The sequence below is a fragment of the Kogia breviceps genome, chromosome 4, assembly GCF_026419965.1.
Source record: "Kogia breviceps isolate mKogBre1 chromosome 4, mKogBre1 haplotype 1, whole genome shotgun sequence".
Taxonomy (NCBI): Eukaryota; Metazoa; Chordata; class Mammalia; order Artiodactyla; family Physeteridae; genus Kogia; species Kogia breviceps.
Window position 1 is genome coordinate 2,165,837 of NC_081313.1, and position 144,179 is coordinate 2,310,015.

Consider the following 144,179-nt stretch of genomic DNA (forward strand, 5'->3'; position numbering starts at 1 on the left):
CCCCCTTGGTGCCCATTCAGTTCCTTGAGCATGCGAATGTGACCTGTCAATGTCCCTTCTCATCAGGCACCCTACGTATCCAGTGTAATAAATGTACAATGATTAGAATAAACAGAACAATAGTCACTTTGCTTCTAGCTGGCCTGTTTAACACCACTCTGTGGGGTAAGTGTTACTTCCCATATTTTGTAGGTGAGGAGACGGAGTCACAGAGAGGTCCTCGCTCACCCACAGCCAGAAGTGGGACGTGGAAACGGCTGGATTTGTTCCTGAAAGAGGCTCCAAAGCCCAAATGCTATCAAACCAATTTAACATTGTACCTGCTTTTAAGCTTCATTTGTTCTACATACCTTTGTTATAACTGAAATCACCTAGGAGGGAGAAAGTATCTTTCTGCATATGCCCTCTCTCCAACAAAAACCCATCCATTTACAAGGGAAAATAATTGCTATATTCACTAGACACAGAATCTTTGGGGGCTAGGTGAACATGGGAGACAGTTTCCTCGTCTGTCTATCCTGGAGCCCTAGGTCCGAGGTTACAGCACTGTCTCTCACCTTTGTCCCAGCAGGAAGGTGCCCCAGCCTGGGTCCGTCAGAATCCCAAGGAGGGGAAACACATGGGCAAAGAGCTCCCCTTTGGAAGACGCTGACAACCGCCCATGTGGAATCAACTACCCAATTAGAAATCACTGAATTATAATTACCCCCCTTTATAGTGGATCTTCTGACTTCTCAGGGTTCTACCTCAAACCCCAAGATGTCTGCCCCAGATACCAAATATACTCATGCTTGAACAGTTCAGAAAGGCCAGTGGAGCACATTTGTTTATTATTTATTAACAACCACTTTCAGGAAACGATATTCTAGTCTACTGAAAGTAAAAGTTTTACTCTCAGCCATGGATTGCTGACTAGACAATACAGATGCACCCGCTCAGGGCTCCAGCCACTAGGACTTCCCCTGCCTTCTGCAGCCTGAATGCCTGCAAAGCATCTGCAGGTGTCCCTAGCCAAATGGGCACAAGAAAATAGAATTTTGAAATTGTATGGAGACTCACAGACCATTCAAACTAATGGTCTGCATCAAATTCCTTTGGAAAGATAAGGTCAACATATGCTTTTAAACAGACCAGCTCTGGGCTACTATAATAGAAGAAGGATGAGGACACACTTGAGGGTGCAGTTTTGTGTAAGAGCCAAACGAGGAGACCATGAAGACTCCAATCCCTGTTAATTCAGAGACAATGACTCTTTTCTTCGAGCTTAGGATCAAGATCCCCTACCTGAGCTTTTTATCTGGGTCCTGTTTATACACCCTCATGTAATAACGTCAGTAAAAGATTTTGCCAAACCAAGCATTCCATGAGGGGTGTCGGCCTCTCTGAAGCCCTTTCCTCACCAGGGCTGCTGGCTTATGAACTTGGGCACCTGGGTTAGCCCTTCTGGTTCATTCTCATTAGCTGGACCTCAGGGTCTTCTGTTCCTTTCTTTTTCTTTTTATTAATAAAGTACAACATTTACTGCTCCCAAATCGGACATTTATTATTTTAACAGAAACAATTGGCATACATCATTGTAATTCATCTTAAATGTGTCTAAAGTGACACTGGAAACTTGGGGTCCTTGGTAAATTTTTCCCAAATGAGAAGCAGGAAGATTTGAGTCATGAGCTGTATTATTCTTTCAAAAATATTTCAAGAGCTCTTTTAATTGCCACCTACAACAGTAGGCTTATTAAGCTTTCTTGGGTCTCTGGCTGCGGAATAAAATCCTTGATAAACTAAATTTCATGAGTTGATAGACCCTCCCTCCCAGCTGCTGATTCCCACGTGGAACTACTTGGCATGTGAGGCATCCTTCAGTTTCAAGATGGGAAGGTACTGAGTCTTACAGTTTCCAAAGGTTAAGCAAGGGCATGTTTTGTGACCCCCCCCAACTCTTCCTGTGTATGCATGTGTATATTTCATTTCATGATGGCAAAGGGAGAGCATTTAAAAGTCAAAAAAGGTATCCAAACTGCATAAAAATGCAAATCACAGGAAAGAGGTAAGCTTTCCCTCGTGACACAGAACCTAGTTGGAAAATGATCAAGAGCTGTTTGAACATCTTTCACTCTCTGTCCTTTGATTATGATACACAGGGCCCATGACAACCAAAACTTTGGATGCTTCACCCTGATGGTTCAAATCCAGCTGCTTGAGGCAATGAGGATTATATATCTGATGAGAAACTGCACATCCCCCAAGCCCCAGGGCAGTAAGCAAGGACTGCCAATAGATAGGCATCCTCAGAGAACCCATCACCTCCACCAGGAAATCACTTTAGACCCTGGATTGGGAAGAGGCTGAAAGATCTCCAATAGCAGTTTGTGCTGGGTACCGCAGTTTTCATGGATTTGGGCAAGGAACAAAGTCTGCAGCTGGATGGAAATCTTAGATGGGGCTTTGACACTTGCCCAACTCCTAATTGGGCAGAGACTTTGGTTATTAAGAGTATGGGCTCTGGAAATAACTCAACCACTTACTTTAAAAAAAATATATATTGGAGTATAATTGATTTACAATGCTGTGTTAGTTTCAGGTGTACAGCAAAGTAAATCAGTTATATATCTACACTCTTTTTAAGATTTTTTTCCCATATAGGCCATTACAGAGTATTGAGTAGCGTTCCCTGTGCTATACAGTAGGTCCTTATTAGTTATCTATTTTATATATAGTAGTGTGTATTTGTCAATCCTAACCTCCCAATTTATACCCCCCACTTTCCCCCCTGGTAACTGTAAGTTTGTTTTCTATGTCTGTGTCTCTATTTCTGTTTTGTAAGTAAGTTCATTTGTACCATCTTTTTAGATTCCACGTATAAGCGATATCATATGATATTTGTCCTCTGTCAGACTTACTTCACTCAGTACGGCAATCTCTAGGTCCATCCATGTTGCTGCAAGTGGCATTATTTTGTTCTTTTTATGGCTGAGTAGTATTCCATTGTATAGATAAACCAATCAACCACTTACTTTCTGAGCCTCAATTTTATCATCTGAGACATGAAGATAATAATGATTCCTATTTATAGGATTGTTGCAAAGATTGACTTGTTAATATTTATAAACTCCAGTGTTTGGTTTATAGTGATCTCTATACAGGTGTCTATGAACTTTTTTATTCTTAATTTCAGCATGTTTTTTTCCTTCCGACTTTCTGTGTTTCCTTCACAGAAGTGATATCTTCTTGGATGTTACTAAAGGCATGCACTGATTTTCTAACTTTTGCTTCTAGTTTCTATAATAAATCATTTTTGGAGATTTACTGTATTCATTTTCATAAACTTCGTTTAAAAGGTTAAGCCTTGAGTGATAAGAGTTCATTGTCAGCAGGAAGGTGTCTACATGGCCCTTGGCCTGTTTCCCATCCACATGGAGCCTGGTAAAGTCACCTACCGATTGAGAAAGTGAAGCATTTACATTGGGATTGAAACTCGGGCAATACTTTACATCAGCAGTCTTCCTCTGTTATAAATGTTTATCTCCACACGTTGTGAGACCTAGTCTAAATAAAAGCAGAGGAGAATTGCAGAGACTCCCTAACTAGTAACAATCCAATTTAGGATCACCCCAAATCCCATATCTAGCCACAAACTACCAGCAGCCTGGATCCCCCTGCATCCATTTCTAGGTAGTTTGACCTCACCCCCAATAAACGGCCACCAAACTGTCCTGGGAAGACCGCGCCCCCTAGTGGGCAGTTAGGGTAACTGAAAACCTGTGTCTCCTCAATCTGCACCCCTGTGGCCCGCACGACACCTCAAAGAGGGATTTGCACACGTGCTGTGTTCTGTTACTCTCCGTCTTTAACTACCTGCAACTTCATGGATTCTGCTGCGTCCAGGTGGAGAGCGTGCATCCCCGGCAGGGGTGACTAAACCCAGGTGCCGTCGCTGTTGATGACACGGGGTGGACGCCTGCCAGTCAGCTCTGGCCGAGCTCGGCCACGTCACGTTTCATCCCCGACGGCACTTTCGTCTCCACCGTCCCCTCGGAGTTAACGCAGAGAAAGGCGTTTATACGGACGGTGATTGGCCCAGACGCCGGGTGTGACTGTGTCTCTAAGGAAGAAGAAGACTCTGGGTCTCTGCTGCTCTGAGTTCCTGCCCCCCTTAAGGCCCCTCCCCCCCTGCCCGGCCCTCCCCACATCGGTGGTTGTGGACGGTACCCACCTGGATTCAGTGCAGGTGGAACCAGAAGGGTGACATTGCCACGATGGGGGCCATCGCATCTTGTGTGGGCCCCGGGTACTAGTCTGGAGACAGTGCACCCGGGATTTAGAATCCATGAGGGTGATGGATTCAGGACACGCCACCCAGTACGCAGTGCCTCAGCATCTGGAACATTCTGGGCTGAAAGCGTTTGAGAGAAAGGCAGGCAGGAGGGACTCTCCCCTTCCCCTTCTCCCTCGAGGCAGGTGACAGGACCCTCACGGGAGAGGTGCCCTCCACACCCAGGGGCAGGAGCCTCCATGCCTCCAAGATGGAGGGACTCCCAGAGGCTCCTGGACACACAGGCCCTGCTGAGCTGCCCGTTCTCACCTCCTTGGGCTCCCTCACCCCGCTGTCCAGCGTCCTTCTCCAAGACTTTCCAGGCTTCATCGAGCCCGGTGTAAAAATGCTCAGGTGCCGTTTCTCATAGCTTCATCTCCTCGTGAAAGGTTCCTGGTCACCTAAAATTTATACGAAATGAATCTGGGCGCCTTTCCCCTGTGACTCTGTCTTGGTCAGTTGAACTTCCAGACCCAGCCAGGGTCCTAAGAGGCCAGAGGAAAATGCTCCTCCCTGTCAGGATTCATAGAAGCAACTTGGATGACTTGAGGCAACTCTGTTTCCCATCTGATGTAATTTCTTACACAGAAAATTTCATACATAAAAGTTTTGTTAATTAGCAACATTTTATCCCCAACAGGGTAACGTAGTAAGTTGGGCAAGAAGCCACATTCACAGAAATCCATCCACGGAAGCACGTGTCTGCTCCAAACTTCTCCCCACCGAGGCTGCCCCGTGGTACCTGCAGGGCCCCCCACGCCCGCTCCCCTTTATTTGGGGGCCCCAGGGGAGCCGCGTTTTGAGGGGTGGCCTGGGGCAGAGCATGAGGAGAGCAGAAACACAGAGGGGCCAGGCCCAGGGGCCAGACAACCCCCGTGGAGGAGAGCAAGACAGTGGCTGCAGAGACCATGGGGGAGACCAGGGCGGGGTGGGGACAGAGGCAAAGTGCAGAGAACCGAGTCGCAGAAACAAATCTCGGCCTCCTCCTGCGGCCCCTGCTCCTACTGGTGACTCTGACCCTTTGCGAGGAAGCCTGGAAGCCACGTGTTGGCTTTAAGATTCTCATTAACACAAAGAATAGCAACTCGATTTTTAGAAGCACTGTGGAGACACCCTGCACTACCGCCTCCCCCAAATCCTCAGTCAGATTCAGCCCTAAGCTGCCAGCCTGAGACCCCTGCTTTCATTAACATAGGAAGTCACCTAAGATGGGCCATCCTTTTGCAGAGTTTTGAGGTCCTACACTAAAAATCCTGGCAAAGGGACACACTGTTAAAAGGGAATTCCTCCCGGGTTTGAGGGGAGCTGAGGTCCCCCTGGCTTCCTTGTTTTGCAGATTAAGGGAAGGCTGCACCTGTTCACAGTCGAGTGACCGCCCCTGCCTGGGGTCCGTCCTCGGAACCCCGGACTCCTACGTGGTCTTTGTCAAACGTGAGCTACAGTGGAGACTGGAGGCTGGTCTGCAAGCAAGGACAGAGAGGAAGTCTGTGCCTCGGGACGAGGGAGTGAGGAGAACCTTGGTGAGAAAAGTTTAATGAGGAAAATGCCCATCACCTTATGAGTGTGAGGTCTTTTGGGGTAACTGTGTTTTCAGAGGACTGTCGTCTGAAAGCCTCGTCCTTGAGGAAAACTCGTCCTGCTGCTTGTGTCTCGCTACTTTCTTACCGACGTCCTCCTGCCCTTGGGAGGCCCGGCCCTTGCTTACAGGCCTTGCTCCATCCAGTGAAAGACCCCGTCCCGAGGCAGAGGCCCTGGCGGAGAAATCCGACCCAAGGGTGGTTGGGAAACGCTAGGGGTCCCTTCCTTGCGCAAAAGGAGCAGACTTGCCCTGCCAGTTCATCCGCACCCCCGGCCTCCTGCTTACAAGACTCATGGAAAAGCTGTGAACATTCTAGAACACGCGGCGGGAACGGCGGGAGGTGGGGGGGGGTGCTGGCACAGGGGCGCAGCTCAGACATCGAGGTGCCGATGCCGCAGGGTCCAGACGGGGGCGCCCTGATCAGTGTCCCGTCAACACACGTGGAAGACTCGCTCCCCAAGGCGGCGGGTCGCGCGGTGCCCGTGCCGGGGCTGCACGGAGACCCCGTCTGAGCCCGAGCGACCCTGTTTACTAACCCCCGCCTCATCGGAGGTCGGGGACCATCCTCTCGGCGTCCCTCCGGCTACAGGTCAGAATTGAGGGCACGGTCATCAAAGTCCGTGGCTGCCCCCAGAGAGAATTTTTAAAGCACAAGTTCCGCTGTGTCATGGAACGTGTTATGTCTCGCAGTGGGCTTCCGAGAGCATTACGGGATCCTGCTCGTTTGAGTGTCCATGGCAGCTGTCTTCTCAGCCCAGAAGCCCTAGAAAGCAGACACTAAGGCTGACTTGTAGGTGAGCAATCCGGGGAGTGTGGGCGGAGGGTGATACACGGAAGGAAACAGGTCGGGGAAGGAGGGAAGCCGATTCGATGTGGAGTGTCTGAGCTGGCGCAAGAGTCACAAGAAAAAGTCTGTTGCTCTGTCCTGAGGAGCTTCGCTGGGGAGATGGGTGAAATCAGGATGCCTGCCGGCATCCCTGACTCTGGCTCCCATTGGCCGGAGCTTGTGTGCCTCCACCCTCTCCACTTGCTGGCTGTGTCAGCGCCCCTCGGGGTGGCTGGTCCTGGACCACTGAGTCAGGGAGAGGCAGGGTCGGCTCTCTTCTGCTTTACAGAGTGTTGAAGATCTATCTCCACCCATATCTATCTATCATCTGTCATGTATCTATCTATCTATCTATCTATTATCTGTCTATCACCTGCCTATCTATCTATCATCTATCTACTATCTGTCTATCATTTATTTACATCTATCTATCATCTATCATGTATCTATCTATCTATTATCTGTCTATCTATCATCTATCTATCTATCTATCTATCTATCTATCTATCTATCTATCATTTATCTACCTATCTACCTACCTACTTATTTAACCATGTTTTACAGGGAAGGAAACTGCTGCTTTGGGAGGTGAGCGACACCTGCCAGGACACTCTTCCTGGAAGGAGCCGAGCTGGGCTTTGCAGCAACTGTGCCCGTTTCCAATGAGCCCTGTTTGCTTCAACCCCTGCAGCTCCATCAAGGATGGGACTTGCCTAAATTTGTTATGAAATGGAGGGTTCAGGTGAAACAGATTGATTGCTTTTGCCACACAGCCCTTCAGTGTTTCTCTTCAAGCTCCAAGATAGTCACACTTGGGGAGAAAATAACTTCTAGAAGCCAGCGTCTCCCGTAAAGAACGGGGGCTTCTTCTCCTGCCCGGGATTTGGCAGATGTCTGATCTTTATCACGGGCCCTGAATGGATAGCTGTGCACCTCTGGGCCCCCGTTATGAATCATCCCTTCCCACGTCTCCAGTACCTGGGAGGATGGTTTACTACATACAATGAAATAATAACTCAGTTCTGCATTGACAACAGGGCAGTATATACTTCCTCCCTGTGAAGGGGTATAAATATTTCTCCACATTATTTAAATAATAGGTATCTCAATAGACATACAAATCTAAGTGGACTTAAGGCATGTCTATGTGACTGACAAGCATGCAATCCAGGCTGTGTGGCTTCAATTGACCATAGAACAACTGATCAGTGTATTTGAATGTGGATCAATGACACACCATTGATGGAGTCAGCTGAGCAGTGGTTGATCCTGTCACTGGAGCCCGGGGCCAGCATTGCTCATTGTAAAATGACGGTAAGTGATCCCCATGTCGGCTCCGTGAAGCCTCCCTGAAAAATACACCGTAAACCCTAAAGCCCTGTCTGTCCTCCACTTTTAGTGATAATACAGAAGAGTGCAGTTATACACAAAAATGACTCAGATTTGAAATTCTGGAAATGTTAGGAAAAGAATAGCATATGATGAGAGTTTGGAAATAGGAGAAAAGGGTGAGAACCTGTGAGATGGGGCAGTGGATGCCAACGGTGTCCCTTGTTTTTGTGTTTTGAGTTTTGCCTCAGGAACGGCCCAGCAAATTTTCACAAAACGTAATTCTGAGTTGGCCGGCTTGAGGGGCCTTTTCTCTGAGAAAGCAGATCTCAGGGGAATTTTACGTGGGTGTTGCCAGCTTCTTGGCCAATAAATAAGGCTCTTCTTTTGATCACTGCTCCGGCACACACGTCCCAACTTCACAGAGAGCCAAAGGGCAGCCTGGAGGGTCAGGAACCTGGGACAGGTCAACCGCAGAAGGTGGGCTGCAGTTTGGTGAACTCTCTTCCTAGCACAGGGGCGTCCAGAATTAAGACTCTGCTTTCAAACTGAAGAGTTGACAAAAGGAATAGAGTAGCAGTGCCCAAAAATGTCAAGGATTAAATTATTTTTAACTTAATGTACATACATATAATTTTACAAAAATACATAAATATGATCATAACATAATTTTGATTTTTGTTCCTTTTTAAATTTCTTTCTGTGGTTGTCGCTGCTACGCACCCTGTTCCCTCCTCACCCTCCTCCCAAATCGGCCCAGGTTTTCCATCACAGGGAGTCGGCTGTAACCACCTAGTACTCAGCTCCTCCCACACACACCTCACACATCTGAGATCAATATCACAGACATTTGTCTCCATTCTATTTTTCTACTTCATTCTGTCTGGTGGATGTTGTTACCTGGCATAATTCTAATTCATTTTCAAAGCCAGCTCCAAAGTTTCATTGTCTGGACACTCTGTGACATATTCAAGCATTCCTCTTGATCTTGGGTCACTCACTTTGTTTCTGATGTTGGACACTCCGAGCTACACTGTGGTGGTCACTTTTGTCCTTACATCTTTATAGAACTGCCTTTTAATTTCCACAGTCTTTTTCCAGGAGTGGGATTGCTAGATTGAGGAATAGATGGCCCCTGACTAACGATGGTTTGACTCACCATTTTTGACTTTACGATGGTGTGAAAGTGATACACATTCAGCAGAAACCATACTTGAAATTTTAAAGTTTAATCTTTTCCCAGGCACCCATGATATGTGGTGGGATCCTCTCTCTGATGCCGGGTGGCTGCAATACAGCTCCCAATCATCCCTGCAGCCAAGAGGGCAAACGACCCCTACATGGACAACCATTCTGTTTTTCACTTTCAGTGCTGTATTCAATAATGACATGAGATAATCCACACTTACTATAAAAAAAAGTTAGATGATCTTGCCCAAGCGTAGGCTAATGTAAGTGTTCCAAGCACATTTACTGTAGGCTGGACTAAGCTGTGGTGTTTTATAGGTTAGGTGTATTAAATGCATCTGTGACTAAGGGTATACTCTACTTACAGTGGGTTTGTCGGACATAACCCCACTGTAAGTTGAGGAAGATCTGTACGTGTTTCTAAAGTGATTGGATGTGACCAGAACTCTTTCCAAAATCTGTAACAATGAACATCCTTTTATCCATGTCCTACCAGTACTAGGTGTTTTCTGGCTTATTTTCTCCATCTTGCCAAGAAAATAGGCACAGAGCATTTCATTGCTTTGCTGTTGCTTTAACTCATGGGGAGTTTGGGCACCTTTTCACAAGTGTGGTTGCTTCTTTGTGAATCACATTTTATTTTCTTCGCCAATTTTTCTGTTGGTTGCTTAGCCCTTTTTTATTTCTAAGAAGGGTTTTTCACCCTTTAAAGCTGTGGGTAATGCTCTGTCTGTCCTCTGCCTGCACCCAGTCCCCACGTCTGCTAGCTGGCTTTGTGGCCATTTTAGGCTGGCCAAATTCCAGTGCTTCCCCTCCGGACACGTGGTCAGATTGTACCCCCTTCTTGATTGAAGTTGACCCTGTCTTTGTGACTTACTTTGGCCAATGAAATGTGATCATATGTGAGGAGCTTGACTTTTAGCCTGAAGACTTGAAGGACACGGGTGCTATTTGCCACAGTCTCTGCCAGGGAAACACCAACATTCTAGTTGATGACGCCTCCAAGGGCCTCAGTCCTTGAGTGGTGATCACATGGAGGAGAAGGCCATCCACCCCACCACCAACAATGACCTAAGATGGTACTGTTGCTTTAGTACATTACCCTAGTTCGTCCTGACAGATGCAGAAACTATTATATAGAATTGCCCTGCTACAAATGAAAGAAGGAAAGAAGGAAAGAAAGAAGAAAGACAGAAAGAAAGAAAGAAAGAGAAAGAAAGAAAGAGGGAGGGAGGAAGGAAGGAAAAAAAAAGAAAAGAAGGGAGAAAACAAGGAAGGAAGGAAAGAAGGGAGGGAGGAAAAGGAGGAGGGAAAGAAGGGAGGGAGGGAAGAAAAGAAGGAGGAAGACAGAAAGGAAATAGGTATAGACACAGACACCTCATTGACTTGAAGACTGACTAACATCTCATGACTATGCAATTATTAATCAATGTCTGGAAAGAGCATGATTCTCTTATGGTGGTAAAATGTTTGGAAAACTGTTGCCTGTGGGAAATTGTGAGATAATCACAGTCATGTAACTTGTAAGGAAACAAGACAGAAAATCAGAATATTTTTCTGTATACTGGTTGCCTTCATCTGCATTTGGAGATTACTGAAAGAAAGAGATGATCAGAGAAGAACTGGACCATTTGCAGGCAGGGATAAAAGGAAATTGATTAATAAAGATTAGAGCAGAGATAAACAAATAGAGACTAGATAAACATTAGATAAAATCATCAAAAGCAAGAGGTGGTGCTTCCAAAACAGTAACAAAACTACCCAGTCTTTAGTTGGACTGACTAAGGAAAAAACAGAGAAGATTCAAACAACTGAAATCTGAAACTAAAGAAGGGACATTACAACCAAAGTTACAGAAATAAAAAGGATTATAAAATAATACAATGGACAATTTGTACTCAAATAAACTAGATAGCCTAGATAAAATGGGTCAATTTCAGAAGCACACAACCAACCTGAATCAAAGAACCAAAATTGAATTATGAAGAAATAGAATGTCTGAACAGACCTATAATTAGCAAAGAGTTTGAATTAATGTAAAAACTCTCAACAAAGAAAACTTCAGGACCACTGACTTCACTGTGAATTTAAAGAAGAACATATAAAGAAGAACTAAGTCCAATTCTGTACAAAGTCTTCCCCAAAATTGAAGAGGAAACACTTCCAGGTACATTACATGAGGCCAGCATTACACTAATAACAAAGCCAGATGCAGACACTTCAAGAAAAGAAAACTGTAGAACAATATCCCTCGTACACATCAATGCAAAAATCCCCAGTAAAATCCTAGGAAACAATTCAACAGCATGTTAAGGAGATTATACAACATAGACATACAATTAAGAAAGTCTTGGAGATTACAGTTAAGAAAGTTCCTTAAAAAAACTAAAAATAGAGCTACCATATGACCCAGCAATCCCACTTCTGGACATATATCTGGAGAAAAACATAATTTGAAAAGAGACATGCACCCCAGTGTTCATGGCAGCTCTATTTACAATAGCCAAAACATGGAAACAACCCAAGTGCCCATCAAGAGAAGAATGGATAAAGAAGATGTGGTACATATATACACATATATGTACATATATATACATATGTACATATATATGTACATATGTACAATGGACTATTACTCAGCCATAAAAATGAATGAAATAATGCCTTTTGCAGCAACATGGATGGACCTAGAGATTGTCATAGTGAGGTAAGCCAAAAACAAATGTCATATGATATCGCTTATATGTGGAATCTTAAAAAAAAAGGATACAAATGAACTTATTTGAAAAACAGAAATGGACTTACAGACATAGAAAACAAACTTATGGTTACCAAAAGGGAGGGAGGGAGACAGATAAATTAGGAATTTGCGATTAAAATACACACAGTACTATATATAAAATAGATAAACAACAAGGACCTGCTGTATGTATGGCAGAGGACACTATACTCAATATCTTGTAATAACCTATAATGGAAGAGAATGTAAGAATATATATATTTATATATACATGTATAACTGAATCTACTGTACACCTGAAACTAACACAACATTGTAAACCAACTATACTTCAACAATTTTTTAAAATAAATTTAAAAAAGAAAGTCTTGGAGCCATCAAGCATGCTGCGATTTAGCTTTGTGGCAAGGATTAAATCTAGAATATGGTCATTAGGCACATTCTGGAAAGTTCTGAATGGATTAAGGGATTTCAGAGTAGTGGGACAACTGTGGGTGTGGCACTCAGTCAATACTTAGAGCTGGAAAAAGTGGTGGAAATAGAGAAAAGAGTAAAACGGAGGCTCTTCACCAAGGCTTCATTCTTTAGGCACCCAGCATGTACTCAGGGCAGGGGCACAAGGCAGAGAAAGCAAAGGTGACAACTGTGACCAGACGGAAACCCTAGTGTGGCTCTTGGTCCCTGGAACTGACTGGAATCTGAACCAGGTGCGTGGGAGCCCACCCAGGTCAGTGAGACACCTCAACCCTCAAAAGAACCACCACCTGAGATGACTGAGACTTACGACAACCCTCAGGCCCCTGTGGATGGGAAACAAGGGGGATGAGCAGGTGCACAGCTTCCCAGACTGTGACGTCCCAGATGTGGGCGAGGAGGGAAGTAGAGAAGGAAAACTCCTCCAAGGAATGGAGCCAAGATTCCCACGGAGAAAAGGAAGAAAAAATGCAGGAAGCTACAACTCAGGAGCAGAATCAGGGGCTAGTCAAGGGAACCCTGCACCCCCAGCTAGAAAGCTCCCAACATAACCATCTAGGAGAGGGTTTTAAATCCCTTAGATGTTAGGAGTATTGACTATATGTCTCCCATTCTTTCCTTTCAAATGGAATGTTTATGGTCACTATCCTCTCCCTGTCCCATCACTGGACACTGGGTGTGTGGGATGAGGGGGAGACCTCTCTCTCTAGATCACAGTTCTCATGGCTAATACAGAGGCTGCCATTCACCTGCAGTCACCCTCACCTTTCAGCTCAGTGACATGATGGACTTGAGGATGGAAATTTTGTGTGTAGGATGGAAAACAAGCTAAAATGCGGGGATCAGAAAGGCAGAGTGTGTGGTCTGCACTCCTATTTGCCAATATTTCTCACTCTCCTTCTGAGCTCATGGTAGGAGGTTCTGTTTTCATCCTCTTTGAGCCAGGCAGGCATAGGATTTGTTTGGCCAATGAAGTTTGAGCAGGAGTCAACTCCATCACTTTGACGTAGCCTTTAAGAAGCCTTAAAGAAAGAATGAATGGTTTGCCTCTTTACTTCCCTTGCCGTGTGATGTTCTAGGTCGTGACACTCCCAACAACTTCAGATGAACGGGTACCATGAGCAAGAAATCAGTCTTTGTTTCTTAAAACCCATGAGATGTGGGTGGTGTTGGTTACTGCAGCATCATCTGGCTCGTCCTGACGGAAACCACCGCTGAATGCATATAGGGTGACTTGTGCTATACAAAAGCTTTTAATTACTTTCTCAGAGGTAATTGTGTCTTTCTTTTCATTTGTAGCTTCTGGGCCTCCAATCTTGTCTGGGAAGATCTCCCACATGCCAAATGAGAGATGTTTACAGATTTGTTCCTGGTAACTAACCCAGATTTGCCTCCTATGCCAGTGCTCTGGACCCTCTGCACTCCATGCCTCTATTCTACTCCCCCCACCCCACTACCCTGCACAGGAAATCGATTGGATTGGTCTTTTTTAGTGGAAGACAGAGTTGATTGTATGCAGTGAGCTTTTCACTTAGTAGAAAGATCTACAAGAATATGTCTATGGAAGAGGCTGGGTCCCCAGTAATCCCGTGACTGCCCCCCTCATTTCTGATCCCCGGACTCAGAAAGCTCTATGCGTATAAATTGGATTTTCTTTTCTTCACCTCCTGAAATGCACCACTTATTGTTTATTTCTCAGGAAGGGCTTTCTAGCCACACGCTTTATTCAAAAAGGTCATTCTTAGCAGGAAGGAACCACTTTAGGAAATATTTGTTACACTCTCCTGCTGTCAGAGGTGTTGATATGACATCAGGCTGCTCACCATGTCTGCCCCCCCCCCCCCACTCAACCAGAAAAGACCAAGTACACGTTTTTAAAAATTATTACAATTATTTAGCTCATCTCTCCACACTATAAAAATAGCCATAAGTCAGGAGGTTAACTTTTCCAATTTACTCTGTTATAAATGGATGTGAGAGATTGATCTCAAAGTTACTGGAGGATGAAAGAAAAAAAAATGACACAGTCTGAGAGAGTGAAAAGAAATAGTCTATTCTGTGTGCGTGAGTCAGAAACAACATTCCGTTCATAGAACTTGTGGGGGTAAAGATGTGCTGAAGTGTGCTCAGAGGCGACGAAAGTGGCTGGTCCTGTGAGAACTGTCACCGCTCTTATTTACACCCCAGTTTATAAAGGAGACTCTTCAGCGGGATAAAAAACTCAGCTTGCTTGGATTCTGTTTGGAAGTTTGGAAAGAAAGAAGCTGAGTGAAGGGGGTCCCTTAATGGCTTTTAGAAACAGCATTGGCTAATAAAGGGAATTTTGCATTTAATTCTCACCAAAATACTTCAATACTTCATTCTCTCACCAGAAATGAGAAAATGCAGTGGTATCTCCATTGATAAAGTGACACTTTGGAGAGATGTTGGATTTTTGAGTTTGGAGGAGGGTGAGGGTGAACCTGGTGACAATCTGTTATTTTTGCTCTACAGACAAGAGGTGGAGCCCCCAGCTTCAGATCCTCAGAATCTGCAGATGCTCTGAGGAGGAAACACCTTCCTAAAGGCAGCAACAGTCAGATGTGCCACAGTGGCTTTGGTCTCTGGGAAGCCACCCAAGGCCTTGCCAGCAGGCCAACATGGACATGAAGTGACAACCCTGAAGTGAAGTCTGTGAGGACAGCAGGGCTGCCTCAGACCCATCCTGTCCTGGTCCCCCTTCCCAGGGCAGGGCTGGGCAGAGCTGACGGCCGACTTCCCAAACCAGACACCAACCAGACTCCCAGGCCTGGCTAGCGCGGGCAGAACTTCAGAGTCCTTGGCTTTCTCATTACGAGCAAAGCCTATTTCTCCTCGGACATCTTCAGCTGAGCAGAATTCCTGGAGCAGGTGGCCTCAGCCTCTCAACAGGCCTTGATGGGTTAAGCGAGGAGAGAGATCACCCACCCTGGGGCTGGATTTCGCCTAAAGTGAGGCTCTGGCTGAGGGCTCTGAAGTCAGTCCTATTTTGGGAAAGCCCTGGCTTCCTCTGCATATCAGCGCCCACAGCATCACACTCAGGTTATCTGAGAGCAGCCAGCCGGGGGCAAAGTGTGAAGTGAGGAAGCGCTGCTCCTGCCGTAGACATGGGCAGGGAGCTGTGAGTCCCCTGAGGGGTGGGCTTCCTGTCCGAGCTGGAAGGGGGGATGTGAGCGCCCAGGGTGAGGGTCTGGGTCGGGGCAACGTTCCATCCAAACGAGCTGGAGGCCACGCAGATCCCCTGAACTCCTGTGAGTTTCACAGCACCTATAGGGGCCTGCTTGCCACCGGGGACTAATGTTGAGGGTTGACATATTTGAGAGACTTTGGATTCTCAAAAATTGAATAACTCTGTTGAAATAAAATATTCTCTTTCCAAATACATACTGTGAAGGAGAACTTTTACCCCAATTTGTAAAATTATAGTTTATTGCTAAAACAGCCTGAGGGTACAAGTACAAATGAAATGACATTAATTAAAATACATAAAAACAGCAGAAGGGATCATTTTATCATGCAAGTTCAAAAGAACGGGAGAAAAAAAATGGAAAGATCTGTCCTTCCACCACTGGGGAGAAATGGTTTGAAAAGCTGGGAGCCACGGCCCCAGCTCGGGAGACCGAACCTGGCCGTCAGCTGCAGAATTCCTGCAGCACCCATGAAAAACACCCCGCCTGACTTTTCCAAAATGTTAGTCAGGAGTTGAAAAAGTGGGTTTTGCTCATGTATCTCAAAGGTCATCAGGAAGCAAAGGACGTGGTCTCCCTGTTGGTTTTGTGGTGTCCTATTCCGGGAGATCTGTGTCCCTTCAGCCAGCTGCTGGAGTGTGTTAGAAGGCAACGTTGGCCATGTAGATGCAAAAGGATGGATGGGTCTTGAGATGTAGGCTGCCTCCCGCCCCAGGGGAGCATGACAGCGTGGGGTCTCCACCTCTGGTTCCAGGGGGTTTCCTGATTGGAGGAGGTGCAGCAGGTGACAGCCCAGGCATGAAGGTGCTCTGCAGGAGCACCTCAGGTCTTCATACTTGGAGGACGGTGGGGAAGGAGCAAGGTGCCCATAGCCTGTCCTAGGAGAGCATCTACTGAGATGACATCCATCATCTATAGAGCATCTATATCCATACCTATCCATCTATATCATCCATACCTGTATCTATATCTCTCTATTTATTTCTATACCTATAAGTATATAACTACAGGTATACCTATCTCTCCATCATTTTGAATGTGATTTGGAAAAAAGTGGAGCACATAAGGTAAAAATATACCTTTTATTCTCACATCCAGAGTTCAGCATTAATAGTTAATAGTTTCCTTTTATATACATTTGTCCCATATTTTATCTAATTGGAATAGTTTTGCATTTATGTTTTCAAACTGTTTTTGCATTTAGGCTTATGTCATACAAGCATTTTATAAAATCATTACACATCCTTATTGCTCAAAAAATGTTCACCATATAACTCTACCAAAGCGTATACAAGCCTTCCCCAGTGGTTAGACATTTCGAACTTGGTAATATATGTAGAACTTCAGTGGTCATCTTAGTGAGCAAAGCTGCTCGGAACGTGGAGTTACGGTCAAGTGTTTCAACCTCACACTCGAGGTGTGAAGTGGAGATGTACATATGCCTTGGGTGTCCTGAATTGCTTCCAGAAAGCGTTATCTGTTTGCATCCCCAGGCCTCACTGGCTTTGTGCCCTGGGAAGAGAGTGGTGCCCTGCGTCGGTGCTGGTGCTCAGAGGTGCTTGGACCCCGTTCTCAGGAACGCGGCTCCCACTCAGACCTCAGCACCTCTAGAGAAGGCAGGATTCTGTCCACACGCTGGACGTGCTGGATTATTTCACTGAAATTTGATGTCCCCGAGGAATTCACACAAGTCATAAAAATTTTCACAGAAACTGTTGACTTCAGGTGTGTCCGACATCCCATGAACAACAGAAAATCCCAATCATAATGTCACTCAGTATGAGCTTCTCTTAGGCTCAACTGGGAGCTATGACATTCCTCCAAAGTGGTTGATACTTTAATAATTTTCTGTTGCATAAAATTAACCTTGGATTACCTGGAAATGCATAATTCCCTGTTATCAGCCACTTTTCTCTGTTAAACCCTTAAGAGAAGGCATTCAAATTTTGAGAGTTGCTGAGTGCATAAACTTGACAGAGCCCAGGTGTGAAGAGCCCTGGGTTAGAGACACAGCATCCAACCGGACGCCACTGACGGGCAGCGAGGGGCAGCTCTGAGGCCGCCTGACCCCACCCAGACGTACAGATCGGTCCTTTGCCTCTGGAAGCCTGGCTGACTCAGGACCATGATGGAGTCCCAGGCCGCTCACACTGGCGTTGGGGGCGCTGATGACACAGCATCCTTCTAGCAGAATCGGGCTGCGTGGAGGGTCTCTGAGGGAGTCTGCCCCCTGGGCGGGGTCAGTCCCACCAGTTCCTGCTTCTGCCACCATGGGAAGTTCTAGAAGGGATAAGCTGACCTGACACAGGGGAGAGGGGGGGTCGGTGGCTCTGTGCCAGGTCACAGCGGGGATCTTCTCGGGCAGATCCGCCCCCACTCTGCTCCCAGCTGACAGCATCTCCAACCAGGGTACAGGCCTCTCTGAATTCTCCATCACCGTCAACTCTTGATGGCTCCACTTGTAACTTGGCCCTAGTAAGTTGTGTTTTGTATAGTTATATTGTATTCTTTTTTTTATCATGGACCAACACTCAAGCATCTTCATTAGGGGAATGTATTGAAATAAAGCATCATGTTTCTGAAAGCTCAAAAGAGAAAGACACATTTCGTAGCTGATACGAGGAAAAAGTTTGTCAGGAGCCTGAGAGAGCTGAGTGCTATGTCCATTAACAGGAAGCGGGTTTGGTTTTATTTGTAATGCTCGTGACAACAGACACCAGGACAACTGTGCCTGTATCTCAGCACACTCAGTTTGTTTTAGAGGTGAAAGGATGGACTCTCCTGACACCTGTGTATCCCTGGAGCCGTTCCGTCCCATCTCCTGGGACCAACGTGGCTCTTCCGCTGCTGAGGCCACCTTCCAGATGCCCCTTTGATGCTCTAGGTCCATGGCCTTCATGATTTTACTCCTGGCCCTGCTTCCGTCCTCTCCTTGGTCCTAGGCTGACCACCTTTCCTGGGGTTCTCATCTTCTGCCTGCAGCTGCCCACTGCCCGGACGGGTAGGCTGCGAAGTCACTGGCGGTGGAGCAATGGCAAACCCTGGACCGGAGACCCCGCCTCTCCTGGTCCAAAGGCAAAATGTGATAAACTGTGAGAAAAATGTAATGTACGTTTGTCCGATGAGACCCTTATCGTTGACCTTCTTAATTTGTTTCCTCTGGAATGACTCCGTTTATTACTTGTGATATTTATGTGCATATCCTTCAGATACTTTCACCTATCCTGATGCAACTTGCCTGGAATTTCGTTCAAATTAATAGAAATATTTCTGAAGCATAAAAGCTAATATATTACACATTGTCAAGGGCTTTATTCGCGCCACATCTCACAGGTGATAGGCTCCAGGGCTGTTTTATCTTTTCGGTGAAACCAACTAAGGAGATTTGCCGGATGAGGCTTCTGTTCTGTTGGCCTCACGTAAAACTCACGTTCTGTTTCGACAAGTCAGCCATGATAGCGTGTTAAGGGGCGCGCAGTCACATATTCATTTCTAAAAATTCATAATAAACATATTCCATAAAGTAAAAAAATCTTTGAAAATGCAGACAAGCAAAAGCTGATTAATTGCTATGTGCATAGGATGTAGGCAATTGTCCTTTAATCTTTAAATCATGTTAACCATTAATCCGGGGGACTGTAAGACACAGTCATCTATCTCATAGTAAATCCAACAAAACTGATTAGGTAAAACACACAAAGTCAAAACGTACACTTTCTGTCTTGACTGACCCTGGTTAGAAGTGCACGTGCAGAATCCCACAGGTGCCCGGCCGGTGCAGCGTCTAGCCAGCGCTCCTGCGGGGTGAGGACGGCAATGTCCACGTTGGACTTGGGTCTCAAAGGTGCAGTGTCCTCCCCGATGAAGCTTGAGGGCAGCTCTATTTCTAGCAATCGTCGTTGTCATCAGGAAGGCCTAATTCCAGGTTCCCATTTTTCGGTGGCCGCTCAGCACACACGTGCGTGTTGAGCGGGTCTAGCGGTGCACATGTGGCCTGAGGAAGGCACCCACTGACTGGGTGGCACCTCCGTGAGGAGGCTCAGCGGCCTGCGGCGGGTGTCTGAAGGAGGGTGATTGTGAGCGTCTCTGTGCGAGGTTGCGGGCAAAGTGTAGTGATGAGTTCACCACTGACCACCCAAAGGAGGAAGAAAAAATAGGTTTAAAGCAGAGCTTTGAAATGTGAAACTGGTAATTTTCCAGGGCTGAAGATGAAGTTTGTACGATAACGGGGCTCTGGATGAAGCTGAGTGACAGAGGAGGGGTGGGCTGTCACCCGGTGCCCCTCTCTCTCTTCCTCCTTCCTTTCCTCCTTTCTCTCTCTGCGCCTCTCTGGGTGGACAGACAGGTGGCTGGCCGGCCGGGGCCCATGGAGAACCGGGGTCCTTCTCTGGGGCTGTGAGGATGAGAGTCAGCTCTGGACCTGCTTTGCCTGCATCAAATCATGGCTTCGGAATTCTGGAAAACAAAATGATGACATGTTACAAAATGCATCCACCCCTGTAATACTATGAGGCTAATTCATAGAAGAGTGTTTGAATTCACGCCAGTTTGTTTCCTTTTCGCTTTCTGTGGTTTTTCTGCACACTCCTCTTGGTCACTGGTGTCCCAGGCCTCCTCTGGGTGAGGGACACTGGCCCCACTTGTCGTGAATGCTCTGATGTTGCTGCACCGGCCCACCTGGGCCACCGTGGACTGTCCTCTTTGTGGGCGTGGCCCACGACGGGGGGTGTGGCCTGGCCTCTGCTCACGAGCCGGGAACGGGACATGTGGACACCGGCTGCCAGAGGCTGCACCCTCGAGGAGCACTGGGACGCACAAGGTCACCAAAGGCTGCCTCCATGGATCCTGCAAACGCTTTCAATTCAGCCGCCTCTCTCTCACCATACACAGCCCTAGAAGTTACTCTGAGCTCTGGGCTCATATTCAGAAGGGAAAAGTTATGAATTCACCCATCGACACAGCCTGGCGGGCTCCACCCCGGGCAGGGAGGATGCAGCTGTGCATATTCACGCTCTCCACACACACACACACAGACACACACACACACACACACACACAGCATGTCCCAGCGCTCAGGGAGGGCACAGAGCCCCAGAGAGAGGAGACACCTTGAGACTCTTTCAGCGAAGAATCTTCCAGAATCCAGGCCCCTTGTAGGAAGCTGAGCAGGGCCGGGCGCCCCTTAGCGGGGCAGGTCCTCAGCATGGCTGCCGTGAAGACGTAAGTTGCTTCTAAAAGGGGCAGTTTCACTGTCTAAATTGTGGCCTAATGCAGCTGAATTTCCCCTGATTCACTTGAGAACAAAATTCTGAAAAGCACGGCCCTTGGAGGAGGTAGTCTTGAGTGAGAACGTTCAGAAGGAGACAGGAGGTGGCAGGGGGTAGCCGTGAGGGGCGTGAGTGACAGGCAGGGTGCAGCAGCTGTGCAGGGGCCCCGCCACCCCCAGCCGTTCCACTCAGACCCCAGCGAGGACCCGGTGGTGTCATCTTGCACCTCCCTTTGGACCGTTTTTTGGGGGAGACATCGCCAAATTTTATAAAAGTTTGACCTCGGGACAGAATACAAGACCATGAACCAGTGTGCACAGCGGGAGGCCAGAGCTTCTAGGAGCCCGGTTTCTGCACAGCAAGGGCACAGCCCTCCGTCCCCCGGCTCTGTGGGCCTCCCTAGGTGACACTCGATGAACACGTGTCAGGTGGAGGGTGAGGGGCCGTCACCAGCCCCTCCCTCACTCTGGACCCTCTGCTTCTGCAAAGTCACCCGATGTCACTTAGGATTTTTACTCCGCATGAAACCCATAAGCCTCACCAACACACCCCCAGTTTTTTCACAGCTACAACTGAGACACCGCCAGCACGAACCGTGAAAATGATTGTTTTGTCCCAATTATCCTTATGAAGATTAGATGAATTGTTGTGACTATTGATCTTGCCTTTAAATTTACCAAAAGAGGATTCTGAGCCCAGGCCGCCTGGATGTGGAGATGCTGCCTCCCCTTGTTTCTCCGAGTCCTTCCTCAGACCCTGAGCTGACAGCAGGTTCTTTGGGGATGCCTTTTCCTTCAGGAAGGACCCTGGTCTCCTCTGCATCACCTGAGCCGTCCACCCTGACCTGGCTTCAAGGTCAACAAACACTTTCCTATTCTCCTGAAGATTCAGGGGGTCAGCCCGGAGCTCACAGGGACTCCAGGGTCTCCCTGGAAACGCTGGCCCCAAAACCTCAGGAATCCGGCTGGCAGGAGGGGCTGAGGAGCCCAGGGCCGCAGGCCCAGCTGTGTGCGGGGCCGTTTCTGATTGAGGTGGGTCTGGGTGTGAGGGGATGAGCTGCGACGCTGTGAAGAGCGCCTGTGCTTTGTGACCCATATGTCACTTGGGATCTGGGACCTTCATGGGTGAACTCAGCCACACAGCACCACGTAGAAGGCTTCTCCATACACGAATGACGTTCTGTCCTTAGCATATAATTTTGAAATGACGTTTTCTGTTTGGGGAAAGACACATTTTGGACTCACTTGCTGGACAAGGCTCTGGCCACCGGCTCTGCGAGGAAGGTGGAGTCCGCAGCCGCGTCGGGGTGGGGGGATGCCGAGAGCTGCGTGGTGAGCCCGTGGGCAGCACCCCGGGGGCCACAGGATGAGTCCACTCCGTGCAGGACCTGACCGGTGTCCCCTTTTCCTGGGACCAGCCCGAGCCTTTCCAGGTGAGGCCTTGGGGGCCTCGGTGTGCAGCGGGGACCCAGGACCGGGAACTGGGCTTCCGGGATCCCCCGTGGCGCCTATTTACCCTGTCTGCTCCTTTTCGCAGGGAACGTGTTTCATGTCCCTCACCCCCGCTGTCCGCACCACCAGCTCCACCGTCCCCAGGGCCGACCCCCAACACCTCCCAGAGCCCAAACGTCGGGCTCGGCAGGGAACAAGGACAAAGGGGACCTAGTGACGCACGTGAGGTCGTCCTCATTGTTTAACGGCAACCCACAGCTACAAAACGCTCAGAAGGAGAGGAAAACCCTCGCGCAGCGTCGAGGCGGCCAGCGTGGCTCTGGCCGCGGACCGAAATACACCAGGCTTAGCTGCACCCGTGAAACCCCTGAGGCCTGCCCAGCCGTGCCCTCCGGCCTCTGCACCACAGCTGAGCCCCTGCTCCAACCGGAACGGCCTGCGGCCTCAACCCCAAGCCCAGTGCCAGAACCTCCCTGAAGCCCACTTCCACGACCTCCACCCCAGCCTCGCTGGGGGAGCTTTTGTGCTGAATTCTGTGCCGCTTCCTGGAAATGCTGGCCTCCTCCCAGGCCTCCTGGGGATAGATGCATTTCTCCCTTCCCCCCTCCACCGGTTCCAGGGAAGAGTAGGATCCGGAGGTTTCGGACGACCACGGGAGAGAAGTACTTGGTCCTGAGGCAACTAGAATAAGGATGGAGCAGCGGGCGGGCAGGCGGGGGTGGGGGGAGATGTGTCTGGGGAAACAGCACCTCCTGATCAAATACTGGGGGAAATAGGACTGAAATGGTGACATCACCACACTTACATTATCTGTTGTACAGTGACTTGCTTTAAAACTGGAGGATGTGGGAGGGAGACCGGAGGCTGAGTTCCAGCAGTGACCAGGCGGAGGCAGGACATGCATATGGCGCCCGGGCTTGGAGCAGGGACCGTCCTGCAGCGCTTCTGCAGCTTAACTGTCCCCAGTCCACGCCTCGAGGGCCCGGACGACACCAGCCCTGGCGGGGGGGGGTGGGGCCTCTCTGAGCCCTTTTCTCACTGGTGCCTGTGTTCGAAGCCGGGGCTGCTCTGGCCCCGTCCCAAGACTGGGCTCCACCCTAAACACGGCCCGTCGAGCTGCAAGGGCCAGGGGCGGGCTGGGACCCCCCCTCACCAACTACCAACGTTACTGGGGGAGAAAGGAAGGTGAGTCCACGAGAAGACACCTAAACTCAGGAAGAAAGGCACCAGGTGGAGGGCCAGGACAGCTGGCCTGGCTGTTCTCTGACTTTTCCTCCGATAAACTGGAAGCCAGCTCAGAGCGCAGGTGGGGGCGGGGAGCGGGGAAGGGGCCGTGGTCTCAGGCCAGGCCGAGCGGAGGCAGACAGCCTCGCCGGGTCCTGCTCTTTCCACGTCTGCCTTTGTATGCGGAGCAAATGCATTTGCTTTGGGCTGGAGCCGGATACAAACGGGGAAAGGCAATTAATACAGAATTCGGGGGCCGACTCTGAAACGCGTGGCTTCCTCTATCTGCCCCCGTCCTCGGGGGTCGTGACAAGTGACAGTCATTTGCCCTAAAACCTTAATGAGTGGGTCACGGCTGGCGAGGAGGGGGCGGGCTCTGGGTCCCAGGGCGGCCGCGCCACGGTCGGCTGTGCAGTAACCAGACGGAGTCCCCACCACATCCTGGCCGCGCTCCCCAGATGCACGCGGCCCCCTCCACTTCTGCAAAGGTAATGAGGAAGTAATGAGGCTTGACCTGGATGTCCGCCGCCGAGCTCCCCCTTCCCTCGGGTCCCCGAGGATGGAGTGAGATGTTGGGTTTCTGCAAAGCTGTGCTGATGGCTGGTCGGGGAGCCGAGCTGCGCTCTGCAGCTCGGAGGCTGCCGGTGGGAGCGGTTCAGATAAACCCGGGCCTCTTTCAACGCCATCAGTTCACTCCGATCCCTCCTCCGAATAAGACAATTTGACGCTGTGCAGGCCCGTCAAGCCGCTGACTGTTTTGTCACTTGATGGATGCAGAGCCCTGACCTTTCTGGGCTAACTCGTCCGCCCGCCCCTCCCCCCCCCCCCCCCGCCAGGCTCTCAGCCCCCTCCTTTCTGTCTTTGCAGGTTGGCCACATTCAACTGTGCAAACAGGCAAAAGCCAGGAAAGGTAGGCGGAGGGCCGTTGGAGATCATTAGCTTAATTTGAGCTGAAGTGTCTTTGTTGTAAGCTGGGGAGGGGAGGGACCTGGGGATCTTTCCGTGTTTTGCTGGCGAGCTTGTTGAGATATGATTGCCTTTGTTGTGATAATCTGAAATTAATTTGCACTTGAACCCATCTTTCTTCTGGGCTCCCTTTAAACACTGGGATAATTATGCGCTGGCATGAAATTGAGCGCCAGGCCGTGATATGACAAAGCTGAATATTTGAATTCCCCAGGTACAGGAGGCTTTTTTCCCCACTTATCTCACAAGGTAATAAAACAAAATGTTCCAGTGCACACACTTAAGAGCCAGGTATTTGCCGGAGGGAAACAGGGCTAATCAGTGCATCGCAACACATTTTACTATGTACTTTCTCAGTGGGTCAATCACTCCCTTTTAAAATGATGTTAAACTTCTGCTAGTATTAGCTGATTTGTACCTGGAACGCTATACGAAAGTGAAAATGGTATGTTTTATTCTATTTCAGCCACTTCTCATCTGAGAGGCTTTGTCTCCAACACACATTTTCTCAGGTTTTTTTCGAGCACGATTAAAGGCCCCCCTCCTAACAGGCGCAATTGATCTGAGCCAACACCCTTCTTGTTCGCTCTGTGAGCTGCACCATCCTTATCAGCATTCTTTTAGTTTTAACCCAGATTAGTGTTTTGGGTGAGAAATCTCATTAACTCCGGCCAGCCCATCTCCTTTTGTGATCGCCTTTGGAATTGTAATGGACTCAAAGGCCAGAGTGGGGCCCTTCCCCGAGGCTCAATTCTTCTTTAAATCGGCCGGCAGCTTAGAGTAACGACACTCCTCCCAAAGAGACCTGCTGGAGGTTGGGGAGGAAGCTGAGGTTTCCCCCTCGCTCAAAACGGTAACTGAGCCGGCCTGGGAACGGGGAAGGTGGGAGGGAGCCCTCAAGGCACCCTGACCCCTGGGCCCCCTCCCCCTCCCCCAGCGGCCCCACCCCAGCCCCTCCCCTCCTGCTCCCCGACTCCTGCCACAGATGCGTCAGTGGACGCCTCTCCAAAACGCAGCCTGTAAATTGTCATCTCATCCCAGGGCTTAGGAAAAACGGCAATTTCATTGTCACGTGAAGCAAAAAAGAACCCATTTGCCTAACAGGAGTGCCGGGCAAAGAAGGCCATGCTACAGGGAGACACATATTGTTTAAAAAGGAAATCCATTCGCTTCAAATCACCCTCCACGTGTTTTATAAGTGATTAAAACACACATACTTGACTTACTTGAGGAATGAAACCTTCAAGGGTCAGACATCATGATGGACAGAATAAAATATCCTCCCGTAAATGGCAGTTTATTTATACAGCACATGGGGTTAAACGTCAATAGCAAATTTATAGGACTGCTCTCATTTATTAAAATTTTTAATTTTGAATAATACACATGAGCCATTGGGTACAATGTTATCTTTCACCCAAAAAAGTATGTATTTTTTACGGTGGCTTGATCCTCTCTGAGCAGTTGTTCTGTGTGATCTCTATGACTCTTTCAGGGCAAATGAAATGCCGATTTTGAGACCGACTATTGCAGTGACAGGGCTATTTTGCTTTTGCTCCCCGAAGCCTATTAAAATATACACACGAGTAGCATCTCTGTTCTTTAATCACTTTACTTACAATATTTTTTTTTTTTTTTTTTTTGCGGTAAGCGGGCCTCTCACTGTTGTGGCCTCTCCCGTTGCGGCGCACAGGCTCAGCGGCCATGGCTCACGGGCCCAGCCTCTCCACGGCATGTGGGATCTTCCCGGACCGGGACACGAACCCGTGTCCCCCACATCGGCAGGCAGACTCTCAACCACTGCGCCACCAGGGAAGCCCCTTACAATATTATTTTAATTTTTTAAATTTAATTTAAAAAATTTTGTTGAAGTAGACTTGATTTACAGCTTACCATGTTATTTTCGACAAAAGATGGAGGCGAGGCTTCAGAATCTCCTTGACTGGCCTCCTCGCAAAGGCCGTGCTGTGCACTAGCACTCGAATAGAGGTGGTGGCGGGGGCGGCTATCACAAAGAAGAGGGGTGGGCGCCCGGTTTCCTACAGAGGCGTCGTGGATGAGTCCATCATGCAGAAGAGGTGCTACTCCGCTAACAGCACGTGAGAGAGGAGCAGGTAACCAGCATCCCAGAGCTGAGGTCACACAGAGGCACGGCGGTGCCCCTTGGTCGCATAGGCGGCGCGTGTGTACCTGCTGCCCTGTGGGGCTGTGGGCGTGCCCATTCCTAAACAGAGAAAAGACACAGCGCCTAGTGTCGCTTGCGAGGGTCGTGGGCAGGCATGGTACCACATCTTAGAGGGACGTGCACCTAAGGTCCCACAGAAGAGGCGTGGGTACGCTTGTTGTCATATGAAAGGAGAGCTTGTGCCTAGTGTCCCATAGACGAGGCTGGGTGTCCCCGCTGCCCTACAGAAGATGCGGGCGTGCAGCTTATAGAGGAGACACGTGAGCCTACCACCTTGTGGAGGACCCATGAGTGGCCTCATCCCAACAGAGATGCTGTGGGTCTGCAGCCTTCGTCACCTGGGGTGTGGGGGGGAGGCGCCTACCGTGCTTCCACCCCTCGGACACGGCCTGAGTCTGTTGCCCCGCAGATCCCCACCGCTCCTCCCCCGTGGGCACCCCAACTTGCCACTGCGTCCAGAGCTCCCCAGGAAGTGTCCCTAAGAAGTCCACCTTAGAGGGGTGCCCCATGCCCTGCGAGGACCAGGAGGATGTGGCCCCCTGGCCGAGCTGCCCCGGCGAGCGTGGGCGCCTCTTCCCGCGCCAGCCTCCTGATGCTCTATCTCTGAGAGCTGGGGGCCCCCCCGCGCCCACGTCACCGTCTCAGCTGACAAGCAGCCCCGGCAAAACAGCCTTCCGAGAACCAGGCAGGCAGCCCTGTTTCTCTTACGATAACATCTCCTGATCTCATTATTGATTATCTGCTTGCTCGGGTCCTGTTTCCTGAAAGTTTGATACGGGGCAACAGAGGTGACAAAAGATTGCCACCGGGCTCTGGGAATGAAGTGGCTGGTCATTAGATCAGCATCCACTCCGGGGGGGGGTAGGGGGCGGCAGGGGGGGCGGGGGTGTTTGGCAAAAGCATTAGGTGCTGTCTTGACTTAATCTCTTTCTCCTTTATCTCAAATCTGTTTTGAACCCTCCCAGGCAATTTACCAGCCTTGTCATTGATTCCTGTCACCTAAACATGCCCCCAGGAGGAGCTACGTTTTGATGATGAATCAGCTCTTCATTTAAACAATTGTGGGCTTCACCTTAATTCGAAAATAGCTCTTGAAACAACAACAACAAAAATACCGTGAATACCATTAGTACTGTAACTATTTACAGCAAACCTTTGGCCGGGACTCTTGTGGTTCCTGAAAATTTCCCCTGGTTCTTGTGGTCAGTGGTCTGTTAAAGTGCATCCTGCAGTTGAACTCACTGTGTGGAACGCGTGTGCACATCAGGGAACGCGTGTGTGCCTAGCAGAGAACACGCGTGCACAGCTCACCACCGTACAGAGGGCAGATGGGCCTAAGACACACTGCCCAGAACACGTGCAAAACTGATTCATGCGTGGCCTCTCCAGTCATGAGATTGCGTGGATGCCCACATCTCACCACCGGGAGGCCCTTGGTATTTAAGACCAGATCAGTTTTCAGGGTGGAGTTATTGGGACTGAGGTCTCCTGGCCGCAACTGAGCAATGATAAGCATGGTGTTCAAGGTGCACTTTGCTGCTCTTGTTGTTGCTGTTTTAGTTTCCAGCTGCCTCCATCCCCTCCCCACTCCCTATCTCTGAACCAATATTAGGTCCCCTTTTCTCAAATTCAGCTGGGGCCGGGGGAGCTGACAATCCAGGCAGGTTGGAGATGGTGCTCGTGGGCCCTGCGGGCAGCAGAGAACCTTCAGCGTTTGGCTTTGAACCTTTTCCACCTTCACAGATTTGGTTTCCGTGTGATCAGCATTAGGGACACTCTTCTGAGGCGATTCAAACAATAATGGAGCAGCACTTGGACCCTGTCTGGGATTCCTGCCACCTGGACAATCTCGTCACTGCATCCACGGGAGAGGTGAATCTGGGAGTCTGGATGGGGCACTGATGTTGGGTATCTCACCGGTGCTGTTGGTGTGTGATGTTCTTCAAGGTTTATCTTGGCTGAGCAAGGCCCTGGGAATTTGCATCCCCTCTTTGTGCTGCAGGAAGTTTAGGGACATGGTATTCAGTGGGGTGAGTGGCTTTGAAATCAGGTCCAACTGATGTACAATATCCCCAGGGCCTTGATCTGCAGATGCAAAGGGGTGACCCCAGTCTCTGCCCACCTTTCCATGGTTGATACAGATGCTCTGAAATGTAACTGCAGACGGAAGATACCACATGTCCTCCGCAAGGCCAGGGGTACCCAGGGATGCCAAATGCTCCAGGAATGCAGAGGGAGAGCAGGGAGCCTGCCTCTCTCCTCGTGGTCCTGCTTGTTGTGTATCTGCACTCTGCAGAAGCCATCTTTCTCACTCTGGCCTCTGAGCAGACATGCACTGTCTTCTCTTCAAATCAAAGTTGAGACAGTCTCTCTCTCGCAGAGCCTCACCTCTACCCTGCCCGCTAATCATCAATATGACCGAGTTATAGAATTCATACCCCGTGGAATCCCTGGCAGATGCACAATTACATCCCAAAGAGTCCATTTAAGCCCCAGACATAAAAGCCAGCCTCAACTCCTCACTTGCCATCACTGTCTGACACCTCGATCCCATCCACTTCAGGGAGTCCTGTTGGACCCACTTCCAAAAGGTCTCCAGAACCTGAGTCATCTCATGAGCTCTGCTGGCACCACTCCCTCCAATCCCCTCCCAGTTCTCTGCTCCACCCCCATGACCCATCCCAGGGGGCAGCCAGAGGGATGTCCTGAAAACATCCACCCTGCTCCTGGAAGTCTCAGCAGCGCCCCCATAGTGCTTAGGGTCCAGATTCCCACTGTGGCCTGTAGGGTCTTGGCACCGGCCCATCCTCTCCCACATCACCCTCTGCCCCAGCTGCACTGGCCTCTCAGCTGGTCTACAGAGTTCTACACTCAGCTCATTTCTGCTCCAGGACCTTTGCACTGGTTGGTTGCAAAGCTCTTCTTCCAAACTCAGGCATCGCCTCCATCACTTCTTTACAGAGAGGTGCCTTCCCTGACCCTCTCCAGTCACACTTTATCTGATTAGGTTGTTTAATTAAATAGAATTGAAAAGTCCTCCTGAAGTGTAAAATGGGTGAGGGATTCCGAGGGATTCCCAGTGATGCCGAGGAGGACGGTGCTGAGAGCCTGTGCTGTTTGCCTGTACTTCTCCTCCTCAGTAACTATTTCAGCCAATTCCTGCCTTTCTTTCCCATGTTTATTTCACAGAGCTTATGTGTGTTGAGATGCGAGACAGGTGCTCATGGGCGTCTTCTGCAGAAGAAAATGTCCACAGTTGGGAACGGTGGGGGGTTCACTGTTAGCTGAGTCAGAGCTCCTAGGAGGTGCCTGCAGTCAGGGAACAGATGAGAACTGCACACCCGAGACCTCCATGGCAAATCTGGAGGTCACACTCAGCGAGAGGGTCCCAGTGCAGGGAGGTTGGGTCTGGGCAGAGCTGGGTGTCAGCAGGATGCAGACAAGACCCTTAAGACATTCCTACTCAGGCATAGTTACCAAAAGGCCTGGATAAAATGGTTTGATAATAGTTTCATTTTTTAGAGTTGGAAGAGTTTTCAGATCACGGAGTGTACAGATCCACGGACCATCAAGTTGCTTCTGGCCAGACTGTGTTAGAGAAGGAGACCATGGACCACGAAAGCCTAGGACTTTTCCTGAGATCAGTTGGCAGTGCTGAAATGGAGCCTAGCCGGGACCCTGTTCCCCCCCAGTGGGGTCCAGGGAGACCTTTTCTTCCCTGTGGCTCCTGCTGGTGGCAGTCATGGGCTGTCCATCTCACTGCTCTTCTGTGGAACTTTCCAAGTGTTTCTCCAAGTGCTCCAATGAGCTCCACCAGACAGGGACCTCCAGCTTTGGAGATCAAAGCCTGACCTTTCAAGGATGGTCACTGACAGATTGTAGACCAAACTGCCCCTTGCTGCCCCTGGGCAGAACCCTGATTTAAACCTGCAAGGAATCCTGCTGGTCCTAGCCTTGGGGGCAGTTTCCATCCCTGCAATGGCCAGCCCAAGTGGCATACAGCACCTGCACCCTCCCTGACTCCCAGACATCTGATGCCCTTAACATCTGTCCCCCATCCCCCCCTTCAATCCCCACTTTCGAGGTGAGTTTTAAAGGAGGAAATGCATATAAAGTGTAGACCACGCTTCTGAGGCAGAACAGGTATGCCGTAGAAGGCGGTAAGTGCTGTTATTTGTATTGCTAACTTTACCATCAGCATCATAACGCTAGGTCTTACTAACCCTTGGTCTCCTGAATCTTGGGGGGCGGGTTTCCTCACCTAAACTGGGCTGCTGGCCCCCTCACATGGCACACACCCCTGTTCCAACTCTTCATGTACAGGTAGGCGTCCTGACCCCATTTCTTGAATTAGAAGCATCTTGAGGGAGAACCTCCTTTAAAACACTATGTCTCAGGGCTTCCCTGGTGGTGCAGTGGTTAAGAACCCACCTGCCAATGCAGGGGACCCTGGTTCGAGCCCTGTTCTGGGAAGATCCCACATGCTGCAGAGCAGCTAAGTCCGTGTGCCACAAGTACTGACACCATCACGCCCTAGAGCCCGTGAGCCACAACTACTGAGCCCACATGCCACAGCTATAGAACCTGTGTGCCACAACTACTGAGCCTGTGCTCTAGAGCCCGCAAGCCAAAACTACTGAGCCCAGAAGCCACAGCTACTGAGCCCGTGTGCGGCAACTACTGAGCCTGTGCTCTAGAGCCTGCGGGCCACGACTACTGAAGCCCGTGCACCTAGAGCCTGTGCTCCGCAGCAAGAGAAGCCACCACAATGAGAAGCCCGTGCACCACCATGAAGAGTAACCCCTGCTCGCTGCAGCTAGAGAAAGCCCGCCGCGCGCAGCAACAAAGACCCAACGCAGCCATAAATAAATAAATAAATTTATTTATTTTAAAAAATGCTTAAAAAAAAAAAAACACACACACACACACACAATATCTCCAGCTAGCAGGACCAAGCTGTTCTACTGCAGCATCTGGGTTAAAACTATAAAGAAATAGATATTAAGAGTGATGATCGATCTTTTGCTGAAGGAAATAAAATACGTTCTGCAACGGACCGAGTGAGAGATCAAAATAAAGAGCCAGGTCTGAAAGGAGAGGCTGGGCTAAGTGTTGGACTTGACTGTGAGGAGGTGAGCTTCTAGGGCAGTCCTGGAGGTTGGGGTTCAGTTCAGGCCCAGGATCGCGGACTATGGCCTGTGGGCCGGACGCAGCCCCGTCTGTTTCTGAGATAAAGTGTCACTGGACCTCAGGTCGCTCACCGCCCAGGGATGCTCCCACACCAGGCAGAGCTGAGTCCTGGCTTCAGGCACCATATGTGGCCCCCAAACTGGAAAGGTTTACTACCTGACCCTTTAAAGACAAAGTTTGCCAACCTGCTTCAGACCCATACACAGACACCCTAGAACAATCGCAGGCACTCGGACATTGTTAGTGCCGAGGGGAGGACAGGTTCTGAGTGACCCCATGAGAGCCACAGCCCTAGGGTCCTTGTAGCCATGACTATGATTCCCCTAAAACAACCATACAAGACACTTACCCTTTGGGTCAAAGTGTCGTCACCCACGAAATGTGGGGTCTGCCCCTGATTTCCTGGGTCTGCTGTCCACTCTCTCAGGTGGGGTTGCAGCCATTTTTTCACAAAACTTTGAGAAGCCCAACTTTGAGGCTTACTTTCAAACACTACTGCGGCCAGTTTTTGTCCCAAACCCAGGAGTCTCCCCCAATCCCATATGCACTGGTCCAAGATCAGAGTTTCACCTTTTTGAAGAAATTTTACTCATGGTGTTTGGGAAGAGTCTAGATCATTTAAGTGAGTATATACCCGTTTTGAATGTTAAACCCGATTCTCATAACAGAGACTGTGCTGGTGGAACCAAATTAGAAGCTTCCTCTTCCTACGGGTCCTGGTTTGGATGTCTTTGAACATTTTTGCTCTGAACTTTAGTCCTGAGAAAGGACCAACACTGTTCATTTCACTTAAGGTGTTTAAGGGTCCACATCCCGTGTGGACAGGACACAGAGCGGGGCCCAGGAGGTGGTTTGTGCGTAAGGACCAGAGAAGGAGACACAGGAAGGGAAGCCGCCCACCAACACCCAGTCAGTCGGGTGAGCGGTGTGTTCACATCCTGAACTGAAGGCTCGCGGTGTGTTACGACGAAAACACACGTCTGCGTGGACGACCGTCCCCATAGATGGTGATAGGACTTTGGGGTGGATTCTTAAGACTCTGTCAGTAGGATCCCAGGGGAAGGCACACGGTTCAGACCTGCTACCACCTGGCTGGGACTGCGGGCACTCATCTTGGCTGCCCTGCCCTCTTGCATCCTGCACATTGGGGAAATTTGTGCTCTGGAATGGTTCATTTATTTTAAAATTGATTTGATTTTATGTTTTGAATATTCTAGCTTGTTGGCCAGTGTGAGAATGTGTAGAACAGAAACATGTTTTTTTAATGGGAAAGAGCTAGTCTTGGGTATGGCCTAGGTTCACGTAAAACTAGATTCAGTTATCAAGTCAACCCAGGATGATATCTTAGCTCAGTTTTGTTTTCATTTTTAAGTAGAATAATGTAGACTCTTCTGGAGGAGACTGGTCACACTCCAAAGCGCACCATAGCTCTGTGGCGGCCGTTCTGTGTCGGCATCGTAACCCAGTTGTCTAGGTCTCCCCTTTCATTCTAAGAATCCTGACGCTGACCTTGCAGTGGATTCCTAAGTATTTTTAAGGCAGTTCTCTCACTTGCTCCTTCCACTTGTCCTAGTTGGACACATGCATCCCGTGGAGAACACCCCTCCTTCTGGAAAGGCAGTCCCAGCCCTTGGAAGACAGGCAGGAGACTCCCAGAGCATCCGAGCCAGGTGTGGTTTTAGCTTGCAATGTTTCCTCACTTCCGTGGTCAGGAGGAGAACTCCCAGTTCCTTTTTCCTAAATAAATGCCTCGGACAGCATGGGGTAGGGAGGGGTGGAGAGGTCAAGGTTCTCGCTAGGGGTCAAGAAAGAGCCTTGCTGGACCCAAGACCATCCTTGGCTCTTGTGAGTTGTGACAACTCACCGCGGGGTTTGCCCACCACCGTCCTTCCTCCCTGGCTATTCTGTTCCAGGGAATATTGGGTCCTCAGAACACGCCTGTGGTCAGTGGACCTCTTATCTCCAGCACTGTCAGTAAGTTGTCCCTATGTTTCAACAAACATCAACAAAATCCACCCAGGAGAGACTTCCCTCGTGGTCCAGTGGGTAAGACTCCTCAATCCCAGTGCAGGGGGCCCAGGTTCGATCTCTGGTCTGGGAACTAGATCCCGCGTGCATGCCACAACTAAGAAGCCTGAATGCTACAACTATGAAACCCGCATGCCACAACTAAAACAATCCCTCATGCCGCAACTAAGACCTGGCGTAGACAAAAAAAAAAAAAATCCAACCAGGACAAAGTGGTAAAGCACCAGAGTGACTTTACCATGTGTTGGCCGAGAACTCAACCTCACTCTCATCTACCCGTCCCTCCCCACCCAAGGGGCCTGGCTTCTCCTCAAGGAGCACAGGTAGAGACCTGGGTCTGAAATGCCTCAGGGTCACAACGCCCCGCCTGCCTGTGGCTCAGCACCGCTTTGCAATGAACACTGAGCACTCCACGAGCTCCCCTGAGCTCCATCCCGAATCTATGCTGTTCCTTCTGGCTGAGGCCCGCAGAAGGTAAGTGACGTTTGCAAGATGCCCTTGGACAGGTAAACCGTGCATTGCTCACGGTGTGTTTCTATGGGTAGAAATACTTTTAGAGTTTATTTATAATTATTTTTATATATTTATAATTTATTCAATCTTTTAACTATTGAAGAAAATATTTCATTCCCTTTTACTATTTTTATAAATCCTTGCACCTGTACATACATGGTTTGATTGTAGGTATTGTGTAAATTTCAAGGTAATAAGTGAGCATATAACAGCAAATTGCAAACCATAGATAATAGTTTACGTTTAAAAAGTGGAAAATAATTACAACATTCTTTAATGTCAATTACTATTTCAAAAAGTACTTATTTTTCATGAAGTTTGGTCTAATTTTATTGTTTTCTTTCAACTTTGGGCTTTTAAATACTTTCTCTGGAATTACAGTTCCAAAGATTTAGGAATTCATTACATTTCTAAACTTAAAAATAACAAAAGTAGATCATTGCTTTGGGCGGCATGAACGTGCCACAGTGCAAAAGAGCAGGTAAAGGGCACTTGGAGTTTCACAGCTGGGAGAGCTTCATGGAGGCGTCCTCCAAGTTCTGCGTGGAGAGATGGACACATGAGGCCCCATCAGGTTCCACGGCATGTCCGTTTCCCACTGTCAGTTCCCCTCAGGGTCGAGACTCAGATGTCCAGACGTTAGACTGTGCGAGGGCATAAACATATTTCCAATACCGTAGGAAAGTAGAACATGAAAGATTCCTTTGTCCAGTGTGGCTTTAAACTTGAACTTTCCACTCCATGAGAGATCCAGACAAGGACATCATCCATCCAGTCCCACATTGAACAGGTCTTCATGAACAAAACAGCGGTGGGGAAAAGCTTCCCCAACCCCAGTGAGTGCCCGAGATACACAGGAAACCAGCTCAAGCCCGGGGCTGCTGGAAATCATCATTTGGCCCGAGTTTCCCACTTGAGACGCCTTTTTCCTGATGACGACATATCCTCCTGCCACCTTCATGCTGTTTGGGACCATGCATTAGTATCTCCTGAAATAAAATCCTGCCTCAGACCCTCACATGCCTCTAGAATCAGACCTGTTTCCTAGGGACAGGTAACTGTGCAACTAGTTCTTGGTATTCTTAACGAGGCACCGCAGTTCATTAGTATTTAAATATATGCTAATTTCATCAAGGTGTGAAAAGATCTTCTTCTTGCATATACATGAAAGAACTATATTACTATTCAACTAGATTTTTTTTTCTTTTTTTAACCCAATAAAATCTTGTTGTGATTTAACAAAAGGCAAGGAAGAAATGATTTAAAAAAAAAACACAATCTAGAAAAAGTTAGAAGGGACACTTGTTTATTTCTTGTTGTAAACATACGCCTAGCACACAGGGACTAGGCTCTGCACTCGTGTGTGTCCGTGGGCATCCCAACCAGATACCTGCACTCTTAGGAGTCCAAAACAACATCCCAAATGTCACACATGTTATGACGGCTGCCTTTTTAGGGTTTAGGCTTTTCTAGATGACACGACAGAATGCTATGTAGTACCCAAAGGCATTTCCCAACCCTGGTGTCTCACTATTTCTCTACTATGGATAAAAAAAAAAAAAGCCCTGCAGAATTGGTCGACATGTAGGTACGTCACGATCATATCAGATATATTTGCAACACGTGTGCGATGACTGCCGGGGTCTGAAAGCCACGGCCCTGGAGAATCCCCGGCCAGGTGGACGCGGCGGAGGCTGCGCGGCCTCCTCGGACTGGCAAAGCTGCCGCAGGCTCGCCCGGCCGAGAGCCCTGCAACGGCTCTACAAGACTCGGAATAAAGGCCTCTTCCCGCGCGCTCATCGCGTGTCAGGATGGTGGCTTCCCGGCCCGTATGGATTTACTGTCACTCTGCAGGCGCCTCATACGTGACAGGAGTGGAGTGAACGCAGCGGGCGCCCGAGGCTCGAGGGGTTAAGTGTCCTGCCGCGCGGCCCGGCTCGCACCCCAGGCGGGCGGGGGGGTGCCGCCGCCCCTCGCGGTGCTGATGACATGATGGATTACCCGTGTCACTACCGGTACAGTCAGCGTCACTCTGCTACCGATAAGACAGCCGCTCTCCTCCACACAGAGAAGGCAGCTCTTTTTCTCCCCGGTTTTAGGGTGAGGGCTCTTACAGGTGTTTGCAGCTGAGTTTGAGAAGGTGTCTGACTTGGGCAGACGCATCAGATCCCTCAGATCGAACTCATTTCACTCCTTCGGCTTGGAAATATACTCTCTGCCCATTTTAATGACACACGTCAACATTTCTAAAAAGTAGCTTTCAAACGGTGCGGTCTGAAAGGAAAACTTTTCGACGGTAACCTTTCCAGATTCTTGTGAAGCCTTAAAACAGGCTCCCGAACATCCAGTCTGGACGGCCTCCTGCCTTTGCTTCGTGCGTTTTGTCTCAGGAGTAAAGCTGCCACATACTCTTTTTGAATGAGCTGAATAAATAAAGTTATCTCAGCAGAACCGACTCTAACTCTCATCTTGCTGAAGTTCGTGTGCAAACTACTGGTCTCGCCTATGAAACTTTCTGCTCATGGAAGAAATAGTCATGTTTTTCCCCAAACATGGAGGCTAATCATGAGAAGATTGCAGAGTGTGACCATGCTGCCTTTTCCTTACTGGAGACAGGATTTCTCTTGCCGCCTTGCAGTGACAGGACTGTCATTGATCAGCTCGATGGCCCAGGTGAGGGCATGGGCACGGACCTCAAAGGGCCATGGAGAGTGAGTGTTCCCTGCAGCTAAAGTGGCCGATCCTAACACAAGATATCAACACGAGGCATTTTATTCTCACGCTGTGCCGATGCTATTTAAGCGAAAGAGGCGAACTTGACTTCGAGGCCTTGCTGGGTCTGCATAAGCAGACTCTGCTCTGCAAACGGTTATCAACACCTCCTTTACTATATTCAACAGTTCCGAAGATGGGCTGGGACGTAGGCCCCCACTGCTGGAGGTCTCCGTTAGCCCATTAGGCTCCCCAGAGCTTAATGGTCACCCCATCACTTAGCGACAACAGCAAAAATCGTTCCGCTGATGTTGGCAACCAGCTTTGTTTTGAAGTTTTAATCAGGCCTAAATGGAAAGTTGTTGTGGAGAACGGTGCGGTCTGCATTTTAATCCCTGGGCCTGCCCCCGTTTCTCTCCCTACTCCCCCCACCCCGCCCCCTGCCCCCAGCTCTCCAGCTTTGTTGGTGTGGTGGTGTGACCTTGGATGGCAGTGTTTCTAACATACATAATGAGCTCAGTGTCAAACTGCTGGGGCTTTTGTCTTTAACAATAAGTGTTTAGCTCAACTAAATGAATAGAAATTGCTTTAGTGAATTACAAAAGCCAAGGTCTTTTCAATGCATGAACAAACTCTGACATTAATTATTTTCAATATTGTCTTATTTTTGCAAACATAGTGATTTAAGATTGGACTTAAAATGTAGTAAATGAATTTATTGTTTACACTAAAAATAAAAAAAATCAGAAAATCAAAGTGTCTGCTGATGGTGGGAAAAATCCTCTTCTGATTTTAAAAAAGTACACAGGGACTTCCCCAGGGGGCGCAGTGGTTAAGAATCTGCCTGCCAATGCAGGGGACATGGGTTCCAGACCGGGTCCGGGAGGATCCCACAAGCCCCGGAGCAACTAATCCCGTGCGCCACAACTACTGAGACTGAGCTCTAGAGCCCGCGTGTCACAACTACTGAAGCCTGTGTGCCAAGAGCCCGTGCTCCGCAACAGAGAAGCCACCGCAGTGAGAAGCCCTCGCACCTCAACTAAGAGCAGCCCCCGCTCGCCACAGCTAGAGAAAGCCTACGTGCAGCAATGAAGACCCAACGCAGCCAAAAATAAATAAGTAAATAATAAAAAAAGTATACAGTCTTACTAAGTGCATTATTGCATTCTCTTGATTACGAGTCTAAAGCAGTGTCACAACGTCTACTGCTCTCAATCAGCTGGCCGAGGTGTAAGGAGCTCATGACCTCCTTGACGTGGGACAGGTTCTCCAAGTCCGCAAATAAGAGCCAACTTCCTGCCCTTCACCCGCATTGCGCGGTTGCCACGAGAGATCTGAACACTTTTCCTAAATCTGTGCAATCCAGTAAGCTTTTGTGTTTCACGGCTTTGCTTTGAGACCTGCATCTCGTCCACCCGCTTGCAGGCAGGTGAAAGCCCGAGGGCCCGCTCATTATTCAAGGCAAGAGGCCTGCTCGGCCCCAACCAGAATGTATTTTGTAATTAACTGTCATTTACTTCTGTCTGCATTGACTTGTTCAAAAGACGATGTAACAGGGCTGGCCACTCCTCTCTCTCTGTTGTGGATGTAATGTGGCACTGATGAAACCCAGGGCTTTCTCTCCCGAAACCAGAAGGAGAGGGAGAATTCACCGGAATAAATCCAACACCAATAATTGGCTATGCCGAGGCACATCGAACATGCTGCTCGATGAAATGGGATAAACCATCTGACAGAAGAACCACAGACTGTCTGAGCCAGATAATTGAAATGACCTGAGTGAACGTTCATTCTCTCAAGCACGTCTTGTAACACGCGATCAGTTCTGGAGCTGTAGACTCTAATTTATGCCTGCTTTTCAGTTTAATTATTTGCTTGTCACACTTTTCATTAGGAGAAAAATAAACAGAATGTGTGCAGAGGCCTTGGATCTGGGGGTCTGTGTTCCCAAGATTGGCAAGTAATTCCAAGTTTGACTACTTGGAAATTAACAAAGCTTAGAGTCCATTTGGACGGAGAGACCGAGAACGTAGTAAGAGGTTTTAAAAGAAAAACATCAGTCTTTTTTTGCAGTTAGATCCCTCACAGGTATGCTGCTCATTCCTTCACATGTTGGGGAGCTCACAATGGTCTTGAGGGAGAGTAACTAAATCAGCTGAAATGTTTACAATTTTCACTGAGAAATCTCCAATTGCACTGCAAACAGGGATGCCTCAGGTTTTACCTGCTCCGTGATGCTTTTATTTTCACGCTGAGGGTGCTATACAGCATCTAGTATCAGCCTGGCCATGATGAAGGGTGTCATTGTGTGTTTGTGAATAGAACCCACGCCCTGAGTCCTCATCCCCTGAAAGCCAAGCTCTTGACCTACGCCAGTTCTCCTGTCATCACAAGACCCAAAGGCTTAAAATTGCCTGTTTATCTTGGAAATCCTGGAGCTGTCTCAATGAAGGGTTAGGGGTCCCTACTACATGATTTTCAAATGCATCAAGCGAATGAGGTCCAGGCACAAAGACGAGGTCAGGCTGTGATGATGGCAGGACGTCCCATTAATTTCAGCCTCGAGCCCAGAAAGGTGCACTGGTCACCCTTTGACTTATTGTTTCCTGGTCACTTAGAACCCTTGAGACCTCTAAGCCCAGCCCTTAGATCTATAGATACAGAGCATCCCCACGTGGACAGAGATCTCTCCAGAGCATGTACCGTGTGTCTGGGTCTGGGTCTGGGTCTGGACCAGGAGATTCGGCAGAGGAGGGAGAGAAGGGTTTTGTCCAGACCGTGAGTAATGGGGCCTCAGCCCCAGGGATCGGCCCGGGGAGGGTGATTGGCGCCACTTCAGGGCCCCCCCGAAGGGAAATGTCAGTGAGGCAGCCCAGCCTGGCCGCTCCAGCGGATCGGAATGCATTTCACACTCGGCTTCTTCAAAATGGCAGAGCTCAGATTTACACGACATTTAAAAAATTATTATTATTGTTGTTATTTATTATTATTATTTTGCCATGCCAAGTGGCATGTGGGATTTTATCAATATTTCCCCGACCCCGGAGAGCGAACCCCCCCCCGCCGCCCCCCGCAGAGGAAGCTCAGAGTCTTAACTACTGGATTGCCAGGGAAGTCCCACATTTACACCTTATCTGATGCTCTTTTCCCTGCTAATAATTGGTAAAGGGAGCCCTGACCCTTCCGATGGGGGCTACCAGCCTCTAAACGCCCAGGTCTGCTGACCTGTCCCGCGGGACAGCCCGGCAGTGGCTCTCCACAACCAACCTCTCTTGTTCTTTTGCCTTTTTTCCCCCCTTAGCTTTCTTGCCTTTGGTTTACATCCAAGTTGCCCAGAAATAAGAGATGACAGTTGTTACAGATATGCTGGTTTAATTACTTGTCAGCTTATGGCTGGTATCTCAGGCAGCCGACACAGAAGCTTAACTTTCTTCTAGTAGCTTAAAAGCTGACCAACTGCTACAGCTTTCGTATTTAGCCCTACAACTCTGGATACATTTAAGATAAAAAAGAAAATAGATGAGCAGTCTTTCTGATTTGCTGGCCAAAGCCATCAGCCTTCAGTGCCCCTGATTCCACGTAGATGTCAAGTGATGGGAGATTCCGTGGCCACGCTGACATTTAGGGGGACACGGATGTGGTTGAATTCCGTTTTATAATTTCCCTGACACTACACGAATATGCCCTTGTGCTCATACGGTGGGAATGAGAGAGCGCACACCGCAGGATATAAATAAAATAAAGGGATCCCTCTGGCCCTAATCCCAACCCTCCCCAGGTCTAAAGAAGAGTCTGATCACATGATACGGCTCATATGTGGAATCTAATTTTAAAAAATGATACAAATGAACTTACTGACAAAACAGAAACAGACTCGTAGATTCCAAAAACAAACCTATGGTTACCAAAGGGGAAACATGGGAGAGGGATAAAGTAGGAGTTTGGGATTAACACACACACACTACTGTATATCAAGCAGATAACCAACAAGTTCCTGCTCTAGAGCACAGGGAACTCTCTTCAATACTCCGTAATAACCTAAATGGGGAGAGAATCTGAAAAATAATGAATGTAATATGCATATGTATAACTGAATCACTTTGCTGTACACCTGAAACTAACACAACATTGTAAATCAACTATGCTCTAATAAAAATTAAAAAAAAAAAACCAATAAAATGTAGCTTGAAAGGGAAAAAAAAGAAAAATCTGGATGCAATTGTAATTAAATGTCGTTGTCTGCCTGGATACCCCGCTGATTCCTTGTATGTAACTTCAGCTCTTCCGTTTCATGTCGGATTAATTAGGAGGCATCTCTGCTTTAAACCTGCTCCCTGGACCTGCATCGCTTGCTCCTGGCCTCTGTGTGTGCCGGGCCCTCGAGGTCCCCAGAGAAAGGTTAGAATAGGTGTGGTGCTGGGTCGGCGTCCCCGTGGAGCTCAGCAGCGCCGCGGCCCCTCCCCGCCCCCGCTGTCCTCCAGAGGGTTTTAGGGTTGTTGTTGGGCTTTTCAGCGCAGTCTTTGCCGGAAGTGGATCATGCGTTCCTGTAATTTCCCTACAGCTCAGTGCAGCAAAAACCAAGCACCGTGGGCTGCCAGGTGCAGTGGGGACCCGGGGAACTAAGGCGTGCCCTCCCGGGTCTTCACTCCGATAACATTCCCGGCTTGTTAAACACACAATGGAGGGCTAGGTTCCCGTTTCCACTTAAACTCCGGGTCTCCAGTTTACTTTTTAAATCAAGTGAAGGCCTCTCAGACACGCCATCCTCTGTAGAGCTCCTTTGGTGGAAGCCAGAGGCTGTGGGTTGAGGACCCGGAGGTACGAGCCCGGGGCAGCACCGCCCTTTTCCTGCCTGGGTCCTGGGCCCAAGGGAGCTCTTTGCCGTCTGGCACGAAAGAAAGTGTGCTGTCCCTTTCCAATGCTTTGTAAAGACATCCTGCAGGCTCTTATCCCCTGGTAAAACTGCCCCCCGCCACGCCCTCCCGCCAGGACTTTGAAGGGAAGATGGGAGAGCTGGGAAGGACATCTTCCACGAGAGAACATCGAGAAGCTGCCTTCTGAGCACTTTGCCTCCGGTGCTGTATGCATGAGTGTGGGGAGGCCCAGGCGGTGCCCGGGCATTAGCGCAGAGGTTCTGTGCAGGGGAGGCCAAGTTCACATTCAACCGAGGATGGCTGAGAGAAAAATTAACATGATGTGAGAGCCGAAAACGTCACAGGTTCCGTTCGGGTCTTTGCACAGCTTCCTCTTAACCGGCGGCCCCTGCCCGTGGGGCCGGGTGTCTCCTCGGCCGTGTTCCCCGCTGCAGGAGGTGGAACTGGACCAGGGCTGCATCCTGCTCGCTCCACGGCGACACCCCAGAGCCAGCACAGCAGGACCGCGCTGTTCGGAGTGCACGAGGGTCCCCTTGCCAGCTCACCTCTGGCTCGGAAGGCTCCCTCCGGCATCTCGTGTGTACAGACTAAAAACGACACAGAGAGAAAACTAACCAAAATAAATCGAGAGGGAAAACTCAGGAGAGGTGAAACGACACCATCCGTGGTAAAAAGTACCACCTTGCTCTCCACTGTTATTTGACATTGCTGAAGGTTCGTCTTGATTACCTTCAATAAAATTCAAAGTAAGGATGACTGTCTTGGCTCACTAAGCAACAAGGCTTTATCACTAATTACAATCCTTTATTACCAGTAGTTTAATAGGCTTATGATAGGTCATAAAACAATTCAGCACGGGAGTACATAAAGGGGATGGCTTATACAGCTGTGACATCCTAATAGCTATTCATTGTAATCATTTTATGATCTTTAATGGTAGTATTTTTTATTAAAATATGTACATATGCCTTTACATGGGCTGTGTTGCCACCAAAACTGGGAGGCGAAGTGAAAAGTCACATACATGTATACTAAAATACTTAATGAGGCATCTTGAAAACTTCTATTGTCGAAAGCACATCAACTACATCACATGTGTGGAGTCTCATTATGGGTAATTATAATAAAATTATAAGTGCTATAATAATTCTAACCTTGAAGGCACAATAAAGGGTGGTTATATTTGCCTTCCTAGCGCACACATCTGAGGCATTTTCTTCATTAATTATCTTTCACATAAGAAGAATTATGTTGCGTCAGACTGAAGTTCCAAGGCATGTGCTAGATGCTGTGAACTCCAGCCTCCCTCCAGCGAGCTTTCCTGGGCTTAATTACGTTACCACCTAAACTTATATTCGGAGAGAGGCAATATGTAATTTACGTGGCATGGAGGAGGGTGCTCGTTGTTAGTCTGAATTTTATTTTGTAACTCAATTAGCAAGCTAAATAAATTGGGAAAAGAGGAGCTTCTCAGCCGAGCTCGCAGCAGGGCTGTGTCTCCACAGCAAAGCCAGCCCTCCCTACCTCTCCTCCTCACCTAGCGGCTCACAGCCCCCCCACACCCCCGGCCCCGCCCCACCCCCAGCACTGCCTCTCAGAGCTCAGGGTCTCGTAACTGCCGGTCTAGGGGCGGGGCAGCTGGAGAGGTAGGGCAGACCCAACGTCCTATCGTTCTGTCGCTGTTCGAAAAACCCGTTTTCTTGTGCAGTTATAACCTACATATTTGACTTCACTTATTTCTGGCCCAGGGACCCTCAGAACCCTGGGTCCGAGGGAAAATCCTTGATCTGAATATGGATTGTGAGTTCAGATGGTGAATGATTAGGGAATTTAAAACTTGCACCAGGCTGACCAGTTTATTAATTGTACAAAACATGTATCAATCTTTATCAAGCTTATTAGGCCTCTTAGTTGAGAGCTGGGGTGACTTGGACTGATCACTCTTTTCTGGGTTCACACACCACCCTTCACTGCATACATTTCTCGTAAAATCTAGCTCCAGTTGCAGCACGGTGACTGGATGCTCGGAGTCTGAGGGCCCTGTTCCCTCCCCTTGCTCCCTCAAGCCAGTTCCACCACCTCTACTGAGAATTCTCTTTTAGGGAGAAGCATTTTCTGAGCATCTTAGAATCACATTAGAATGCAAGAGAAATAAGTGACAAACACTGCAGTGAAATTTTACTAATTTAAGTTAATTAGACAAAGCCCATTTAAATTAGAAAGCATGTTGGGACACACATTTTGTAACTTTCAAGTATAATAGTAACCTAACCCAGGCCAAAAAAAAAAAAAAAAGAGAAAGAAAGAAAAAAAAAAAAAAAAGCCCAGCAGAGGTTCTCAAGGGAATTACTTCAGTGAATAGAATGGAATGATTTGTAATTAGCATATAAATTGTATGCATGTAAATGATGCTTCTAAAAGATATTTGAAAAGTTTATTTTCTTAAGTATTTCGAATCAGACCCCCTGCAACCTTGTTTACAGTACTAATTTGCACTTTCATGAAAAAGATTTGCAGTGAAAAAGAAAAAAAAAAATTCAGTCAGGGTTCTCCCTTCTTCCCCCACTCCCCCGTTTCTGCTTTATCACAAATTACAAATTAGTGGCATAGAAACTAATGAGGTTTTTACAGTATTCAGTCAAATCATGCAATAAAAAGCTTTAATTCAAACACTGGAGCTTGATTATTATAATTTATTTAAATGCAATGCACTGTTTGCTAAATTTCGTAGGACTGGAATCAATGTGTAATTTAAAGTTCATTTAAATACAGAGGGACAGAAGCGCCTGGCTCTCCAGTTGGTTGGCTGTCTGCTCCATCTTTCCAGAGGAAAAAGCAATTTGGTGCTTTATAGAAACAGCCTTTAAAGGAATGGAGACCAGCCAGCTCTGAGTACAGGAAGCATAGATGTAGAGGCAGATTTGCAGGACCCCCGAGGTGTGGACTAGGCCACGTGGGAGCTTTGAGCCTTGCAAAAGCACCTGTTCAGGTAAACATCACTCAGTACCCGTGCCGTCGCCGGGCCTGTCTACTGTGCTTGCAGGGGATGAGCAGTGACGATGCCTTCTTGTGAATCACCTACTGCACCCTACCTGTGGGTGACACACATGAGGCACCCGGCTGTCTTTCTAGTCCTGGGGGCTTTGTTGTGTGTGGGAAAGTGACACATTTCCTTTATGCAAGAGATGCAGCCTTCGGTGCAAGATCCTCTACGGGATGGGGAGAAGACCACCCTTTTCCTTTGCTGCGGTGACCTGCCATGACACGCCAGCCTCTGCCTATCCTGATTTGAGGGACAAGGACACAACCTGTGCTGGTGCCATTGGTGTTCCGTGTGGAACCGCTTTGGGAATACTGACGTGAGGCTGTCTTCATCCATCCATGAGCCATTGGTCCCCTTCACTATTCATTTGGTTTGATTCGCCTTTTTAAATTAATTCATTGTAAAAGTGAAAGAAGAAAATCCACACGATCAAAGGAGACTCATTCAGGATGTCTCCCCTCTCTCCAGGGATGATCACTCTTGAACATTTTCTCTCCAGAGAAGCAGTACATCCCCGCCCGGAACCCCATCCTGCTACTACCTAAGTGGAGATACAGGTGCAACAACCCTGTTTAATAACATTTAAGGTCTTGTCCTCCCCTGATGGCTCGCACACTCCTGGGGTCCTTACGTTCCCAGCGGTTCCCTGGGGTCCTGCCCACGCCTTAATTTATTCAACCATTCCCATGGGAATAGACATTTTTCGTTGTTTCCAATTTTGTTTTGTTTTGTTTTTGAAAACTGTTGTGAATCTCCTTATGCGTACAGTTTTTAGCAGGACTTCAGGGCAAATTTCTAATAGCGCGGCGGTCCGCAACCTTTTTGGCACCAGGGACCGGTTTCACGGGGGACAGTTTATCCCGAGACGGGGTGGGGCGGGGGGGAGGTTCGGGCGGTACCGCGAGCAATGGGGGGCAGCAGATGAAGCTTCTCTCGCCAGACCCGCCGCTCACCTCCTGCCGCGCGGCCTGGGGGTCGGGGACCCCTGCGATAGTGGACTTCTACCACCAGCAACTTGGTAGAAGTAAAATGTGTTAGCTATTACCAAATTCTCCCCAAGAAACACTGTATGAAATGTATACGCCCAACCACATAGGAGACAGAGGATCTCTTTTACACCCTGGTTGATGGTGGGGTTTTAAAACTTTTCATTAAGTTTTTTTTCCCAGATGGAAAATGGGTAGCCAAATGTTATTTTGATTTGAATTTTTAAACTGTGAGTAAAATTGAGCCTTTTGTTTAGATATTCATTAGCTTTTTAATATTTTTTTCCTGTGGACTCTAAGTTCATATCTTTTCATCTTCCCACCACCTCTCCCCACCCCCACCCTGTAAGTTGTGTATATTTTTCTTAGCGATTTCTAAAAATTCTTTATCATACCAGAAAGTAGCCCTTTGTCCATGGTATTGGCAAATTGGTGAAATGACATGGAGTTTTAGGGGAGATTAAATGAGCAAAGTGGTAGAACATGACCTGGGACAGAGCTGGGCTCAGCAGAGGCAGACTCAGTGATTGTCCTGACTTGATGATTTGTTTTTTTAAATTGTCTTTCCACAGTGACATCTGGGTTGGGAGTCTTTTGAACATCTAACCCTCTGTGAGGCAATACATAAATAAATTCAGTTACGTCCACTTAGAATTCATGTGGAGATTCTCATGGAGTAGACTATTTTTCAGATCCATGGTTGCCTTGAAATGTCCCTCATATTTTGTGACAATCAGTATAAAAATTGAGTGAGTTTAATGTCTCCTGGTAAAAAGAGTATGAGAAAGCCAAAATTAGACAAATGTGCATCTGTCTTTCACCTCAACGCAATACGCAAATGATTCTACTTTCCTTTCAACACAAAAATCAGAAATTGTACAGTGTTACCGCTGCTTTTTGCTTACACTTTTTAATGGGCCATACGGAGAAGCTTTTAAGGTCCTCCAGGAAGAGAGACACTCCAACCTCTTTCCTTACCAAGTGGTCAGGTGATGAAGACAATGTGGTGGATCCCATCGTCCTTCTGGATCCACGGTCCCAACCGGGGGCTACCTTGGCACCCACGGGACGGTTGGCAATGTCTGTAGACATTTTTGGTTACTACAACGGGGGGGGGGGGGGCTGCTCCTGACATCCGGTGGTGGTGGTCGCCAGGGATGCTGCTCAACAAGCTTCAAAGCACAGAACAGACCCTAACACAAAGAGATGTCCCGCCTGACATGCCAAAAGTGCTGAGGCTGGGACGGGCCATCCTGGATGAAGACCTGAGTGGGGACAAGAGGAGGGGCCATTCCAACCCCAGACTCCCCCTGATCTCGGATGACCTTGGCCTGCAGTGGCTTGCAGCAGGCTTTCGACTCCAGGCCGGAGATTGAAGTCAGGCCGTGGCAGCGAGAATGCTGAATCCTAGCCGCTTGACCAGTGGCCAGTGACAAGGCCCTGGCCCGTGGACTTTGTAGAAATGAATTCCCACAAAGTCGGAAAGTAGTGAAACGAGTAAAGTGTTTATTAGGAGGAAAAAGAGTATGTGTGGATAGACACACAGGTGGGCCCAGAGAGAGATTTGAACCCTCGTGGTAGTCTGAATCACTTATATGGGGCATTTCTTCCTGGTTTCCTTTGGCCAATCATCTTGCTTTGCCTGGTTCTGAGTCTGTATTTGGTTTATCTCAGGGTCCCACCCTGTGTGCATGTGCTCTCTTAGCCAAGATAGATTCTAACACAGAGGCTTATGGGTAGGTTGACATCACCTACTATGGGGTGGTGCCCCTTCCTTTTTGACCTTCAAGGAGCCTTTCTGTACGTGTTTAGTTGAGAAGGTCTCCTTGGCCTTGAGAATGAGGAATACGTGGTCTTTTCTCTCTTATCTGGGCAGCGCCCAGCTCCTCTCTCACTCCTGCTATTTTTGAGTGTCTGTCCACAGGGGACCGACTCCAGCGGCTCGGCCTGGGGCCCATCTATCTCCTGCCTCACCCCTCAGTCCTGCCAGCCACCTGCAGGCTCAGGCCTCTGCCCTGGGGCCTCACGCCCCACAGCACAGGAGGTCCTGCGGTCACAGCACTCCTTCCCTCCGCATGGACCTCCTGTCCCGGCGTCCCCGCCTCCAGGACCAGGTGCGCACCAAGCCCTCTCCCTGCACTTTACAGCGTCACCCCTCGGGTCCCCCAAAGAACCAAATGAGGTGTCTCAAGATTGCTCTCAATATTAATGAATTATAACCACAATCATTCTCTTAAGAGCTTGTATGACTCAGATGGGCATTCTTGTTTGTCTCCCTTTAGTATTAAAATAGGTTTAAATTACATTTTAAATATTAATATTTTAAATATATGTGTAAATACACATTAAAACTCTCAAACGGAAAACTTTTGGAAGCACACGGGCTGTGCCATCCATCCTGATTCATCACGTGACTTTTTTTTTTTTTTTCTTCTGAAATTTCAAGGTATCATGATGGGGAAAAGGTTTCCTCTTAGGAGTGACTCAGATCGTCACCCGGCTTCTGAGCCAGAGGGAAAGAGCTGTCAGAGCCACCAAAAGTTCTGGTGGTGAGACGGTTCCAGATTTTTAGTGAAGCCTCTATTTTGATGTCAAGACTAGTGATTGGGCAACTCCGTGGTCTGGATACTCTTGATTCTTTGCCTGTAGTGTGGGCAACAGACTAAAGCTAGAAGAGGATGAGGTCACAAGAAGAGGATGTGTGATGCAGAGAAAGGGTGCAAAATGGTGAAACACGGACAAGGGCATCAGTTAAGAAAACCCCACGCGATTTCCACTCACTCAGGCATTCCTGTGGGGGGCAAAGTGCAGGACCAGTGCTCATGGCATTGACAACCCGAGTCCCTGGTAAGAGGACAAATAATAGCCCTCAGTTTTCTCCACCAACAGACATGGGAATTGTGTCAGAGCTCTTAGAAATAGTTTTACCCACGTAGTTAAACGGAAAGAAAAATTGTTTCTGAAAAGAATAAATGACAGGGATCTAGATAATCCACTCATTGAGGGAATCTTATTTATCAGCCAGAGTGAACAAATGAGGAGATGCATCTGGAGTTGGTGGGAAACCATCTGAATTCAGGGCAGGTAGCACTGGCCGGAATCACCCATCACCGGACCCCGCTGGCTGCAAGAGAGCAGATCGCTTCCAGAAGCCGGCGTGTGCCCGGGCTGAGGGCTGGTCTCCCCTGCGCCTTGTCAGGAGGAAAGCCACCAAGCGGAAGTCAGCTGCAGAAGAGGGAATTCCAGTCCAGAGGAAGGCCACCGGAGTCCAAAAGACGGAGAGAGTATCTTTGTGCATCTCCCTTTTCTAGAATGTTCATTCCAGTCCAGAGGAAGGCCACCGGAGCCCAAAAGACGGAGAGAGTATCTTTGTGCATCTCCCTTTTCTAGAATGTTCATTCCAGTCCAGAGGAAGGCCACCGGAGCCCAAAAGATGGAGAGAGTATCTTTGTGCATCTCCCTTTTCTAGAATGTTCAAACGTGCTTCTTATTTCATACACGAGCATCTGTGCTACACTGAGTTAGTGATCCTGGAGGAATAAAGAAGTGAAAACACCACATGGTAGAGTATGCTTTGGGGGACAGAGGAGGCAGGAGGGAAGGGTTGAGGAAGGATTCTGGTTACATTCTAGTCACGTGGCTAAATGTTTCCAGCAGGTGCATATTTAACTATTCTTGTTTAGGCTTTTATATTTCTCACAAATGCTTCTTAAACCATGGTCTTGTAAATTAGGGAATAACGGTAAATCAGCCATCAGTATAGCTTTGTGAAACACTTCGTTCATGAGATTTGCTTTTTGAAGGAACAAAAACTTATTTGAAAAGTATATTTACTTAAAATAAGTTATAAATCAGGAGATTAGCTCTTAAATTAGAACTCAGTACAGTTTTTCTGTCTTTTCTTTCTCTCTTGCTCTTTAGTGTACAAATGTGTAAATATGTAAATATAATGCAAATAGATGTATAAATCAATGTTGATGTGTCCATTTATATACATAAATAGACATCAATGATACATGAATCGTAAACATTGATGTATGAATTAAGATTCTGATGATATTTCTTTCTAGAAATTAGTTTTAGAATAAGTAGTGCTCTTGTCATACTCATGAAGTATATGGAAAATTGTTGACTGAGCTTGCTGTTGTGGATAATATAATAAGACATAAAAGGCAACATGTAAAATAATTTCAGGCATTTTTATTTGGGGGGATCCCAAGTGAAGCCTCCTTGTATGTGTGCCTATAGCCATGATAAATCCATGGACATAACCTCTTATGTGTATATTGTGTATGTAAATAATGTATCTTATAGATTGGTTGATTGTTGATGTGTTTGTTTTCAGGGGCAATCTTCCAGGGTCCCCCACTACACAGCCTTGTCTAAGCTATTCCCAGAGGTTGATAGGAATGTTAAACCTTACATCTGTGGGGTGATTCAAACTCTCTGAACGAGCGCGAATATTTCCTTATGGATTGCATGAAGGAATCCACGCTGTGGCGTTTGTTTTCCAGAGACGTTGGTGGAGAGAAGTCTCAGGAGCTGCCTTCACCGGTGGGTAACGAGCAGCGCTGCTTGCTGACTGCCGCTGGAGGTCTGCGGCCCCTACCCCACTCACGCCACGACACACCATACCCTCGTCCCCATAGAACAGTTGCTTGCAGCTTCTGTTTTTCTGTCTCTAAATATTGAGGACGTTGTGCAGAGTGTCTTTGCTTTAGAGACTTTGAAGGATGGGGCTGAGGGAGACATTTGCTGGGGACCAGGGGGAATAGAGGATCCCAGAAGCCTGGAAGTTCCAAAGGGCCTTGGAAACTGATCAATAAGGTTTAGACATTAAACAAACACAAAAGCAAAACAACACTGGGGAAATAATTTTTGCAGTTTTAAACACGTGAATTCTTAGAGTTAATTCAGTGCCTAGAGTTATGTCTCTTTCAACAGTTAATGGAAAAAACATTGACTCTGTGCCACAAAATGTAAGCACCACAGATATAGAAACACTTAGGGCACGGCCACTGCTGTCCAGGGCTCTCAGTCTTATTGGGAGAGGAGGGCGTGATGGTTAGTTCTATGTGTTGACTTGTCCGGATTTTGATGTCCACTTGTCTGGTCAAACACCAGACCTGATGTTGCTGGGAAGGTATTTTTTTAGATGCAATTAACATTTGACATTTAAATCGGTGGACTTCGAGTAAAGCAGCTGACCCTCCGTCATGTGGGGGGGCGTCACCCACTCAGTTGAAGACCTTACGAGCAAAACCTGAAGCTTCCCAAAGAAGAGGCAATTCTGCCTCAAGATGGCACATAGAAAACCTGCCTGAGTTTCCAGGCTCCTGCCCTGGGGAAATCAGATACAAGACCGCAGCCTCGACTCTCCCCCGCAGTGTACGGACCGCTGTCTGCTTACGGGTTTTGGACATCGAACATGCCAGCTCCCACAATCATTGTGAGTCAATTCCTAAATATAAGTCTCCCTCTCATTCTCCAGTGTTCATTAGAGAGCGAGAGAGTCCCGCCTCTCCTGTTCCCCTGCAGGACCTGAGCTGTGTGGCGCTTCGCCAGGAAGCAGCAGCCGTGTGATGTGATTGAGAGAACTGTCGATTAGAGAGGGAATCTCTGTGGAAACTCCAGTGAAACGGGAAGGAAGACCCTTACAGAGATGCTAAGCGTGCGCTGGACACAGGTTGCGCTGTGAGAAGGACTAGCCACACCGGCCACAGCGGGTGCCCTCCGGGCAAAGGAAACAGCCTGGGTGCAAAGGTCAGGAAAAGAGGCATCGCGATGTCTTCGGGCGCCGGGACTGTCTCCAGCGGGGAGCTTGAGGCTGGAAGCTGGAGGGTCAGGACTTGGAGGGTTAGAGGTGAAGGTCTGGGGCATCCTCTTCCCGTCAATGGGGAAGTAGTGGCATCATACGATGTACACGAGAAACACACAAGACAAACGCATGACAGCAAACTGGCCACAGTGCAGAGAAGGCCAGTGCCACGCGACACCTTTGCAGGTGGCAGATGACTCTGAATCGGAGGACAGTGAGGGCACTCCCCCCTGACAAGCACACCTATGCACGCATGTCACACGCCTGCAATTCTGGAAAGTTCCTGGGAGCCCCTGGTCCAGGTACAGCCTGCCTGCTGTCCTGCCAGCGTGACCAGGACTCCACCCCTCAACCTTGCAACCAGCGCTCAGCCAGAGGTTGGGATTCCAGAATCAGGACCTTAGGCGCTGCAGGGGCCACTTGAGTGCCTCGGAAGCAGATGCCTGGGTCCGCCGTTGGCTCCCGTCAAGGTCAACCGAGCCAGGGAGCCCGTGGTGTGACCCCACGCCTGGCAGGGCCCTCGCTCTGCAGGGGCCCCTGGACCAGGGAACTCGACTTTGCATCCAGGCTCCCGGCTCACGTGCTGATGGCAGGGGCCTCACTTCTGCCTTGGGAGCCCCCAAGAGCCCTCAGCGCCCCGGGGAGGTGTGGGTCAGGGAAAGGCTGTGTCTCAGGAAACTCGGGCCTCGAGCAGGAGGCATCGGCAGTGGCCTGTGGACCACGGGACCCTCCAGTGGGAGCCAGGCATTTTCTCCCATGTGGGACTTTCTCTCCCAAGAGACACTCACTTCTTCTGCTGGTGTCCCTGGAGCTTCTGCAAAGGGCAGCATGAAGACACTCTGGAGACCCCGTGACCTCACAGAGATCAAAGTCTCTGCCCTGCAAGTGGTGCTCTGAGGGGCGTGCGATGCTCTATGTCGGGGTCGGGGTGGATTGTCCATTTCTCTCGGCGAGTCCAGAACCTTGCAAATCCCTCACCCAGGCCCGGATTAAGCGGTCTGACTGGAACCAGAGGGGCTTTCAATCCCACAGCACCTTGGTTTCCAGTTCTCCTCTCCTTGGCCCACCCCGGAGGTGCCATCAGAATAATATTCCACGTCGTCTAACCCTGTATCACCTGTATCACTCGGTTCCGTATTGTGGGCACTTTTCTCAGATCTGACATACAGTACAGGTTTTTCCATCGCTGGGGAGCTGGCAGCCCAAGTCAGGCCTGACGTAGGTGGTCCCTCCCCTGCTTGGGAGGAGTCTGCTGGTGTGTGAGGTGTAGGCCCTCCGGGCTCCAGGGAGGAGCTGAGGTGTACAGGAGGTCAGGGACGGAGTCCCGGGTGCACCGGTGTGTGTCACAGTACCGTGGATTCCTGGTCACTGCTTAGCCAGCAGTGGGCTTGGAGTGCTCTGTGAACCACATTTTATTAAAACAAGGGGCCTCTGTGCTTTTACATTTCGTCCTGGAGACATGTGGGTCCCGTCCCATATCAGCCCTTGGAAAGAAAGGACGTTGGTACTAAAGCGACATTACAATGTTGGTGAGTCAATCATTAGGTGCCTGGAGATTCCAGTGCTATCGGAGGCCCAGTGTCACCACTGGTAAACCATGGCAGACACACTGAATCCCACTCGATTTTCACGGCCTACGTCCGTAATGACCTCGTGGGTCCATCCCGCCACCGAGACACCAAATCCAGTCTTGCTAAAGTGACTCAAAGCACAGCATTTGTTGCAGAATTATCACTCATTCAGGTTTTCCGTCCTTGTGTCACGAGGCTCTGGAAAAGTCTGAAACTAAGAGAGTGGGTAATACCAGACAGAACTGGATCTCACGTTCCTGAGTCTCAGAGTCTGGATCGGCGTCTGTTCATTGGTCACTGAACAGTGATTCAAGGTCTACTGAATCCTCTTGCTTTGCTTTCCAAGTGCTGCTGGTGGAAATCAGAACCTGCCCTGGGGCCTGGGGCCTGGGGCCTGGCGCCCCCTTGGTGGAGAAGCCGCGTGTGTGCAAGGCGGCCACACAGAGCCAGGAGGGATGGATCTGAGCCTCTCCCTTGTCCCACCTCCCTGACCCGGCCGTCCAGGCCCTGGGGGCTGGGACAGCCAGCGTCAGGCACAACTGGGCCTCGCGTGGGGCTTGGTTACATCACAGGGGATGCGGCGCTCTTGGGGTTCAGGACGTCAGCTGCCCTCTGTGCCGGCTTCTCCCCACAAGCAGCCCTCACCACTCACTCCAACCCTTCCTCCGCCTGGCCCTGGACAAGATCTTCCCGGGCACTTTCCTGCTTCATTTGTGTTTTCGGGTGGCGCAGGATGGCTAGCGCGACTGGGGTTAACGTTTCCCTTCCCTCAGGTCGGTCGGGCTCTGATAAAAGCCCAGCGGGTCAGGCTCTGGTCACAAGTTTAGCATGAGGACAGGCCTTGTTAGGAATGGATAATTCTGGGCATATTTCAAACTGGCCACCTTCCCCTCCCCTCCCCCCACGCCGGAGCACCAGGAATGATTCTCTGCTCTGCCCTGTGCGGACCGGGTAGAGGCCCTGGAGGGAAAGCTCACAGAAGTGGGGTGGTGCCCGCCCTGCTTCCACCCCCACGGAGTTGTGTTTTTTTTTTGGGGGGGGGGGTTATTTTATTTATTTGAGCCCAGCTGCTCCGCGGCACGTGGGATCCTCCCGGACCGGGGCTCGAACCCGCGTCCCCTGCATCGGCGGGCGGACTCTCAACCGCTGCGCCACCAGGGAAGCGCCCGCTGGAGTTTTTATCGCTCCGACAGTCCTGCCCGCACTGAGCTTCCGGCAACTTGTCACGGACACTTTAGTCTCTCTCACCCGACGCCGGTTCCAGCCGACACTTGTGCTTGTGGGTTTCTTCTCGTGCTTCTCTGTATCTGCCCGTCTCTCCAGTTTCGGGGGCGGCGAATTGCCCTGTGACCTTACTTTTCTCACAATCTAAGTAAAGCTGTTGACTTTCAGTGTGTTTAGCCTTCGTCTTGTTGCGCGGATGGGAACGTGCACGTCCTTTACTTACTCACCAGCCCCGAAACCGGAAGTTGCCTGCTGCTTCTTGTCTGTCCCCAAAACCTCGTTCTCGGGAAAGGATACACTGTTTGTTTCTCCTGCACGTGCTTCCTGGGTTCACCTGGTGTGGGGCTCCGAAGAGCACGGGATGCTGACCCCAAGAGCAGATGAGAGCAGAGGCCGTGTCCCGCACAGTCTCGTGTTCTCACCACCAGAGCCCTGACTGCTAAGCGCCTCTGTACGGAGTACAACACCTCGAACTAAAAGAATTTGGTTTCAAAGGAAACGGAGCAATAGGTGAGCTATTTTCAGGGATGCGGTAGGAGGGGAATCTTTCCCAGGTCTTCTAAGGGGCTTGGCTTTCAGGTGAATGCCCACTGGCCTGTGGGTATGTTTCAGGACTCCTTTTCGAATATGAATGGCCCCCATGGACAAAAACAGGGGTGGAGAATGTTCTTTTGGCAGGAGACCCCAACTGTAGGGCGTCTGTGGAAATCACATTTTGCCCACGTTCCTTGCCTCTCCCAACGAGAACGGAGACTATTTCTTTATTCTCAAAGAGAGAAGAGGGCGGTGTGTAATCGCACCCTTGCTGGGTGTGATCTTTTTGAATGAAAATGTCAGAATCTCTAAGTGGGCACCGGCCCCCATCACTATTATTAGCTTAATTTAGACACGTGTGGCTACATTTCCAAATCTCCATTTAAGTGACTTTTTTCGGGCTGGCCTGGATTTTACTCTGTGTTCCTGTCAACTTCTTGTAACTTTCTGGCAATGATGACCAGGTGGCCAGTTTTCAGAGTCCATTTGGTTACTTTGTGTTGCTCATAAGCAGATGTCATGGAAACTACAGCACATACAATGAGGTCACCATTTAGTGACCTCATTTAGTGCTTGTATGTTAGCACTTTATCCTTTGCATTAAATAATTCTAGCCTGTAAGCAATCTAGTTTCATTGAAATGATAATGTTTCCCAGCAGCTAACTTCCCCCCAGGGTACAAGAAAGGGGCTGGAAGATTATCGGGCACCGACAGCACGGTAATGAGTCCGTATACACCATTCAGATTGCGTGATAATCCCAACGACTGCCCGTCAGCGGGCCTTGCACAGTGGTTTTTGGTCCAGAATGACTGCGGATGTGTTGCAAATAGGTGGCGGATGGTGGCTGTTTAGTGTTTCTCTACTCCTTTGGCTCCAAGAGCTGGACTTGCAGAAGATGGACAGAAAGTTCCTTTCTAACCCACCCAGGAGGGAACAGAACTCAGGCCTTGACTTTTCACCATCAGGCTGTAATGTTCCTTCACTTACGTAGGGAATTTGTGTAAATATATTCTATATGTTCTGTTTTATGTATAATACGTATTATGCCTTTTATGTATAATAGATATATAATTTTGCTTCTAAGAGCCATCTTATTTGCATATCATGGGATAAGTTGATGATTTATGTAAATGTATCCCCAATTTATCCAATGAGATGCAAATAAGAGGGCCCTTAGGAACGAAATTATATGTTTATTATACGTGCGCTACTTCAGAAATAATGTTGAAAATCGCCAATAGGATCTATTAGGAGGGATCAATGTTTCCTTTCTTATTAAGTCCAGTTTCTTGTATTTTGACTTTTCTACTTGATCTTTCATTCAAAATATGCCGTCGTTCCATCAGATTTTAACCCTCTATTCACCGTTCTTGAGGTATTTTAAGAGGGTGTGCCTGTAACTTTTAGAAAAGTTTTCATTTTTAAGAGGGTGAAGTGTATAGCATCTAGATATTAATACAGCTACAAAGTAATCACTTTGGCCTGATTTAGGGCCCAGGAAAATCAGTCCTTCCAGTAACCCAGGACAATAGGAACAACAGCATGATGGCAATCTGGGGACACAACGCACCCTTTAAAGTTTTCTCAGTGGTGTTAGTTCAGAACCTCACGACTCTTTTACTCCTCACCAAGTTCACGTGGGTTTCAGAAAATTGTATGATTTCTTGCCTTTTTACTTTATGACCAAACATTTGAAATTCAACTTTAAGTTGTGTAAAAACGGTAGAAAATAGAGCCTGCAGCTATAACCATAAAACTTTTATGGTTATATATATATATATATTTATATCACATAAATATACGATGCTTATCTATTTGTGTCTTTTAAATAACCTGAGGGTGGGGACATAGGTTGATTGAAATGCGACACAAGGACATTTCTGGAGGATGGAAATGTTCTAAATCTTGATTATAATGATTACCTGGGTGTATATTGGGTTGGCCATAAAGTTCATTTGGGTTTTTCCATAACATCTTACAGAAAAACCTGAACGAACTTTTTGGCCAACCAAATACATTTGTCAAAACTCCTCTAATTGGGGACTTCCCTGGTAGCACAGTGGTTAAGAATCTGTCTCAGTGCAGGGACACAGTTTCAATCCATGGTTCAGGAAGATCCCACATGCTGCGGAGCAACTAAGCCCATGCGCCACAACTACTGAGCCCACGCGCCACAACTACGGAAGCCTGTGCGCCTAGAGCCCGTGCTCTGCAGCAAGAGAAGCCACCGCAATGAGAAGCCCGCGCACCACAACAAAGAATAGCCCCTACTCGCCACAACTAGAGAAAGCCGGCGCGCAGCAACAAAGACGCAACGCAGCCAAAACAAACAAACAAACAAAACAAAACTCCTCTAATTGGACACTTAAAATGGGTCCATTTTGTTATATGCAAATTATAGCTCAAGATGTTGATTTTTAAAAACCTCAGTGGCTGTCTAGTTGATTTTTGAAACTTCCTGAAAGTAATTTTACAAAAGACTCCGAAACTTAGCAAAATTCAAACTCAGGTTTTTTTCTAGGAACGCTTTGCTTAGAGTTTAAAGCCCGCCAATGAGATCGAGTCATTTATATCAACAGCATTTGGCATTTCCTGCGCTGGCTCCATGCCCTGAACAGGGGAAGGAAGAAGGGTTGTGGAAAATCAACTCTGATGAGAATACCTCCTGTTTTCCTGCAAATGCCTGCCTTTCAGGGGCCCTGTCAAGGTCAGAAAATCTGGTTTTCCCATCAGACGCAGGAACAATGCTCTGGAGGGGATGATTCACAGCAACTGGCCTCTGATCACCGGGGAGCCCTGGACGCTGGGTGGCAAGGGTGGTAGCTCCAGCAGACCAGGATGTGGGCCCTGGCAGCTGGCAGCTAGTGTCCTTGAACTCATCCCAACAAACAGGCCCCTTGGGGGGGTCCTCGGGGCACTGCCTCCACCTCACGCCCCCTGCTCCCCGCCCGGCCTGGGCCAGCCCAGGGAAGCAGGGCCCTCCGCTTCAAAGATGATTTTCTGACCTTGACACCAAGCAGCAGCCCCATCCCTCTCTGGCTCAACTCCTACTTGACCTTGACTGACCTCTAAGCAACCACTTCTCCTAATCCACGCCTCCTTTAACCCAACTGCTGTCTCTGTCTCATGTCTGTTCATCACATGCCAACTGACAGCTAAGGCCCTGAAAGGTTTCTGGAAGGTTGCCCTGACCCACGCGCTAGAAGGCCCGACACATGGGGAAAGCCGAGGCATCGTCCACCAGGTTTATCTGGGGGGGTTGGGGGGATGCAATGCTCCTTCCTCCTATCGCATGTCAAGCTAAACCCTCCTGCCTAACCCTGGCCCAAGTCGCCACCTTCCTGTGCTTGGATGAAACAGGCTTCTAAACTGTTTCTCTGCTTTCAACCAACATCCCCTTCCTTTCTTCTCCATGCCCAGACCAGAGGGGTATTTCCAGAATGAGATTCTGAGCTTTGCTTTCTCTTGGTTAAAAATTCTTCCACCGGTCTCCATGGCCCTTGGAAAAAGCTAAAGTGCTGCGTTGACTTTCACCTGGCCTTGGGCGATCTGGCCCCTTCTCAGCTCTCTCACCTCATCTCAGATCCCTCCCCTCTTTACATGAAGGCTCAGCCTCAGGAGCCCCTCCCCACCTGCTGGGCACCTGGTCAAGGTCCCACTGCCTCGGGGCATTTGCACACACCCCTAAGAAAGAAAGAGCTGCTTTCTCACCCTCCAGGTCTCAGTTTGAATATCAGGTCCTCGGGGAAGCCTTCTTGGTCCCCAGCGCAGGGGAAGTACGCCTTCCTCATGGCCTTCGTTGAGGTGCTGTGTGCAACTCTAGTTCATTCACTGGGTGTGCGATGGCTGGTTCCCGGCCTGTCTGTCCTGGTGTTCCCGCCACTGCAGGAGCCCTTCCCCTGATGTCCATCGACAAAGGGCTCTACTTCTTAGAATCTGTTGAATGGACAGAGTATGACAGTTCTTTTGCAGCAACACTCGAAATTTGGCTAGGCTGTTACAACATTTTTGTCAGTTTTAACAAGCTTTTTGCTACTTTTTGAGAGTTGTATTACTTTCCTGACCAGGAAATACTTGAAGCTTTATTCTGATTGGTGGTTGAATGCAAAAACCGGGAGACAAAAATCTCACCGCCAGGCTTGTTGCTGCTTGAAACGAAAATCTCTTGAAATTCACTGGGATCAGTTGCTGGACCTCAGCACCATGGTCATTTGAGGCTGGATCGTGTGTCCCAGGGGCAGCTCTGGAGGACACCTAGCAGCATCCCTGACTCCCACCCACTGGATGTCGGCTATCACCACCAAAAATGTCTCCATCCAGGTAGGGCCAAGGGTCGGTCCCCGGTGGGCAAAGTTGCCTCAGGATGAGAGCCACTGATGTGGAACTCCATCCTAGCAGCCCGTTTCTGGTGTACCAAGCCCCATACCTCTCCCAACTACACAGACATTGACCCACTCTGCGTCCACTGCACACACAGACGCATGCTTTCTACGTGTCACCTTGTTGGATTTTCTGCACTCCTACTAAATATTAAGGATTATACCTTATATGTTTTTCTCACTGGTGTACTTGAATGCTTCTAAATTTACACAGCTTGGAAACTCATATCCTGAAGGAGCCATAAATCCTTCCCCAGGCAGCTGGTATTGTTGTGTCTATCCTGAGGCCTTATTTCCATGTGACCGCGATGGCCCAAGAACTTTTGAAACTACTCTTCCATTGCAGTTTTCACTACTGATTATCCAAAATGACTCTTTGAACGTTGGGGAATACGGCACTTGTTCGGAAAGGAAGGGGTTTAAGGAGATAAACCTTTAAAATAACAAAGGAGAGGGCATGGACGAGAGACTAGGGGCCCTGTCAGGACTCTCTGATAAATGGGGGGACAGGAGGGCCTCGCTGTTTGTTTAGCGCTCTTGTTCCGCTTCAACCGTGCACAAAACCGGCATGGAAGTGTCTGCCGTGCAAACATAACACAGGCTGGCCACGGTCAGCCCACAGGGCCCGGCCTGCGGAAGGCCCGCTGTTCCTGCGTGCCTGGGCCCTGGCTGTGTCCCGAGCGGGGCTGCAGAGCGAGGCCTGGGGAGACCTTCCAGCATGTTAGGAAGGGGTGTCTGGCCGCTTCCCATCATCACTGTCCGGCCCGAGGGTGTCAGGTGGGGAAGCTCGGCCCAGCCCCCTCGGCCTGCAACGCGCTCCTTCTTTTTCCTCCTAAAACCCAGAGAAAGTGGCCCAGCACTGACTTGGCCTGAAAGTAAGTGGGTCTGAAACTGTTGGGCGAACCCCTGTGGCTGTTCACTTTGAGTGTCTGCGTGTGGCCGGCGTCAGAGCTCTTTTCTCCCCAGTCCAGGAGAAACCATGACCTTGTAAAAGGCTGGCCTTTAGGTTTTCAGGCCACTCTGGCCCCCGAGCCCCAGACTGTCGACTCATGGTCTTAAAGTGCTCTTTCTACTCCTAAGGAGAAGGAACATTCCAGATGTCACCAGAGGTACTTAATCAGTGTTATATTTTAAACAGAGGCAACTAGGGAAATCAATATAAAGTTAGTGCATGAGACGCCGATCAAAGGATTGAAGATTTCTGTGGATAAACAACACGTAGGACCTTCATGGGTTTTTGCAAATTTTACTCTGTGAATATCCAGTGTTTGGGTTGTAATTGGATTCTGTGAATATCCCAGGGGTCGATTTCCCACCACGTTCAACACCCTTTCCACCTCTTATGATTTTTTTTAAGACCTTGACATCTTTATTATTATTACTTTTATTATTGTTACTATTAAATTTTACAACATAAAATTTACCCCTTTAACCATTTTTCCTTGTTCAGGTCAGGGGCGTTAGGTGCATTCATATTGTCGTACAGCCATCACCCCCTCCATCTCCGGAACTCGCTTTATTTTGCACAGTTGAAACTCTGCCCCGTCGCTGAGATTTCCTGTTTCTTTTCCCATTTGTTTCAAAGATACTTTTAATTGTTGAAGCAATGCTGTGATGACTGCTCTAAAATCCTTGTCAGATAATTCTAGCCTCCCTATCATCTTGATATTGGTATCTGTTGGTTATATTTTTCATTCAGTTTCGGGGCTTCCTGGTTCTTGGTCTGATGGATGAGTTTTGATTGAGACCTGAGCATTTGGGTATTTTGTTATGAGACTCTGAATCTTAGTGAAACCTTCTAGGTGGGTTGTTCTCACACAGCTCTGGCCAGACAAGCGTGGGCACTGCCATCATTCTGCCAGGTGGGTGTTGTCCAGCTTCCCCACGTGGGTTCCCAGGACACCTGAGGCGGGGGTTCCTGGAGGGAGTCCTGGGTCCCCAGCAGGCCTCCCCAGATGCATCCCCATGGAGGGCAAGAAGCGGTGTCTCATTGCTGACCCCCACATGGGCTCCACTGACATGTGGGGAGGGGTCACTGCCCCCGGTGAGGGTGGGGAGTCCTGGCGCGGCCACCACTGCCTCGTTACAGCCTCCCAGGCTCTGACCTCTACCTGCACAGGTGGGGACGGGCTGCAGATTTATTTCTGTTGTGTTTGGCTGGACGGAGTGACTATTGTCTAAATGTTGTCTCTCCTGCGAGGATGTTCCTTTCCCGGCTCAGTGGCCAGAGAGAAAGGCTTTTGCTGAGTTTTCTTTGTCTGCAGCCCCTGGCATTTCCATCCCGAGCTCCTCTGTTTCCAAGCCTGGGCTGTATGAGGCAGAAAGAAACCCAGCGAGCTCACCTCTGTGTCTGCCCTTGGTGCCCAGGACTCGAGCTGGGTTGCAGTCTTCTCTCTGTCTTCAGCATCTTCTGGTTAATCTTATGTGTCATATCCGGGGCTTTCAGTTGTGCTTAGAGGCAGGAATAGGAATAAGTATATCTATTCCACGACTCTAGAAGCAGAAAAGACATTTTATTTTTAAGTTTCATAAAGTCCATTTTTTTCTCAGACCTACAGATTCACCAGGTGTCCACGTTTTGACTCATTTTCTTTATCATATTCTCTGTCTGCAGGTATGCAGTACTTTTCCTGAACTATGTGCAAGTAAGTTCTAGATATTGTGACCTTTTACGTACAAATACCTCAATGTCTATATTTCTCATTCTCTTGCACAACTACAGGATAGTTTTCAAAATCAGGAAATTTAACATTGATGCAGTGCTCGAATTTAATCCTAATTCATATTAAAATTGTCAGTAATTGTCTCAATTGTGTCTTTTATAGCTTTTAAACTTTCTTTTTTTTTTTTTTTTTTTTTTTTTTTTTTTTTTTTTTTAAAGAACAGGATGTTCTTGAGAGTGGAAGGGAGCACAAACAAGGCACACACGAGAATCATCAGGGCAAACTCGGGTGTCGTGTCCCTCCCGTTTCAGGACCCAGGAGGGAGCTGGCCTCAGCTAGGAGGAGAGAGCCCATCACAGGGCCACGAGGAAGGGCAGAGAAGGAGACACGGATGCTTGGAGCCTGGAAGGTTTGGTGGTGGGAGGGCACGGTTGCTCTCTTCTGCCTGCTCCGATTTTCTTAGAGACACAAGAAGCAAGGTGATCAGTGAGTGAGGAGCGAGTCGGGAGGCGTCAGGAGGGCACAGAAGACTTGTGCAGGGGGATGGAGGGCTCCCTGCCACGCCTGCTCACTGTCTGGTTGGCATCAGAACTCTTTATCTTTTCTTTCTGAAACTATTAAGTGTTTTCCAGCAGAAGTAGCATGGTAAAATTTCCCACTAATCAATTTGTCTTGCCAGACTGTAAATCCAACTATCAATCTGAATTTGTCTCAGGTTTTAAAAATCCTTGTTCCACTGTTATTGAATGTCTGGTCTGTGTCTGGCACTGGGGTGCATCAGCCAGCAGAACTGACCAAGCCCCTGCCCTCAGGGAGTGGATAGTCTACAAGGGGAGACAGACCACAAATACGAAACAAACTAGATCAGTAAATTACGTACAAGTAAGAACACGGCAAATGCTTTGGAGAAAAAATGGAGCAGGGCCGAGGTGGGTAAGGAGGGTTGGGGGCTTTCGTTTGCAATATTAAATGGTCCGGGCAAGGCAGAGCTTCTGGAAAGGATGGCTGGTGAGAGCAAAGTCGAAGCGGGAGGGAAAGTGAGTCATGCTCGCAGGGCATCTCTGTGGGGAGCGTTCCCGGCGGGCGGAATGGCCGGGGCGAGGACCCTGAGGTGGGAACGTGCCCGGAGTATCAGAGACACTATGGAACCAGGGTGGCTGGCGTGGAGCTAGGGGTGGACGGGAGTTGAGAGATGAGGTCAGGGAGCAAATTGGGCTGACAGGCCCCCCTGAGATCTGACATTCACCCCTGGGTGCCGTGGGAGCCTTGAGCAGAGCAGGGCTGACTGGCTAGTGTGGTACAAGGTCACAGCGGTTGGGTTTCTGGGTGACAGGAGGCCACGAGGGGCCCTCGCCTAGACGGGGAGGCCTGGATAGTGGTCAGGGCCACAGGTGGTGGCTCCCTCCAAGTGGCAGCAGCGGAGGGTAGAGGAGTAGTTGCATTCGGGAACATCTTGGACATAAAGCTGAGGGAATTGGTTGAGGAATTGTGTGGGGTTCGGGGATTTGGTCTGAGACATGGAGAGGGTGCAGTTTTCATCCCTGAGACGGGGGGAATCTGAGATGGTCCAGGGTAGGCCCTGTAGACATGGTTGTCGCAGGGGTCGATTAGCCGTCCACGTGGGCACATAAATGGTCTGCTGGGGTTGAGGAGGGAGGTCTGGGCTAAAGAGACACGTTCGAGAGTCATCAGCTCATGGAAGGCACTTACAGCCACGAGACTGGAGCAGGGCTCTTGTCCCGGCTCCAAAGTGCGGGCAGTGGGGCTGCCTCACTTGGGAGCCGGTTAGAGTTTGAGATGAACATACGCACACGACTATATATAAAACTGATAACCAACAAGGAGCTACTGTAGAGCCCAGGGAACTCTACTCAATATTTTATAATAAGCTATAAGGGAGAAGAATCTGAAAAAAAAACTACGTATGACTGAATTACTTTTCTGTACACCTGAAACGAACACAACATTGTACATCAACTATACCCCAATATAATAATTTTTTTTTAAAGTGTGCATAAACAGAAGAAAAAGAAACACCAGATCTCAGGTCCCCCTTCCCCTGTACCATGTCCTGCTGAATCAGAACTCACATTGTAACAAGCTCCCTGCTGCCCATTAGGGGTTGAGGAGCCCTGGCCGAAGGCTTCTGTGTAGACAGAGAAGAGAAGAGGGCCCTTGGATCTTGGATCAAGCTTAGGAGCAGACCAGGCAGGAATGTGGGAGATTGCGGAGGAATGTTTCACAAGATCGGGAATAACAAAACAGGAAACAAAACCCTAAGAGCAGAGTCCTCGCAGCCAACAGGACAGAGTGGATGAGGGCCAGGCCGGGACCAGCACGAGGGATGCTGTTTCCAGGACAGAAAGCGGAAAGATTTCAGACCAAGGAGTAAAGTGTAGGAGACAGGAGGAGAGAGAAATCAGAGGCGGCCGGGATAGCCCAGGCTTGGAGAAGTCTGGCTGCAGGATGGAGCAGAGAAATGGGAGTGAATGATGGCGGGCCAAGTGAGGTCTAAGGAAATTCGAGGTTTTTCTTGGGCCGTGCCTCACAGCTTTTGGGGTCTCAGTTCCCTGACCCGGGATTGAACCCGGGACATGGCAGTGAAAGCCTGGAATCCTAACCACCAGGCCACCAGGGAACTCCCTAGGGAAATTCTTTTTACACTGCTTATGTTTTATTTTATTTTAGAATGAGGAAAGCAGTGTGCTTCTAGGCTGATGGAATGACCCTATAGAGAGGAGAAAAGGGAGGCTGCAAATCTGTCACGTGACCTGTGTTAGGATGGCCGGTGTTTGTGTAACGTGCCCATTGTTGACGGAGGCCCCCTGGCTGTCCTGAGCTCCAAATCCCTGGGAAAACGTCACGTGAAACAGTCAGTAAATATTTGTGGGGCTCCTATTTAAACCACGGCGCCCTTCAAGTGTAAGCATCAGGACCAATGTGCATGTTGCAGAAAGAACTGGGCTAAGAGAGGATAACAGCGTGCGGATCCTGGCCAACGTGAGTCCAAGGAAGAGCTCAGAGCTGAGGACATCCGATGTGGGAGAGGCAGCCAGGCGGTGACTTTAGGTGGCCAGAGGTCCCAGGACATGTACGGAATGTACTAACCCCAGGAGCTGTCTGAGAGGGAGGTTTATTCTCGTGGGCCTGACATATGATCTCAGCACACACTCACCCCAACATCAAAAGGCAGGGGTGGCGAGAACTGTTAACACTCCAGTCGTTTCCCTGGGTGAAGTTGGTTTGAGATTTGCATACCGTCAACGACCAGTCCTCTGCGAGAATCCGTGGTGCCTCGCCATTGCTTTGGACAGAGGGACATGGTCTTACCTTTGGAAAACTCATTTTCTCCTTTATTGGCGAGCACGTTTAGCCAAGACCCATAGGGCTGGGCTGAGCAGAGGTGTCCAGTGGTCCTGTGCGTTGTCACAAGTTCATGAAAGAGTCATTAGCCGGCTGTCCCTCCTCGGTCTCTGTCTCAGAGTAATGTCATAAATATTGTCACTGGTCCAGCAAGAGAGCAAGCCATCGGTGGCCCCCATTTCCTGTCTCGGACCATATGTTCCTGCTATTTATGTCAAGAAAGTGGTATTTACATGCCGGCTTCCCGTTGTTTATAGAAGTTGGGCTCCTCTGATAGAGCTTGATGTGTGCCTGGGCTCAGTCCGCAGATAATACATGAGCTGATGCATCTGAAAATGCGTTTCCACCCACCCGATGGAGGGGACAGGCCAGAGCTGGCAGCACCAACCCTGCAGCGGCTGGGTGGGATGGGGGCCCACAGCGTCCCCTATGCCTACTGCGTTTTGTTGAGATGCTACTATGGCTGTGGTGTCCTTCCAGAGGTTCACAGGTGAAGACCTTCTATAGCGGGGCTTCCAGGAGCCTTGGTATCTGACCAGGGGGTCTCTCTATTCAAAGATGCCTAGCATGGCCCCTTCTCAAGGGGGTTTGCGTCCTGTCTGTCTGTTTGCCAGTGGAGTTGGCAATGATTTTTCTGGTCAGTGGCTCCTCTTTGAATTCAAAGCAGTGGGCTTGACTGGCCCATGATTGAGGTCTCCTGGATTCAGCTCACACTTTGGCTCCATTTTCTACAGATACAAACACACAAAGTGGGAAAGACACACATGACATCAAACTTGGAAACAAGATGTAGCCAAATTGTTGATCTCAGATTTTTTAACAAGATTAGGATATCAAGAGTTAATTTTCAATTACTAGAGCATCACACCAGGCCGAGATTTCACGTGCTTCTATATTGTTAAATGTGTCCGTTACGCACGCACCGCACACACACAGGCCCACACATGAGCATTTGTCCAGCGTTATTCATCTTTTCCCGGTAACCACGCCCCATTTCGTGCTGACTTACCTCAAATGCCTTTATTTCATTTGGTAGCTCAGAAATTGCTTTGGTCTCTTTGAAAATAAAATAACTTAATCCTCAAGCAGCAGTCCTGTTCATGGTTTCCGTTCATGACAATGACGGCACGCTTAGGCAATTCCACTATAACATTATAAAATGGGAGAAGGTAACCATCTAAATTTTTTTAAACTGAGCCTCAAAATCCTGTATAGTTTTTGTTAGTGTTATTTATCTCGGTTCGACAATGTGGAGTAACTCCAATTTAGTGTCTACGGCAAAAGCTGGACCGAAATTGAATGTAGATCAGGTCTCGAGCTTGGCAGTGCAACAAATCGGTCTGATTATGTGGGATTACATGGTGCATGAATTTTTAAATTAAATACTTTCTTGCCCTATTAAATAATGTCAACAGCATTATTGTGGGGCCTTATTTTCATTTCTTGTCTACTTTCATATACATATATATTTTTTTCTTTTATTAACCAATATTCCTTTATTTAGATTCGATAACACCCAGGACGTCACCTCTCTCTCTGGAGACTCTATTCATGTCAAGTACAATCTCAGAGCAAATTCATTTTTTGTCCTTTTAGTATGTTTTATCACATCATTCTCTGGAACTCTCTTTGGTCTTGTTAGAAAGTCAGATTTTGTCTTTTTACTGGAGCAAATCAATGCAGAGACTTTCTTCTTTGGGGCTCCTGCTAGTATTTACTGACTGCTTTCTGCCTGTGATCCAGCTTCAGATGATGTCCTGTTTGCCTGTGTCCATCCAGGAATCTGAGACTCTGAGAGCCAGGGACAGCAGGCTCCTGGCCAGGAACAGCCGCGGGTGGGAGGTGTCCATGCCGAGAACCCAGCTCACGCCCTCTCCCTGCGGCCACACGCAGCTTCAAATGCCAAAACATGTTGTCTTGAGCCCCGGGCTGTAAGCTGCAGTCTTATTCTTCTGCAGGGGAAACACAGTTTGGCAAAACTACGTGCTTTGGCTTTAGTGTCTTCAGAGTGAGTGTAGCCGGAGGAGACAGCTTCACTCAACGGGGCCATGGGTGGCCTCCTCCATCACTACTAAATGTCTTTACTGCTGTTTTCCCTTGCTTTCCCTTTCCTGTGTGTGAGCACACATAAGGGAGAATCACTCCAGTTTGTGTATGCTCTTCTCAGAATCGGCCTATGCCATCTCGAGGACCATATGGTAATATTTCAGTCCGCCTGCTTCCACGGCGCACCACGTGAAGACGATTACTTGGGGTCTCATGGGGTACCACTCAAAGTCCTCTCAGGGGCCAGCGGCTGCTACCCCTGGAGGGACACCATCAAGCTGAAGCAGGTGGAGAGGTCCTGCAGACCAGGAGGTGGCCATTGGCGACCAGACGCGGGTTCCGTCTCCCATGGGGCTTTGATCTCGCCTCAGGTACCTGGCCCATGAGCCACATGGGATCCACCGGGTGCTCGTAGGGCTTGGAGGCCGTCGCAGTGTTGCCAGCTCAGAGTGGACACCAGCCCTGGTCCAGCGTCCTCCCCCCTCATCTCCACCTCTCCAATTGGACCTTCAGGACCAAACGTCACCTCCTTGGTGGGACCGCTCCCCTGTCCCCCTGCTCCCTCTGTACCCATGTCTCGATTTTGCTGGGGTAATAACAACACAGTACTGGTGGTGATGTGAGCAGAGCTGAGCCGGGCACGTCCCACGTCCCCTCCACACCCACAGCATGTAATTCTTGGTGGTGCCCCACGCGCCCACAGCCCAAAGCAGGCTCTGCGAGCTCACGGTGATGCCACTGCGGGCTCGGGGATGCCACGTCCTCGGGACCAGATTCTTCATTCCCGCGTTAACCGTTCTTGCATCAGGCATATGATAGCGACTTCGGAATTTGTCACATTACTTTGACATGGCGGTCACATAAATGTTGTGTGGGGGATGGTAGGGCTTTAGGGGAGAGCAGATTCCAGAATTTCTATGAAGACACGACTTAGTGATCACAATTTGCTTGGAAGAGTTTTGGGGGAATTAGTCATAAAGCTGTTTTCATATTAGTTAGCAAGTAGATTGCTTCCTTATTTGGGTTGGCTTGGAGAAAAAAAACTGCAAAGATAGGCAAATGCAATTTAGAAATTGTGTGTGTGTGTTTAGTCTAAGTTAATATAAATATAATTAACTATACTTATATACAAATACTTTTCAAAATGGGTACACGAAATATGGACTTAAATATCTATTTCATCTAAAGTCGTTTCTCTTTTTAGGATCGAAGGATTTGTCCTCAGTAAGGAGATGGATGAGAAGGTCTCTTGGAGTGACAGGAGGGAGAGACCCTTTTCCTTGGTGCATCCACTGAGAACATTTAGCCTTTGTGATGCAGCCTCTGCCATCCCCTCCCAGCCAGAATTTCTGTCTCAGTTCCTCTCTGTGTTATCCATTCTGCCCACAATATTTGGGTGTAAATAGTAAATGCACAGATAGTTTGGTCCCATGAGTGTCTACAACTGTGTGCCCATGTGACCCACACCCAAATCAAGAAAAGGAGTGTTTCGTTACCTAAGAATGAAATTGCTAGTCCATGAAAGAAGTATGTGTTTCATTTTATTTTTTTAAATGTCAAATATTTTTCCAAAGTGGAACTTATGAGAATTTCAAAAGTGTTGGGGAGTTCAATTGCTCCACTGTCCTCACGTTTGTAAGACTGTTGTAAGACTTCTTCAATTTACCTGCTCTACTGGGTGTGAAGTGGCTTCTCGCTGTGACTGTAATTTGCATTTTCCTGTTGACCAATGATATTGAACACCTTTGCATGTCCTTTGGCCACACCACGAGGCATGTGGGATCTTAGCTCCCTGGCTAGGGATTGAACCCGGGCTCCCTACAGAGGAAGTAGAGTCTTAACCACTGAGCTGCCAGCGAAGTCCCATGTATCTTTCTTTTCGAAGTGTATCTTCAAGTAATTTGCCTGCTTGTGCTAGGTTGTGTGTCTGTTTATTACTAAGTTGAAAAGTTTGTGTATACATCCTGGGTACTAGTCATTAGTCAGATATAGGTGTTTGCTCTGCTCTGTGGCTTGCCTTTCAATTTTCTTAATGGTGTCTGCAATGTCACACATTTTTAATTTTGATAAAGGCAACTTGTCAATTTTTTCTTTTATCTCTAATACACTTTGTGTCTTATCCAAGAAATCTTTACCAACTTCACAGTTGTGAAGATTTCCTTCTGTATGTCCTTCTAAAAGCTTTATAGATTTAGCTATTATATTGATTATATTTAGCTATTATATCCACTTCAGATTAATTATTGAGTATGGTAGGAGGTAAGGGATGAGGTTTATTTGTGTTTTTGTGGTTTTTTTCCCATATGGATATGCACTTCTTTCAACACTATTTGTTGAAAAGACTTTTCTCCATCTATTGAATTCCCTTGATGCCATTGCAGATGTCAGACCATTTCAGGACCTTCTCCTCCTCTTCCCTTCATCTGTTAGGCTCCCATTACTTCTATATCTATATAACACTGCCTTGGTTATTGCAGATTTATAGTCATTTCTAAAATTAAAAAACTGTAAATCCTACAGCTATATTTTTCTAGTTCAAGTTTGTCTTGGCTAGTCTAGGTTCTTTTTTTTTTTTTTTTTTTTTTTTTTTTTTTTTTTTCTGCTGCACCGTGCAGTTTGTGGGATGTTAATTTCCCCACCAGGGATGGAACCCGGGCCCTCAGCAATGAGAGCCTGGAGTCCTAACCACTGGACTGCCAGGGAATTGGCTAGGTTCTTTTCCTTTCAGTATATATTGCAGAATCAGCTTGTCAATTCCTTCATAAAAAACCTGCTGGGTTTGGCATTCTGTATATAAATTAACCTTCTTATTAAAATTTTCTGTTATGTTATTCTGCTGTCTCACCAAACATATATGACATCACCTTATCTCTGAGCTGGTCTAGCCTAGAATTCAATTTGGTCCACGATTTGAAACACAAAATTGTTGTTCCAAAGAGATCGTTCTATTTCTTATTCAAGCACCCGACTATCCTTCCTTATCATAGCTCCAGATTAAAGTGTTCCCTCTCTCTCAAGGGTGACATCTAGTCTCAGCTCCTCTGTACAGGTCCTCACTCACTGGGCACCACCTTCAGACCCACTTTTCCCTCTGTAACTGGAACACCCCCATCCACGCATCATGAGGATGTCCCACATTTTGCTTACCTGTGGCCATGGCTCACCTATGTAGTGATATTTTAAACTACTAAGGTCTAGAGACCGTATTTTAACAGAATAGTGCTTCCCAAACTTGTAAAAGATATATCACAGGTAGGAAATGTTAAATATGTAGACAGTAAACTTGTACAATGTCTGTGGACTTTAGTAAAATATTTATTACTTTAAAAATTTAGATAAAAGAAAAAATAACTAGATAGTATGTCACATTTTGGATTTGTGTATAATTTCAAATAGAATTTTTAAATGTCATTGGTAATGAGATATTTGTTGTTATTTTCTTTCTTTTATTTTAATTTTTATTGGAGTAGAGCTGATTTACAATGTTGTGTTAGTTTCAGGTGTACAGCAAAGTGAATCAGTTATACATATACATACATCTATTCTTTTTCAGATTCTTCTCCCATATTATAATATTTCAGATCCTTTTCCTAAGATTACAGAATATTGAGTAGAGTTCCCTTTGCTCTACAGTAGGTCCTTGTTACTTATCTATTTCATATGCAGTAGTGTGTATATGTTAATCCCAACTGATAACTCATTCCACAAGGATGCTGAGAGAGTTGCCAGAGAGACTGAAGTCACCTTTGTTCCTTTCCCTTTCTTCCTGACTCACTTGACACAACTTCTTAGGACAACATCCCAAACAAACGACCTCACCCAGGTTCCTGGCTCATTCTCTGTTTTTGATGGACCCCAAACCTAAGACATCCGCCTCAACAGGGGATGCCTCCTTTTCCATCACGGAGAACAAAAACCCTCATCATTCCTCTGAGAGGAAGAAAAGGCTCACCTCAACACGGAAAGGCTGGGAAAGTCTTTTCTTGAGGCATAGAGCTAGGAGCTGCACACCTGTCGACCTTTCCCCCCTCCCCCAACCTCCCTAGCCCCTGACAACCACTTTTCTACTCTCTGTTTCTATGGGTTTGACTTTTTGTTTTTTAACAACTTTGTTGGAGTATAATTGCTTTACAATGGGCTGTTAGTTTCTGCTTTATAACAAAGTGAATCAGCTACACATATACAGCTATCCCCATATCTCCTCTGTCTTGTGTCTCCCTCCCACCCTCCCTATCCCACCCCTCTAGGTGGTCACAAAGCACCGAGCTGATCTTCCTCTGTTATGCAGCTGCTTCCCACTAGCTGTCTATTTTACATTTGGTAGTGTATATATGTCCATGCCACTCTCTCTTTTCATCCCACCATACCCTGCCCTCTCCCCGTGTCCTCAAGTCCATTCTGTACATCTGCGTCTTTATTCCTGTCCTGCCACTAGGCTCTTCAGAACGATTTTTTTTAAAATAATTCCATATATATGTTTTAGCATACGGTATTTGTTTTTCTCTTTCTGACTTACTCTACTCTGTATGATGGTCTATAGGTCCATCCACCTCACTATAAATAACTCAATTTTGTTTCTTTTTATGGCTGAGTAATATTCTGTTGTATATATGTGCCACATCTTCTTTATCCATTCATCTGTCGATGGACATGTAGGTGGCTTCCATGTCCTGGCTATTGTCAATAGAGCTGCAATGAATATTGTGGTACATGACTCTTTCTGAATTATGGTTTTCTCAGGGTATATGCCCAGTAGTGGGATTGCTGGGTCATACAGTATTTCTACTGTTAGTTTTTTAAGGAACCTCCATACTGTTCTCCATAGTGGTTGTATCAATTTACATTCCCACCAGCAGTGAAAGAGGTTTCCCTTTTCTCCACACCCTCTCCAGCATTTATTTTTGTAGATTTATGTTTGTAGATTTTTTGATGATGGCCATTCTGACTGGTGTGAGATGATACCTCACTGTACTTTTGATTTGCATTTCTCTAATGATCAGTGATGTTGAGCATCCTTTCATGTGTTTGTTGGTAATCTGTATATCTTCTTTGGAGAAATATCTATTTAGGTCTTTGGCCCATTTTTGGATTGGGTTGTTTGTTATTTGATATTGATCTGCATAAGCTGCTTGTAAATTTTGGAGATTAATCCTTTGTCAGTTGCTTCATTTGCAAATATTTTCTCCCATTCTGAAGGTTTTCTTTTTGTCTTGTTTATGGTTTCCTTTGCTGTGCAAAAGCTTTTAAGTTTCATTAGGTCCCATTTGTTTATTTTTGTTTTCATTTGCATTTCTCTAGGAAGTGGGTCAAAAAGGACGTTGCTGTAATTTATGTCATAGTTTTCTGTCTATGTTTTCCTCTAAGAGTTTAATAGTGTCTGACCTTACGTTTAGGTCTTTAATCCATTTTGAGTTTATTTTTGTGTATGGTATTAGGTTGTGTTCTACTTTCATTCTTTTACATGTAGATGTCCAGTTTTCCCAGCACCACTTATTGAAGTGACTGTTTTCTTCATTGTATATTCTTGCTTCCTTTATCATAGATTAGTTGACCATAGGTGCATGGGTTTATCTCTGGGCTTTCTAACCTGTTCCATTGATCTATATTTCTGTTTTGTGCCAGTACCATACTGTCTTGATTCCTGTACCTTTGTAGTATAGCCTGAAGTCCAGGAGCCTGATTGCTCCAGCTCCGTTTTTCTGTCTCAAGACAGCTTTGGCTATTCGGGGTCTTTTGTGTTTCCATACGAATTGTGAAATTTCTTTTCTAGTTCTGTGAAAAATGCCATTGGTAGTCTGATACGTATTGCATTGAATCTGTAGATTACTTTGGGTAGCATAGTCATTTTCCCAATGTTGATTCTTCCAATCCAACAACATGGTATATCTCTCCATCTGGTTGTATCAGCTTTAATTTCTTTCATCAGTGTCTTATAGTTTTCTGCATACAGGTCTTTTGTCTCCTTAGGTAGGTTTATTCCTAGTTATTTTATTCTTTTTGTTGCAATGGTAAATGGGAGTGTTTCCTTAATTTCTCTTTCAGATTTTTAATCATTAGTTTATAGGAATGCAAGAGATTTCTGTGCATTAATTTTGTATCCTGCTACTTTACCACATTCATTGATTAGCTCTAGTAGTTTTCTGGTAGCATCTTTAGGATTCTCTATGTATAGTGTTGTGTCATCTGCAAACAGTGACAGCTTTATTTCTTCTTTTCTGACTTGGATTCCTTTTATTTCTTTTTCTTCTCTATTGCTGTGGCTAAAACCTCCAAAACTATGTTGAATAATAATGGTGAGAGTGGATAACCTTGTATTGTTCCTGAACTTAGAGGAAATGGTTTCAGTTTTTCACTATTGAGAACAATGTAGGCTGTGAGTTTGTCATATATGGCTTTTATTATGTTGAGGTAAGTTCCCTCTATGCCTGCATTCTGGAGGGTTTTTATCATAAACTGGTGTTGAATTTTGTCAAAAGCTTTTTCTGCATCTATTTTGTTGATCATATGGTTTTTCTCCTTCAACTTGTTAATATGCTTTACCACATTGATTGATTTACATTGATTTACATTAAAGAATACTCACATTCTTGGGATAAATCCCACTTGATCATGGTGTGTGATCCTTTTAATGTGCTGTTGGATTCTGTTTGCTAGTATTTTGTTGAGGATTTTTGCATCTATTTTCATCAGTGATATTGGTCTGTAGTTTTCTTTCTTTGTGACGTCTTTGTCTGGTTTTGGTATCAGGGTGATGGTGGCCTCGTAGAATGAGTTTGAGAGTGTTCCTCCCTCTGCTATATTTTGGAAGAGTTTGAGAAGGATAGGTGTTAGCTTTTCTCTAAATGTTTGATAGAATTCGCCTGTGAAGCCATCTCATCCTGGGCTTTTGTTTGTTGGAAGATTTTTAATCACAGTCTCAATTCCAGTGCTTGTGATTTGTCTGTTTATATTTTCTATTTCTTCCTGGTTCAGTCTCAGAAGGTTGTACTTTTCTAAGAATTTGTCCATTTCTTCCAGGTTGTCCATTTTATTGGCATAGAGTTGCTTGTAGTAATCTCTCATGATCCTTTGTATTTCTGCAGTGTCAGTTGTTACTTCTCCTTTTTCATTTCTAATTCTATTGATTTGAATCTTCTCCCTTTTATTCTTGATGAGTCTGGCTAATGCTTTATCAATTTTGTTTATCTTCTCAAAGAACCAGCTTTTAGTTTTAGTCATCTTTGCTATTGTTTCCTTCATTTCTTTTTCATTTATTTCTGCTCTGATCTTTATGATTTATGTCCTTTTACTACCTTTGGGGTTTTTTGTTCTTCTGTCTCTAATTGCTTTAGGTGTAAGGTTAGGTTGTTTATTTGAGATGTTTCTTGTTTCTTGAGGTAGGATTGCATTGCTATAAACTTCCCTCTTAGAACTGCTTTTGATGCATCCCATAGGTTTTGGTTTGTTGTGTTTTCACTGTCATTTGTTTCCAGGTATTTTTTTAAATTTCCTTTTTGATTTCTTCAGTGATCTCTTGGTTATTTAATAGTGTAGTGTTTAGCCTTCATGTGTTTGTATTTTTCAGATTTTTTTCCTGTAATTGATACCTTGTCTCATAGTGTTGTTGTCCAAAAAGATACTTAATATGATTTCAATTTTCTTAAATTTACCAGGGCTTGATTTGTGACCCAAATTATGATCTATCCTGGAGAATGTTCCACGAGCACTTGAGAAAAAAGTGTATTCAGTAGTTTTTGAATGGATTGTCTGATAAATATCAGTTAAGTCCACCTTATTTAATGTATCATTTAAAGCTTGTATTTCCTTATTTATTTGCATTTTGGATGATCTGTCCATTGGTAAAAGTGTTGTGTTAAATTCCCTACTATGATTGTGTTACTATTGAATTCCCCTTTTATGTCTGTTACCATTTGCCTTATGTATTGAGGTGCTCCTATGTTGTGTGCATAAATACTCACAATTGTTATATCTTCTTCTTGGTTTGATCCCTTGATCATTATGTAGTGTCCTTCTTTGCCTCTTGTAATAGTCTTTATTTTATCATCAATTTTGTCTGACATGAGAATTGCTACTCCAGCTTTCTTTCGTTTTCCCTTTACATGGAATATCTTTTTCCATCCCCTCTCTTTCAGTCTGTATGTGTCCTTAAGTCTGAAGTGGGTCTCTTGTAGACAGCGTATGTATGGATCTTGTTTTTGTATCAATTTCAGCCAGTCTGTTTCTTTTGGTTGGAGCATTTAATCCATTTACATTTAAGGTAGTTATCGATATGTATGTTCCTATTACCATTTTCTTAATTGTTTTGGGTTTGTTATTGTAGGTGTTTTCCTTCTCCTATGTTTCCCTGCCTAGAGAAGTTCCTTTAACATTTGTTGTAAAGCTGGTTTGGTGGTACTGAACTCTTTTAGCTTTTGCTTCTCTGAAAAGCTTTTAATTTCTCCGTCAAATATGAATGAGATCTTTGCTGGGTAGAGTAATCTTGGTTGTAGTTTTTCCCCTTTCATCACTTTAAATATGTTCTGCCATTCCCTTCTGGCTTGCAGAGTTTCTGCTGAAAGATCAGCTGTTAATCTTATTGGGATTCCCTTGTATGTTATCTGTTGCTTTTTCTTTGCTGCTTTTAATATTTTTTCTTTGTATTTAATTTTTGATAGTTTGATTAATATGTGTCTTGGAGTGTTTCTCCTTGGATTTATCCTATATGGGACTCCCTGCACTTCCTGGACTTGATTGACTATTTCCTTTCCCGTATTAGGGAAGTTTCCAACTATAATCTCTTCAAATATTTTCTCAGTCCCTTTCTTTTTCACTTCTTCTGGGACTCCTATAATTCGAATAATAGCACGTTTAATGTTGTCCCAGAGGCCTCTGAGAGTTTCCTTAATTCTTTTCATTCTTTTTTCTTTATTCTGCTCTGCGATAATTATTTCCACTATTTTATCTTCCAGGTCATTTATCCATTATTCTGCCTCAGTTATTTTGCTATTGATTGCTTTTAGAGAATTTTAAAATTTCATTTATAGTGTTGTTCATCATTGTTTGTTTGCTCTTTAGTTCTTCTAGGTCCTTGTTAAACGTTTCTTGTACTTTCTCCATTCTATTTCCAAGATTTTGGATCATCTTTACTATAATTTCTCTGAATTGTTTTTCAGGTAGACTGCCTATTTCCTCTTCATTTGTTTGGTCTGGTGGTTTTTTACCTTGCTCCTTCATCTGCTGTGTGTTTCTCTGTCTTCTCATTTTGCTTAACTTACTGTGTTTCATGTCTCCTTTTCCCAGGCTGCAGGTTCATGGTCCCCGTTGTTTTTGGTGTCTGCCCCCAGTGGCTAAGGTTGTTTCGGTGGGTTGTGTAGGCTTCCTGGTGGAAGGGACTGGTACTTGTGTTCTGGTGGATGAGGCTGGATCTTGTCTCTCTGGTGGGCAAGACCACGTCCAGTGGTGTGTTTTGGGGTGTCTGTGACCTTATTATTATTTTAGGCAACCTTTCTGCTGATGGGTGGGGTTGTGTTCCTGTCTTGATCATTGTTTGGCATGGGGTGTCCAGCACTGGAGCTTTCTGGGCATTGAGTGGAGCTGGGTCTTAGCAGTGAGATGGAGGTCTCTGGGAGAGCTTTTGTTGTTTGATATTATGTGGACCTGGGAGGTCTCTGATGGACCAATGTCCTGAACTCAGCTCTCCCGCCTCATGGGCACAGGCCTGACACCCAGTCAGAGCACCAAGACCCTGTCAGCCACACAGTTCAGAAGAAATGGGAGAAAAAAAGAAAGAAAGAACAAAATTAAATTAAATTAAAAAGTTATTAAAATGAAAAAAATATATTAAAAATAAAGAAAACATTAAAAAGTAATAAAAAGAAAGAAAGAAGAGAGCAACCAAACCAAAAAACAAATCCACCAATGCTAACAAGCACTAAAAAACTATATCAAAAAAAAAAAAAAAAAAAAAACGGCCAGACAGAACCCTAGGACAAATAGTAAAAGCAAAGCTATACAGAGAAAATCACACAAAGTCCACCACCTCAATTTTGGGATGATTCATTGTCTATTCAGGTATTCCACAGATACAGGTACATCTAGTTGATTGTGGAGATTTAATCCACTGCTACTGAGCCTACTGGGAGAGATTTCTCTTTGTCTTATTTGTTGGCACATCTCCTGGGGTTCAGCTTTGCATTTGGCACAGCCTCTGCATGTAGGTTGACTGAGGGCATCTGTTCTTTGCTCAGAGAGTATGGGGTTAAAGTAGCAGCTGATTAGGGGTCTCTGCCTCACTCAAGCCGGGGAGGGGGAGGGGTACAGAATGTGGGGCGAGCCTTCAGTGGCAGAGGCTGGCATCACGTTGCAACAGCCTGAGTTGCGCTGTGTGTTCTCCCGGGGAAGTTGTCCCTGGATCATGGGACCCTGGCGGTGGTGGGCTGCACAGGCTCCTGGGAGGGGGTGTGTGGAGAGTGACCTGTGCTTGTACACAGTCTTCTTGGTGGCTGCAGCAGCAGCCTTAGCATCTCATGCCCATCTCTGGTGTCTGCAGTGACAGCCACAGCTCGCACCCTTCTCTGGAGCTTGTTTAGGCAGTGCTCTGAACCCCCTCTCCTTGCGCATTCTGAAACAATGGTCTCTTGCCTCTTCAGCAGGTCCAGACTTTTTCCCGGGCTCCCTCCTGGCTAGCTGTGGTGCATTAGCCCCTTTCAGGTGTGTTCACGCAGCCAACCCCAGTCCTCTCCCTGGGGCCTGACGTCTAAAGGCTGAGCCTCAGCTCCCAGCCCCCACCTGTCCCGGTGGGTGAGCAGACAAGCCTCGGGCTGGTGAGTGCTGGTCGGCACCGATCCTCTGTGTGGGAATCTCTCCGTTTTGCCCTCTGAACCACTGTGGCTGCGCTCTCCTCCGTGGCTCTGAAGCTTCCTCTCCACCACCACCCCCAGTCTCTGCCAGTGAAGGGGCTCCTAGTGTGTGGAAACCTTTCCTCCTTCACAGCTCTCTCCCACTGGTGCAGGTCCTGTTCCTATTCTTTTGTCTCTGTTTTTCCTTTTTTCTTTTGCCCTACCCAGGTACATCGGGAGTTTCTTGCCTTTGGGGAAGTCTGAGGTCTTCTGGCAGTGTTCAGTAGGTGTTCTGTAGGAGTTGTTCCACGTGTAGATGTATTTCTGATGTATTTGTGGGGAGGATGGTGATCTCCACGTCTTACTCCTTAGCCATCTTGAAGCTCTCCTGTTGTTATTTTCAACAAACATATTTTTAAAATCAAGTTTCTTGCTTGAAATGGCTACCCACACTTTATTTTCATGGACTGGTAATAAGTTTTTCAGATTATTGATTGTTATTAAGGAGAAATTTGCTTTGCACAAATAGGTACACAACTTTGAAAATTAAGTTTTTGAAATCTACTACCCCAAAATTTACAAAGTTGGAATTATATCCGAAGTACATAAGAACTATTCTTTACTCTTCATGGATAAATGTAACAAGATTTTATTTTGAGATGATGTGAATCTGATCTCATGGCCATCTTTAATTGCAGAGTCTGCCAGCCACTCTTTGCCCACAGGGTGTTGTGTGCATGCAGGTGGAGAGGTACCCAGTGGGGACAGCTTTCCTGGACCCTGGTCTGTGGTGGGTAACATGGCACTTGTAGTGGCTGCAAAAGGACAAAGACAGTCAGGAGGATGACTGGGCACAGAGAGTGAGGGGATCGGACTGTCCTCACCTGGAGAGACATGCACGAGTTTTCCCGGGGAGAGCAGATCTGTCCTGAGGGCCAAGCACACCTGACCGCCAAGGTGACCCAGCCTGGACCTGCTGACATGCAGTCTCCATGTTAACTCAGGGAACTCAGCCCCTGCAGGTCAGTGGGAACCTCTGCCCAGGTGGCCTGGAACCAAGTCTTCCCGTAATAAATAGCTTTGATTAATCGAAGCACATTTTCTGCATTAGTAAGAGGAAGAGGAGAGGAAGGGGGGTGGGTTATGATCTATGTTCAGGTTCAGAATTAGGCTTTGCCTCTTTCCATTGGTGATGCTTGTTTAGGTGCTGTATAGTCTGCTGGATGCAAATGGGCTGGAGGTGTGGAATGGAGTTGATGGGCTGGCCGTTCTCCCTACAGCCTGCCCTGTCACTAGGAGAGCAATGGATTCCATTTGATCATCTTGATGGAGCCATGGAATTAAGGGGTGACTGTGGATTGTCCTCTGGGCCCAGGCTTGGGACCTCCTGGGACCCAAAAGATGTGTAAATTCTGGCTGGTGCCAAGGCTTTCCTCTCTCTCTGGCTGTGGGGTGGGGTATCTATCATTTGAATAAGGAGGTTAGGGGTATGGACCTCTCCTCTCCTCTGGGGAGGGGTATAGGATTGGTTTTAGATGTTCTGGGTTTGAGAAACTTAGGGTGTTCCTAAGATGAAATGCTGGCTGTTCCATCACTCTTGAGATAATTGATGTGACTCTGGGTACATTTCTTAACTCCTCCTCATCTGTGAAATGCGAACACCCACATCAAAAATATTTGACTGTTAAATGCGTCAAAGTACAGAAGGCATCTCTCAAGTCTGGCACAAAATCAGGACTTGAAAAATATTAGCTATGATAAAGATAGAAACGTTAAAATTAAAAAGCCACTGTATTTGGAATAAATAAACTGCTAGATATTGTGTGTGTGTGTGTACCCTCTGTACATAGAATGATTACATTAATGCAGAGTTGATAGAACCATATTTTCAAGAGTGAGGCTTTCAGAAGCTAAGCTTTTGATGATAATTTTTTTTTTAGTTTTTGAGATTTATCTTACGGAACACAACCTTGCCTTCACTCAATATAGACTGAGGATTACAGACGCAGTGATGGATAGATTTCTTATCTTTTCTACATGTCATCGAATGTATGGCTCCAGTCTCCCGAGCATCAGCAGCAGGGACGGAGACAGAAGTGGTTCAATAAAGAGTTATGGCATTGGCTCGAGTCAATCGCCATTTGCAGAGAAAGAATGAATTCAGATCACTTTAGGCACGAGAATCTTCTGCAGGTTATCTTCTTCCATCAGTCCTGCAAACACTGTGAGAATATGATCTTCTTTTAACCTATGTTTCTCCTCTGCAATATAGAAACATCACAATAAAATTTCATTTTACTGGAAACCCACAACACTAACAAATTCACCTGTAGAGAGCATGACCAAGAGTCAGAAAGCAAATGTGAACATTTTATGCACAGATGTACAGGGATCACGGCACCGAGAGGTGACTGTCCTGCACGTTACATGGGAAGCCCTCAGGCTGCTCTTGAAGGACACGTGCTCTGTGCACAAGTTTCACAAGTTCACAGACCATTTCCCAAACCCACTGTGGGCACAGGAAGGAAGAGGGGGGTCCCCCTGCAGGGGAGGAGACAGCTGCCCAGTGATCGGTGTGGTGCGTGTGGGGCAGACGGTCTGCCCAGTCCTCATCACCCCCGGATTCTCCCATAATTTTGCCCCGCTTCATGGAGCCTGACTCTATCTACAGCCCAAGGACCCAGGTTCTCCACTACCAGTGGAGGCTCCTTCTTTAGTTCCAAACACACAGATCCAGTTGCCTCCTGCCACCCCTTCTTAGATGCCCCACAAGAGCATCACAGAGTCAAATAGTCCAAAGACCGACTGACAATCCCCTCCCCACCCCACCCTCAATGTGCTGTTTCTCCTTCTTTTCCTAACTGGCCGTTCAAACCATAACCCTCTCTTTCTATAGCACCCTGGTCAGCCTATCACCACAAATCCGCAGTAGTGTGTCCCCATGCTGTCCATTTTCCTCGACCCCCACAGCCCTATCCCAGTCAAGGCATCCATCCCAGTTTGCTTGGGTCCCCGCACCAGACTTCCACTTGCCTTTCTCTCTCATGCTTCACTGGCCTCCAATCCCTGGTCCACTGTAGACAGAGCCACCATGCTCAGCATCGTGTCTAGTCATGTCACCCTTCCCCATGTTTCTCTTTTTCCTAAGCACAGACTACCAACTGTAACAGGTCCCCAAGACTCTTCGTGACATTTCCTCTGGCTAACTCTGCCCCCTAATGTCCCCACCAACCCCTCTGCCCTGACCTGTGCCTCTCCAACCCGCCAGGAAGCAGCCAAATTTCATTCTGTTCTTCCAGGTTCAATCTCCCCCCACTTTTGAATATGTCTGGCAGAAACAGTTTTTGCTCCTCTCCACACTTTGCCCTCACTAATGCCCACACTATCCTTTGGTTTCCGGGATGGATGCCACTTCCTCCCTGACATCTTCCTAGATCTCCAAAACATGGGATAGACGCCTTGTGCCACATGTTTTCTTGATCCCAGTGATAAGCCCACCGCCCTCGCCCTTACGATAAAATATTATAGCTGCTTGTTGAATAGCTTTCTTCTCCCTTAGTCTGCAGGAAGAGAAAGAGAAGTTATGATAACTGGGTATCATGCTGAGTGGTTTGCATATATTTTCTCATTGAATCCTCAGGCAATTTTCTAAAATCAGTACTGTTATCAACCCCACTTTACCGATGAGAAGTAATTTTTCCAGAGTTATCTAGTGCAGTGGGGCTAATGTTCAAGCCCAGGCACTGGGTGAGATTCCTACCTGCTTCTGACTTTCTTCCGCGGGGACCGGGCCCCTTCTCACTCCCGCTCATCCTGTGTCCCCGGGTCTTAGCACCATACATGACACAGAAGCCACACTCAGAGTTCTTTGGGTGTTAGCAAATGAACAGACAGTGGCCACGAAAGCCTACAGAGGACCTGCTAGAAGAGAAGCAGTTGTCTCATGGAAGAGCCCATCTTGAAGGGTAGGATCTGGGGCAGAGACTGACTCTCAGGGAGCAGCTGCTCACAAACAGCATCACTGCGGCTGCTTCCTGTGAGAGGCAGCCCCGCTGCATTTACTGTGCTTGCAGACTCCACCCAGGACTCAAGTCCTTGCGAGGAGAGCATCTGGGGACCTGACTTGTGTGCCGTCGCAGAGTGACGGACAGTCTCTCCAGGACTCTGCAGCTGGGGGAGGGGGTGTACCAGTCATCTCTACACGATGGTGCTACACAGCCTACAGACTCTCGGGGCAGACAGGCAAACACCGACTTGGTCCTGAGTCAGACTAGCCTAGGGAATGCTGACCTCATTGGCACGGGCATCGGTGGTCAGGGGCACGTGGTGAGGTGGTTTTGCAATTTTGGGGCTGTGCTTGCCCACCAGCAGGTTTGATTAGGATGGCCTGGCTGGGACATGGGTGATTCTGCTCTGCTGCATGTGTGTCATCCTCCAGCTGGCCAGACTCCTTACTGCGGGGACCAAAGAGGAAGCCAAAATCCCCACCCCCGCACCCCTGGTGCTTTGCAAGCCACTGCATCTGTCACACTTGTATCCCATCAGCTGAAGCAACCCACACGCTGAACTCAGAATCCAGAAGCAGTGAAATGAACTCCACTCTTCATGGAGGACTTGCAGGGCATGCATACAGGGAAGGGCAAAGATTGGGTCATCCACGCAGATAATCTAACTCAAGGGGATTCCTCTCCACACCAGGATTTCACTTTTGGAAAGAAGGCACCAAGTGCTAGGTTTTTCTTGGGCCTCGACCAAACATGGTGACCCCGGGGGACACAGACGTCCAGCCACACTGGGAACGTGGAGCTATGTGGTCGCCACTACATTGACAGCAAAATCATCTGGTCACTTTGGGGAAACAAGTCTGGAATTATAATAAATTGCCAGAAAATAGTTTCAAAGTTGTTATGATGTTTGACTTGGCTAAATAATAAATGAATACATACATACATACATTGCTGATAAATGAAGTCTTACATTATCTCAATAAGTAGATAAATATTTATAATTAGCATATATTTTGAGGGGGGTATATTTTCACTTGTTGATTTCTACAGAATACACTTCACTGTACATATGTATCTTGAGAATCATATTTTTAAAATAAATCCTTTGGTTTACAATGATTCGTTTATAAGAAGGATTCAATACTATTCCCTTAAATATATACATATAGAATTATGACTTAACTTATGCACATAGATATTACACAAATTAAAGTCGTGTAAGCAATTTTGTGAAAATCTTGTTCATATATGTACATATATAATTTTTTACAGTTGGATAGAAATTTTGTTTTGCTCCATACTAATAGCCAAACACTCCACAACTGAGGCTTCCAGGAGATGTATTTTAACATAGGATGGTTCTGGATTTCCAAGAGAAAATTAAACAAAGGAGATTAAAACAATGAGTCAATAATTTTAAAGGTAAAATTAAAATTTCAGAAGTTCCTGCTATGAGAGTGGCTGTCAGGGCACATACTCTGCTTTATCATTGGAGCACCAGGTTCTCAGCAGCCTCTGCAGCCAAACTGTGGGCTTCAAGTGGGAGATGTTCTTATTTGTACCAACACAAAGTCCTGGATTGTCAGAAATCCAACATATTTACATGCTTGGAAGTAATACGTGGACTTACAAAACAAAACAAACAAAATAACAAAACAGTATGTGTGATCTGGCATCATGAGTTTATTTTTGATTCTTAGGACACTCTTACAAGAAGACAGAAATCCTGTTGGTGGACTGTGTCTTGGAGAGGCCAAGGGTCTTAGCGGTGGATGGCCTTAGCTGGTGCACCATCAAGAAAGGGGACAGTTGGTCAGCAGGTGTGCTGGGAGTGGGGTAACTGATGGGAGGGAAGGTGGGTGCTGCATCCAGGGGTTAAAGAGTAAAAAACAATTCTCCAAAGTTGCAGCACATTTGATTAGAAAATGCATTTCCATTTTTGTGCATTGGCAATAACGATTTCACTTTTTTTCTGGTTGTTTTATTCACAAGAAATAAAGTCAGGGTAGTAACTTGGGAAATGATGGGTTAATCAAATACAGGCTCCTCCAAAAGTTTTTGCTGCTATTAGGAAAAAATAAAAATAATAAGAAGAAAGAAGTTGAGTAAATTTTGAGTAAATATCAATTATGCCAAGTTGGTTAATGGGGTCCTTGCTGCGTTTTATCTACTTGTTCTGTTTGTTACTAAAAGATGACTATTGAAATCCACAAACTTAAAGACTTATTTATATCTCCCTTGAGTTCTGTCTGTCAGGGCTTCATGGATTTTTCAAAGCTGCTATTGGGTGCCTACTGTTTATGATTGTTTTGTCTTCTTGATTAATTGTCCTTTTTATCTTTGTAAAAATGTCTTTTTTATTCCTGTTAATATTTAGTTTTCCAAGTGTATTTTGTTTTCTATTAATATAGCTAGGCTACTCTCTTATGCTTAACGTTGACATGATATCTATTTACTTTACTTTTAAATTCTATGTCATATTTACAGTAGATTTCTTGTGTAGAATAAATATTTGAGTACAATTGATCCTTGAACAAAAGTGGGGATGAAGGGTGCCATACACCCCCACTTCCACCCCACCATGCAGTTGAAAATCCAAGCACTGCTATATCTGCTGCAAAAAACAAAGAAACTGATGAATGACTCACCTAAGGGCAGGATGCTGAAACAGTCTGGTTAGAATCAGGACTCAAATCCTAGTTCTTTTGATTCCACATATTATGATCTCTAATCAAACACAAAATTTCCACGTACTTAGTTAAAGATCTGTAAAATGAAAATACAAGTACTATATTTATTGAAAAAACTCCATGTAAAAGTGGACCTGGGCAGTTCAAACTGGTGTTGTTCAAGGATCAACCGTATTGATCTTTTACACGATATGACAATCCCTGTCTTTTACTTAAAGATTAGATCATTTATATTTAATGCAATTTTTATATCACTATATTTAAATCTGCTGCTTATTTTCTATATTTCCTTACTATTCTTTGTACCTATTTTATCTTATCCTGATTTCTTAGCTCCCCTTCCAACTTTCTTTCCCCCATTTTACAAATAAGGGTGTAACTCTTTCCGATCCTCAGTCTTACCTGTGGTACAACTGCAATTTAAATCCTCTAGAGAAACAAACAAAGGAAAACTTTGAGATACTAGTGTCTTTCATTGTCTCATGCCAAAGGCAAAATTAGAAAGAGGGTGCTGGACGTCCCTGAAGTAAGAGAGAGGATAGTCATGATGATCAATATTTAATAATCTTACCCATTCTATCCATTATATTATTGTTAGGAACACAATGCTGCTGGGGCCTTCCCATGCAAACATAGCTGATTGTGTCAATAAAAACTAGTAAAGTTTGTATAGAACCTTAATCCATCACAGCAAAAAACATATGGCAAGGTTTTGAACCCTGTCTACCTATGTCTATGTCTGTTTGTATATCATCTATCTGTCTGTCTATCTATCTATCTATCTATCTATCTATCTATCTATCTATCTATCATCTACTTACCTACATTTATACTGTATTTTATTTAGAAGTATAATTTATAAAAAGAATTCTCTGAAGAATCACTTTTTCTGTGAGTTGTCTCCCACTATTTTCTCTATACGTGGTGATGAGAATCATATACCCCACCCCCACCCCATGCTGTGCCATGCAGCATGTGGGATCTTACTTTCCCAATCAGGTATTGAATCCATGCCCCCTGCAGTAGAAACACAGAGTCTTAACCACTGGACTGCCAGGGAAGTCCTGAGAATCACATCTTTTTGTGTGTCTCATCTGTACATTCTCTGTAATAGCAAGAAACAGGAGGGACTTCCCTGGCGATCCAAAGGTTGGGACTTCACCTTCCTGTGCAGGGGGCGTGGGTTTGATCCCTGGTCAGGGAGCTAAGATCCCACAAGCCTCATGGCCCAAAAAACAAAAACATAAAACAGAAGCAATATTGTAACAAATTCAATAAAGACTTTAAAAATGGTCCACACCAAAATAAATAAAAAATGTACTTAAAGAAATAAGAAATAAAAGTTTCCATATTATTTTCTGACAGAACAATGCCAGGATCATATATTGGAGGTAAATTAGCATATTCTGTTTTATTGAATATTGTCATCATTTTGTCTAAAGATTACTGGGTAGTGTAAATTTATCACCTAGACCCTTACAAGTACAGAATATTTAAAATTTTTACCATCTATATATTTCATGGTACTATATGATGGGGTGAATAATTTCCAACAAGTAAATAATTAGCATATATTTCTTAGGGGGAAGTGGAATAGAAATATAAATTCAAGGATTAAAAGAAACAGTAAAACATTTCTGAGAAATAGAGAGGTTTTCCATGTATTTTATTGTGGATGATGGCATCATATGATATCTGTATTTCATTAAACTTATTTAAAAATGAGTGTAACAATTTAATTTTAGAAATTTAATATTTATATTGTAACATAAATGACCTTTTTACAGTAGTGTAAACATCATAAAAATTATAAATATGTACATAGGATTTTACAATTGTTTTAATGGGAACACAACAACAAAGTTACAAAAACCATCAATTCAGAATGAATTCCTAGAAGTAGAATTGCTAGGTCATAGGTTTTGGTCATTTTTTACTTTATTCCTAAGTGGGTTTGCTCACATACATGCGTACCAGCATTGATTTAAACTCTTACACCTCTTGCCAATTTGTGAATAAAATATTATTTATTGTTTTACTTTACATTACTCTGGTTAGTGAGGTTGAGCATCTGTTTATGTTTGTGGGATTTTTTCATCTATAAATTGCTTATATTTGTTTTAAAGTTGTAAAGCTTTTAATATTTTCTAGATGCAATTATTTTTGGTCAGAAAATAAATTTTATTAATATATAACTTATATTTTAATTTTAATTATGTTATTTTTTGTCATGAAAAAGTTACAAATGATAATGGAGCCAGATTAAATATTTCCTCTATGATTTACATCTATATCAATATATATATATATATTTCTCATTCAATAAATTCTTCTCTATTTCAAGATTACCATGTAACTTGCTAGATTTTATTTAGGAATATATATACATATATAAAATATCAGTACATTAGGATATATAAAATATTAACATATTATAATATTGTATATAAAATATATTTTATAATAATATATGCAAGAATATATACTCCAAGAGTGATTTGCCTATGCATTTTCTTTCCTCACTTTTCCAGGTATGAGATCTTGGGCAAATTATTCAAACACTCTGCTTCAGTTGTCTCATATGTAAAATGAAGATTATAGTATTTATATCTTTGTTGATGTCAGCATTAAATGAGTTTATAAAACTAAAGTGCTTAGAACAATATGGGGTGTATTAAAAAGCTATTAAATTAGGTATTATTTTGTTATCGCTTTTTTCACTGGTTTTTGGCTTTAGTGTGAAGGTTACAATGGCATTATAAAAAGGCATACATTTCATTTTTGTATGATTTAAAAAAATCTCTAGTTATATTTCACTTTATAATCAAAATATTATTTAAATATGCATGTTTTCTTTACCAGCCATTTAAATGGTTATATATTTTTATTAATTTTTTAATGAAGTGACTGGTTTTGTTCATATTGTTTTTCTTGATGTTTTTATATTTAATTTATATTTATACTCATTTTTCAAAATCACATTCTTTGAACTTTGCTATTACCCTATTTTTCTAAGTTTTTCAGTTGATTAATGTTCACTCTATATCCTTTTGTAATATATGAATGTAAGTTAATAACTTTCCTGCTAAATATTATGTTGGAATACCTTAATGTATTTTCACTATTATTGTTTGAATTATTTCTAATTTATATTATAATTTCTTCTTTGAAACATAGTTTATTAAGTCCTGATTTTAATTTCTAAATGCTTTGGTTGGTTATTGTTTTGTGTTCCTTTGTAACGGTATTTTTTGTTGATGGAGAATAGCCTGATATAAAAATGTTTGACCTTTTAAATGCTTTTTTTGAATTTCATTGCATATTAAGCTTTAAAAAGTTGAATATATTTAAAGAGTGAATGAGAATTTTCAGATCATTGAGTGCAGAGTTCTACAGATATTTATTTGATCAAGTTTTATATTTTGTTATTCAATTTTTCTTTTACTATAACTAATTTTATTTGCTTGCTCTGTCCATTTTCAGGATATCTTGGTAAATTTACTAATTATGATGGTAGATTTGTTCCTTTTTTTTCCTTGTATTTATTTTGTCAGTATATATTCTGAGTCTGTGTTATATGTGCATATAATATAAGCATTTTTATAGTTTTTTTGTGAATTGCTCTTTATATCATTAAAAATTACCTTATTTTTAATTTTTTATTATTATTGTTTTTATTGGTTAGCATTAGTACTATTATCTTTTATTGGTTAGTATCTTCTGTGTACATATCTTTTACTTTTACTATTCCCACATCTTTAAACAGGATACTGAATTATTTTCTTTTGTTTCTCCCTGATAATATTTATCTTAAATAAGGCAATTTATTATTTTATGTTAATTTTAATTGCTACCATATTTGGGATAATTTCTGCCAAATTATGTTAAATTTTTCATTTATCATGTTTTTTTTTTTAATTCTTTTTTTGGGTCTACTTTTATTTTTCCCCATTATGCTAAATTAGGTTTATTTATTCATTTCCCCCTTCTTGTTAATTTGGAAGTTTTGTGTTCTATTTATATAAAAAATGAAAATGTTTACTTAGTGTATACAATCAATCATTTTATGTTAATTTTATCATTATCTTTTTTACTAAGAAAAATTTAATGTTTAACTGATCATTTCTTCATCTTCAAAGGTATTTTGTTTGGTATGTTATTTCCATATCATTTCCTAACTCACAAGTGACTAATTTTATAAATAATAATTAAATTAAATTAAAATAAATAACAATTTATGCATATATTCACAAATGTGTTTAACACTTTTTCCTATCACACTTCTTGTTTCTGTGTTCAAGTTTACTATATTGAAGTAATAAATATTAATATTCTCCTAGCTTTGGTGAGAGAATGTAAAGATTCTCAGTCTTGATTATTTTATTACATTCTTTAATCTCTCAATCTCTATTTTATACTCTCCATCTATTTATTTTTCTGGGATAACTTCTGAGTAATCTCCTTCTCCTGTCCTCCCGTGTATTAATTCCCACTTACCCATACATGACCACTTTTTAAATTCTTGATTATACTTTAAAAATTCAACATTTATTATCATATATATATATATACAATATATTATTAGTATTACTATCTTTTATTTTATCAGTAATATAAATTTATATTTCATCACATTTATGACCTTTTTGAAATTCTTTGTTCCTTTCTGTTGTTCTCTCATTTCAGTTCATATTTCTTTTACCAAAAGACACCTTTTCTTAGTATTTATTTTTGTGTATGTCTACTGGTGGTAAATTCTTAAATGTTCTCTATGTTTCTATGTTTATCTGTACATATATTTATTTTAATTTGTGCAGGTCATTTTTGTTGGTTGCACAATTCTAATTCTGCTGTTATTTTTCTCCAACAATTTATATGTACACTTCCATAGCCCTATATCTTCCATCATTTCTGTTGAATAGTTAGCTGTAGATCCTGTATCAAGATTTTTCTCTCAGTTCTTTTTGGTAGTGCTCCTATGGTATTCCCATGTATTGATTTTTTCATATTTATCCTGCCTGTTGTCATTAGATATTTTGAATATGTGGACCCATATGTCTCATAAGTTTGACAAAAATGTTTAGCCAGTATCTATGCAAATATTTTTTTCTGCCTCATTTCTCTTTTCTCTTTCTAAGTCTCCAATTACATGTATGTTAGTTTTTGTCACTGTGTCTTGTTTGTAGTTTTATTCTTTTCTCTATTTTTTATCCCTCTTTCTCTGAGTTTTAGTGCAGGTACTTCCATTGACCCATCTTTTAGTTGTTGAACTCTCTTCTCTCCATTTAATCTGCTTTAAATTCATCAACTGAGTTTTAGTATCCAATACTGTGTTTTTAGTTATAAAATTTCTTCTCCTTTCTCTTTTTTTGAGATTCCAGTCTTCTAGTAAAATTTTCCATTTATTGATGTTATTTTTTATCTTAAAATTTTTTTCTGAAGATGTTATTGATAGTTATTATACAGTCCCTAACTGACAACTTCAAGGTCTCAGTCACTTAGGAATCTTGTAATTTTTTCTCATGGGTTTTGTTCATAACATTCATTTCCTGCATTCTTGATAACTTTTGAGTGAACACCAGAGCCTGTGAATTAAACATTATGGAGTTTCTGAATGATGTTACTTTTTTCCTTAGGATAGTATTTCTTCTTTACTTTGATAGGCAGAGAGACCAAGGACTTGTCACCTTTATTCATTCAGGAACTTACTTAGGGCTGCCTTTATTAAGTTTTTATTATCAAATATCATATTTTTCATTTCTAGAAGTTCTGTTTTTTAAGCTGTTTCTTTCCCTTTAGTGTCCTTTTTTTCAAGATTGTTCCATCCTTTCTTATATCTATAATAATTTTGAATATATTTATTTTATGTGTATATCTCTTTCAGGCTGCTTATTTATTGCCACTATTAATTACTTTGGTATATCATTTGACTTTCAGCCATTTTCTTTGTTTTATAATTTTTATGGTGAGTTTATCTTCCTCTTCCTCAGTGACAGCTCGGATGGTGGAAAAATCCTTATGGGACAATGGTGTGTTCACCTGGATCTCTGAGAGTTGTAGCAGTATGGAAACTTGTTTTCACTTTATCAGTATGGGGATCTTGCACATAAAGAGTAGTATAAATTTGAACCCGCTACCCGATTATTCATGATGACCACTTGTGATCTTTTTTCTCTTGGGAGGACAGTGGTTCTAAGTAGTGCCAGAGGCAGTAATTAGCTTCCTTGCTGCTTTTCTGAAATAGTGAATTTGAGGTTTTTATCCCCTCCCCCTCCCCAACCTGGTCATTTAATGAATGGTCCTTTCATCGTCCTGGTTTATGCTAGATTCTCCATTACACTTTCTTCCTTGCATGATCTTTTCTCCTGTGCTGCTGGGTGTGTCAAATCCAAGCTCCTGGGCTCTGAATTGTATTGTAGTCTAATGTCTTCCTGGGTCAACTCCACAAGAGTCCCCCACTTATCTTTCTGGCTTTGCATTTTAATTTACTGTGTACTGTCTGGAGATTTCAGTTTTTCTTTTTTAAGTCTGTCATTTGTTATGTCTGTCTATCTATCTATGTATCTATGTATGTATGTATGTATGTATGTATGTATGTATGTATCTATCTATCTATCTATCTATCTATCTATCTAATTGTATTTCATCCATGCTTCACGTTTAGTATGAGAAGACATCAACCTTTTTTTGACTACCTTTTTTTGTCAGAATCTGCAATCTATTGTCTGTTGCATAAAATTTATCCCTCAGTACTTTGAAACTTAATCTTAAATTCTCAAAATCCAGGATTTCCAAAATTAAGTTTTGATTTTTAGGACAACATTCTCTGCAATGTGACTCAAAAGTCTTAAAATCCAAACGATGGAAATTGTTTTATTTATTCCCTGGGTCTGCTGTGGCATCCCTTTGCTGAGACCTGGAAATGGAAATTATAACATTATGGCTGGAACAGGTCACAGTATCCAGTGAACTGGAGGGGAGTGTGTATTAAACATTAACACTTCAATTTGTTATACTTCTAAATGTGCTTTGTTTATTTATCATTAAATTACCATCAAACAATAATTCACATATTTATTGTCACCGATTTGAAGCCATACTTTGAAAGAAACAAACTGATATTACCCATTAATTATCAAGTAATCACTCAGTCTAAGTTGTTTTATGCTAAAGCTCTCAGATTACAAAAATGTGTTTAAATACCTTAACAATTAGCCTTGGGCAGAAATTATTACTTTTCAGCACTATTCAACTCATGCTGATGTGTTAAATCCCCTTCATGAAGATAGTAACCATTCATTAAAATTAGAAAAAAAATTTCTACCATAATGGAAGTGTGAACCTATGTACAATTGATATTTTTAAGTTAATATCATTTATCCATATATTTTAATAGATATGTAATATCACAACTCAACTTCTTAGTGTACAGAGGCCATTTTTTTTTTTTTTTTTTTTTTTTTTTTTTTTTTTTTTTTTTTGCAGTACATGGGCCTCTCACCGCTGTGGCCTCTCCTGTTGCGGAGCACAGGCTCTGGATGGGCAGGCTCAGCGGCCGAGGCTCACGGGCCTAGCCGCTCTGCGGCATGTGGGATCCTCCCGGACCGGGACACGAACCCGTGTCCCCTGCATCGGCAGGTGGACTCTCAACCACTGAGCCATCAGGGAAGCCCTTGTTTTTTATTATAATATTGAAATAATCATTTGGAGTAGCAGAGTAAGTCAGGTCAACTGTAGTTGTATGTGACCTCCTGAAGATTTCTAAGATGTGGTCACACATGCAGAAGTGATTCCATTAAATCAAAATTAAGCTAGAAATCTAGGTTTACTATAAAAACTTACATGTGGATGACAGAAACTGAAAATTATAGTGTATCAATAAATACCACAGATATATCTTCTGTTAAAATGATAAATGTGTGTGTATAATATATGCGTTAAAATATACACACCTTTTGAAGAAAGGTGATCAAGGTATAGACTTTCTCTAATTGCCCTTTTGCACTCAATAGCCTGTCAAAAGTACTTAAAATATTTCTCAAAGTCTGTCTCAAAAGGTGATTGAATAAAACCCAAGATATGTAAAGACATGTGAGCTGTATTCAAGGAATATGTTTTGAGGGATAAACAACCTGCAAATATTTCTATGTATTAATTTGAAAACAAAATAAATAAAAAATTCAGTATAAATACACTTGATTTTTCTCTGCTGCATTTTATTTGTGGCAAATTCTCTAAATTTAAAATTGGCAGAGCTTTGAAAAAATCTGTTTCATGCTTTTAAAATACAGTTTTATTTAAGAAACCTGGAAGTTCTTTAGAAATATAGATCAAAATTTCCCTGTACTTGAAATCGCCTCACTACTGGGTTTTGGCTGCTATGGGCAGAATCTTGAGGGTGAGTAGATGTTTGTACTGGACCCAAATTCATTCTGTGTTGGGGAAGAGAATGATCAATATTAAGTGATCAATACTAAATCCAACTTAGGGATAAGGAAGTTAAGGGATGGCCTTCCCTGGATCAGAGTGTGAACAGACCAGGACTGCTGCAGGTTTGTAAATGAAAGAGGAGAAGCCTGTAGGTCTGGTGAGCTGTATGAGGGCACATGGGGAGCTCAGGCTTTGGAGGTGTATTCTGGGAGGAACACAGGAGGAAAGCAAGGGGCTGGAGGCTGGTCCATGTGGTAGAGCTGAGTCTGGAGGTGGAGGAGCTTTTGCCTGTGGAGTTGGGTGATGGGGCCCCATCCACGCAGTCACTGGACCACATTGTAAAGTTACAGGAGGCATCACGTCCTGGTCTGACAACGTGGTCCACACTCTCTGTATATCATCCCTGGCTCCCCGGCAATCCTGAAAGCAAAGCCCCACTTTCTTCCTTTTAAAGATGGGAAAACAGGTTGTTCCAGGTGAGATCTCATCTCAGATCATCTGGACCCAAGTCCTGGGCTGTTCTCACTACAATGCTCTTCCCACAGGGACTGTGAGTGGGAAAACTGAGAAAGGACGGACTGGGGATGTGAGGAGGGGTGGGTGACAGAGCCAGGGGCCCATTCCTACTGCCTGGCAGAGCCATCACCTTCCACAAAAAGCCACTGGGGGTCACGAAGTCCACGGTCAGGTATAGTTTCCCAGATGCTGGGACTCAGTTTCCTCTGCCGAAGGCTGTACTCACTGTTAGACCCCGGCTTGGCACTCAGGAGGCACTCCTTAAACAGGTGATACTGGGCGACCACTAGGGCCCCTTAAAAGAGATTGAATTATGTTGTTTTTATTCTGGATTAATGGGAAGAAATCTCACAAGACATTTGAGAAGAAATGGGTGAGGGGAAGCATCTGATATTCGGGGCTTGCAGGGCTTGAACATGCTTTCTCATCCTCCCCACCCTGAACTCTGTCTCTGAGCACAGCCCACAGGCTCAGGGGAGCCCACACCTTGCCAGGCCACATGGCAGTGCTGGGGAGCAGTGTTGCTGTTAATGAGGGTCCTCAGAGCCCTTTATTACAGAAATAAGGTGAAGGTAGGTTAGACCATCCCTTAACAGAGTTGTTAGATTGGAAATTGGATCTGCAAAATATCAAATTATCTGAAACCACAGTGAACACATGGCCAAGTTTTGCCTGATCAACACAAATCCCTTCTCATAAAGCGTCACCAACAGAGCTTTACCTGCTCATCATTGTGTCAATGATCTAAAGACGGTGCGTCTTTGAATACAGCCAACACTCAGCTCCAGAGTGTTTGTTTTACACATGTCTTCAGACCTCATTCCAGACACTGAGCCACTACTGTTCTTCACAGGAGAAGAAATATGTACACACATGCACATACACACATGCCCAACGCATGCGGGCACACATATGTATGCACACGCACTGTGCAGGCTTAATCCTATGCAGAGGATCAATTGCCTGAACAAAAGTGATTGGAAATTGAGGAGCAAAAAGAGGAAGAGAGAAGGAGGCACATGGCCCCTGGGAGGGAAGAAAGAAGTCGTCTAAGGAAGCATGTGTTCCTTCCCAGCTACCCCCTGCCTAAAGATAAGAGCAACGAAATGGCATCTATTTTGCCTTTGTTTTTCCCTCAAAGTGTTGAAGCTTTCACCATGGATGGATAGCAAACCCCTTGCCATAAGATGCCTAAAGTGTCCTTAGAGTAAAGCATTATTTGTAACCAACACAATCCCTTTTCAGAGAAAGCGCTCCTGGCTGAACCCTCTGGAGAGTCCTGGCCTGACTGTGTGTGTGATAAGCATCTCCTGGGGGCATCTTTCATGGATGACAGCAAACCCAAGGTACATCTTGCTTCATGGACCCACTTCCAGCCCATTGAGCTGATGATACCGAGTCTCTGCTTGAGAAAACAGAGCACAGAGATGAAGGAAGAGGTAGATATCTTCCGGATGAGGTCAATATGGCGCCCCAGCTGAGAGGTCTCCAAAGCACATCCAAGTCTAGTGCAAGGAGCCCCCCACCCCCGAAGAGGCAGCCCCTTGGGAACACAATCTCACCTTCACCGCGAGTCAAGCACTGCCTTAGGAGGCTGTGGTCATTGTCTTTGGAGCCAGCACCCCTCCCCTGTGAGGGTAAAAGAGGACCATTAAGTCCTCTGTCCAACACGGTTCTCTCTAACACGGTCCTGTCCACAGCCTCTGCTGGAGATTCGCAAGCCCCACACCCCAATGAAAGACCCCAGGTAATGCAGACAGGGCTCCCCAATGATCCTGTGTGATTGTGTAATAACTATGCAGTTGTGAAGCAGATAAGTGATGGGCGTCCTGATTTAATTAGAAACTCCCCTAACCAGCATCTTTCCCTCCAAGAGCAGATTTATCTGGTTTCCCTGCATTGGTCGCACTGGTGAAATCTTCCCCGTATTTGCTTGCAAGCCCGCTGCAGCCGACACGTCGGGGGGTGTCAGCTTTTAATTGTAACTGTCTTGCAGAGCGGTGTTGTTTTAATATCCTGTATAGATTTTTATGTAATACACTCACTTGCAGGCAGCCCGAAGCAAGAATCAATTCTGTGAAGGGTTCTTCTTTTGTTAAAAGCCAATCTTGTTTTAATGATGCATGAAGAAATATTCGAGCATTGACATTTTTCTGTCAGGTTTCTTTTGAAAAATCAATTAAGATAATACTGCTTTGACCTAGTTATCTAGTTAATGCTTATTAGGAATGTAATATGATTTACTGTCAGCATAATAATTTTTGTATCTTATCCCATTAGCTTGTGCATATTTCAAAGTGTATTACACAATGGTCACTTCTTAAAATGTAATGTAGCAGAATACATTAATTAGATTGACTAGGATCATTAGACAGAAACTATCTCATTGGAGCCTTGTATCAAATCTGTATACAATTTCTATCAAGATATGGCTTTATTTACACGGCTAAAAACCCACTGCGTAATCAGAGTGGACGACCAAGTCCACTGTCTTGATGTCCATCGCCAACTATTCTTCCACAAATGACAGATCGTAGATATTTTTGCTTAAAATGGATGGGTTTGGGATGACTCATTATGCGTGGAATTTAAGCAAAATAAATTTCAGACACATGGAAGCCCACACTCCTGGTTTCAGTGCTGGGTGGCCCGGGGTTAGGAAGGCAGGCTGCTGCCTTGAGAGTTACGAACTGTCCACAGAAAATGCAGAATCAGGTGCTATTTCTAAACAGACCTTGGGATTCTTTGTTGCCTTTGTATTAAGCGCTGTCGATGTCTCTGTCAGAAGGGAGTGCTCGAAGAGACCCTTCCGGGGAAATTATTGATTTCCGCCCATTCGGGATTCACTGCTGGCTTCCCCTTGCTAAGTAGAACCCCGATCAAACCTCTCCCTTCTTCCCTTAGAATAGACGGCCCTGAAAGTCAGGCTCTCACCTGGTTAACAGGAATGTCCTTAATGCTGGTGATCTGCCCGAAATGTCACAGGTGGCAAAGCGACGCGACATTCTGCCGATAGGACATAAGCGAGCTGAGGATGAATAATGTACTTTAAGGTATCGGGAGACAGAACATTACTTATGTCTTTTACCCGGATGGGCACCAGCCTCCATGCGTATTTACCTGATGAGTGAACGCTGCTCACTTTGTCTAATTCCTTCTTTACCTGCTTAGAGAGTTGCCTTTGGCACTTTTATCAATACCCTCCCCCGTCTGTATCATTAACAGTCCACCAAATAATACATATCTAAACACATCCCCATCCACCCTGCCTTCCCATCGCATTAGGGGGTAATCAAAATAAGCCTCCGCACAGTAGGAAAAAATTAGGGTGTCGATTAAAAGGATGTGGTGTCTAAAGAACCTCTTACTTGATTTGTACCTTTTTGATGATTAAATTCTCTCTTCTTCACGTAAACTTTACACTGAATCATGGGGGCCCAAAGATGCCATTTTAAGTTATATGTCTGCCATGCATCTTCAGATTTACCAGTGAAAGATTCGCACTTAACAAAAGTGACCTTGTTTTCCAGACACACATGATGAATTTATGCAGGCAGCTGAGTGGAGCTGTTCATTCCCAGCCTGGTAACATTTTAATTAATTAAATTTTAAAAAAATCAATGGCCACGGATTCAGTTTTCTACAGGATATTTTACATTTTCTACTTTCTTATTTAAAATTCGAAGGGTTTTAAAAAAATTACTTCAGTTTTTTGGTTACAGAATATCTTTTCTCTCTCTCTCTCTTTCTCTGTCTTAAAATGCATTTCTCCAGGGGCATTTAGGGTCCTAAAGGTTGCTGATTGTTTTTAGCGCGCACAGTATCTGAATCCTGTCGGTTCTTGATTTGAATAAAGTGAGGAGTGGTTGCGCTAATGTGATGGCATCTTGCACTGCTGAGCGGGGATGAGGCTGAAAGCCCAGTATGGCCGCTGAGGAGCGCAGGAACCGTGCACAAAGAAGAGCAGACGGAAATGGGGAGGAATCCAAATCCAGACTCAGTGGAAATTCCTTGTGGACGGGCGGGAGAGGGGCGGCCAGCGCGATGCCCCCGTGCGCGTGCCCGTGTGCGCGTGCCCGTGTGCGCACAGCGCCCGGCTGCGAGGCGCGCCCCCTGGCCCTCTTTAGCTCCCACTTAATTGACTTGAGTTCGGGGAGATTCCTCCTTTCAGAGAGATGCTCCGGCAGACAGGTTTTAATTACAGAGAATGTTAATCGCGGATTAAAATTGGAAACCTGGAATTATTGTTTCATCGCCATTGATCAAACACGTAATCCAGATAAAGAAAATGAGGATGGTAGGCATGAGCTTAAGGACTTGGATTTTACATTATTATCTCCTGCCTAACTAGGCACTTTTCCTGGGTATCTGAACTCTTTTGCCTTTTAACTGTGCTTGCAGTTGCTATAGTGATGGCATAATTTTGTAATGGTCTAAAAATGACACTGGCATAGATACTGACAGATAGGAATTAATTCACTAACAAGTAATTATGTCGCGAAATGTTGACTGCCATACAGAGGGTGCACGGTGACACATTTGCTGTTTTTCTGGGATGGCAGTAACATTAGCGTTGGTCATTAGTGGTAGACATCTCAGTAGTGTTGGATACAGACTTATATGCAGACCTATTTAGTTACCTCTGTGACAGCCTTGTTCAGGACACCAGAAACAGCTGTCCTAGCCTGTATGAGCCAAAATAATTAGGCCTGTCATCTTCTCCCTCTGATTTCCCCTTCAACCTGCTCCACAAAATGCAAATATTTTGCTTTCATTGTCACATTCACCTTGACATGGATATTGCTTTGGCGCGTAACTGGATAAGATGACTCAGAATTTGCATTGTTCATTCTAATAAATTTGCTTCCCCTCCATCGCATGGCAGGACCCATCAGATAAAGTCTCCCGGAGTGTCATCCATCACCCACCCTGACAGACGGCTTTTGCCTTCATTTGTTACATACGAGAACATGCTTAATTATTTGTCCTGTAATTAGTTGGGAAAATGTCAGGAAATGTCAACTCTCTGTTCGCTGTGGAAGGACTCGGCTTGAAAGCCAGGGTGACTGAAGTGTCATTAATGCTGCCTAACTAGAGGAGGATCAGCTGGAAAGTGAACGCTTCTAAAAAAGTAATCACGGTGAGTTACGGAAAACGGAAAATCAGCCCCCAGAACACGATGGGAGTCCTATTAGCAAACAGTTATATTTTTCATCTGCTAGTCTCCACAATAAAATATGGGAGAGCAAAGCTCAGAACAAGTATATGGGATTGATATCATTTGTGTCACATCCTCACCAGCATTCCCTAAGCCAGTCATGCTTAATGTATTACTATGGGGGCACCTAATATTTAATTTGCAGATTTAAAGCTTATCTTACCGTTCGAGCCACACAGCGCAAAATTCAGTGAATATGCAAAGGTGAATGGTTTTGCATTCATCTGGCAAAGTGATGGATTGAATATGTAAAAGGAAAACTGTCATTCTGCTTTTAGAAGCCTTTGCTAATAAGGGCAAATTGCCATTAATCATCACTTGGCAACCCAAACCTCAAACAAAAAATATATGTAAAAAGATGCAAGGAGGATGAGACCATGCAGGCAGTCTTGAGGCACAGAACAAGTTCGCTAGATAGACGTCTTGCCCGCACCCAGAATGCCAAAAAGAGTTCTTTGTTAATTCCAGCAGTGGGGGAGAAAGGCCTTCACACTCTTCCCCAGCTAAATCAGAGAGGAACGGATGCATCGGAAAGAAAGAACAATTTTATCACGTGACAGGCAATTTCATTTTGAAATGGATGCGCCCGGGGTTTTTAACTGTGCTCCGACATCCTGATATCTGACCGGGGTGTGTGCTCAGTTGCACTCTGTGACGGGCCTGGCTGCCTCACCATTGTGTGCAGGGCGCTGCATTTGTTCATAAAACGCCCCCGGCAAATTCCACATCACAGACACTGCATTGTTGTCAAAATAACCTGCTCACGTGAGATCTTCCTCGACTTAATTACTGACATCATTTTGTATCTCCAGAACAAGTAAATTATTGTTAGGCCTCTCAAGAAAGAAGAATTAAGACGGCACTCTGCAGTTTTACAATTCACAACTTGTCACGAGGAGGGTTGGGCTAATTATCAGATGGTTAAACATTTATTCTGGGGGGACAGCGAGGGCAGTTCCATGCAAGCAAACTGTGTCTAAGGGAAGGCCATCTCAGCCCACAGAAGCTTCAGGAAGCATGGGAAGTTTGATCTGCCGCTCTGTAGATCAGACTTTGGGAAAGCAGATATATTATTTTATCTTTCAAAATGCAACAAACAGATGAAGCCCGCCACTGGAAGCTGTGTGAAAGTTACAGACAACGAAGGACAATTCAGTCTTGATATTCTGATTTTTGAGAAAGATGAAAACATAGCCACCATTATTTTGACTAGGCAGGCTTTCAAAGCTTATTCTAATGTAGTCTTAGTCCCTAAAATTCATGCAGGTAAGGTACTATTAATAATTGTCCTAGGGGGAAGGCCTTCATGTGGACAGCGTGGGACACTTTCATTCCCTTTTCTCTAAGAAAGGGCCCTGCTAGGCTCTCAAAGACTCAGCCATCCATCATGCGGCCGATTTTGAAAATTCTAGCAATTCACCACACAGAAGAACAACATTTTCTTTCTAATATCCTGGGATTTTCTTTCAGTTCTTTACAGGTGGAACCAACTTTAATGAACGTCAGGGGGATCGTTTAAAAAAGAAAACACTGTTTGTCAGTTAAGTCTTCCAGTATTCTTGTCTGGGAGGGCGGGGATGGAGCAAGTGTTAGAGACAGTCCAAAAATCATCTTCTTGGGTAGCAGCTGGGGTTGAATTGGAGGGCACACCCTCCTCGTTAATAGCTGAGAGAAGGTGAAAAATGAAGATGTCGATTTTGCGCTGCCCACATTTCCCCTGGACCTTTCGACTTGCCAGGACAGACAGAGACAGTTCTCTCTGAAGGTGGCAGGAAGCATCCCACGGACCCGTGCAGTTTCCAAAGTTGCTTTAACTTCCGGGAGGTTGAAATCACTTGGACTCGCCTCGGGCTGCAGGCTCTTCCTCGGTGAGGAGGTGGGGAAGCGTGTCCCCTGAGGGTTCGGGGTGCCCCTCTCAGCAGCCACTAGCAAGCTTCTCTTCTCATCTATACCTGGACGGGGTTTCTAAACAAATAAACAAATGCCATCCCTCCTCAGTAACCTTGATCATTGCTGCAAATAAAAGTGACTTGCCCCGATGGGAAGAGAAAACCCCGAGGATGAATTTGCTCTAATACTCCAGGGAGCTCGGGCGCACACCCTCATTGCCCTGCAGCTTGGGTGGGTGCCCCCTGTTTACAGTGCCACGGCCCCGAGCTCGGCAGGGGGCCGGGGGAGACGGCTGGGACCCGGACACTTTGCCGTGCTCTCCCAGGGATGCCCAGGCGTGTCACCGGGGACAGAGGCCGTCCACCCAGGCAGCTGCTGGGGAAGAAGCCGGCAGTAGGAGGTCCAAAGGCTGCCGGGAAACCTTTTGCTGACTTTCCTCCAGCTGCTGCCTGTGTACCGAAGCAGCTGGTCCCGGCACTTCCAAGAAGACAAATCTCTTTTTAGGGGATTTTGGTAAAATAACTCACCATCATCGGGATAAGGCACATTTTATTAGTGAGAAAAACCCACTGGTGAATTTGTTTTCTGTTTTCTCAAATGCAGTGTAGCAATGCAGGTTGTCACATGTAAAGTCTGAAAACAGGACTTGTAGCCCTCTGTATTTACCTACGTACGTATTTGTCGTTTTACTTCTACCTCTAAAACGAGTTTTTACAGGGCGGAGGAAGGATAAATGACTCCTTTCTTTAGGGAGACGGCATGGCCTTTTCTTTTTCTGGAGAAAGAGAAAAAGGCTAGAGAACTGGTCAAGAGCATTGGCTGCTTCAGAGGCAGAAAGAAAAAACCATTCTTCCCCTGGAGTGAAGGTATTTTGAATGTGCACGAAGGAAGATTCTTGCAGGCAGTGACTGCAGAAGTGTCAGGACGGGAGATGCCTCCTGGTCTCCAGATTTGCAGGTTCCCCGGGAAAGAGTGTATATTTTATGAAATGATTAATGCCGGCAAGGAGCACAGGTTTTTACATTAACATATTTAAGCCTACATAATAAATTGGGAATTCTTACAAACAGATAAGAAGGGTTTCATGGCATTCTGGACAAATAACAATGCCATAAGCTTGAAACAATACATTTAAGAGGGAAAAAACACAAAGATGTAAGGTCAGACAATATCTCCCATAACATTTGGAAAAGGCTGCCAATTGTTTGGATAACGGTACAATGGCAAAGCCTCTTAGAACGTTGTTAAGTCTTTATTCAGTAATACATTATCATGCATATTTCATAGCAAGGATTACTAAGACAGAATTGTGTGTCATTTTTGTTGTATGTCTTTATAATTACACCTTGAAGCCACAACTCGATTTTTTTTTCAACTACATATTCATGAAAAGCGGACTTGTAATTTGATAAAGGGGAGCTTGTGTTCCCGTCTCCATTCAAATGGCATCCCGAAGCAGAATTAAAGTAGGCATCTGTGTTCTCCGGCATTAATCTCCTCAAGCACATTCCAGCTGCTCTGATGTGCAGGAGAGAGATAAGTCCTGCGCGGACGGGAGCTGCGCGGGCCAGACAACTCTATTATTGGCTTCATAATTGCTTAATTAAACTTTTGTCACTAATCATTATGAGGGCAATAGAGCTGTTATACTGGCTTCTGTTAAGCAAAAATCAATAAACTGTTGGAGTTAATTTCGCCGTATTTTTTGTCCTGCAAATGAAATTCATTGCTGCTGGTTAGTGATCTGTGTGGCTGGCGCCCGGCTGATAGGAGCAGCCATCACCATTTGAATTGAGGTATTCAGTAGCACATGAATATGAACAAATGGCAAACATAAATCTCTTGCATGAAGTACACCTTCTATCCCTTTATTATGGAACAATTGACCCATCCAAAATGAATTCTAATGCCAGGAAAGCGTTTAGATTTAAATTACACCATGGTCTTCTGGATCTGAAAGATGGCGGCATAAAAAAGATTAATATGCTAATTATTTTTCTCCTTATTTTTTTTCCTTCAACATCCATGGTGGGGTATTGTGAAGCGTGTAAATAAGATGACTGTTTTGTCAAGAAATGGCTCAGAGGCACACTATATTCCATTGCAATTTAATTTGTTTATTCAAAACCTCACTCCAGATTTTAACTGTGTTTGCAATAACACTTTATTTTTCACATAATGTTTTCCTTTCACAAAGAATTCCTAGAATAAGGAAAGCATGTTTTTGTTTATTGAAATAGATTTAATGGTATTATGAGTGATGATATACTTAACCAAGGCTGTGTTTATAAATTCCTGTCAAACTTTTATTTTCTTCCCTCTTCTGGAGCTTACGGAATTGATCTGAGGTTGTGCTGTCTCTCCTCTGTCCCTTGTCTTGAACAGGGGAGGGAGGAGGTGCACAGTAGGCTTTGTTATTTATGCACCCTCCCTGGTCCAAGTTACCCAGGACCTCCCCCTCCCCCTCCCCCAGCCCATGATATTCTTAAAACAAAAAATAAAAAAACAGAAAACAAAAGCTTAACCTCACTGGATGCATCAGCCTAGTGTGTAGTTAACACTGAAAATCTTATGCGTCTGCGTCACTGTATGATCTGAAGTGTTTTTTCTGTTTTTTCATCCAAAATGGCCTTGAGGTTGCCAATAACCACTGCAGCAAAGACAGGAAGGAGCGGAGGGGCTTTCCTGCACCGGTGATTTTGGTGCCACCTTGTACCTTTGCATCACACCTCTGCAAGCACCTACAAGCTGGGGTCCTGCAGCTGGCTGGGTGGAGCCACGTGTGGACGTGGCAGAGGATGTGAACGAAGTGTGGATACACTCACATTCATCCTGGAGTCTGTGAAATGACTCTGAATCCTTTCTGGGGATGGAAAGTCAAGTCTAATTGTAGAAAGAAAATTATTTATTCTTTGAAGATGAAGAAAAGAGAGAAAAATCTGTTCGGAATGGTTGGATGCTATGTGTACCTAAAAGAGAAGAAAAATAAAAACAGTAAAAGATTAAAAGAAAAATCCCATCATTTTATTTCTCAAAATTGGCACACCATGGATTTATGACACAGCCTTCCTCTGTCCCTGAAAAATATTGAAAGTTGCATAACTTGATTATCAAGAGCACAATTCGGGGTTCGTTCTTTGACACAAGCAGCTTATTTTAAGCTCACGTAGAGGGGCTGTCCTCAGTTTTCCATAATGTCTATGAAAACGGTTTGAACAGAATAGGTGTTCAGTTAATGGTGTATAATGAACAGATGGGTAAACACGGCCCTGAACGGCTTCATTTCTACAGCAGTGTGGATGGACAGGTCACTTGTGTCCCCAAAAGCTTGCTGGTGTTGACTTTTTTATGCTCAAAATTGTAATTCCTGGTTTTCTGGGATTAGGGTGGCTAAAATAGTGATAATAAGAAACAAAACATACAAGGGAAAGATACATGATCTCAATGCAAACTACCAGAAATTTATTTCCTTATTAATTTGGTCTGAATCTATTTCTTTATTTGCCAGAATTATTTTTAGCTATTCTTTTTTTTTTTTTTTTTGCGGTATGCGGGCCTCTCACTGCTATGGCCTCTCCCGTTGCGGAGCACAGGCTCCGGACACGCAGGCTCAGCGGTCACGGCTCACGGGCCCAGCCACTCCGCGGCACGTGGGATCTTCCCGGACCGGGGCACGAACCCGCGTCCCCCGCATCGGCAGGCGGACTCGCAACCGCTGCGCCACCAGGGAAGCCCTAGCTATTCTCTTTGTTATCCCTATTCCCACTCCAAGAATCAGTGTTTTATATGAAGGGAGAAATGTTGCACAAGTTATTAGCATGATCTATGCCATTATTACAATTATTATTATTTATATAGTCTGCGATTATGGAGGGGGTGCGGATAAGTCCCCTTCTAATAAGAAAAAAATGTCTGACATCGTGAAACCAGACACTTATTTTTGAGACCCAAAGCAAGTTTCACCAAATGAAAGAATAGACTCTTAGGAAATACTACTGAAAAATCACACATAGATTAAAATCACATGCACAGTCGTGTATATTGGGATTTTAATTTTCATTATTGCATTCATTATATGATTTAAATGAGATTACAGTGTAAAATACACTGTGCTTTGCGATTAAACAATGATATTTAAATACCCTGTAAGTCTTTTAGGTTATTCTTTTATAAAATTGCAACTTATTCATTTCAACATGCATTATGTATTGAGTTTTAAAGCTACATAAAGCTTGTATAAATATATGATATGCCTCTAAGAACACCTAGAAATAAAAGGGATTAGAAACCTTTTGACCGGATTGAAAATGTTGTAGGTGTCCGGGGTGAGGAAAGCCACCAGTGGCAACCAAATTAAGGGAGTTCGTCCCCCGGAATTTTCCTGAAAGACTGACCCCACAGGGCAGGTCCCAAGGGAGATTTTTACAGCTATCTCAAAGGTACCATGAATTTCGACTCTGAAACAGTAATCTTTGCTCTCTGTACCTGGATCTTAAGTAAAGCTGCCCTTGAATGTCAACAGGTGTGTTCTGTATACTTTTTAAATTGTTTTTTAAAAATGAGCTTTTTGTTGTTGTTGTTTAACCAAACTCAGTAGCTGAAAGCATTTCGTGCCACAGAGTCCAGTTTCTTGTTTACTTTCCTCTTAAAGTGCACTCCCCCCCCCCCCCGCCCCGTGCTCCTCATCCCTTGACGGATGAAATTGATTTCAATTTATCCTAACATTCCTTTATGACTCCACTGGAATTCAGTCATCATGCTGGCATTGGAAGAAAGAGGGCTCATAGGTTACGTATGTTAGTGCAGTTTATGCGTAAGTGCGTTTCCAAGAGAATGATTTGCCTTGTTTTATGTACAGATCCATTCAGTGCTGGGCTCGGTTAGGATGGATTTGGTTGTAACTAGGGGGCAACATTTATTAAGAGTTCCTCGTGTTGTGAACATTTAAAATATAAGGGGGTTTTCACTTCAAACAGCTTATTAAAAAATAAAACCTCCGGAGTCCAAGTAGATAGATGGATACAACGGGAAGCGAAGAGAGAGAAAAGATACTTAAATATAAGAAAGAAAAGGAAGAACACACTGAAGCGTAAAGCATGTGAAGCGTATGAAGATCACGTGCATTAAGAATACATTTAAACATGAGACAGGGAAGCCAGTTCATTCAGATCATTTTTGATGACTATTTTAATTTGGTTTTGGAATTTTCGTTTTTGTTTTATTTTGAAGTTGGTGAGCATTGCTCCTTCTAAGTCTAAGGACTTAAGGTAAATTTGAAAGTCAAATTGGAAAACAAAAAAACGTCAATGGACTCAGAGCTGAAGGGGGAAGAATACGGTTCTAAGAAGAAATTGTCTATTCATGTGATTGTCCTCACCAGCTCGGTGACCTCCACAAGGTCACCCTCACTCCAAACTCCTTGGCTCTGCGCTCAGGCCTTCTGTACGCCAGGCCCAGTTTCCATTCTCCTGCTGTCTGATACCACCTTCCGGCAGGCGCTGGGCCCATGAGGTCATCTCAGGGAGGCTCCCCGATGGCATCAGATCACGCTCTGCGCCTCTTCACCTGCGTCTCTGGACCATCAGTCACCCTTGTCCATTCAGCTCCTGTAAGCCTCCCTGTTGTCACTGGCGCAGAACCACACTCTTCAAATAGTATTTAGCGTACTGTTTTCTCCTGCTAGCATATTAACGATTCTTTGCGGAAAGTAATAAAACAAGGGAAAACAAAGCAAGAAAAATGAAAACCACCCATGATTCCCAACTCAGAAATAACCGCTACTGGCATTTACATATCTAGACTCATGATATACATACATGGTTCCATATGCGTGTGTGCGTGTGTGTGTATTTGGATGGTTTTATATTCTGATGGGGAGGAGGCTCAGCTTGTCCAAATTTGTATTGTGGCTAACACTTGGCACAGGGGCGTGGGCTTCTGGAATCCTCTCCATAGATAGTTGTCAAGTAAATGGATAAGAAAGGCAGATTTAAAGCTTTCCTTTGATTTTTTTCTACACAGTGACTTCTTAATAGTCTGAAAATCACAAGTGCAGTGATTTTGTACATGTCAAGCCAACTCATTAATTAGATTAGTGTTCCCAGGAAATGTATCCACCTTTTGACTAAGTAAACTCACCTGCCTTCCCAAACATCCCCTTGTGGCTGGCTTTACCTGGCACCTGTGCCTGAGGAAGAGAAACGCCTTTCGTTTGCATCAAGAATCAAAGGTTTCATTCCTTAAAATACTCACCACGAGTGAAAGGTCTAACGTGTTTTGACATATGATGCTATGACTGAAGACAACTGTTTAGAAGATTCTTTGTATTAATTTTCTAACCAGCTTTTGACCCCAGTCAGTACCTGTTCACTCAGTAACTGGATGAAGGCTAGAGGCTGCCTTTGCCGCTGAAACGTGTACGCTGAATGTGGTCGGCCCTCGTAAGGGCTCTGGCTGAATATGCTTTTATAACTTAAAAGGAGGGAAGACTCTCGTCTTTGGAAAAATTGTCACTGGCACAGCCATCACGTGTCCCTTCTCATTTTACTGGCGGGCGCCATGGCCAATGCAGTTCAGCGCAGAAATTAGGGACACGGGGCTTTGGAAGGAGTAAGGAGGCCTCCCCTTTTCCTCTTCCTCCCACACAGAGTGAGGTTGGAGAGCTATTTCTAGTACTGTTTGACTTACTGATGAGACTTTAGAAACAGATTTGAAATAACTGGATGGGACCTTTCTGCTTTTCTCAAGCCTGGAGCAAACTTAAGAGGGAAACTAGGAGAATGAGTGTGTCTTGGGCAAGCTGCTCCCGGACAGCCCGGGGCCTCTGGGCAAGAGGTTGCTTTCCGAAAATAAGAATGCGCTTTCTATCCTTTAGGGCAAAACGTCCCCCCGCCCTGCGCTCAACTCCGTGTCTCCAGACCATTGCCACTGCGCTCAGGGCCCCCTCAACCTCCCGAGTGAGCTCTTTGCTGGAAAATGGAAAAGCAGAATCTCGACTCGTATCTGAATTTACGCTGCTGGATACTTCTGTTTCCTTCAATTACATACAAATATCATGTAGACTTAACAAGGAAGAAAATGGTTTTAAAGTTGGTTGAGTTTAATAACGTAATTCCAAGAACGATAGCTTTCCCACCACAAGGTGGGGGCCCCTGGAAGGCGGTTTTGTGCCACTTGAAGCAGGACAGACATCAAACCAAACGTGTCTATTTAGTGGGGACTCAGAGCCCAAGGTGGAATGGTGACTTTTACAGAATTAATCATGGATTTACAGGGTGATGTTGGTACTTCTGGGCTAGAGCTTTTCTTTAGTGAAAGCGGGGTTATTAATGGACTGAAAATATACGTCATTAATTTTCACTGAAAATAGCAGAAGGCGGCAGAGTCTGCGAAGAGAACGACGTCTGGGCTGTGACAGATGACTGTCCCCGGGTTGCTTCGGACGGCAGTGCGGCTGCCAGGAGCCCCCTGAGGCCCATCCACCTCTCCTCCCAGCTCCGGAGGTGGGCAGCAGGGGAACCTTTGTCAACAAGCTCCAAGGTCCCGAAGGAAGCCCTTTCCGGAGGCCCATTGATACCACTGTTTATGCACGGAAACTCCTGAGGCGTGGCGAGCATGAGAACACGGCATTCCACGTGGAAACTTTCATTTTCATCGCATTAAGAGGGCACGGATTGAATGCAAATTAGAAAAGGGAAATACAGTAAAAATGGCTGCTCCGGGTCATCCAATGAAACCGGTTCCACGTTGGCCGCATTCATAACAAAAACAAGGATTTCATGACATGTGTTTCATAAGCAACCCGCACTAGTGGCTGGCTTCAATGGTACTGTAAAAGGATGGAACCCAGCTTCCAGGGGACACGCATTGTCCCGAGACCTCACTTAGGACCCCGCACGGCCATAGATTTTCAGCAGTGCTTGCTGCTAATCTCGAAGTTGACAATGTAAATTTCCAGATGCCCGCAGAACTCCGTGGTTCTGCACATAGATTTACTTTCTCTTAAAAGCGTGATCAAATAGTTTCAGAGGACGTTGTAAGTCAGTGCATGTGATAAGCCACACCCCTGAGTGTGTGTCCTCTGGCCCCAAATCTGCACCTGGGAGCATCCTGGCTGCCCCGGATGCTGGAGAGTCCCCGGGGCTGCCGATGGGGAAGGCTGCCATCGCCGGCAGGGCCCCCCCTGCCCAAGCCCAAGGTGCGGTCAGAGGTCACTGGGCTCAGCCGGGCAGACGCGGGAGGTGATGGAGGTGACCCATCCAAGCGCCTCTCCTTGCGGACACAGCACAACGCCCTCTGCCGCGTCTCCCGCGGGATCGGCCTCCTGTCCCCTGGCCAGGGTCGTGTCAGGCTTAAGTGACAACAAAAGATCAAAAGCTCACCTCCACTGTGAGTGAACAGAGCTCTCAAGTCCGGGAACCTCTGTTTATTATTTCAAGAAAACGGAGTTAATTTCTTGAAAGCCGGGCAGCCGGCACCTCCCTGCTCCAGATGAGCTGTGTGGTTTTGCAGGACAGGCCGGCGCTTGTCCTCTGGAATCAGGAGCATCGAGTTTGTAGCCGCATTGATGTCTTTGTAAAGGTGAGACAAATACCCCAACAAGTACAAGTGTTTATCAAATTCCCTGTAAACGCGCAGCTCTGAGGAGCCTTTCAGGCCGACGTGGGAAGGCTTGCTCGCCTCCTTCACACAGAAATCGCTTAATGATAGTTAATATCGCCCTATAATCTCAGCAGCTCCCATTTAATTGCAACGTTTTGAAGTCTGTCTGCACCCCCGGAGGATGGTGGATCCCTGGTCTTAAGCATCATTCAGGTGGTCCTGGCTCCCAGGGAGGCAGGGGTCACCTGCTGAGCGCTCCTGGTCCAAGCGTGGCCTGGGCCTTCAGAAAGGCTGGTCCCACACTGCCCCCAGGGGAAGACCACCTCTGGGGTAGGCCCAAGAATAGGCACGGGGCTACTTCCTAAGGGAAAAATCTTTTCTACACAAAATAAAACCTCAGCTTTTGAAAAACACATGCAGTTCAGCATGGACTTGTTTGGAAATGCCAATAAAATAGTTTAAACACATCCAGTGCCCCTTCTTTGTGTGAGAGAGAACCGTGCGGTGAGAGATTGGCTGGCCTGTGCAAGGGAGGGTTTCATGCATTTTCTTTAACTAGAAAAGTTCCTCTCGGAGAGGATCCTCCTCTGGGGCTGGTCTCACCTCTGTGCCCAGGAGGGAGGATGCCTTGTTCATCTCCCTGACGAATCCAGACTGTATTTCCCTACTGGGCTCCATAAATAAACCGCTGAATAACAACTACTGACCCCTCAACATGGCTTTCAGCACATCTTCTCTATCGTGATGACATAGAAGCAGACTTCATGGCCCATAATTGCTCAAAATACGTGGGTAAGTGTTGAACTGAACTTTTCCAACCAAATCCATAAAACCATCAACAAATGAAGACTCACCACTGTCACTGAGATTTCTTGCAATTTCCTAGATTGATTTCATAATGTATACACAATAATTTACTTTTCAATGTGATGAAAATACATTGCAATGTGAGCCTATGAATACCTGTCAAGAATATCAAAGTATCTGGGTAAATCTAATGGTGACTTGGCCTGTAAGAGTCATTGGATACTGCAGACAAGAAGACCGGCAAATACAATTTTAACCACAAGCATGAAGGCCCGATGTGTAGGATTATGACAGAAGCCTTAATGTGTTGAATATTTTATTTGCTTTTTGAAGCAAAACGGTATGCAATTTTTTAAAAGTGTGAACATATTTTTCTCAGAAGATGCATGGCTTAGGGGTTCCATTGTTTTGGGAATTATCTTAATTAAAATTATTTATATGAGCTGCCATAAATTTCCAAGTTTTTGGCTTTGGTTTACCTTTCTTTGTGGTTCTGGGTGAATCCTTTCTATTTACTTCTTTCACTGGATTGAGCAAGCCATTCACACATATAAAGTAACAGTTATTCTCATCCACACTTGCTAGGCGTTTGCCTTGCATAAGCTACCTTTAAGAGGGATGCACCTTTTTGTGCTCCTGAGTTAGAAACCACGTGGGGGAGGTCAGGAGGGACTGGCAGGTTGTTTTAACTCTTGAACAGCATGAGTCAAGACTGTCTCTTTCAGCAGTGTTTCCCCAGGCATCCTCCGTGCCGGATGGCAGGTGGTACGGAATTGAGAGCATCTCTCAAGGGGTCTTCATTTCTTATTCCTCCACTTTTTATTACAAAATCGATACCGAACACAAGTGGATTATTAGACCCACAGAATTCTTCAGGTAGGCGAGCGGCTACCTAACAATTATCTCAAAGGATGAATATACAAATTAATTGATTAAATAAACCGCTGTCTACTGCACCTCAGCAGGGACTTCAGAGGAACAAAGGGTCTACCTGCGAAGTCTCCCTGAAGTGGAAGGGGGCATTAATTACACCCGTGCGATGGGTTGATTTGTGTCTCGTTTCCTTTTGTCTTGGAGTTGACTGCCTGGACTTCAAAGCATGCTTTAAAGCTGAATCTCTTCTCCACGGCCAAAGCCAGTGTTAAAAGACAGGGATTACAATAAAAGTTCTTCAGTTAAATACCCAAGCTTCGTCACAGCCCAAACTTCACAACAGTTAATGACATACATAAAGCTATCCGCATGTTCAAGACAGACCTCTTTGAGAGTTTAGCATGGGAAATCCACACACGTTATTTAAAGACTATTACAACGTGCTCTTTTTTTCCTTTTACCCTAAAAAGCCTCCAGAGGCCTAGGTTTCCCTGATCCTGACAATGTTGCTCCTGAAACACAATGTCATGTAGACTAAAGTCCGCTGTCTACACGGACCTCGTGGTTATTGATTGGCCTTTTGTCCAAACCCACACATTGGCTCCATACATCCCCCCTGAATCGGATGAAAGCATTTATCAATTTCTGGACAAAGTCTTTTAGGGGGTGAGTGCTTTTCAGCTCTCTGGTCCATACGTGGGTAAATAGGTTAAAGCAAAGGATGAAGACGTTTAGTGATTTATGTATTAGTATAACTTGTCCGGTCGGACACTGACTATAGGATCCTATCGCCTATTACTGATCACTCCCAAGGTGTAAGCATCTTCATTCTAACTAGTCTGATGCCCCTGCCAGCATCTTTGTGCTTCTTAATAACTATTTTCTCCTTTTTATGGAGAGAGTGCTAATTTTCCCTTCATTGTTTTCTAAGGCCGTCCCTTGGTGAGTTTTGCTAACAAGGTCCCGTCTCTTGTACAATATTGCATCACAGCGCTCCTATGCAATTATTTAATATTGAATACATTAACCGGTGCACATTTTGCCTGACTCAAGGTCTTTAGAACTTTATTTTCTGTTTTGTTTTGTTCTGCTGTGCCGTGTGTGTGTGTGTGTGTGTGTGTGTGTGTGTGTGTGTGTGTGTGTGTGCGGGCACATACATCGCCAAGGCTATGCCTCTGATGTTCTCAATGGCTTTTGTTAATTACTTCTTGTTGGGTCCACTTGATTTCCTTAAGAATGAATCTAAAGAATTCTCCGCTGTGACGAATGATTTCCTCTCACTTATTTTCTTAAGAAGTTAGGGGGAAACTCTGGAGGTTGAGAGGGAAGCATTGTCACCACACTTGGCCGTTGTCTTTCTGGAGGGTCGATCGTTCATGATTATCCCCCGCTCAGCTCAGCTCAGCTCAGCTCACCGGGCTCGCGCTCCGGTCCAGCCACACAAAAGGCTGCTTTGCTCCATCTCAAGCTTGGGTGCTCACTGAGACGTCCACTCTCAGCGGCTCTTCGTCCCCCGTAATTAGCCTGTGATGGCTGCTGCCTCTTGTGGCTTTGCCTGTGAGAGACATTTGACACAGCAGACATCAGAGGGATTTTTCAGGAGGCTCTCATGGCGTCCGAATGGCTCTTAATTAACCACTTAGGTCCCCCTCCTTCACTCCCCTGCTTGGCACTTTCCAAATGGTAGGGGTTGCACTGTGGATCTAAACTCCGGGGGAAGCGTGCTATCAAAAGATCTTGTAAATGAAGGCTTGTGTAAATTATTTTTAATGATTCCCTCCTGGCACATCATTATGTTTGTAGCTACACACAGGCACTTCAGAGATGGCTTGTCTTCCGTGAGGTCAGCTGCAGGACCACCATAACTAGCTGCAGTCAGGAAATGGCTTATTAATTAGCGCAGTGATTTTACATTGCTAAGAGCTCTGATGTATGGAGCTAGAATTGTAATTGTGCAGAATCGAAATAATAAGCCATCTCTGGGCTCCTTATGTAAATTGGCACATTATAAAATCATTACCTATCTAAACACTGAGTTTTAATAAGAATTACAATGATGAATTTTATGATAATTGACACTCAAATTTTAATCTCTTGGATTTTTATCATTTTGGTGGTTAAAGTGTGTTTCTAATTAAATGTTGCTTAAAATGCAACGGATTGTTTAACGATTCTGTCCCCTTCTCCTAGTTCAAATTAGGTTATTCTCTTTGGTCACAGGAAAGAGGCCTTCTTAGTAATAGATCTGCGACATTATGTAACACTTGTACAGAAAGATGTTTAATCATCACTTTTTTATGAATATGATTTTGATGACGATACAGTGTCGACCGTGAGACAAGAAACTCTAAATGGCGTTGGATGTGGCTCCCGTCATAGGAGTGACGTACAGAGAAGAAGTAAAATCAGGGAAAAATAATACATCTGTATGAGAGCTCATGGCTTTGGGGTGGCGATTGAATTTTTAAATAATTATGGTTTCAGAAGCAAAAATGTTTCCTAAAACTTACGCGATGCAATTTAGTTTTAATATATTGATTTAAAATCACCAGTATTGTGATTTATGAATGACATCATACAATAAATGGCTATTACTGTTGTTTCCAAAGCAAACCCCAATAGGAGAAAGAAGAAAAGATTCCCTTTTATTTGATGTGGAATAAACCATCGCTTGAATTATCGCCATTACCTATGAAGTATACCTCAGTGAAATAGTCACACTTACTGTAATCACCACCCATGATCCGACTGGAATAAGAAACTCTTTTCTTGAAGAAGAATACATTTGGAGTATGGAAGTATTTTCTGTCTTTATGATGTGGAATTGATCTCATAGAACACCTGGCATGTGAACTAATATAAGATTGAGTGACCTGAAAAAAAAATATTGGAGTTCAAAACCAAAATAAACTGAAGCAGTTTTTAGAAAACCAATGTTACATCTTTTTGGAAGTAATAGACATGCAACTGGATCTTGAAGATCTTATGGACCCACTGTAGTTTAACTAAAAATATTTAAATGGCTGCTTTCCCATTAATCCCCTGGGGAGATTTGAAGAATCTGCGTGGAAAGTGGGAAGGGCCCCATTTCTACCTCCAGCCACCTGGAAGCGGACTGTGTGGGAGTCCTGGAACCCCGTCCCGGGAGGCTGGGGAGACCCGAGGGTCCCTGTCTGTGTGAGGGCCTCACCTACAGACCACTCAGCTGGTGGCCGGAACCAGGGACAGGAGCCACTCCAGCGTGAGTCCAGTAGGGCAGGGGCTGCGGGTTCTCCTTCACTTCCCTACTCCACCTCCATGCGCACGCTGCTTGGGGTGGGTCCACCTGCAGAAGTGTCTCGGGCCCCTCTGCGTGGACCACCATGGCACCTGACCAGCTCAGCTGCTCAATGTCTGCGGCTGCACAGTCTCCAGCCCAGGCAAGGCACCCATGTTTAAGCTTCGAGTAAGAAATTTTAATGGCAAACAGCAAAACCGCAGCTTCCTCACCCCGTTCAGCTGCCCCTTGGGTCTGTACGCCACGTGTCCATCTCAGGAATGATGGTTTGGGGCATGAGTTTTGGCAGATGAGTTTCCCAGCTCCTCCTTAAGACCTGCACCAGGTGTAGGGATCCTCAGACACAGGCACCTCACCATGACTCCGCCCTCTCGTGCAGCCCAGCTTAAGTGCACCCTTTCCTGCAATTCCGCTGTCCTGCTCTTTGCAATTCTCCCCACGGTCAGGTTCTGGTGTCGGGGTCCCAGCCAAGTCCACTTGCTGATCTGACTCGTCACGTGGCTGCCTCGAGGTCCTCAGTCTGCAAACCTAACCCCACCTCTCATTTCACAACATTCTGACCTTCAACATGGCCTTGGGCTCTTTCCACTAAACCGTGACGGCCTTATCCTCATGGGTCTGACGTTCTGGAGGTTTGCGTGTAACGAACCCTCAGCAGGAGGGGGCCGCCGTCCCCTGAGAGCTCTGCCCCAAGTGTTCCAGAACGTTTGGCTGCAGGCTGCGTTCCTGCTCTTGGCTCTGCCCAGGGAGAGCAAGCCAAGCATGGGCCACTTTTTCCTCCTGCCTGGGCTTCTCATCAGCCAGCCATCTGCATGGTGACAAGACCACCTCTGAGAGCTTGGCTGGCCAGGGTGGTGGATGACTCTCTGAGCTGCTCTTCCGAGCTCAGCCCTGATTCACAGCAGGACGGCTGCGGGCAGCCCAGTTATAGCTGCAGAGCCAATGCTGAGGACAGACATCCTGAGAGGGACACGTCCCATACCTCCCTCTCCTTGGCTAGCCCAGGGACTCAGTCTCCAGCGGCTAATTTAAGGAGATAGACCCTTTTGTAAAAACACAAAATTTGTTAGATGTGTTCTGTGGAAGAAACGAGGTACTTGACTAATTGCAGTGTAAGCCAACCAGAGGCCACTGTCTCAGGCAGCAGGAGGATGGGTCCACCTCAACCTCAAATTCCACCTCCACGTCCACGTCCACCTCCACCTCCACCTGCACCTCCACCTCCAGCTCCACCTCCAGCTCCACCTCCACCTCTACCTCCAGCTCCAGCTCCACCTCCAGCTCCAGCTCCACCTCCACCTCCACCTCCACCTCCACCTCCATCTCCACCTGAATGTTCATCTCCACCTCCATCTCTACCTCCAGTTCCACCTCCACCTCCACCTCCACCTCCACCTCCACCTGCACCTCCACCTCCACCTCCACCTCCACCTCCACCTCCATCTCCACCTGAATGTTCATCTCCACCTCCATCTCTACCTCCAGTTCCACCTCCACCTCCACCTCCACCTCCAGCTCCAGTTCCACCTCCACCTCCACCTCCACCTCCACCTCCAGCTCCAGCTCCACCTCCACCTCCACCTCCTCCATCTCCACTTCCATTTCCACCTCCACCTCCACCTCCACCTCCATCTCTATCTTTACCTCCATCTCCACTTATATCTCCATTTCCAACTCTCCTCCATCATAACCATTCTCTGACATCCTCCTGGCCCAGCACTGTCCAACTCCATCTCTGTCTCCATTTCTCCTCCATCATACCACCTTGGCGCCTCATCCTCACCCCTACAGCCAAGGGCACAGAGAAGTGGTGGACTTTTGCGCCAGAACCTGACACGTCTTCTGCTTTACTTGTCCTGTGCTGTTGTAAATAAGTGGCACAAATAGGGCATCTTAATATATAGGAATTTAGTTTCTCACAGCTCTGGAGACCAAAAGTCTGAATATAAGGTGTCAGCAAGGCCTTGCTCCCTCAGACAGCTCTGAGGAGGATCATTAGTTGCCTCTTCCTGCTTCCGGAAGTTGCCAGTAATCCTGGTGTTCCTTCGTTTGTAGACGCCTCACTCCAGTCTCTGCCTTCATCCCCACGTAGTGACCTCACCCATGTCTCTGCCCATGTTACCCTCTTACAAGGGTACCTATCATTGGATTGGATTGGGACCCACTCTGACCCAAGACGACCTCATCGAAACTTCACTGATTACATCTGCAAAACCCTACTTCCAAGTAAGGTCACATCCTGAGTGGGTGGACAAGAATTTGTGGGGGGGGGGACATCATTGAACTGACTACTCCATCCCATTCAAGGAAAGAAGAGTCAGGCAAGGGCTACCCCGGGCAGCTCCTCTTCCTTGTCCTTTTAGGAGGAAAACAGAGACCTTCACACAAGCCCATCACTTCCACCCACAGAGGTTTAATTTCTTTCTCTCATCAACTAAAACAGGTTTATGGCATGAGGTGCTTTTTGTACAGTGTCTCCCCAGACCCCAGAGAAAGATGGTGGCTGTATTAGGATTTTCCTAAGCAACAGAACCAATAGGAGAAATATACACACAGATATTCATGTTAAGATATACAATATCATGTTAACCTATGTATTATGAGGAATCAACTCACATAATTATGAAAAGCCTCCCAATCTGACACTCAGGTGGAGACTCTGGAGAGCTGGTGTTGTAGCCCCTCCGAGTCGAATCTGAGGGCAGGAGACGGATGTCCCAGCTCGAAGTCAGGCAGAAGAAAGGAGCAAATTCTCTCCTCCTTTCTCTTTTGTTGTATTCAAGACCCCAGTGGATAGGAAGACGCCGCCCACATGGGGGAGGGCCATCAGCTTTACAGGGCCCCCGGATTCAAATATCAGTCTTATTTGGAAATACCTCCCAGACACCCCAGAATGATACTTAGCTGAGTATCAGAGGCCCCGGGGGCCCGTACATAAGCTCATTTTCTCCTCGACACCTCCCTGGCCCTCCCCTTGGTCCACACTGATCTCACCTGAGTGGTGGCCCAGGTCTCCTGACACATGACCCTCTGGAGTGTGTGCCATTTGTAGTCAGGTGACCAGTACAGTGGGCCAAGTTACTTGTTGAAAGACTTTCCATAAAGACCAGCTGCCATGACAGGTGGCCTCCTGGAGCCCCAATCCGCACTTCCCCCTCACCCTGTGGTCCCCGACGTGGCTCATGGGTCTTCAGCGACACCGTTCGCTGCTTCTGTTTCCTCTGCCTGGGAGGCTGTGTCCTCCACATCCACCTTCTCTGCTCCCACTCGTTCTTTAGGCCCCAGTGTCTTCTTTCCTCCCTCACAAAGCCGCCCCCCATTTCTTAGACGGAGATGATCCCTTGTAGTAAACACTTTCATCACAGCTGTGATTTCACATTCCTTTGTGCTTCTCGAAATCACCCACGAGCCGTCGGTTGTCATCACCAGCTCCAATGCTCACAGAGGCAGAAGCCACGCTGACCTGCTCATCACTGTGGCCTCAGCTCGGTGCCCAACACGTGGGTCATAATAATTACTTATTGGATGAACAAGCAAACACAAGAACATCCTAAAAATGCTTTTCATGGTATTTAGCAATCTCCAAAGTATGAGCTGTCCCATCAAGTTTCTCCTTTTAATCTTTTTAAACCTACCTTTTCAATCTTTCTGTTTTCAACCGAGAGTGACATTGAGCTATAAGGAGTCATCGATATCTATTCACACTGTACTGCATATTATAGTTCTATTTTAAGACGGACCAACCACCAGATTATTTTGAAAAGTGTTACTTGGAAAAGGAAGGAAAAAGCATGACTGTTCATTACAAACTAAAAGAAATTCTTTCTTCTGTTCTAGAGCTCACCTTTGACCAAGTGGTCCTGCTACACCAAAGCCAGATAATCAACCTTGTCTTTTTTCAGAGATTTTGTGCCTTGAGGTCCGTCCCTTGGGCATCTAGTGATGGTCCTCTGGGCACTGTCTGCACCTCGCTCGCTCGGGGTATGTGTGTGGCATGTCCTAGAATGCACCCCCGTCTACTCACTCCCATCCACCGGTGGATTATGGTACCACGCAAGCAGGAAGTTTTCTCGGCATGGCTGAAATGAGACTTATGGCCCCTAATTCATCATCTTCCCGTCATCCTTCTGTGTGTCGTGTACTCAACCCCCAGGCTGCTTGAGAGCACAGAGCAGATCTCCACTAAGTTCTTGACCAGCTGCCAAGGTGTCCCATTGTGCTTTTTCTGGATGCTTCCAGCAGCCCCTTGCCTCCCAGGCAAACTCAACATGGGCCGACCTCCCCAAAGCTTCCCTGGCCCTGTGCTCCTAACCTTTCTAGCAGGTGTTGTCCTGAGACCATCCCGGCCCCTGCAACTGGGAGAGAGAAGCCCGGTGAAACCAGCTTGGAGGAAACGGTGAGTAACACAGGGCCCTGCTCTGTATTCACTAAAGACAGCTATTAAGTTTTATGTTATGAGGGGAAACACTGCTGGAACGTTTTCTGTCTCACAATAAATCCCACGTGGTCTAGAGTATACTGCAATGGCGGCTCAGCATCCACCCGACTTTGCACAATTAACCCCCTTTTTTTCAAGGATTATCATGTAATGTTAGACAACTGTGAGCAATTTTTGAGTTCATTATTTTCAGCCCCAGAATTAATTTTTTAAAGAAGATCCTAAAAAAAAAATCCCAGGTCACTGGCATTGGGGGGAGAATGAGAAAGAAGCATGAGGTCTGTCATCGGGGGTAACTCACAGCCCATAGTTTCAGATGCCCCCGGGCAGAACCATCTCCCCTCTGAGGACCCAGGTGCGTGGCTCAGGGCCAAGGGGAGTCCGTGAGGGCAGCGGTCCTGCAGGTTAAAGGCACACACCTTGTGACCTGGGCTAAGCCGGGACAGGAGCATCGAGGCTGAGATATGGCTCACCTGTAGCTGCACCCTGGGGGTTGCATTTCAGGGCAGCCTCCTGTCTGATTCTCAGGAGTTCTTCTCTCTCCTCTCAGCTGAAGTTCAGGACAAACCAACAAAGCACGTGATGGGTCCCGGGACCCCTCAGCAAAGTCCACTGACTTTCTGGTCCAGGAGGTGATCTACGGGAGCAGGGGACCCCCCGCCTCGGTTTGCTGTCTCTCAGGAGCAAGTGTGCCCTGTGAAGGACTGCTTCTGAGAGGCACGTGCAACAGAGCGGTCACCTGGAGTCCAAGGCCTCCTTGGCCTCCTTGGCTGGGGGTCCAGATGCCACAGGAGGACAGCGCCCCTTGTGTCCTGCCTCTTGCCTCTCCTGGCATCACCTGGGACGCCTGCTTTCTGTAAGACCTTCCCTGAATGGCCATAGCCACGCCAAACACACCCTACAGGTTCTCATAAACGGTCCTTTCTCTTCCTCCACTCGGGTTACCTTTCCTGTCCCTGTCACCGGGAAAGCCACAGGGGCCCCCAACTAATGATGACCAGGCCCCCAGGCAGCAGCGGCACCCCCGTCAAGGGTGCAGCCTCCTGCAGGGTCCCTGGCAGCGCCCTCTCCACGTTTCTGAAAGGGACAGGTACCGCGTCCTCCTCAGGTGGGTGACTGTCACCTGGGAGACACACTGCCCTCCTTTGGCCCCTGCCTCTCAGCTCCACTTGCCCCCTGGAGCAGCCCCTTGGCCTCCGTCTCCCCTCGATGCTCAGAGAACCCAGATAGGGTGGTGAGCTGCACCGCGGATAGAAGCCTGAGACCCCTGAGGAACGCCCCCCTTCCCTCCCTGGCACGTGGCCCTGCCTTTAGGGTCCCTGCAGAAGCTGGTCCTGCCGAGCCCCTCTGGCTCTCCAGCTGCAACCTGGCAGCAGACGAACAGTGACAGGTTCTGGAGGCCATGCAGGGAACACAGGGTCAGATCTCAGACCTGCCGCTGTCTGCAACAAGGCTCCTGCTCGAGCTCTCCAGTTTGGGAGGGGTCTGCACAGAGAGGACCCCACGGAGTGCAGAGCATCATGGATGGCCTCCTCTCCAGCGGCCGAGCAGGTGCCATTCAGAGCCACAGAGTTGGAAATATTGAGAGGCGGCAAGAACTGCACCTTTACAAGAGCAGAGCTGGGTGATGGAGGGGGACACTCCCCTCCCTCTTCACCTGGTCACCAACCAAGCAGAGGGTTATGGGAACTTGTGTGGAGCCGGCAGCTGCTCAGGCAGGTCTGCACAGAGGATGCCGTCTGCACATCCACCTCGCTCTCAGCGTGACACTGCAGGCCTTTTCTGGGGCAGAACAGCACAGGTGTGAGTATGCTCGGCCTCCCCACCCCTCCTTCCTCCCAAATGCTCCTTCCCAGGCTCTCGGGTGGCCAGCCTCGCCTCCCCCTGGGCGCTGGGGTGAGGTTAGTCCTAGAGAAACCCTAGGTCCGTCCCCGCCCCATCACACACCTCGGGGAGGCTGAGGTCTTGCCCAGAGGCCACCGGAATCCTCTGACAGAAGGAAGCTGGAGAGAAGGACTTCAGGGTTGCATTACGTAGACCTGACTGCACAAAGCTTCCTCCGGACCTTGCCTTGGAAGCCGCTCTACTAAGTGGCAGATGTGAAACGACATTCACACAGCCAGACCCCAGCCAGACCCAGACCATCAGCCGAGGAGGTGAGGTATGTCGCAGGGCACTTTGGGGGCAAATGGCCAAGCGTGCCCCAGGACCACTGCATGACGGCCAGCAACGGCCACACAACGGTGGGCGCCCAACACTGGATTCCAGGGCAAATCTTTACCAAGTATTCCAGTTGAAAGAGGAGAGCCCCGAAATTGAGTTTTACGTAAAGTGTTGTGTGTAGCTAGCTCTGTTTGATCAAACATAAGTCTGAGCTTTAATCTCTTTTCAAAGGAGAAAAATCCGATTCTGTCTTGTTTTCGATTATGGTATCCATGGTCCAAATGAAATTTGGTGATTAATCAGAACAAATTAGAAGGATGATGAGCACAGAATTTCATTTTACAAAAATTGGACAAAAAAGAAAAATAAGGCTTGATTTTTATGGACAATTTTCCAAATATTTGTATAATTTATGGGATATAAATAAATAAATAAGTGCATTTTATGTGTCGTTTAATTTATGCATCACATGACTAGCCTGAGTTTCAGGAAATCTCAGGGAAGGTCACTGGAACCATGAAAACTAAATATTAGGATTTTTGGTTTTCAGGGCTGTGTTCTCTTTCATATGGCAACTTGTAAGTATATATTCTTTTGATGTCTGTTTTTACTTTAAATGTCAATATTATTATTTTTGCTTGTCTATGCGATTGGTTACTTTTAGTTTGAATGTCAATATTATTATTTTTTTGCTTGATTATGCGGTGCTCCCCCAAGCACCTTTTTTCCTACTGACATCGTGAGTTAAAGAGCTCAAAGGAGGGTGGGAGGGAGGTCCAAGAGGGAGGGGTATAGGTATACACATAGTTGATTCACTGTGTTGTACAGCAGAAGCTAACACAACATTGTAAAGCAATTATACTCCTATAAAGATGTAAAAAATTAATAAAATTTTTAAAAAGAGCTCAAAGATCTCTGGGCATTTGTGTGGAATTATTCTTGGGAGAACTGTATACAAGACAGAAGTTTAAAATTCTGCGTGGGCTATGAAGAAGTGTTCTGCATGGTCTGTTTTTTATACAGAAGACTTGGAGACTCTTTTTCTCCTGGGCAACTGGACGATGCGAATTGTTCTCAGAGTCCTGGTGAAAGTAGCCGCCTCCACGCCTTTGGCTGCAGAATGGTCATGCAAGGCTCCCTGTGACACTGTGCTCTGTGAATCTGCCAGGGGGACCACGTGCCTGACACTGATGCTCCTGGACCTGCCCCCGATGGCATCAGTCCTGTGGGGTTTCTAGCACTCTGTCCTCCATGAAGGGGGCAAGAAAGACATTATCGGGGTTCTACGGGGGGTTCCAGGCCGGATGTCCTATTCCACATGGAACCCAGGCTCGGGGAGGGCTCCTCGTTGGATGGACACGGGCTGTGCAGCGAGCCTCCTCCCAGACTGGCTTGCAGGAGGTGCAGGTGTCGTCTGTCTACTATTATCATGTGACCCAACTTTACCATTTTAAATAAACTCAGACTCAGAGCAGTCCGGGTTGAGCCAGGTAGGTAGATGGACGCAGGAAGTATGCGGCCAGGGAAGAGACTCAGCTGTTTTTATATCAGTTTTCCGTAGCTTCCCTTAGGTTTTTTTTTTTTTTTCCTTCCTTTGGCTGTACAGCATGGCTTGCAGGATCTCAGTTCCCTGACCAGGGACTGAAGCCGGGTCATGGCTGTGAAAGTCTGGAGTCCTAACCCCCAGGCCACCAGGGAACTCCCAGCTTCCCTTAGTTTTATTAGCAGGAACGCGGAGAGGAAACAGCCTCTGTCGCGCCTCCTTTTTCTGTGATGCTCTTTCAGACACTCAGGTATTTTCTTCCAGCTATGAAACCATTTATAGCTTCTCGTATCCTCAAAATGCACACCCGTTATCTCAGATCTCAGAAGTTTCCTCTGATTCTGAGGCTACAGTGCAGAGCATGAGATGCTTTGAAGGGGAGAGGGTGGGGGGAAGTTGCCATTTTGGGCCCCAGAGCCCCGTAACCTATTGGGGGAATCAAAGCAGACACACGAGCATGTCTGAGGCAAAGAAGAATAAAACAACTGCTGTGTCAAGTGCTCAGCGCAAGCGGCCTGAGTACTTAGGCAGAGGTTGGTTCCGAAGGAAAGTAAAAGTGCGTGGAAGTGACAGGGTGAGGATCCGGGGGTCTGGGTGCGACTCACCTGGCGATCTTGACGCACCGATTCCCGAGAGACACTGCCCGACCCTCCCGCTTCTTCTTCAGTAGGTCTGGAGTGGGCACATGGAAAGCGAGGTGATTTTTTTTTTATATACCTTCTTCATCCTACCATGCTCATCAAGACAGCACCTCCTCTGCGCTGGAACCAATATCACGACTGGTGCCGAGGCCCCCAGGAAGCGGGGAAGCCTGTGCCAGCTGCAGCGCCCCGCTTCCAACGGTTCCTCTTCTCCAAGAACCCACACGATTTAGCAAAGATATTATTCAAGCATCTCACAGAAACCCATGAGGAAGCTCAGCAGCATTTCACAGAGGTCTGGAGAAGATGAGCTCTAGAAAATCTCTCAGTGGGGTGGCAGTGAAGTAGGTCAGGAGACAGGGAAACTGAGGAGGATCCACCAATAGCTGATCTTCCGCTTTCGGGACTGTAGGGGGGCCCTGAATCTCCCAGCCCTTCATCCTGAATCTGTCCTTTCCGCTGAGGTCTGCCGTGTGAGACATCCCCTTGTCCGCCCTGAGTGTCCTCTGTCCAGAGCAGGAGCTTTAGGCTTTAGGACAAGGACACAGACCTGGAGGGAGGGTCCTGGAGGCCGTCGGTGCCCTGGAGACAGACCAGGAGGCGCCAGGCTGGCTGGTCACACTTTCAGGCCCAGTGTGGCCCAGAGGGGCTCCCTGGCCACACGGACCTCAGCGCACCTGCAGAAAATGAACTCAGAAGAGTTGCAGAGGTCCAGAACAGGCCACTCGACGCCAGTAGGCTTGCTCGACAGGGCTGGACCCCATCCTAATCTGGGAGAACTGGACCCAAGACTCAGGTGGCAAATTTGTGTCAAGGCACCTGAAAGTCTCAAATTCTTCAGTCTTCGCCCCTTTGGGGCTCACAAGTAGCCCACCTCTCCCTGTGGATAGCCGACACCCTCACCCCGATGAACGATGACGCAGCGCTTTCTCGCCAACACACACACACACAGGCTCACGTGCTTAGGAGCCCCCCGAGCCCGTTGCCTGCCTGGGGGCGAGCCGAGCCTGCCAGGAGAGGGAGGGCCTAGAGGACCCTCCAACACACGCTGGCCTGAGCGCAGGTCTGGGTCCCACGAGACCTCATCGAGCGCCACGGAATGTCAAGTTGGATAAAGGAGCTTTTGCCTAAATAGGGGCTTTGTCTCACAAAGGGGCGCTGAACACCCTGCCCAAGACCCCCGAGAGACAGCGCTAATACGCTGCCATATGGGCGACGGAGAGCTGGGAAGGCAGCGGCCCGGCTAAGTGGAGCGGAAACGACAGTCTCCAGGGCAGATGGCAAATCAGAGATCAAAGGGCCCTGAGCAGCGAGGTTGGGGCGGCGACGCTAACGCGCCGTCGGGACGGTCAGGACGTCTGTGGCCGCCGGGATCCCCAGGGAGAGGCCGCCCCCCCGCGCCAGGCTGCTCTGAGGAGACCCTGCCCCATCGCTGGGGCCCCAGCGGCCACAGGATGAGGGGCAGCTGTGGGGCTCACCTGTCAGACGCACGGTAAGGTGCTTAACGTGGGCTGGGGGAGGTCCGCGTGAGAGCCAGGAGGGCCCGACCTGCCCGGAGCCGTGTGGGGTGGCAGCGGGGACACGGCGCCCAGGGCGAGATGCGCAGGCAGCCTCCGAGGGCAGCGTTCAGTCCCCACCTGCAGAGGAAGGCAGAGCCACCTGAGAGCTGCCGGCAGCCGCCCTGCTCAAGGTCACAGTCCCGACTCAGGTCCCGGACCAGAAGCTGACTTTAGACCCAGACTGTGCTGTCCGAGCACACGTGACACTGCGTGGCGAGGGTCTACAGCGGTGATTCCCTGAGACCTTCCCTAGAGGAGGCTGCAGAGCTTGGGGCAACTGCACACGGCGGGGAGGGACCCCCAAGCATCGTGAGGACTCGTCACACGGCTTGAGGGCACGCTGGTGGCCTCACCGAAGTTGCCCCGTGGGAGTGGAGGTGTACGGGAGCCACTGATGAGCACAGAGGTCAGGTCAGGCTTGGCTCACAGGGGTCTTCCGTGCTGTGGACATGCCCAGGGCAGAGGCCCCAGGCCCCAGGTGTGTAACCAGGACCCGCATCCTTTGAGGCAGGCAGGGCCCCGTCCTGGATCCTCGGCCAGTACCCTGGTGGGAACTCTCAGTGGGAAAGGCCAGGAGGAAACCCTGCTCAGCCAGGATGGTAAATCCAAACAGTACAGCAAACTGGGGGTGGGTGTAGGGGCGGGAAATGGCAGAGTCAGCGGCCACTTAAGGCCAAAGGGTGTGGAGGTGATGGTCCCAACGTGTCCTCAGCTAGTTTGAAGCCTGGCTTCCACAACACCAGGCAAATCCCCGAACCCCAGGCACTCCGCCGAGTAGTGGCCCAGTGCCTGCGGCCACACCCCATGTGGCGTCTTAGCTAAAGCCGATTAAAGAGGATCCAGGCCCCGGGTGTGTGGCCACTGACCTGGCAAATGCATTCTTTTGCACCCCTATCAAGAAGGAGCGCCAGAAGCCAGTGGTGGTAGGTGAAATGGGCAACAGAGCCCGTTTCTGGACTTGCCCCCGGGGCTGTGTAGGAGGCTGGGGCCCTGGTCACTTTGTAGACATTTCAGTGGCTCCACTGTCAGTGACATCATGTGAATGAGGGAGCTGGTCACAGTGGAGAGGGAGGTGAAGGCTCGGCTGGGACAGGTGTGTCGCTGGGGGGGGGGGGTGTGCGATCCCCGGAGAGGTCCAGGGTCTGCCCCGTCAGGGATGCGCTGAGGGTCTGGGTGCCTGGGACCTGTCAGGGCAGCCCCTTCACAGCAAGGAAGAGCTAGTTCATCATAACCTCCCATCGTTCGCAAGGAAGCGTGGTGACATTCGTACCCCACACCTGGGAAGCTTTTCTGACTCACTCACCAAGCCTCACATGGGCTGCCGGCTTCCAGGGGAGCCCGGAGGAGGGAGGGCGCAGCTGGGGGGGTCCAGGCTGTGATGCTACTGCCTCTGCAGTTTGGGTCGCTTGATGTGGCAGAACGTGTGGCCTGAGAGGTACCTCTGGGGAGAAAGGACGCCCGTGCACTTACACCAACACCCAAGAGGAGACCCATCCCCGGCTCCGGGACTCAAAACGGACCCGCCTGCCCCCACAGCTGGGAGAAGCAGCTTCTGGGGTGTTGTTGCTGCGCCCTGGCGGCCCTGAGGCTGGAGCTGCTGCGGGCTGTGCCCCACCAGACCCCAAGGCTTCCGAAGGCTTCCGTCATGAGGTGGAAATGGTGCATGGGGTGTCAGCTACGAGCTGGGCCAGTGGGTTGCAAGGCAGGCGGCTCAGACCCTGTGTCTCCATCACTGAAGCCCTGGAACCTCACCCAGCGCACACCTATGTTACGTGGGGGGTCCCGGAGAGGAGGCTGAGGGAGGAGGGGACTGCTGAGCTAGGGTCATGATGGGTCTGCCTGGTACATGGGTGTGAGCTGGTAGTGGCCACCGCTGCCCTGCTGCCGCCCTCGGGAGTGGCCCTGAAGGCCAGCAGGGAGGGGATGTCCTCCCGATGGCCGTAGCCTCAGGCGACGCACCTGGTTCTCCGATTTGTGTGGACACTAAGCGGCCTCACCCTGATGTGAGAATCTATATAGACGGCTGGGCAGCCGAGGGCTGGCAGGAGAAACACTGGAAGGTCAGATGTGAGGAGACCTGGGGCAGAGCCGTATCAGTGAACCTGCGGGACGGGGCTCAAGGGGGAAGGTCACTGCGTTGAGTGTTTACGTGTCCCCCAGGGCCTCCATCACAGGAGAGGCAGCAAAGGCCGAATAAACAGAGCCAACATCGGCCGTGCACAGCAGACTCCGGGTTGGAAGAGCTGCGGTGGGAGGGACGGAGGCTCCACGTGGACCCGGGAGCCCGGCATCCACTCAGCACGCTGACCCCGTTCCTCTGGGCGGCGGGGGAGACGAGTGCTGGTGGATACTGACCAACGCTGACACGTGGTGTCGAGCTGATGGCACTGGACTTCTTCCAACCTTGGGAAAGGGGTTCTTCTTGCCCGGAATTAATGCATGTTCTTGGTAAGGGTTTGCCTTTCCTGCGAACAGGACCTCAGCCGGCACTGCTATCTGAGGCCTTTTCAGGGTCTGATGTACTGGTGTGAGGACCCCGTGAACATCTCATCAGACCAAGGGCCCCGCTCCACGGCATAGTGGGTGCAGCGCGGGCTCCGGCTGCGGGGCCGACCAGTTTCCCCACATGCTGCCTCCTTGATGGAGTGAAGGTCAACGGAGACTCCAGCCATGAGACACCCTGTGGGGATGGGCCGCCCGCATCCAGGACATAGTCTACACGCTAAGTCAGGATTGGCTTATGGTACCATTTCTTCCGCACGACCCTGGCGTGGACGTCGGCACGGCCCCTCCCACCACCGCCGGCCCCTCCCACCAGCGCCGGCCCCTCCCACCAGCGCCGCAGGGACTGACTCTGGCCACGAGCACTTGCTGGTCCACAGCCGTGGGTTCTGTGGGTCTAGGGCTCACGGTCCACCGGCAAGGGCTGCTTGCCCTGGGGATCGCAGAGGACCCCACTCACCTCCAGCTCTGGCTGCCTGGTGGAAGCTTTGGGCGCCGCATGGCAAAAGAGCAGCGAGCAAGGAAGGGAGTCGCCCCTCCGGAAAGTAGGAGGAGGTGGGGCTGCCACTGCCCCGTGGGAGCAGGGAGTGATCCAGCGTCACCCAGAGAGTTCTCTGGGGCACCTTTCCAAACTCTTAGACTAAACTGGACAGCGACGGGGCCAAGGCTGCAGTCACAGCTGAGGGGGGCACGGCCACCAGGAGATAAGACCTCCCAGGAGGAGGCCAGGCGTCACCCCACAGGTAAGTCACGGGGCTTGCAGCTGAGGGCAAGGGGGCTCTGTCCCGGGTGTCCTGGAAGAAGGAGAAGAAGGGCTAGAAGCTTCGAGCCCAGCTGCGGTGGCAAAGGCCGAAGTTTGCCACTGACCCGCTTCTTAGAAGTTTTGCCAGGAAAAGAGACCACGCCGTGTCCCGGAGGTGCCGTCTCCAGGGGAGGGAAGTCCAGGTACAGAACACGTGGGTCTGAGCAGGGCAAGGCAGGGCTGCCGTGCGGCCAGCTCTGCTTTCCGGACTGAGGCGGCCGAACCTCGGCGGCCGGGAGCCCTGTCTGCTGGGCGCTTCCTGCTCGGTCCTCCTCTAGTCCCGGCCCTCGGTAGAGAAGCCGCGTCCTCCCCGGCCGGGAGCCGTCCCGGGGCGGCACACCTCAGCCGCAGGTCAGAGCGAGGGGGAAAGGCCCGGGGCTGCCCCCGAGGACGGACACTGCTGAGCGGTCACCAGTTCCTGGGCCCACGCTGCCCGCCGAGGGACGGACACCCCTCCAGCCCGCCCCCAGCCTCCCCCGGGCGGGCTCCCTGGGGCCCCATTCACCATCCCTGAGCGCCTGTCGCCCAGGGGCCCGGCTTCTGCCACAGGGAGAGAAGAAACCTGGGGTCGGGACTGGATGACAGGGTCCCTTCGCTCCAGCGGTGTTCAGGCCATAACGAAGGACACTCGTTCCTGCCCCCGGCTTTCGGCTGCTGATTTAACAATCGGTCGTGCACAAAGAGCCTCCTTCACACCACGAGGTACAGCACGTGCCGAACACTCGACCAAAGCGGCCCCACGCCACCCTTCCCCGGACCCCGTGAGGGAGCAGGACGCTGCTCGTCAGGCAGGACGGAGGCACGGAGAGCGCGGGGCCGTGGGGCTGGCGAGGGGCGGGGCCGGCGAGGGGCGGGGCCGGCGAGGGGCGGGGCCGGCTGGAGGCCGTGCTCGTCGCGCGGTGTCCGCACAGTGGCGTCCTGCCCGCCACTCCTGGGCCAGCGCCCTCTCCCTCTCTGTTCTCACCCCTCACCCCTGCACCAGCCTCACCAGAGACACCGGTTCAATGGAAGCCTAATTTGGGAACTGCACCCGGAAGCCCCTAGGGCCCTTGTCACCGCAGGATGCGTGTGGGGTCTTTAGCAGGAGTCCCGAGGTCCGCAGCCCTCCTCCCCAGCACCCCCACGTCCCCAGCTCCCTGCTCTCACCGGATGTGTCAAAGGCAGACTTTTCACCTCTGTCTGCTGCCGCTTGGTCTCCTGGGAAAGCCCTCCCCGTTGCATACCTGGAGGACAAGCTGCAGGACTTCTTAGGTGTGTCACCTGCGGCCGCAGGCATGTGTCAGAATGACCCGTCTCTGAGCTGATGCCCCCCGCCCCCCGCCCCAGGTCCATGGGCAGACGTGCTTGCTTCTTCCTCCACCCTGTATCCCCACTGCCAGCACACAGGCGCCTGAGACATGCCTGTTGATGTGAGTTGAGAGGCTAACCAGCGATTACTTACATAAAGGCAGCGTGGCCCGGGGACCCAGGGGTGATGGCGAGGACCCTAAGTTCCATGGAGACAAAAGTCACATCCAGGTGCGTTCAAGGCCTCATGGGAGAGCCGGCCTTCGGTCAGAGCCCGTCAGCTGGCAAGGACCGTGCCTGGAGAGACTGGGGCACCCTCTCTACGCCACCCCCATCCTTCCCCTGAGCGCGCTTCAGCACCCCAGCTGAGTGTCTGGCAGGGGACAAGTGGGCAAGGGAGCTTCCGCTGGCATGAGTGCCAAGAGCAGAGACTTGGAGAACCCAGGCAGACCAGCACTGCGTGCGTCCAGGCGGAGGCTCGAGGGGCAGGTGTGGTCTGGCAGCGGGCGACTCCATGCTGACTCACTGCCCCAGGCCTCCTCTCTCCATCCTGCGTGCTGTCCCGTTCTTCCTGGCCGCCTGGATCACACTGGCTTCAGAAGTGCTGGAGCCGATGCACAGGGTCCAGCATTGCTGGGACTGAGCCCCTGGTCATCTCCTGATGTCACTTCCAGCGCCAGCTCTCCCTCAGGATGCCACTTACAACCCTCCCTGGGGGGCACCTGGAGCCCTCAGTGGTGTTTCCTCATCTCTAAAAGGCAGTCAACCCCTCCCCCCTCAGAGATGTGCTGTCAACAGCTGTGTGACGCTTAGTGTACCGTTTGGAACATAGGAAGCACTGATAAATGGTGGCTGCTTTTTGTTAACTTTAGAAACACTAACTTCAAGGGCAACTTCTGACAAACTAAACTGCACCCCAGGATTGTCTAATATGGACAGTAAATATTCTGTCGGGACCTACAACCTTTCAGTTCTTGGCAGCAACAGCAGGAGTAGAAAAACACAGTCAGCGGAGCTAATACGGCAACAGGAAAGTGAACTTTTGAGCATCACTCATTAGGTCTGGAATCGTTTTATTCTATTGGGCTGAGATTGTCTCCAATCGTTGGTCTTAAGGGTCTCCTTTGCTTTCCCAGAAATCAGCCACAGGAGACTCAAGGGGGAGATCCCTTAGCAGATGAGTTCCCAGCCATCCGGAAGTAGTGGGTATTGGCAATAGTTTCAATAGCTCACATGCGATGGTACCCATGGTACCCAGGAGTGCAGGGCAGGGGATGGTGCCCAGAAGCACCTCCTGGCATCGGCATCGAGGGCCGTGCACGGTTTGTAGAGCTCCAACCCTATTAAGCCCTATTGGAAGGTAGTTAGTGAGATGAAGTGTTGAGAATTATGAGGCTACCTTGGGGCATGTTGATGGCCAATAGAGATAATTTAAATCTTTAAGGGAAATTTCGGAGCTTAATTACATTCAATCACTTTATGTTCAAGCCCAGCAAATCATTTTCAACTTTGTTTTCCACTGCAGACATGGAAGCATGATGGCAACAATTACAAAACAGGCAACATTTACAATAGAGGCTTTAGATTCCGAGGGATTTTTTTTCTGTTCTTGTTTTTAGAAAAGTGAGGAGGAAAGATTAGTTTCAGGAAAATGGCACAAGGCTCAGGGTCATTGTTGTGGGGAATCGTTTCTCCAGCGCCAGGATAGCCGAGGTAGGAAGCCCGCCCCGGACGGGCACCAAAGTCAGGGCCCCCTGTTCCAGGGCAAGGGTGGCTATGGAAGGTTTCTTGGAGGAGGTGGCATTTCTGCGGCAGCCTGGAGGGTAGATTTCATGGACAGAAACCCACCTGACACCTTCCATCCTCCTGTCTACTTACCCCCTGGCCCCGAACTTTCTCTGGGGTGCCCTCTCCTCTTCCAGGTTTGTCTTCTCTCCCCACACAAAGCAGGTCTCCCCTGAGAATCACCTTCTTTCTACCATCTTTCCGGATACTCACAGGATGCAATAGAAACCTACCTGAGTGCAGGGCCAGCTGGACAGCTTCAGAACCGCTCGGTGCATCAGCCCCTGAAGGGCTATAAATGCAAATGGTGTCCATCATTTACGTCTCTGCTAAGTGCACAGGGAAACCCTAAACCATTAAACTCCTAGACTGTACACCAGCACTGGCCTTCCTAAAGGGATGGAGTTTGTGTGTTTTGAAACATGTACCTCATAATGGTTGTTTTCTTTCTTTGCTGAGGCTTTTTTTGATTTTAATTTTTAATTTATTTCATTGACATATAGTTGATTTGCAATGTAGTGTTAGTTTCAGGTATACAGAATACATGTATGTATATTCTTTTTCAGATTCTCTTCCCTTAGAGGTTTGAGGTTATAGGTTTGTTGTTCTTTTATATATATGATCATTGTTTCCAACTGGAAGCAATGATAAAAAAAACACATGGTTTTCTCAACATTTGGGGTTAAATTGTAAAACCAGGTTGATGATCTGGGGCGTGGAAGATAAATGAGCATCTTCCTTAATAAATAAGTTTAGGGAACAGCTGACTCCGTACGGCTCAATTAGCTAGTCACGAGGGTAACGTTTGCCGGGAATTGTCATATATGCATGGGGTTATTTCCTTTAACTCTTAAACCTTCTTGCTTTTAACAACGGGTACCACATCACGGCAGGCCGTACGGCAGGCCCAGAGGAGAGAGCGTGTTGTCAGGGTCGGTGAGTCTCTGGGTGGGTCCTAGGAGAAATGTGGGCCCCCGCCCCCTGGTTGCTGTGAGAATTAATGAGCTGGGGCTTCAGAGGCCCCCGAACAGTGCCCGGTACACGGCGCACGCTCAGTGGGTGGCAAGGTGGTTGTGGCTTACAGATGTTGACCGCAGTGGCCTGGACACGGTGTCCTGGCCGGATCCCCTTTGCGACCCATCAGCACCCTGGAGTACATGCTAAGCGCCTGGCCCTCATTAGATGCTGTGGATCCGAAGGTGAATAGGATGTATTTCCCGCCCCAAAGCTCACCTCCCAGTGAGGTCCTGTCACGGAGAAGTCATGACGCAGCCACGGTCTTGCAGAGATGTGAGCATCACTTCTTCTGCAGTAGAAGAAACTTCACAAATGGCTGAACACAGCCCTGCCTGGGGGGGATCCCTGCCATTGCTCACCCATCATCCGAGGCAGGGGTCCCCCACCCCCGGGGCTCCTATTAGGAACCGGGCCACACAGCAGGAGGTGAGGGGCGGGCGAATGAGGGAGCAAATCTCCAACTGCAGCTCTCCATCTCTCCCCATGGCTCGCATTACCGCCTGAACCATCCCCTGCCCCCTGCCCAGTCCATGGGAAAATGGCCTTCCATGAGACTGGTCCCTGGTGCCCAAAAGTTTGGGGACCGCTGATCTACGGGTCATGATCCCGGGAGCGGGACCTCTCCTGTCTCTCACATCCTGGGCAGGACGTGTGATGACTGGGGACTGCAGTGTCCTGGCGCAGTGGCCTCGTTGCCTTCTATCTGAAGCTGTAAAAGTATTAGTTTGGAGGTTGTTTCTCCCTGAGGGTGTATAATTGGTTGGATGGAGAACAGGGATGAAATCTGTGACTAAGGAGGCTCCCAGGTCCCCCAACCAACACTCCACACCTTCAAAAACAAACAGGGTTGGACCGGTGGCGGAAGAGTGACGGGGAGAGCCCCCCTCGGGGTGGGAGCCCGGGCACCGCCTGTGTGGTCTCCCGGGACCCCGCAGGAGGTCACTGGACACACGCGTCTAAGAGCCGTCCTGAATCCATAGTCTCGTCCGCCATGCGGCCTCCTGATCCTGCTCTAGGAACAGGACTTGAGTGCAGGCAGGTCAAGTTTTCACCTTTCACAGGGGAGGAATGCCTGCTGGGCCTGGGCATCTGTGCTCAGAGCATCACCAGCTGTTTCTCTTCCTGCGTCCACCCGGGGGAGGAGCTTTACCTCGACTCAAACTTGCTGGTGGTTTCCTGAGCTGACCACATGGACGCTGGCCCGTGTAGACAGCACCCGGGCTGTTCCCACACATCCTGGGATGCTCACAGCTAGCTTCCAGGGGAAGGACATTTTCCCACCCTCTAGAGCTTTTCCCAGCTCACTGGCAGAAGATGGCATCTTGCCGGCCCGGGTGTCCTGCGTGCTGTGCCGATGCTCTGCATCAGTCGGGGGGCCCCAGCCCAGGACGTGGGCGGCCAAGACCATCGGGGAGACCAGTGACGGTAACGGGAGTTTTGGGAGGACGTTTGACGTGCCCTCCCTCACTGTTGGCTTTTTGTCTTAGAAATCCACTCACAGAAACACCATCACGCATGCAGCCAGGAGCAAAGCAGCGGCATTTTGCGTTCAACGTGTCTTTTCATTTTCAGAGAGTCCGACACATTATGACCCGCTAGGAATTTAACGCCGTAATGCTCTATTTCTACATTATATGACATCATTATAGATGCTTTATGTTGTTTTTGTCTGTGTTTCGGAATGATGTCTGCTTCATCAGTTCCATTATGCATTCGACTTCCATGACACATCAAAGGCTGATAACGTGGTTTCTTTTTAAACTTTGCTTGCTTAAAATGATTTCCCTCCAGATCAAGATGCAGAGCACAAAATATTAATCAGTTTAAATAAATATCAAGACTACCCAAATAATATGAATAACTGGCACGGAATAGCGCCTACTGCCCAGTTCCCAACAGCTGGTCACGCTGGCACGTGGCACCCTCTCCACAGTCTTTTAGATAATGACTTTGGCATCTGCCGATGAGCACGTGCTACTGCCCACAGAATTTACAACTCACAAGAGGGAAACAGAGGCTCCTACAGAACTTTTTTATGCAAGGTCTTTGAAATTTATTAATGTAATGCAAACACAAGCCTTCCAACCCATTAAATTGTTGATGTTATGCGAATCCACTCTGGAATGGCAGGTTCTCATTAACATTATTTGCATGTTAATCTGCATCTTTTTAATTAGTGATATTATTTATGCACATAATTTTCGTCTACTGGTGCCAAGGCTGAAGCGCATTAATTAATCTACTGAGATGCCAAACTGTTTATTTTCTCCCGTACTTTTATTTGTTTACATGGTGTTTTGGATTCAGGGAAAATAAAAAAGAGCCCGAAGAATAAAAGCAGAAAGACAAGATTAACTAAGAGCTCTTTTTGTTTTCATAATTTAAATTGTAATATTAGCCAAATGCTGTGTTTCTTCCCTTAGAGATCGGTTATTCAGTTACATTACCTTGATGTATTATTAAAATTTCTAATGGACTCCAGAGGCTTCCGTTAGTTCTCTCCTTCATTTACAGAATATACTCAATGTTATTTTAATCTTCCTACAACGCTTCCATGCATAGGCAATGATGAGCCCTCCCTAGCGAGTCACCTGCACGGTTCCACTTCGCACAACTGATAAACATTTAAATAAGCCTTTTCAAAAAAGAATAGCACGTCAAATTATTAACCCATTGATGGAGTTCGCTGCTGCTCAGCGACTCTTCTTTTCTCAAAATAGGTCAATCGCAAAATGCATTTGATTTGGCGATGTGGTGTCATTCCTGAAACCAACCGTGATTACCAGGCATTATCCAAAATCGTGTGTCCACTTGTGTGCACACAGGCAGAACAGAGTTTTTAAAGCGCATGATTAAAAATGTTCTGCGCCACCCATGCTAAGTGCACACGCTTTTCAAGCCAGGAGAAGAAAGGGAGATTGTACACCACTGGGCCTTGTAATAAATGATAACATAATTCAAAAGCAGTTCTATTCTAGGGGAATGAAAGGAAAAAATTGCATTCCACTCACCACATATTTATTATTTATACCACACCAGAGCGTGTACCCAAGAGCAGTGCGTAAAGATGCTCCAGGAAGTGTTCGTCCCCTTAGTGGTTGGACCAAGGATGTCTTTCCTGCATCAGTTTTCCTGGCATATAGGGTGACACCCCTGCTTCCCCATATCACACCTGCCTTCACGGGAGCTGCCCCCAGATTTTCTCCAGTTGAACACGACCCCTTATTCCCCAAGGGACAAGCTCCTTCAGCCTGTCTGGAGTAAATCACAACAACAGTCCCATGTTTTAATAAGATGGTTGAACTCTACTGGGTGTGACATCTTGGGGGACAGAAGTTACACCAAGTTCCCGCTCTGTTTTATGTTACTTGAATAGCACAGAATACTAGGTTGTTGTTCCCCTGTCAAATGACTTCAAGTCACGTGCTGCCTCCTGGTTCACGGAAGGGTAGAGGAGAGGGATTGGGCCGTGGTGTGTGTGGAAATTCAGGAACGAGTCAGGGCGAGGGTCTCGGGGTACAAACTGGGCATCTCGGTCCATGTTCCCCAAGTGGACTGGGAAGTGAGACCCCAAAGCCAGTAAGCTTTGTTTGTTGGTTGTTAGCCTGCAAATCTGGAATATAGTTTTTTTATTAGCCAGCTTTTATTTGGTATGGGGAGGTTCATAATAAGTGCTGTTGAAAGTTTAAATAAAAGATCTTTTTTAAAAAAAGGAATTTAAGGCCAAAGGGAAAGAGCTGCTTCCTAAGCCCTGACTAAATGCATTGATTCTTTTTCCAGAACATTCTATGAATATGTGAGCATGTATCTATTCAGGAACAATAAGAGTGTATTATGCCTGCTCTTCTGCACTCTTCTGTCCTCTGAACAATGCTCTCTGGGCATCTTTCAAGGTGCATGTGGCCTCCTGTAATTCTGGACTCCCATGGGGTATCAGCTGCAGCGATGTGTCCACGATAAAGTGCACCCCTGGGGGTGATGGGGGTGTGTGGGAGATGAGTTCCTACGAGGACTGACTTGTAGGTTGATGAGCTACATTAATTAATATTTTAATCTTTTTCCCCAGGAAATGGTGTGAGAAAAGTGTCCAGAAAAGACTAGATAGGTTAAGCAGTAGAAGACACTCCTTCTTGTAATTCTAGAGATTGCTTTTGTACAGCGGTGTAGCATCAATGTTAATACCTATGGGAACATGCAAAGAATTGCCAAATCGTATGAATTGTGTACAAGAACGTTGCGTGACGTACAAAACTGAAGAGAAACAGTGGCCTTCTGAGTTACACCTGGCCAGCAGGCGTCTAGGCTGCTTCTGCAGCGACTTTTGAGGTTGGAGGCCTGGCTAAGAACAGAACGAGGCCACCGCACATGGATCTCATAATCCGTGGCTTGAGAAGAAGTCACAGGGGCTGAGTTGACGTCAGGGTTGGGGTTTTCTTTATGGTTGTGATTTGGAATTATGTGCAGTTGTGAGACTGGACTTCGAGAAGCATGAAGATAATGTCTGATCATCTCCTTATAGAATGAGAAGCTTCTGGAGTTTCTTATGGGGGTGGGAACTCGCAGACTCCTGGACTAGAGTCTACAAAGTTAGCTTTGGCGTCCCTTCACGTAGGGGTCAGTCACTGCCTTTGTTCTCTGACTCCTCTGACATCGGGGTTTGTTTCCAGCTGCTTATTAGGAGCAAGTTGTTTGCTCTGCATAGGCTCTGGCCCTGTCCTTCACTAAGATGTTGGATTAGTGAGCAATGTCCCTTCATGGAATAGCCCAGCAAGTTATAGGAGGAACTTGTTTGTACAATTTTAAATCAATCATGTATATGTAAATGAGGTATATTCTTTTACTAATTAATTAATGTAAATATGCTACATGTGCATATTATGTTATGTATAGCATCACATATATTAACATACATTACGCATATTATCGTAAATATATTATATTTACCCCACTTCTTTCTGAGCAAGGCAGCTTCCCGCGGGGGTCAGGAGGTCTCTTCCTGTCCCACCTTAGCCCAGGACCACCCTCTCCCTGGGATGCTTTTCCCTCTAGTCCACCTGGAGTGCCTTCTCGACCCTGAGGACTGCCCAGAGAGCTTTTAAAATTGCAGACACTGGGGCCTTATCTGTAGCGACTCTACCCCATTGGTCTGGACTGGGACCTGGACAATGTCTTTTTCTAGAATGTCCTGAGGCTGGTTTAACAAGACCCGCTCCCCTCTGACAGCTAGGCAGCCCTCCTCCACAGCCTTGTTCCCCAGAGCCCCCTCCTCGGGACTCGCCCCTTCCCAGCTGCCTCCCCGCCAGACTTGCTGGGTCGCCTGTGAGGGTCCAGCATGTGGCAGTCAGCCCAGCCCACAGCAGGCACTCAAGGAGGGTGGTTATAAAGAGCTCTGGGGTCCTTTGAGCTCTACTAGCTGAACTAAGTTAACAGGTGAATGTTTCCCTCATTTCTCTTTACATTTTCCAACTTGTACTTGAACGCTCTCTGCAAAGCCCATGGTCAATTCCACAAGCACATAAACATGTATCTGGTAGACGTGATTGGTCCAAAGGAAGTATTATGTTGACCCGCGGTAACACGCTGCCCCCGCCTGCCTCCCCCCCCACCTGCCCCCCTCCTCTGGTAACTCCTAGCCACCCACTCATGCTGACCGCTCGGGTCAGCTTAGCCTGCTGCCCAGCTGCTTTCAATGTAGTTGCACGAGCTTCAGGCCCAAAGAGAATTGAGAATTTTTATAAAATATTCTGTTCCAATGTTTAAAGTAAGATATATCTATATCTATATCTCTCTCTATATAGTAATATATGTATATAATCTGTGATGTTTATGCATATTTTATACATTTTTTGAAAAAAAAAGAATTCTAACCCTTCGTGGAAAGGGAACGTCACCATCATGGCCATTGTCCCAGGGTGACCTGATACCCTTATGCTTCTTAGGGTCCATACTGGCTTTGTTTATTCCTTTGTGATGCTCTGGGCACGTGTCCTGTAGCTATGCTGAGTGGGCCCCGCTGTACCCTTCGGCCAGGAACGCTTACCCATCACATCCTTTTGCCCCTACTTCCACAGAGCCAGAGCTCAGTGGTGCTGAGGACACAGTGACCGTAGCCAGGGCCCATGGCCTCCTCAACTGTAAGTCAGGCTCGTGCTGATGGGGAAGGCACTCACCTGCTTCCCGTTATCGGAGCAATAAGGCACGTCTTAGGAACAGCACTTAACGGATGTGTGTCCAGACTCACTGAACATCGTGGCTGTCCCTTAGAACCGCCCCTCAGTTTCTCCCATCAGCATGTGATGTCTGAACAGTGCCCCTAGTTGGTTATGACCAGCCCTAGAGGGAGCCTTGAATAGGTGCATCTCTCAGAGCAGCAAAGGCAGAGAGAAGACGAAATGGTTAAGAATAGGGACGTGACTTTTAATCACCAAAGTATTGTCCGTTTTGTAAAAATGCTTTTTTCTTGCAGCTTCTTGGCTGTTTATTTGCTTCTTCACGCACCCGCTGACCCTTTCAGCATTTACAATGTTCTAGGAGTTGGTTAGGAATTGGAACCTGGATGGACAAGGCAATCACCTCTGCTTCCAGGTAGTTCTCGGGCGGTGGCACCTTGAGACAGATCCTAAAGGGTTTGCATCTGAGGCCTTTTGGCAAAACTGACGTTAGGCAGGACCAGGCGCCAGGGGTGGAGCCGTTGGACAAGTGTCCACACGTGGCCTGAGTCCCAGGCACCCTGCATCCAGCTGGGTGAGGAGAGAGTCAATCTCGTAACACGGTCCTTCCAGGCACGCCCAGAATTCTCCAGGCATCTGCTCAACCCTGTTTGCAAGCCCACCTTCCGTGAAAGAGCCTTGCATTTTGGCTGCAGATGCCCTGTTCCGTGATGAATTCTGCTCGAAGTCCCTGTACACCGGGTGCGCTCAGGTGAGAGTGACATTTGCACTTGCCGTCTTAGTTTACAGCCTCTTTAATTATGCCCAGTCTCCAAAGCACTTACACGATGCTCTTAAATAGAGCTGGCCCTTTTTATTTAATTTAATTTGCCTGTTAGTGTTTGGAGACGATCCAGCAAAGCACTTGGGTAAATTCAATAAAGTTCATACCACAATTAATATAGGACCCGATGACAATAGAGGCTAGTCCTTTCGTAGAAGCATCATAACTTGACTGGAAGTACCGATGTTTCAGTGAGGTAAGTAACAAAGTCAGAGTGAATGGATGAAGTCAAATATATTTTGTGTAGAATTAGTAAGCTCAAAATGTAAAATAGTTTACTACCAGATCCAATCAATCAAATCTGGAGCTTTGCACAACTGAATTTGCATTGTGAAGCTATGGATTTTATTGGGGCAAATGACTGGTTTCCCCCAGATTCCATCACACACGTTGATCTAGTGTGGCGCTGTAGTTTACGTTTTGCTTTACTCTTCCATTTTTATGCTCGCTGTAATTTGGAGCTATGGATGGAATCCATGTATTATGTATTGACTGTTCATATTCCTTCCACTCTTGATTCTAGAAATAGATATTTCCTTTTAAAAATTATCATTATTAGTTACAGATTATGGGGTTTGAGGTTTACTGAATCAAGAAGAGCTGAAAAATAACAAAATACAGCGTTAGCCATAATTTCAAGGAAAACGTAATCCCTCCGTATTAACTGTGGACACATCTGAACCGTGTATAGCACGTATGTGTTTCCACATTCTTCTCAGCCAGGATCATCCATCTCGAGAAGCTCTAAATGGAAAGTGAGGATCTAGGTTCCGAATAGAAAAATAAACTCTGCACAATCAGCTTGCATCTAAGATGCTGCCAACGTTATTATTTCATTAATAATGCATTTTTGGCTGTCAGAAACAATCAGCATTGTAGGACTCTCCTCGATACTGTTTATTATCAACCACTTTGCAACAATACACTATTTTGCAGAGAATGAAAAGCAAAGCCATTCCCTGTCAGCTGGAATTAATAGTCAGGAAACTATAGTCTTTCAGAAAGGGAAATAGGTAAATTAGCATATGGAAATCTGCTCAAAACATCAGCCTATACTTGTTGACATAGGAAAATGAATTATGTGTATTCAAGCACAGAGATTAAAGTTAGTTGAAACATTTCCTAGTTGTTCTTGTTGGTTAATAAGAAAGGACTCTGAGTAATGTCAAGTGGTTGTTTTTTTAAAAAATCTCAGTTAGGGCTTGTACTACATATAAAATAGATATTTCAGGAGGAATCCTCATAAGAACTCAGAATTGTTTAAATCAGAACGTAACATTATAACAATATGTTAATCCTATTCTCAGACCTTTTAAAGTACTATCGTCTACCAGCTACAATAAGATTTCAATGTACACGTGATGTTTATTTATGTCAAAAGGAAGGAAACGTTTCTGAAGCGGGGTCCCACTGCTAGCACAGCTGGGCGCGGCAGGCGCTGGAGGGCCGTGGTCCTGCCACATCCCCAGCCTGGGGCGAGCTGCGGCCAAACCTCCTGTGTCATTGAGAGGAGGGTGAGAAGATCCCTCTCCTGGTGGATAAACGGGGCAAAAGTGTGCTCATGCCTGAGCCCCTCTGGCTTCTCAGGAAATGGAAATCTCCCCAGTCGGGTGCATACTCTTGACTCTGTCACCTGCAGCAGCAGGCAGGCTCTTTGGGGTCCGGTTTGCTCCAAGAATTTCACATTTGCCTGAAGGAAAAGGTTGAGTCAGGGGTTGGAACTTGTCTGGAGGCACAGTGGCCTCAAAGTCACAGCTGAGATGTATGCCAGAGTGTTTAAGGACCAGTGGCCCTGGGTGCTTCTCTCTGAAAGGTGGAACCCGGCCCTCCAATTACCCTACACCCCACCTCTTGTCCGAGTAATGAGATAAGCAACGCAGTAACACACTCGAATTTACATGGAGAACACGGGCTGTGGTTTCAAGAGAATTCATCTGCAAAACACTTACAGGATGATCTTTATTTTCATTTAGTTCAGAGGGACATCCTCCTCAGGGAGAGAGAGCGAGCGCGGGTTATAAATATCCAAGACACCCTCCCCACAAATCTTAGAAGCCGTCTGTCCCCAACACAAGAAACACATCGGAAGGGAGTGGTTTGCCTTCTGTCTCTCCTACGTCTGCGGGACAGATTGCTGAAGAGCAAAGCCTCCCCATCCGCTCCACTGCGGAGCTCCAGGGAGGTGGGGAGGCAGGGATGCGGGACTCTCTCTTAAGAGCACTCCCTCTCCACCTTCACAGCCCCTCCAGTGGCTAGAGGGGACTTCTGTCCTCGGCTTGAAAGGGCGCATGAAGCCCTGCGCCTGCAAATAAGCTCCCAGTGCGTTTCCCCAGTGGTGATGGGAGGAAGCCCGGCCGGCATCTTGGGGTTGCATGGAGAAGGCCAAGGGCACGCCATGACCAGGACGTGAGCAGAAAGGGTGCGCTGATGGTGCAGGAGACAAACGACTTTCTGTCTTGGTGGAGACCCCATCACGTAGCTTTTGTTTGCTCTAACAAGCTGGACCTTGTCCAGCTCCAAGAAACTACAAGGAGAGGCTTTCCATTTCCGCTGAATGTGGCCGGGCACCGGATGTGAAGAGTGCCTCTGTACCTGGTCCTGTCTCTTCCCATTGGCCGGTGGTGAGCTCTAGCTGCTCTCATTGCCCGTTTTCTCTCCCTCCACCCTGTCAGCCCACCTTCTTTCACCCGTGTCATCAGTCCTGGTATGAATCCGCTGCCTCCAAAGTAGATCCGCTCCATTTCATCCAGCAACGGGCTCCAGGAGAAGCTCGGGGGACGCCCTGCAGCCTGGCTCAGCCCCGGGGCCCCGCCGTGCAGGAGATTTCCTTGTGGGGGGAGGTGCCACGCTCCCCACTGCTGTCTGAACGTCCTGTGTGCTCAGTCCCAGAGCTACTGCTTCACGGCCTGAAGGAGCCCCCGGGGACCTAACAATGGTGCCCAAGGAGGTTCAAGAGGCACGGTTTGCTAGCGTCAGGCTCTGTGGCCAGCTGGGGGACGGGGACCAGAATGCGACGCCAGGAGTCACAAGCCCGGCTCCTCCTCCCCACTCCCAAACTCGCTGTCCCGGACCAGCGCCTGAAGCACCAGCCTCTGGGATTGCTTCATCACCACCATCCAGTTTCCTAACCCTCTGGGGAGACCGTGCAAGCTCCTGCAGCTGCATGACCGCGGAGGGGGGCTTAGTGAGCGGGCTGCCAGCCTCCAGTGACGGCACAGGTGGGGGAGAGGTGCCTTCCACCCCTGCAGCCCTGGACGGCCCCACGAGCACCAGGCCAGAGGCCGGCAAGGCTTGGAAGAGTCCGTGACCGTCCCCGGTCCCCTCCCGCACTTCTTCCCTGCGGGTGAGTGGAACCGTGCGAACAGAGAGCAGCCCTCACGTCGGCTCGTTTGCAGATTTCATACAGAAACTGACGTGGATGCTGCCCTGACCCCCACCCCTCCAAGCGGCACGGTGGGGAGGGCATCCCGCACCCTGAACCGTGAGCTGAGGTGCTGGGAAGTCCGGCAAGGGGGGTGACCGGTGCCGGCTTCGCCTGTCGGGACCCCAGCGGGGGCGGAGCCTGGGCTGCCCGCAGAGGAGGGTCCCACGCTGCTGGCCTCGGTGTCATCAACCGGCCCGAGGCGGCGGTGAGCCTGCCCTTACCTCGGTGAGCTTGGTCTGCCGGCGGCTCTCCAGGTAGGAGAGTCTACATCAGAACACAGCACAGCTCACGTCTACGCTCTGCAGGGTTAGCTGTAGCTGTTGCCGGTAGTGGATTCAGAAAGCTGAGGGGGAGGGGTGCTGGCCGGGAGAGAGCCTCACCCTTGGAATGAGGCCAGCAGGACTATGTCCTGGTACTCCTGGATAAGTCCCCAGTGGGAAACAGGGGAATGACCCTTCCGCAGAGACCAGCAGACAGCACCTTGGGGTGGCCTGTCCCCTGCAGCCATCACGTCGCGGAGCGCCGCAGTCTCACAAGCAGCCCGCAGAACAAGGGCGGCCCGGCGCTGACCGCTGTCTCCCTCCTGAGTCAGCTGTAGCTAAGCGGCCTAACCTGCAGGGTGGACCTGTGTCCCTAACCCACCAGAGGGCACTGGCACTGGGCAGCGCCTTACCTGGAGGACCTCAGCAGCTGGCTGGCTGCGCTGCCGGGGTGCGCGGGGATTAGCAGCAGACACAGGCAACACCTGTGAACCCCGAGTGCCGGCGGAACCACTCCACGGAGAGGGCAGACCGCCCGCGTGGCCCCGAGTCCCCGCGGCAGGTAGGGGTGGAGCCGGAGACTTCCCCGCCCACCGCGGCGACCCCTGATGCCCTGCAGGACTTCTGGCCCCGCCCCATCAAGCCCTCCGAGATCTGGGTCTCAGGCAGAGGAGGTGGGAAAGGGAGCTCCAGGCCCAGCCACCCGGGAGGGCCTGCTCGGGCCTCTGGACGGGAGCAGAGTTGAGGGCACAGTAGGGCCGCGGGTCCACCTCGGGGTCACCTGCCCTGTGACCAGCTCTCTCCTGTCTCCCCAGCCCAGGCCCGTGCTCCCCTGGGTGGCGTCTACACTAGCCTCTGTTCTCCTTAAGCTTTCTCGGGAGACCCCCACCTCAGAGAAGGCTTTTATGGCCTTTCGGGCATAAAGTCACTTTTTCTCCACCTGCAG